The 116,592-nt window shown below is 43.9% G+C and overlaps 3 protein-coding genes, 1 long non-coding RNA gene and 1 pseudogene across 8 annotated transcripts; 3 read left to right on the top strand and 2 right to left on the bottom strand.

Moving 5' to 3' along the window:
- The first annotated feature begins 285 nt into the window (after nt 1-285).
- Nucleotides 286-47,844, top strand: FA2H (fatty acid 2-hydroxylase). Its single transcript, XM_032486743.1, has 7 exons — nt 286-696; nt 25,375-25,467; nt 35,538-35,680; nt 36,288-36,394; nt 43,431-43,603; nt 44,935-45,187; nt 46,396-47,844. Exons 1-7 carry the CDS (start codon nt 286-288, stop codon nt 46,473-46,475), a joined length of 1,260 nt encoding a protein of 419 aa, XP_032342634.1. The 3' UTR covers nt 46,476-47,844.
- A 4,325-nt stretch (nt 47,845-52,169) lies between these two features.
- LOC116666092 lies at nt 52,170-54,594 on the bottom strand (annotated as a pseudogene).
- Nucleotides 54,303-74,746, top strand: MLKL (mixed lineage kinase domain like pseudokinase). Of its 4 annotated transcripts, XM_032486738.1 has the most exons (12): nt 54,322-54,790; nt 59,020-59,071; nt 59,220-59,688; nt 62,738-62,809; nt 63,657-63,840; nt 64,641-64,738; nt 65,838-65,973; nt 67,800-67,884; nt 69,710-69,861; nt 70,068-70,117; nt 70,376-70,516; nt 72,399-74,746. In XM_032486738.1, the coding sequence occupies exons 2-12, from the start codon at nt 59,051-59,053 to the stop codon at nt 72,428-72,430; spliced, it is 1,440 nt and encodes a 479-aa protein (XP_032342629.1). In that variant the 5' UTR covers nt 54,322-54,790; nt 59,020-59,050; the 3' UTR covers nt 72,431-74,746. The 4 variants fall into 4 exon arrangements, with proteins under 4 accessions (XP_032342630.1, XP_032342629.1, XP_014410131.2 ...); XM_014554645.2 differs by lacking the exon at nt 59,020-59,071 and having other exon boundaries at nt 59,230-59,688; XM_014554644.2 differs by lacking the exon at nt 59,020-59,071 and having other exon boundaries at nt 54,324-54,790.
- Nucleotides 74,747-75,921: 1,175 nt separating this feature from the next.
- Nucleotides 75,922-93,791, bottom strand: LOC116665812. Its single transcript, XR_004322513.1, has 3 exons — nt 93,721-93,791; nt 76,602-76,607; nt 75,922-75,932 (listed from the first exon to the last, which is right to left on the bottom strand). It is a non-coding gene; the product is annotated as an uncharacterized LOC116665812 (long non-coding RNA).
- On the top strand, nt 79,553-113,431 carry RFWD3 (ring finger and WD repeat domain 3). Of its 2 annotated transcripts, none has more exons than XM_014554642.2 (13): nt 79,553-79,709; nt 84,107-84,680; nt 89,133-89,335; nt 92,748-92,818; nt 96,480-96,668; nt 96,768-96,859; nt 100,843-100,957; nt 101,466-101,694; nt 104,483-104,633; nt 105,946-106,122; nt 108,034-108,248; nt 109,494-109,705; nt 111,038-113,431. In XM_014554642.2, exons 2-13 carry the CDS (start codon nt 84,109-84,111, stop codon nt 111,179-111,181), a joined length of 2,370 nt encoding a protein of 789 aa, XP_014410128.2. In that variant the 5' UTR covers nt 79,553-79,709; nt 84,107-84,108; the 3' UTR covers nt 111,182-113,431. The 2 variants fall into 2 exon arrangements, with proteins under 2 accessions (XP_014410128.2, XP_006179272.2); XM_006179210.3 differs by having other exon boundaries at nt 79,554-79,709; nt 96,477-96,668.
- The last annotated feature ends 3,161 nt before the right edge of the window (nt 113,432-116,592 follow it).

Here is a 116,592-nt window from a genome sequence, read left to right as displayed (position 1 = left end):
GTTTCTCCCATAAGGCGACAGCCGAAGAGTTGTTCCAGTGGCGATCAGGCCACCAAGGACGTCCGTCCAGACTGCCACCGGCGACAGTAAGGCTTGCTACACCTGCATCTGCCCGCCCCCTTTGCTCTCCTGCTACACGTCAGTCAGGCGCGCTCTCTACCTACCCAGGGCCACCTGGCCGAGGGCCGGTATTGCCTGGCCCGCCCGCTTCGGGTCACCGGGATTCCTGCTGGCCAATGGGGAAGAGGGTCCCTCCGGGCACGGGCACGTCCAGCGGAGCGGCCAATGGGAGTGCAGCATGCAAATGAGCAGGTGCGGTGGCGGCTGGCCCATCCAGGCGGCCGCCGCCGAGGGAATGTTAGAGGCGCGCTGGGCGGCCGCCGAGCAGACGCCCGGGCTTCGAGCTGCGAGCTCTGGTCTCCCGCCATGGCCCCCGCTCCGCCGCCCGCCGCCTCCTTCTCAACCGCCGAGGTCCAGCGGCGCCTGGCGGCCGGCGCCTGCTGGGTACGCTGCGGGGCCCGCCTCTACGACCTCACCGGCTTCGTGCGGCACCACCCAGGGGGCGAGCAGCTGCTGAGGGCAAGGGCTGGCCAGGATGTTAGCGCCGACCTGGACGGGCCACCGCACCGGCACTCGGCCAACGCGCGCCTCTGGCTTGAGCAGTACTACGTGGGCGACCTGCAAGGAGACCCTCAGGTGCAGTGGGGAGTGGGGTCGCACCCTCCCACTTCCCTCCCCCACCTCCAACTCTCCACTCCCCGCTCCCCCTCCCCCAGCTCTCTACTCCCCTCAAGCCCAGTTCACCTGCCCTCCGGGAGGACCCAAGGTGACAGCCTCCACCCTCACCTTCGCTTTGCCTCTCTTTTCTTCAGGTTACAGGTCACTACCTGCCACTACCTCCCCCCAAGCTCCCCGCCCCCAAACAAGGAGTTTGACCTTCCTCTCCAGCATTTCCTCTGACCGTCTTCTGTCTGCTACTGCTCCCACCTTCCAAGATACTTCCTCCTTCCTACTTGTTTCTGTTACAGCCTGGGCCATCTGACAACTCGGATCACCTTTTCCCAGCCCCTCACACACCCAGTCTTTCCTTCCTGTTTCCCTTATCATTCTCTTCCTCTTCCCAACTACTCTTCCATTTCTGTTTGAATAATAGCTTCCAAGCTCACCTGTCCTCCCCTCACCATCTCACCTTACTCCTGCTTCCAAATGGCACAGATCAGTCACCCTTCTCAGCTAGCTTGCATTTCCTGGTCCCACCCTAGTCTTGTAGTAGTGCTTTCCCTGTGAGTGGAGGGGTTTGGGCAGTGTCTTGGGTGGCCCATGTCAGATACCCCTTTATTCCTTGTCTCGCATGCTGGCTTGGGTGTCCAGAAGAGCCACATGACAAGGGTAAGCCAGTTTTGTTGGGGAGAAGGGAGTTGTACTTTGAGCTGCGTGCTGCTGTGCACTGCAGGCTCATTATGATATTTAAGCCTCTGACTGATCGTGGGAAAGGTTTTGTAATGCTTATTTCAGGATATGGAAACCGAGGCTCAAGGAGGCTCTGTAATTTGTCTGAGGTTACACAGCTATTCTGAGGAAAAGTCAAGTGTATCTGACTCCAAAATCAATGCTGTCTCCATTTCAAGGATCTCTGAGCATGGGAGATGGCCCTATCTATAGGGCTCCAGGTAGCCTTGGGCCAGAGGCAATCAACTCTTTGGGCCTTCCCCAGGCCCAGCTGTAGGACTGGTGACAGCAGGCCATCAAGCTTGGACATAAACCAAGAGTTGTTCCCTGCTTCTAGCTCTTGCTTTCAAGATGGCCCTAGCAAGTGCTTTTAGGTCTTTGGATGAAAGGACTTGCCTGTCACTGTTTCAGGTGGCTCCTCACTGGGCCATCTTGCCTAATTCTTAAATCGTTTATCCACTCACTCACTTGGTCCCTTAATGATTGGCAGCACTGAGCTGGGCACTGAGGAGGTACCAATGGACAAAATCGATATGGTCTTCATGGACCTAACAGGCTGATGAGGGAACCTACTAACTGCACAGTAATTCTTCAGTTACCCGGTGCTATCAGAGGATGAATCTGGACAAGAGGGGTTCATAGAGAGCTTTCTGGAGAAAGTGACATTTACATTCAGAGCTAATCAACTGATAGGGCTTTAGCCAGGTGACATGTGGTGAGAAGATTCCAGATAGAGGGAACAGACTGTGTGAATGCTCTGAAAGGACTTGGCATAGTCAAGGGACAAAAATAAAAAACCAGTGTGACTAGAGGCTGGTGGGGAAGGAAATGAAAATGGAAGGAGGCTGGAGATCAGCCGGCGCCGCAGCATGCAGGGCCTGCCAGGCTACAGTCAGGATTTGGGACTTGATGCTAAGAACAACGGGAAGCCAGGGAACGGATTTGAGCAGGGGTGTGGCGTGGTCAGATTTGCATCTGTGGAAGAGCACCCTCCCTGTACTGCTGAGAAGGAGTGGAGGCGGCCCAAGGGGCATGATGAGACCAGGCAGGAGGCTAGCCCATAGCCCAGGTGAGAGGTAACGGTGGTGGTGACCAAGGGGACGGAAGGTTGAATGTGGGAGATTTCATAGGTAAAGTGCCAGGACTCAGCATTCTGCAATGGGACCCCAGTGTAATTTTGGAAGCTGATGTTTGGTGTCAGGTCATGCTGAAGGGGCAGACGGTTTAGCTGTAGATATCACTGAAGCTGAGTGCAGGAAATGAGAGGTGGGGGCTGGAATACTAGAGACTTCAGGCTTGTGATGGCTCATAGGACCTTCCTGCGTTGTAACTGTGTCCTATAAACAGGAGCCTTAGGTGTGGTTTCTCCTCCCAGCATCTGGCCAGCTGCCCTGGATGCTCCACCTCCCAGCTCTGTTGACCACCCAGCACTGTGGTTTGATTTGGCTCTGTTTTGCTTGGTCTTAGCTTACCCTCAGAGAACACTGAGTCTAAATTGCTTTCCTACCCCTGCACTCACCTGTTACAGCACGTGTCCTAGTGTGGCCAAGTTTCAGGCATCCTTATACCTGGGCCCCAACCTGAGGATGTCAGAAAAAAAACTAAAAACTAACCCCACAGTTAAAACCCAAGGCCCTAACTTGACTAATGGCCATAGTCACCCAGTACTCCAGTTGCTTGTCAGCTTCTGTCTGCAGATTTCTATTCTAGGAATGAGTGTAGGGTGGCCTTTATGTTGGGAGACAGATGTAGTCAGAGGAGAAATCTGGAGGGAAGTATCCTTTCAGAGAGAAGCCCTCTTCTTAAGACCTGAATGGAGATAAGACATTGCTGTTCTTCTCTCTAGTTAGGCCCTTAGTTAGCAGCTCCCATGCCGCCTTCTCCACCTCCTTCCTCTCCTCCTGCTGGACCAGAAGGCTGACACTGTTGAGGTTAGAACCGGACTCCGGTAATGTGAGGACCAGGAGGGGCGTTGATGAGGAAGGGGAGTGTCATTAACCAGTTTTGTTTGCGGCTCCTGTCCTAGCGCTGCCCCTCCTCAAGTCCCTCGTGGGGAGAGTGGGGAGCCTGTGGGAGCCCTGCCTTGAAACCCCAGGGATCTGGCCCAGCCCCTTTGGTTTTCCCTATTCCCCACTTTGCCATACCCCCTGTGTACACACTTACACACACATTCACACTCACACGAAAGCACACATACATGAAACAAGTCAAACTTGTTTGAACCAACATACTGTGAAGACGAGACAAGGTCTGTTGTAGCCTTGGACTTGAGGAAGTCACGATGCCTGCCTTGAGCAAGGGAATCAGTGATGGCTGAGCAGGAAAGCCAGGCCCTCTTCCCACCCAGCCCTCAGGGCTCCTCACTCCAAGCTCAGTTGTTAGTGGGGCATGAAGTCTTTTGATTGAGTGGCAACCAGCTTTTTTTTTTCTTTTTCTTTTTTCTTTTTTTTTAAGAAATAGGAAAGGAAAGAACTTTGGGTCCAAACCTCCTTCCAAGCCTGTAGATACTGTTTCTCAGACTTAGGTCATCCTTGAGTCACTGTCCCAGGTTTTTTCCAAACTGGCATACCATTTGAGCTATTTAATATATATGCTTAAGTGAACTCACTTTTTATTTTACCATTTACTCACCCTAGGCAATGATATGAGTGAAATCACAGGTTTTACATGCTCTTTAAAAATAAATACAGAGCTATTAAAAGAAATGCTCCTTCTCCTATCCCCTAAAATCACCTTGGGCACCATCAGTGGAGTAAATATCACACTTTGGAAGACATAAGAAGCAGAGCTTCTTAACCCTGGTATTCTGTGGATCATCTTCTGGGATTGATGAAAGATGAAAATTGTGCATTTTTTTCTGGTGAGAGAGCTATAACTTTCATTGCAGTCCAACTGAAATTCTTTCCTCACTCCAAACCTGCCACCAAGAGGAAAATAACTGTGAAAGGACAGCTCATACTTCCCCCATCTCACCCACTCAGACCTCAGGAGGTCCTCCTGTGGGCAGACATCTGACCACGCCCCTGGAGAAAAGCCCTCTGTTTGAGAAGACCCTGGTGGGAGGCAAGCCTTGGCTCCCCGGCCAGTGTTGCTAGGATAACCCTGGTGTCTGCATAACTCTGGGTGCCAAGTCCTGATCCCACAAGGTGTCTCTATCTCTGAGTGGCAGGCAAGTCCACAGATTCCGCAGCGTGTGGTTCTGCCAGGCTTTCGGGTCTGGCTACACAGAGCTTCAGGGCTTGAGTGATTAAAGAGGGATGGATCATAGGGAGGAGATGTAAGTGCAGGAAGAGTCAGGGTTCCCACCCCACCCCAGGCTCTGGAACAGCCTGAGCAAAGACCAGCTCGGAATGCCAGCCTGAACTGAGAATTCAGGTACAAGCTGATGTTTGGGGAACTTGCCAAACTGCCCCTGCCTGCAGAGCGGAGTGGCTCTGAGAAGTCTGCTAACTGAATGGGGTGGAGATCTGCTTAGCCTACAAGAGGGCCTCCTCACTGGGCCTGCCTGGTCAGTCAGCAGCCACTGTGGTTTGCCATCTGCCAAGGACTTCTGGGCTCTGCCTGCTGTGGTGCCAGACAAGTCTCACCTGGGGGATGGAGCTAGGGCCAGCTGGCAGAGGGCCAGGACACTGTGGTCCCGTGTGACACCGGATGAACACAGGCTCTAGGGTGCTCCCTGGGGTTACCCCAGCATTCAGTGAATAAAGGGGCTTGGAGACCCCAACTAGGGGGAAGGTCGGAAATTAGGACTCTCTGGGGGAGATATGAAGAAACAGATAGGAATCCCTGAGAGTAATCATTTCTGGAACCATTCCTGGGAAAGAACCCAAATTGATGCCTGAGCAACATCCTTCCTCCCTCCCTCCCTTCCTTTCTCCCTCCCTTCCTTCCTTTCTTCCTTCCTTTCTTTCTTCCTTCCTCCCTCCCTTCCTTCCTCCCTTCTTCCCTCCCTCCCTCTCTCTTTCTGAAACTGCCCTGAATGGTGTTGTCAGGACCTTCACCTCATTAAAGCCTGTAGTCAGTTCTCACATTAACTCACCCAGCTCAGCAGCAACTCCTGACACGATGATCACTGCCCCTGCTCCTTGATACACTGTCTTCACGGGGCTTCCGGACACCATACCCCTTTGGTTTTCCACCTGCATTCATTTTCTATTGCTGCTATAACAAATTACTGCAAACACTGGGGTGTAAAGCAACACAGATGTATTCGCTTACCGTTCTGGAGGTCAGAAGTCAGAAATGAATTGGCAGGGCAGCCTTCCTTCTGGAGGCTCTAGGGGAGAATCTGTTTCCTTGCCTTCTCCAGCTTTTAGCCAGTGCCTGCGTTCCTTGGCTCCTGGCCCCCAGCCAGCAGTCACATTGCTCTGACCTCTGCTTTCCTGCCACTTCTGGTTCTCTCTCTCTGATTCTCCTGCCTCCATCTTTCACTTATAAGGACACTTCTGATTACACTGAGCCCACCTGGATAATCCAGGACCATCTCCTCATCTCAGAGTTTTTAATTTAATCACATCTGCAGAATCCTTTTTGCCACGTCAGGTAACATAGTCACAGGTTCCAGGTACTGGAAGGTAGATTTGGGGAAGGGGGTGCCTTATCCCGCCTTCTTCACCCCTTGTTCCCCTGGTTGTTACTTCTGAGTCTCTACTGCTAGTTTCTCTTGCTCCTCATTTGCTAGAAAAGTGCACAAACTTAGATGGAATCACAGATGTGTGCTCTGCTGTACAGCTTTTCACTCAGTACTACGTCTGGGAGATAATCTGTGTTTTTCTCACTCTTAACAGCAGCTATGTCCATTGCTTGCTCTGACCTACGGAATCCAGAGGCCGTAGAGGGGAAACGGGGAATAACTGGAGAAGGCAGAACTGGTGGTTTGGACAGACCCCACGCCGATCCTCATGAGCCTCCTTAGTCTTCCTTCGGGAACATCTACCCACTACTACCCTAGTTTGGCCAGAGCCCCATTATCCTGGTTATTGCAACAGTCTCCTGGGCAGGTCTCTCCCTGCTAATGCCTCCTGTAGCCCATTGCCTGGGAGCCTTTCCTAAGAGCACTTGGTTATGTTACAACGGTTTTCCTAAATCTTCAGTGGCTCCCAATTGCGGCATCCTTTATATCCAGCTCAAGCACTATTCCTTCTACAGAGATTCTCCTCACCTCCCCATCCAGAATTGGTTTTTTCCTTCTTCCAGACTCTCAGAGCACTTGGCCTATACCTACATTACAGCATTCATAATTTTCTTCCTTATTCACTGTATTTTCACAAGTGTCTTATCTTCTCTACTCAACTGTAAACTCTGTGAAGACTGGAATTGTCTGATTCATCTGGGTTTCCCTAGGAGACACTAGCACACTGGTGCATGCCAACAGGAAGTCATAAATGTCTGAATAAATGAGTGAATGTGCTTGGAAAACTGAGATGTGTGCTGAGTTTAAAAGGAAACTGGTAATATTAGTGCACACAAGATACTTCAAGCAGTAAAATGTAAAAAAAAAAAAACAAAACAAAAAACTTCTCTCCAGTTTTTTCTTTGTTAGCTAAAAGGGTTGGGAGTTGATGGAAAGGATGGAGGACTATCAAATGAGTCACTCATTTCTGCCTTTGCCCTCAGTTATTCATAGTCAGAAAGAGTTGGCAAAACATCTTCCACGCCAGGCTACTGCCATTCACCTTTGCCCCTGAGTCTCTGAAAGAGTAGACATGAAAGTAACCATAGAAAATGTCAATTGAGAGCCCTCATTGCTCTCAGGGCTGTGACCCGTCCCCATGTGTCTGTAAATGTCTGGACGATGTGAATAGGCAGGACCTAGGTTCCCTGGATTTTTAGGGTTTTTTTTTTTTTTTTCCATGCAAAATTCTCTAGCTGGTAGTCTCTGAACAGTGATCCTCAATCTTCTCTAATTGCTGCTTATCTAAGATGGGCGATGACTCTGACATCTCTCTCTCCATTTGTTCTTGCCCTCCAGGGGAAAACAAGCTCAGTCATAATAACATTAGAGAGTGACGAACTTGATACTAGCAACACTCATAAAGTTTATCAACGAGAAATATTCAGAGTTGTTGTTGTGAAGCATTGCCCTAAAACATAGTTATTCAAATACTTTGTTTTCTTACCTTCATAGTATATTGCAAGGTGTTTATTTTTTCCTCTATATCTACTTCTTTTTTTTTATACAATTTTTAAAGATTGCTTTGCATTTACCAGTATTACAAAATATTGGATATATTCCCTGTGTTGTACAATAGCTTATTTTATATATAATAGTTTGTACTCTTAATCCCCTACCCCTGTACTGCCCTCCCCCCCACCCCTGGTAGCCACGAGTTTGTTCTCTGTACCTATGACTCTGCTTCTCTTTTGTTATATCCAGTAGTTTGTTTTATTGCAAGGTGTTTAAGTAGTGGTACCAGGTAAGCAAATCTGGGAGGATTTGTTTTAACATATTTGAACTGCGATGCATACAGAATGTTTTAAGGTCTTGTAATAGGAAAACTAGTAGCCAAAAATTCCACTGATGCAAGTACGTGTGGCTACACACTTAGAATGAACCGTACAATCTGTGACAAATTTGGCTGATGATTACCTAAGTGAATTAGTCATAATTTCTCCTTTAGAAAAAATAGAATTTAAAAGGAGTAGAATGCTAGTTCTGCACATTCCTCTGTGCTCAGTAGAAGCTTTTCAACATAGCTTAGCCCTGTGTGATGCTCTGGTTTCCCACTGGAAAATGGAATAGGAGTTTTTAGGCATCTCTAATAATGGCTAGTTTTGTTTTATAAATGCCAAATGTTAGTAGTCCATAATAACCCACTTAGTTGCTAGTAAATAGCCCCTAGTCTTATGTTATAATGAAAGTCTATGAAATGAGCATCATTTATCCACAAAGATCAAAGAAAGTTCTCAAATTTTTAAGTCATTTTAAGGCTCACACTTGGAGACTGGCTGCCATGAGGAATGAGAGGTTACATTTGGCTGAATATGGCTTCCACAATCCTGTATACCCCTCAAGCCAGGGAAAAGGCCAGACCAACCCAATTTTGCAGTTGCTTCCTCTTGTCCCAGGCAAGACCCTTTGCAGTGCCAAGGGTAATAGCTTATGCAGATTGGAGGCAGGGTGCTGTGAAAATTCAGTTGTTCCTTGAACCTGAGTAGGAAAGTCCCTGACTCCTAGGGTTAAAGATCACTTAAAGTGAATCTACTTTAAATGAAGACCAAAATTTCATAGAAAATGGGGCAAGGGGTTGGGAGAGAGAAATTGATTATCTTTAGAGATGAAACTAAAAAGTTTTTTTTTCAGTTTATTTTAATCTGACAGCAAAATTAAGGTAGCACTTGCTAAGCTGATTCTTAAGTTGAGCAAATAATAAATTAAGTAGTGGTGTTTTTGCACACATGCGGTTTTTCTGACAAAACGTATGAAAGCACAGTGTGACATTATAAACTTTGCATTGGCTATTCACAGCATGACCATAAAGAGGGTCATTTTAGCAAGATGGGTAATGGATCTCTCTTAAGCCTTTGTTAAACAAGTCATTTTCTTTTTATTTTTAACTTTTTAGGGAGAAGGTAACTAGATTTTTAAGTTTATTTTTAGTGGAGGTACTGAGGATTGAACCCAGGACCTCATGCATGCTAAGTATGCATTCCACCACTGAGCAATACCCTCCCCACAAATCATTCTCTTTTGAAGGGCCTCATCCTTTGTTGATTGCCTGTGTTTCAGTGTTAAACGTCCTACCTAACTTTGCCAGCTCCTTATTTGGCAATAGAGTTGTAACTAAAACAGTTTTCTATCACTTTCATTGACTTCATGAAATTTTCTAAGTTTTTGCATTGATTTTCAACCTCACTTTGCAATCAGCTTGTTTTATTACACTGTATATTCTCAGATGATAGTAACCCCAACCATCACTTTATCCCTCCTTTTCTGTCCTCATAATTACACACAAACATAGTTCATACAAAAATTTAAATAGTTGAAAGGAGTGTGCAAAAAAAAAATTGAGTGCCCCTCCCAGCCCAGTCCCTGTGTAAACACTATCAACAATTTCATATGCAGCCTCAAAAACACTTATATCACTCTATTTCCCACATGAAGGAGTCACATAAGACCCACTGCTTGGCAACTTGCTGCTTTTTTTCACCTAATAACATATTTTGTACTTCCTTCCATGTCAGCAGTAAAGGTTTGCTGCATTCTTTTAAATAGCTATCCCTACTGATTTTTTTTCCTATTCTATCAGTGCTGCAAGTAGCAACCTTACATAATCATTTTGTACACATGTGTAAATAAATTTGTCACTTTGAGTCGTGGATTTGAAGTTTCTGGATCAAAATGATAACCATTTTGTATTTTGAGTGGATACTGCCAGATTGCCCTCTAAAAAGTTTGTACCAATTTAAACTCCCTCCCAAAGTATGTAAGAATGCCTGTTTCTTCACACCCTCACCAATGCTATGTATTCCCAGTATTTTTAATCTTTGCCAATAGCTAAAAACAATTGCTCCCTGTCTAAGTTTTCATTCACATGAAGTATGAGAGAGTAAACATCTTTTCATACATTTCTAAATTATTTGCACCTTTTTGGTAAACTGCCTGTTCGGATTCTTTGTCCATCTTTTTGTTGGATAGTTGATCTTTTTCTTACTGATTTGCATCACTCCTTATCTATAAAGAATATTAGCCCATTTCCCATTGTGCATATTACTATTTGTCTTCTAGTTCTCATGTGTCTTTTGGCTTGTTTAATGGTTTTTTCTCCATTGAAATCCTTAAATTTACATGTAGTAAAATATATCGTTTTATCATTCTTAGAAAGACTATGTCTATATTATGACTTTATACATAAAAGCAAAAATATTTTAGTATTCTGCTCATTGTTCTTATGCTTAATGTTTCTGTTGTTGTTTGTTTTTGCTAAAATGATTTATCTACCTGAAATATCCCCCCTTTTTTTGTATAAAGAATAAACTAGAGATTATTTTAAATTTATATTTTTCCAAATGACCAACTGGTTATCCCAGTAGATTATGGAATAATATATCTTTTCCCACTGATTAAAATTTAAAAAACACCTTTATCACACATCAATCATTCACAGATATATTTTGGTCTATTCTTGGACTCTATTCTATACTAATGAGATCACTCATTTTTTAATTAAGTTTTAACCATTAGGTTTTTTTTTTTCTCCCTTTTCTCCTTCTGTTCTATTCTAGCCAGCATTCTGCTCCCACCAGCTCCAGCAGAGAAAGCAAAGGACACGGGCCATGCTGGCCTTGGGGAAACAAGTCAAGTCTGACTTTCAGGAGCTGTGGCTGTCCAGCCTGCCCTGACCCCGCGGTCATTTGGCTGGAGTAGGGAGGAAGCAGCTCAGAGAAGCCCATACAGGCTCTAGACCCCAGTCTGCAAGCCTGTGGGGAAGTGGTGTGGTGGTGGTGGTGCACCATGGGTGTACAAGTGGTTGCGGAGTGGTAGTGATTTCAGCAGGGAAGGCAGGGATTGGAAAGGGTGTGAAGGAAGAAGCCTTGCTGCTGGAACTAGCCTAGGGGGTTGGGTGGTCCTATGTACCTTTCCTGCACTGTGTTCACAGCCTGTGGTTGGAGGAGGGACCTACAGGTCCCTGTGTGTGGGAACAGCCAGAGGCCAGGACAGCTGGGAGGGAGCCATGTCTGTTGGCAGGGAACCTGGTGCCTCTCAAAGCCCTGTAAATCTAAAACTTCTTGTTCCTCTGGTCAAGAGAACTGGATACCTCTCCACCTTCCTTTCATCAAAATCAAATGAGGAGCTTATAAAAATAGATTCCTGGGACTTTCTGGGATGATGGAAATGTTCTACATCTTGATGTGAGCATTGGCTACAAGGAGAAATAGAACTGTCAAAACATATCAAACAATACACTTAAGACTGGTAATTTTTTACCATATGAAGTTTATACCCAAAATTTTAAAAGAGGTAAATAAATTTAACACATATTTAGCAATTGCTTCTAAGGATATGACCTCATGATTGCAACAGTGAGACATTGGTGTATAGCAGCCTTTAAAACTTGCTTTTAAAAAGAAATAGTGGACTATGAATGGTAGGATATAGGTAGTAGTGATAAAGGTATTCACAGTGAGATTCTTTCACCTTGGCTGTATGTTTAAATTTTTTTTGAAGAAAATGTTGGAAAAATACTGAGTAGTTACACTGGACATCACTCACAAATATGTTCTTAAAGCATGAGTGGGAAAATAAAAAAGTAATAGCATATGAATGGTTACATGCAGCAAGACATCATACTTCTAGGGCTACTATATTAGTTTCCTAGAGCAGTAACAAAGTACCACAAACTGGGTACTTAAAACAACAGAAACTTATGCTTACAGTTCTAGATGCTAGAAGTCTGAAATCAAGTTGTTGACAAGGTTGGTTCCTTCTGGAGGCACTAAGGGAGAGTCTGTTCCTTGCCTCTTTCCTAGCTTCTGGTGGGGCTGGCAACCCTTGCTTGTAGATACATCACTCCAGTCTCAGCCTTCATCTGCACAAGGGCATTCTTCCCTGTGTCTCTGCATCTGTGTCTCCGAATTTCCCCTCTTCTTGTGAAGACACCAGTTATATTGGGTTGAAAGCTCACCCTAACCCAGTTATGACTTGATCTTAATTTGATCTGTGCAAAGACACTATTTCCAAATAAAGTCACATTCACAGGGTTGGGCATGAATTTGGCAGGGGTGGGATGCAAATAGATATTGTTCCTCCCAATACAGAAACCATTAAACAATTTCCACCACTCAGATAACCAAGATGGAAGTTAGTGTGATAGACACTGGAGAACTGGGTTATATTTCAGAAAAATGGCTCCAGTAGCAACAGAGATTCTAATATTTAAAACTTGTGTGAAAAATTTAATGTTTCATTTGGGTGAAAAAAAATATGTGTAACTAAATTAAAGAATTAATTAGCATAAGGATATATATATAATTTTTTTTTCACATTCTTGAGCCATTCCCCAAATCTACAAAATCAGAATCTCTGGAGGCAAGACCTCAGAATCTGTACTTTTAACAAGCACTCTGTGTGCCTCAGAAGCACTGTAGTCTGTAACCCTAAGGGTAGAGGGAAAATGGAGACAGAGAAACTGGAGACACTGACAGTGGCTCAGTAGGTAGATCTCTTGGGATTAGTAAAGAGTCTGCATCCCCAGGCTCCCAGTGTGGAGCTCAGTGCAGAGGAGTTAGTTGTACGGTGGGTGTTGAACGGGCAGCCCACCCTGTCCCCCTTCAGGAAAGAGAAGGAGCTGGGGGGTCTGTAGCTCTGGGTCTGGCTCTGCGTTTCATCAGCTCTGTGGCCTCAGGTGAGTCAGTAAACTTCTCCTCACCTTAGTTTCCTTATCCCCTGCATCCCAACAAGATTTTGTGTGGCTACAGTGAGATCATGTGACACGTGTAGAATGGAACATATAGATTAAACTAAAATCAGATTATTATGAGCTTCTTCAGGCCCAGCTTCTGCTCAGAAAAGGTAGATTCCTGTTAGGTGGTAAGAGATGGATGTTTGTAGAAGCCAAGTTGCTTGCTATGTGTTCAGTCTCTCTTGGGCAAAGCCACTTACTCCCTGGAGGAGCTGGAGAGTGGTGACATTCAGTTTCTCAGAGTCACATCTTCCCCCAGCTAGGGCATGTGGGGTCTGCACCAACCTGCTGCCTTCATTCCGTCTTCACCTGGGCAGGTATAGCACTGGACCAGGGACACTTCCCCTGGTCAGGGATGGATGGTCTCCAAAGATGAGACAGGCGACGGCCCCAGTGGTCCCAGGGGCTGGCAGGGCTGTCTCCTTCTCCCCACCATTCTTTTCTCTATTCAACTGCAAAAATAGTAGATGTTTTCTCATGGCTCGACTGAGCTCAATGCTGGGGAGGAAAAGACAACTGGTCGCTGCCCTCATGAGGTGTACCTGCCACTGGAGGGAGGGAGAGAAATAGGACAATTACAGGTGGTGGCAAGAGCTCTAACAGAATATATTTTAGATAGATAGGTAGAAAAATATATTTTAGGACAGGGGGCTATGACAGAGTAATAGCTGAAGTGTCTGGTGGGGGTGTCAGGGAAGTGTCTTCTCTGGGAAATTGATATTTGATGAATGAAAAGGAACTATCATAAGAAGAACTGGGTAAAAAAAAAGCATTCTAGACAGAAGAATAGCAAGTGCAAAAGTCTTGGGGTATGACAGGACTTGGTGACATCAAGAAGCCAAAAGGAGGCTCTGGTGTTGCTGGAGCATGGTGGGTGAGGGGGAGCGTAGTGTGGGGTGAAGTGGGGCAGTAAGCAGTAGTCCTGCTTCCATGGGGCTCATGGGTCAGTGTAAGGGGTTTAGATTTTATTCTTAGAACAATGGACTGGAGGATTTTAAGCGAAAGACTGACAAAGTCAGTCTAGTTTGTTAGATCATTCTGATTGCCACGTGGAGGAGAGACTGAAGGGAGTCAAGAGTAGAAACGGGAAGAGAGCTAAGAGGCCATCATTGTTGTCCAGGTGGTAGAGAGTGGTGGCCTGGACTGGGTGGCCACTGGGTCAGAAAGAAGTGAAGAGAAATTGGAAATGTTTTGGAGGTAGAGCCACTAGCACTTGCTGATGGTTTAAATGCTGGGAGTCCAGGAAAGAGTGAAGGATAATGTCAAGGTTTTGACCTGAGCAATTGCGTGGTTTAACTTACGGAAATGATGAATACTGGGGTTGAGGTCCAGGTTTGGGATGGGGCAATCATAGTTCTTTGGGGCCCCATTAGGTTTAAGGAGCCCAGGAAACACCCAGACAGAGATTTCAAATAGTAGTGGAATATATGAGTCCAGAACTCTGCTCTCTAATATGGTAGCCATGAGGCACATGTGGCTATTTAATCTTAAATTAAATTAAATAAAAATTTAGTTCGTCAGTCACACTAGCTACATTTCAAGTGCTCAGCAGACATATGTGGCTAGTGGCTTCTATATGGGGTAGCACAGATATAGAACATTTCTGTCATTGCAGAAATTTCTATTGAGCAGTGTTGGTCTAGAGCTATGGCCCAGAGTCATGAGGCATTACTGTCTAGCATAGCGGCATCCTAATCTGGTGATTCTGGTCCAGGAAGCTGATGTCCCTGCATCATTCACAAATGGCTCCTTCTTACCCTCTGTGCTGGATCACAGGAGATCATGTATTCAATGATGTCCCTGACATGTGGCCTTCTCAGAGAGGCACTGACCATCCAGAAGGATAAGTTGCCCTGGGGCTGGGGCTATTCAAGAATGTCATCCCCTGGGGCTGAGCACCATTACAGTGATGAGTATAAACATGGTGTTTAATGAGTGTAAAACATGAAGTATAGGCTGTAACTCCTGAGGAGACACCAGTTCTAGAGCTCCCTGTGTAAACTTGGCCAGTTTAAGAAATGTGTAGTGGATTTGGAAGTTGTCAGGTCAAAGAGAGTAGAAAAGAAGACAGGTTTAGAGCTCAACAGCCTTGTGTTTTTGAACTAACCATGTCAATCTCTCTGGACATCAACATCCTCATATATAAATGGGAGAAGATTCCATGTCTGGGCAAGGAGAAGGGAAATTGCTGAATCAGTAAAAAGAAGTCATAGGTATAAGGCAGGCTGGTTTTTGTTGTTGTTACTGTTTAGCTTACAAAACAGTTGAGTGACTTATTGTTTTTGGCAGTACAATCATTCTCCACCTTGTAAACAAAGGAGGACAACAATATTTTTCTTTCTCAAATTATTAGATTACAAAAGGCAAATTTAGGAATCTTTGTTTCTGGAATAGTGAAATATGAGATTATTTGTAAATCGGTGGTCTTGTCTCACCTTTTTAATAAAACCCCAGCAAAATACAGTATTTTGAGGATAATCCTTATAGACTGGAATGTTACATCTGAAATTTGTATTATTATAGAAGCTGGGTCAGTGAGGAGATGGTGTATCTTCCTTGTGGATAGCACATTCTGTAAGCCTTCCTGAGGTGCCTTGAGGTCTAAGACTTGAGAGACAGTCTGGAAATGTCCCATCAAATCTACAAAAGGATAAATGTTGAGGAGCTCATTTCCTGCAGGCTGCTGATGCGCTCCTTAGAGTTGAAATTCTGGTCCTGCCCAGGCTACCACTGCAGGGAGAGGTGGGATCTGGTAAGGCAGGACTGAGGAGGTGAGCCTCAGAGAACTCCCCTGGTCCACCCTGACCAAGCCCAGGTCAAGCCCGAGGTGCCTGGCTGGAGATTTCCCCTTGGGCTGTTCCAAATCCCCGAGTTTGGCTTTCATCGGAAAATACCATGTGTCCCCTTGACTCTTGGTGACTTCTGGGAAATGGTGCCCTCATCTGAGCTTAGAGGCTGAAGAGGAAAAGATCTGCCTGGATGCAGGTGGTCCACGGCTGGATCTGGTCGAGAATCAAGTCAGTAGCCTGAAAACTTGCAGGGGCACTATGGCCAGTTCTGAGTGGGCCCCTTTTCTGATGTCTTGGAATGCCCACCTACACTGGCTTCTGTTTCTGGTAACAAGGTTGTTGCTGATGTCATCCAGGGGAGATCATTTCAGGAGCAGCAGCAATTCCAGATCCACAGCAAACCCATGTAATGGACCCTGGAGGCTGGGACTGTGTTGTCCACATTCCTACATCGCCTGAGCAGGAGGTGTTGGCCACACCTCAGGTCCGAGTTTCTTATTCCGACTCACTTTCTGTTTTCCTTCCTACCATGAATACAGGGAGAGTGGCTGGCAGAGCTCATTGCCTTGCAGGACTGTGCGTGGGCGAGAAGTGGGTGTGCTTTGGGGGTCCTGTGGCTTGTCACTTGCCAGATACGGTTTTTTGTTTTGGCTTGGTTTTTCTGCACATAAAGGGTTTATTTTAAATGTTTTACGGATAGGCCCCGTGGCCTGGCTGGGTCTGGCTTCTGATCTGGACCTTATCAGACAGCACTTTATTAGAGATGGAAGTGAGTGGGTCCTGCTGCCTTCATTTATCCCAAAGTTTCTGCTCCTGAAAACAGCCAGCTTCGGGGAGACTGCTCCTGGGATCCCAGGGGTGGGCTTAGTAACCCAGGTTTCTCCCCAAGGAAGATTCTTGGTGCAGATCTGGTCTTCTTCCTCCCTGGGCCTGCCCTTCCTACCTGCCTGGGGCCACGTGCCACCCGGCTTGCTGAGACACAACCTCCCTCTAGGCCTCCATGGGGTCGGGGCAGGTGGACGCAGGGCCTAGGGCACCATCTCATTTCAGAAAAAGGGTTTTCAGGCCAAACCCAGGCTGCGGGATAAAAGGCCATCTGTCCATCCCTCGGTGCCCAGCCCCGGCTTTCTCGAACAACATTCCTTTATGCTGGCTCCCTCGCCTCCTGCGGCCCCCGCCCCTCAGCACACTGCCTCCTTTCACCGCCTCTGTAGTCGGCTTGTTTGTTTGCCGTGCAGAGTGCAGGCTTTCTGTTGTTCTTGTCTTTTCTCTCCCCCTCATGCGCCCGCCAAGCAAACCCTCTCCGGAGACGACGGGGTCTGGGGCACTGGGGGGGCTGGGGGCTCACGGCAGGGGTTTGGAGCATCCAGGGGAGTCCTCCCAGGGGGGCGGAGGAGGGCGCGTGAAGAACCTCGGCGGGAGGGCCCTGGAAGGGGGTTCCTGGCTGGCTCTCCCAGCTACCGTTTGAGAGTCCTTGAATTAGTGACTCGGCCCCTCTGTGCCTCGGTTTCCCTCACGTGTGTGGACACGTCCTCGCGATAGTTGTGTTGATACCAGTGAGATGACGGGCGCATGCGCGGGTGGTAATGGCACTCGCCGTGGAGGTGGGGCTCAGCTGTCCCGGGAGCCACGTGGCTGGGTTGGGGGTGAGGATTGCCAACTAGGCCAACGTTTGCACTAAAGAGGGCTGTAGTCTCTCGGAACTCCAACCCCCCCACCCCAACCCAGAGTTCAGCCTGCCTCTCCCACATAGCACTTCCATGTGGGGAAAGCTGGGGAGTGACTTCTCAGGTCCTGAAGAGGGGAACAAGGCCACCCAAGGCTGCTAGACAGGGGGAGTGGGCTGAGGAGGAGGCACTCGGATGCCCTCCCAGGCCAGAGCTGTGTGGGCTGCCACTGGGGGCCTGGCAGGAAGGCTGTGTTGATTCCAAGACCCTGATTTCTGCTGCCTCCTCAGTGTAAGATGGGAGAAAGATCTTGCCTCTGCACCTCCTTGGGTGCCTCCACGGTTTGCTCTCTTTCCTGGCTGAATTCCTTCTCCTTCTGTGGCCCCGATGTGAACCTAGGGGAAACTGGTTCAGGCCTGGATTCGTTTGCTAGGGCTGCCTTAACAAAGTTCCATAAACAGGGAGGCTTAGGCAACAGAATCTTTTGGGTCACAGTCTGGAGGTCAGAAGTTTGAGATCAAGGTGTGGCCGGCTTGGATCCTGCTGAGGGCTGTGAGGCAGAAACTGTTCCAGGCCTCTCCCTGGCTTCCGGTGGCTGGTTGGCATTCTTTGGTGGTTTTTGGCTTATAGATGCTTCATCCTGATCACTGCCTTCATCTTAACATGGTGTTCTGCTGTGTGTGTCTGTCTTCAAATCTCACCATTTTATAGGGACACCAGTCATCTTGGATTAGGCCCCACCCTAGTCACTTCATCTTCACTAATTACATCTTCAATGATCTTATTTCCAAATAAGGTCACATTCTGGGGTACTAGGGGCTAGGACTTCAACATAGGAGTTTGGGGGCAGAGTGGGCATGATTCAACCCTCAGCCGGCCTCTACCCTGGGCATGGAGACCCCTGAGGGAACATCTTTGGAGCATGGCTAGGTCTCCACTGTGATTCCTTCACCCTCATGGATTTGTCTCCTTTCCAAACACTACAAGGAGGAAGAGAGCCAGTGAAAATCAGCATGCACCACCCAGTTCTGCCTCCTGACCCTCTGCTTCCTCTTAAAGCCAGTCCTCTTGGAACTGGAGGGAGGAAGAGGCTTGGGTTGCCCTTCACTGAGCCTTGCTGGGGCTCTGGTCTCCCTGGTGCCAGCCTTTCACCAACCCCCTCGGGGCCTTAGTACAGCTGACCCCGCAGTCCTCCCCATTGTGAATGCTCCCTTGGGGTTCCCTGTTGTAGGAATTAAAGGGGAAAACAAAGCCCTTGCTCTGGCCTGCCATGTCTGGCCTTCTCTGAGGCTGTCCTGGGGGCTAGAGGACTGGAGCTCACCCAGGGATTTCCAACTGGCAGACCAAGGGCTGTGTTTGTATTCAGACAGATTGGTTTGGCCCACATGGTTTTAAATGCAAGTCAAAATTTAAAATCTAGAGATTTCACAGAGACATCTAGTTTTCCAGTTTTTCTTAGAAATCAGAAGTTCTTACAACACTGGGCCCCATCCTCACATGACCTGGACTTAAGTCAAGGCTGCCTCCTTTTAACAGGGCCTAAGCCCTCCCATTGACTGCCATCTGCTCTATTCCCTAAGGCCACACCAGTATCAAGACCATGTGACATTGACCATCGATCACTGCATGTGTTGCTTTTTTTTTTTTTTCACTGTACCACCATCTCTAGCAAAAGGGTACCTCAAGGTTTTGTTTATTGATGCCTCATGTTTTAAGGAAGATGAGAGTCAGCATTTTTCCTTGTAGAAGTGAAGAATAGTCCTACGTGTTTTGTCTGCAAACACAATGGGTTTGTAATATGAATCATATCCTGCCTGCTTCAGTCCCTGATAGCACCTGCCCAGCCTCTGAAGACAGAGCAGGAACTCAGGGTGCCTCTGCCAGAGAAGAGTGACTTCTTGTTCCAAGAGGAAGATCCTCAGGTCACAAAGCAAGTTAATAAGGGAGCCTAGTCTAGAACTGTGTCTCTTCCTTTAGAGCTGACAGGTCTAGAATCAATGGCTAACCCTGGATTCTTCCCCCTGAGGGCTGCCCCCCTGAGAGACAGGTGTTTGGGGGGCCTGGCTGGAACCTCAGGGAGCTGGCAGGGGGCAACTCCCAAGTCCTCTGTGAGTTTGGGTCCGAGGGTGCTGAGCTCAGTGTGAGAGAGGCAGGTGGAGGAAGGGCCCAGGAGAAGGGGTGGTGCTATCAGGAGGGCCGTCTCCATGAGGGAAGAGCTGTGGATTGGGCTGACCTGAAAGCAAATCATGTCTCATGACCAGCCAGGAACTGGCACTGTGTTGGGAGAAAATAGGGTGGCACTGCCCTCTCACTGGCTTCTTTCCCTGCAGCCTAGGACTGGGGCTAAGAGGATCTATGGAGATCCAAATGCCCTCCTCACTCCCTCTGCCATATTACCCACCATGTCCAGTGGTTCCCAGCTCAGGGTGGACAGTGCCTGCCACCCGGTCCCCTCGGTAGAGCATCTTGTCCTCCCCACCCCAAGTGGACACGGGCGTCGAAAGGCACCGGGCCACTCTCTTCCTGCCTACCCTGCATTCACTTTGGGGGCCTCTCCAGGCCTAGGCTCCCAGAGCCTAAACAGGCCAGTGTCTCCTCATTAACACATCACTCAGCTCGCCGTGGAGCATTGAACCTGTGCCAGCTGTTGCGGACCAGCAGGGAGCAAGGCGGCAGGGTCTCTACCCTTAAGGAGCTTGCACTGCACACTAGCTTGGGAGCCTATCACTGGGAAATGCATGAAGAAAGCAAGATGCTTCAGCCTGAGCTACTTTGCTAGATTCAGCAGCTCCTCCCAAATAGCCTCGGGCTGAACTGTAAAAATGCTCCTGACCAGGCCTCCTGCCCACCTTCCCAGGGTGAAGAGGTCAGGAGGGGCAGGAGGAAGGGTGGGTTACCCCTGGACAGTCTTGTGTCCCTTGGGTAGACCTCCTAAGAAAGCTATCCTCTGACACAGGTGGGTTGAACACCCCTTATCAAGCCACATCCACCAACACTAGGGCTGATCATCCTTGTGAAAACCACTGTGAGTCTGAGTCCAGAATTACTCACTTCCCTTCCCCAGACACTGCAGCTTATGCAACCTGCAGGCAGGACCCAGAACAATTTTCAAATTCTGGGAAACAGCATGCGCATTCTTCACTTTCTGGTGCTTTTTGGTTCTGAAAACTCCCTTTGGCTTGCTTCCAGAATCAGGAGAGTCTTTTAAATAATGCATTGTGGAAGTTTCCAAGAAGCTTTTTTTTAAAAGTCTTTTAAAGTTTGAGTTGTACCCTAGTCCCTAGGAATGACCTTTACACACTTCTGATTCATGATTGCTGTTTGCCTGTGGAATTCAAGGGTGAGCCTGGCTCAACTATAAAATAAACACTAGGGCCTGGAAGTCTGGAAAACCTGGCCCAGATCGGTGTGTGTGGTACAGCGGCTCCCAGCAGGGCTCAGTTCCTGCAACACCTGGTTCAAATGGAAGCAGCCCCCAAGTGGGAATGGGAAACCTTCTACAGGAGGGGCTTTGTCTTGTCTGTGTGTGGAGAAGGTTTTTAGACCTTTGGAAAGCTCACAACTCGACTAGAGGAAAAAGAGTCAATGAAAGACGTACTTCCTTGTACCAGAGGGTATTTCTGCTGCTGGTGGCGCCCCTGTGTTGCTTGTTGTGGTTCTCCCTGAAATCTCTTATGTTGGAGGTGTGTACTATCGTGTGATGATTAATAAACCTGGGCTTCTGCCAGGGATGGGTGTGGTTCCGATGAGGCTACCCAGAAAGCGCCTTGCTTTTAGGGTTAGTCTAGGATTTATTTGCCAAAAGCATATCACATACGACATTACTGCCTGGTGGCTCCAGGACCCTCAGGTTGTGATTACCCAGGGTGACAGAAAGAGGCAGGAGGACAGGAGGAAACCATGCCTACTCCTGTCCCTCCCGCCTCTTTTTTCCTCCTCCTCCATGGCAGTGCGACCCATGCCAGCCCTCAGACAGGTGCCAGTGCAAGATTCAAGGAAGCATCTTGGGAGAATCCCTGCCTGCCCCGGGCTGGGGCTAAAGGCTGGTGGGCCGTGCGGTGGGCAGAAGCCTCTCCCCTTCCTCCAGGCTCCTAGGAGAGAGGCACAGAGCCATGGGGATCTTCCACGTCCCTCATTTCACTCAGAATATTTCCAGCTGAACAACAACTGAAAAAAAAAATCCTTAGAAGTTCTGTTTTCATTTTCAGCCAACATCTCTCTGTGAAACTGGACTTTTAGTAATTTGTTAAGAAACCCTTAGAAATGGAAGAGAGAGAACATTTGATCTACTTCCTATCACACGTAGATTCAAGCCCCACACCAACCACCATGAACCAAGGCAACAAGGGTGTACAATTGATGCACTCAAAGTAGCATTTTAGGTTGTAATTTTTCTGCTTTAATAAGTATTTTTAAATGGAATCTTTTTTTTTTTTTTAATGTCAATGTAAAGTAGCCAAATGCCCTTCCTTGGGAAGAACTGCCTTTTATTCTAAAAGTATGTGTTTCCTACCTCTTTGGTGTTGAAATTTTCTTTCATTTATGAAATGCTGCTGATGGTAATTTAAAAAATTTGGGGGCAAAATATGATGCTGGTAGTTTGTTATCAGTCTAATGTACTCTTAGTTCTGCTCATACCTATCCTGTGGACTCGGCCAAAGAGCATGGAGAATATATGGCCCAGATTGTTGGAATTTTGACCCTTGTATCTAGTTACTGTCCCACTCAGCCCAGGGTGGCATTCTAAGATGGTATGTTCAGTGTCCTGGGCCACCTCTCTCTTCTAAGCAGATGTGCTCACCCTATTTGGTTTTCATTTCCAAGGAGCATGAGCACACAGAGTTTCAGCTCCACCCTCCCTGCCCCCACGAGCAGAGAAGCCCACCTCATGGCAGGAGCCTCGGGGATCCTGGCTGCATTGCAAAGACCCAACAATGAAAGATGGTCCACTCAAGAAATATGAGTGGAGCAGCTAACCCAGAGTCCATCCTGGGTACCCCAAAGAGACGAAACAGTAGTTTCCTGCACTGTTGGGATCTGTAACACCATTGGACAAAATTATGGCCCAAACATGCAAAAACCCAACAAGAGGCAGGAAATTATAAATACCAACTGAGGCAGTGGGACACAGGGAAAATGTGATTTTTTTTTTTAAGTCGGAAAATGAAAAGACCATTCCTGGCTAGAATGGGTAGGGAAGAAGTGCATGGTGGTCTAGAGAATATTCCGGAGCCCAGCTGATGGCTCCACCCCTTGTTAGCTGTGGGGCTGCTTCATGCCTGGGTCTCCACATCTGGCAAGTGGGAAGAACAGTCATGCCTCCTTCATACAGTTGTTATGAAGAGGAAAAGGCTGGGCACATAGTAAGCATTTATTAACCACTGTCATCATCCTAGGATAGCATTTGAGAAGAAAAATGCAAGGCATATTTAAGAAATGGCAAGTTATCCCTACTGGCTGGAGAGAAGAGTTAGGGTTAATTCAAGGGCACACAGGAGAAGAGTTTGGAAATACAGGGGAAAGACATAACCACAGGAAGTTAAGGATAAGCCCATCTGCAGAGGGTGACAATACGTTCACTTTTAGGATTGTGGTGTCAGAAGGTCAGGTTTGATGTGGGCAGTGGAAACATTGTCCTGGTGCAAAGAGCTGGGCCAGTGTTAGAGTTGGAAAGTCTTCCAAGTTGATGTGTGTTTGGCACATTGCAGATGTTCAGATGTGTATGTCAGTGGATGAGTGGATGACAGCAGTGGGTGTGGATGAGATCCTTATAGGAGAGAAGAATTGAGGGAAGAGGAGGGAGACTGTAGTGATACTTCACTGAGACCACCCCTGAGAGGAGGCTGATATAAAGCCAGGGCTTCTTGTCCCTACAGACTCCCCTAATGATCCCACTTCTTAGGGTTTCTCCGTTTTCCACTGCCTTCCGGCCTTCCATTCACCAACACTCCGGGTGTCCCAGTCTTCATCACAGTGAACAAACGGGTCTTCAGGTCTAAATCACCTCCTGGGCAACACCAGCTTTCCACACCATGCTGGCAGCAGTACTCCATGAAAAGGCTTCAGGTAGTCAAAAGCTAAATGAATGCCACATAAGGTGGCAGCCAAAGCGCCAATGGAGCTTAGTGCCCGTGACCTGAAATATGATGTTCCATGGGGGGCAGGCAGGAGCCCTGCTGGATTCTGCCCTGGTCCCATCACACCCACCTTAGAAGGGGAGCAGGGACCAACCATTATGCTTAGAGAGCCTGAGCCTGTTGTGTCCTAAGAGGGTCTTGGGGAAAAGTAGATGCCGGGGGTTGGGGGGTACGGTCTGTCCTTATGTATGTATAAGCTGCCAGGAGAAAAAGAAAGAGCCCGCCTAGTCCTAGAGGAGAAGAGCCAGGAGTGGTCCCTGGACACTGAGCAGAAGAGAGACTTTCCCAAGGTCTCAAGCTCTCAGAAAACAGCCCAGCCTTGAGTGAGCAGAAGCACGAGCTGGGTAGTTGAGTGCTCTACGCCCAGTGCTGAGAAGCAATGACCCTTTCTTCTGCATCCAGTGGTTGTGTAGGTGGATGTGCCCAGAACAGATCTCTGTCTATTACTCGGCATGTCTGAAAAGTGTAACACAGACAGAAACATCACATGATAGTACGAGTGCTAACCCTTTCCCTGCTTGGGATGGGTGGACCCCAAGACAAGCCTTTCATTTTGTAGAGACAACAGATGGAGTTGCAGTGAGTGAGTGGGTGTGGGGGTGCAGAGAAAGATTAAATCACCCTGCTTCAGAAAGGACTTAGGGTGACCAGGAGAAAAGGACTGTCCAGGTGGGAGGGAAAATAAAAGTTGGGTAATTGGAGCCACTCTGGGGTATTTTGAAGGTAGAACGGAATTAGAAGGGGCAAGATTATTATATGACGTTTATGTTGGATACTTAGGGAGTTTCACTGTATGAACCTTATAAAATCCACTCTTATGTGTCCTCAAGAGATCATCAAGGGTGTCTTTTAAAAGAATTCAGGTATCAGCTTGCCGGCACAGACCAAATATACTGAGATACCCAGACCAAGACAAAACCATGAGAGTCCACTTTTACTTGGGTTACATACATATGGGTTTCCCCAGAAAGCACCAGTGTCACTGTCACCATCAGGTTCTCTTGGTTTGTCTGGAAGCAAAAATATAAGAATTGTGACAAGAGAAACCCTAACTGGCTGCTCAGTCTCCTCAGGTTCTTGCCAGTATCCTGCCCAGTGCTGAGGGCCCCTCCTCCAGGGCCACCAGCACCACGGCTTTCTTTAGTCACAGGGACTCAGAGGATAGACCCCCCCCATTGGTAAGTTCTCTCCCCACCCTTCCTGGAGGGAAGTATGCCTTTTGCCTACGTGCCCCTGCCCTCTCCGGCCTCACCCCGCGTGACGTCGGGACCAGCAGGGGCCGTGTGATTTCCCCAGTACATTTCATTTCCTTCTGCCTTTGCCTCTTTTCTACTCCTATTTGACCTTGAGCCCGTTTCTGCTCTCCTCTGCCGGTCCTGCCCCACGTGGGGCTGCTGACCCACACTGGGGAGTTCCTGGAGGGATGACCCCTCACGCTCTGCTGCCTTTCTTTTTTATGGGCACGTGCACCCAGCTTCCCCAGCCTGTGGCCCACGAGCTCTGTAGAACTACCAGGGAGGGTGGTGGCTGATGTAGTCATCGGGTGTGGTGGGGTAAGCCCGCCAGGTGCCCTGAGTGCCACCCCGTGATTCTCTTTGTCTGACACCTGCCAGGGCACAGAGGGCTCTCCTGGCCCACAGCATTCCCACTAACTGCTCTCATTTCCCTGCGGTCTCTCTACCAGCTTCTGTGTTCCCCCAGATCTTTCTGCCCCTTGTCTTTACAGATAATTATTTTTTTAGAGGAGAAGAAAAGTGCAGAGAGCAAGACTATCCACACCAGCATCTCCCTGTTTTCAGGTGCCCTGGATTTCCACCCATCCTGCCCCACCATAGGGCTCCCATCACTCCTGGCTGCCTCATTGTGTGGCGACTCGGGGCTCCCTTCCCTCACCCACTGTAGGTAACCCCCTCATGTTTTCTCTCTCCAGGGTTCCATGGAGAATGGGGCTTCGGACTCTGCAAACACTCAGAAGACAGACCCCGCGATGGGGCCGAAGCTCAAAGTGGTGGACTGGGACAAGGTAGCTAGCACAGGACTGAGTGGATGATGGTCAGGTGTTCTGGGGGCCGAGGAGTGGGTGTGTGGAGCCAAAGGGTGTGGTTATTTGTGATGTTTGCCCAGGGAAAATGAGGACCAGAAACAGGTGCCCACAGCTCACCAGCATGAGCTGAGGCAGCAAACCTGGGCCAGGCTTGTAGAGTCCAGGAAAATAACACACGAGACCTGTGCAGAGCCAGACTCCAAGCACCCCAGAGGAAGGTCTCCTGCAAGGACCCTTGATGCTGAGAAGGTTACAATGACAGGGTCAGGAGGTCCAGGCATGCCAGCTTGACCAGTGCACAAGGCAGAGCCACCCCAGGTACTAGGGACCACTTGCAGGAGTCACCGGGGTAGAGCCTGCTGAGGCTGGCGGGGACAGGGCTGGAGCCATCTGCAGAGCCCGATGACAAACCTGTCTGGCTCAGAGGCCATGTCTTGCTGTGACTAGGCAGATCCCACTAGGATTAGGGGAGTCCTGGAGGAACTGGGTGGTCATAGGTGGAAGTGGAGCTGACGGGGGTGGGGGTGAGGGGGTGGGGCAGCATTGCCTGGAGGCCCTGGAGCGAAGCAGACCTGGGTGTCATTTCCCTCCAGCCTGAGTCATGGACTGTCCTAATGTCCTGTTGCTATTTCCTCCTGGAAGAGACACAAGTGTGCACATACATAAATGTCCCCTACCTGTGCTGGACACTGGGAACAAGAGAACAACAGGACAGTCCCCTGCTCCCAGGGAGCTTACAACCTGGTGGGGAGGATAGACCTTCCCCTAAACAGTTATTGCAACATGGGGAGATGTGAGAAGCACGCCCAAGGACCACAAATAGCCAGAGGTGGCCCCCGGATTATTTGCTGAGCCCCTTCGGCCAGGACTCCTGAGGCCCTGACCCCAGGAACTCAGAGATGGCATCTGTCATGTGGAAATCGCCACTGCCTCTGGGAATGCCCATCAGCCCAGGGCAGAGACACCTTTGGGTGCTCTACTAGAGAGGCCAGGACAAGCTGTTCTGTGCCCCATCCCCTTCAGGGAGGCCTTTGACAGAAAGGGAAATTGAAGGCCATTGAGGGGAAAGGCTTGCCTGGGCCACACAGTATGTCCCCAGAGGCCCACCGGACCTGGTGCCTTGACCTTGATGCTGGACTTGTCCACAGTTGCTGATTGCCCAGACCAGGTAGAGGTTGAGGATCTTAGTGCGAATGACCACTTACTCTGGAAGCTTTGGGGACTTGGGCATGTTCTCACGTGGGCAGGATGGAGAGGGAGACACCTGCCTTGAATGGGACAAGGACCTTGGAAGCTGGTGGAGTCAGGACCTTGGCTTGAAAAAGGAGGAGCTGTGATGGGAGACGAGGTGGGTGAGGGGGTGAGGGCAGGACGAGAGAGTGAGCTGCAGTGACCTGCATCCACCAGGCTCTGCAGCCAGTGGATGGCACTGGATGGAACCATAAAGAGGAGTCCTTGGGGCCAATATCTATGGGCTTGGCTGAGGGGTTGAAGGTTGGAAAGAAAATACTCTGAAGAGAGCTGACTAGGGCTGGGGTGGGTGGCAAGAAAAAAATGTCCTGGAAGGGAGAGGCTGTCATCTAAGGGGCTGGGGACCTGCAGATCCAGGATCGCCAGCCCTGCTCTGGGTAAGGGTCCTCTCAGTCTCCCTGGGCTGCAGGTTCAAAGGTGACCCCAGCCCTGTTACTGCATGAGGCAGGGGGATCAAGTTCCCCTCCCAGGCCTGTTCTGCCCTCCCCTGTGCCCCAACCCAAGGGGAAGAGGGCCCACGTCACTCCCTCCCCACCAGCATAGCCAGCTCCCACCTGACTTTCATCCTCTTTCAAACGCATTTTCTCTCTCCTTAGTCTCCCTCTTCTTGTGTCCCTGGGCTGAGAGGGGGAGCAAGGGCTGGCCCAAGAAAGGGTGTGGCACCCCACTGGCGGCCATGGTTGGTGGGGGAAGGGTCAGCTTCATGCCTCCCCCAGGCCCTGGGAAAACTCAGCAGGAGGAGCTGGGCCTCCCAGGGAGAGGGAACAGTGCTTTCCTTGCTTTTTGCTTTTCTTTTTTCTTCATCTACCACGTGGTCAATCCCAGCCCCTTCAAGGGAAAGGAGAGGCTGAGAGAGCCTCCATCTGTTTCTGACCCAGGCCAGGGTCTGGACCTTGAGGAGTGTGGAGAGAGGCCAAGAGAACAGCAGCTTTGTCTTAGCCGGTGGTCCCCAGGCCTGGAGTGGTCCCCAGGCCTGGGGTAGACTTGCCAGAGTTAACCCTCTGTGTTCTGCACTCAAGGGGAGCCCCTCTAGGTGCTGCTAAGAAAAGGAGTCTTGGCTCCCAGGACCCAGGCTCCCTGGCCCTACTAGCTGGGGGACAGAGTCAGCTGTGCTGGAAAGAGTGAGGAACTGGGATGGGTGCTGGGGCTGAGGGTGGAAGGTTCTGAAAAGACAGCAGAAAAGGCCAGGAGGCAACCCTAGGGTGTCTCACCCTGATTAGAGGTGCAGTGTCGCCTGACTTTTAGATTCTGCATGGGATTTTACTGGAACCATCTCTAAATCATTCCTCTGATCACCCTTTGGACAGGAGCCAAGCTCCCTTGTGGGACAGAAAACCAGGTTGTAGCTCCTCACCCCACACTATGCCCTACACCATGTCTCTCCCTGTGTCCTGGAACTCAGCTAGCGGGGAGCTTGTCCCACTAGGGGTGGCCGGAGCTGCCCACTGTCCCATTTGTCCCACTGCCTCTTTCACTGCTTCACCATGTCCTTTTCAGAGCCCTCCCTTGGCAGGGCTTCCTACCTGGGGGGCCAGCCTCCTGGGAACCAAGTTGAACTGGTATTATTTTGGGGGTTTGCAGAATTCCCTGCCCAGATCCCCTTGGACAGCAGAGTTGGCACTGAATTAACTCTTCTTTCATTGAACTCTTGCCATGTACCAGACACTGCAGGCTAAGTACTTCAGTGATATTAGCTATGATCTGATTTTATCTTTCCAACAACACAAGGTGATAAGAATCTTAATGATCCTGATTTAACTAAGAAAGAAGAGCTTCAGTCTCCTGCCCAAGGCCCAGGCCACTCTGAAGGTTGGCTTAGGGGTCACTGCTGAGTCCCCCTCCCCTGCCCTGTCCCCTCCATGTGTCCTAGAACCCTTCCACCCTGACAGCTGAGGCCAAAGAGTAAGACCCTGAGGCCTGTGACAGAGACGGGGTTGTAGAAGGCAGAAGGGAGGAGGCTGAGCAGGTACTCAGGGAGGTGGCTTCAAAGCCACATCCTCTCCCCATCCTGCCTCAGGCTAAACCAGCCTCCAGGCTAAGCCAGACTCTGGCAGAACTACTTTCTTCAGTTCCTGGACGACACCTTTAAGAGACAGAGTCAGACAGCCAGATGTGTCACAAGCAAAATGCAGCTCTCCAACCTCCTTGGCCCTACACACACACACACACACACACACACACACACACACACACACACACACACATACATGCAGACACACATAGACACATGCACATACACATGCACACATATGCATAAACACACACATACATACACACATGTACATACACACACAACATGCACACACATACACACCCCCATTGTGTCATGGACTACTCTAAGGGTCCCCAGGGCCATGGGTACTGACTTTCTTCCCAGGACTCTGCCCCCCCATCCAGTCACATTGGACCCCTTAGGCCTCCTTTTCCCCTTGGCCTGCCCAGGATGAGGGGTCTGGAGGGTCTGGCTGACAGGAATCCACAGACGCCTCCCCAAGGCTGTCCTCACTGGCCTGGAGCCTTCTCAGTCTCCTTCCTGCTCATCCACTTGCCCAGAACTCCTGGCCTCTCTTCTGAAGATCTCAGCAGTGCTAAAAAAAAATACCCCGCTAAAAAAAAATACCCTCTGGGAGACACCAGGCAGGTGGCTGGGCCATGCCCTCTTCATCCCTGCAAGGGCAGTGGGCAGGGCAGGCTCGGGGACAGGAGATGCTGGCCAGCGGTTGACCACATGTGACCGTTCCAGTCCATTTCTCCATCAATGAGATGGGGAAAATTATTCTTGTCCCGTATTGTGTGGGGTTGTGGGGAGGATCTGGCAGGACTTATGGATCAGAAGAGATGCTGCCAGTGAAAGACTACCAGCCTTAGGCTGGGCCTGGGGTAGGACTGAAGTCAGCAGGCTTTCTGCACGGCGTGCCTGCTTCCTCTCTCCCTGGGCCTCAGCCCCTTCGCCCCTTCCTCCCTGTCCACTCTCATCTCCCTGGATCCTCCCAGCTGGGAGCCTGAGGCCACCTCCTCCAGGTGTGGGGAGGGTCATAGGGCACAGGCAGAGGAGGCAGATGGTCCAGAACTTCCCCTGTGGACTTGAGCTTATCCAGCTGGGAGCTCCCAGTTAGCTGCCCAGGATGGGCCTGCAGCTACCCTTGGAAAGCCACCTAGAGTCCCCGTGGGCCACTGCACCAGATACCCCTGCTGGGTCCCTCACAGCTTCTTGCTAGAGAATTCATTGTCTTGGGGGTCCCGAGCCAGCTGATAGCAAGCCTCCTGGCCTGGTGGTTGGGACCATGGGCTCCAGAGCTGAGCGCGAGGATGCAGCCTGTACAACTGAGCATCTAACCCCACCCAGTCTCCTCGTCCGTCAAATGAGCTCATCAAAGGCCCTGGCTCTCAAAATTCCGGCTTCCAAAAATAATGGACCTGGAAGACTGAGCCCAGGGACCTGGGACAAGGACGCAGAAGCAGTGGCTGGAATTCTTGTGCTCCCTCCCCTCCCCACTTGTCCCTGCCGGTTGGAAGCCCATCCCCCTGTCTCCCTGGCCCAGAAAGCTGCCCTGGAGCTGTTAGCTCTGGGGTTTGCATGCACATTTCTTTAAACAATTGCCTCAGCTCATAGCTGTGGTGGTGGGAGGAGCTGCTCATGTGGACCAGCTGTCCCACCTCCCCACGTTTGACCCTTGCCCCTTGTCTAGGGACAAGCAGATTCCCACTCCTGAGCTGGGGCTGCCACTCTTCAGAGTTCTCTGCCACCTGGCCCCTGTGCTGCCCAGAAGGAGGGGCCCCTGAGGGGTGGGTAGGGAAAGAGAGGAAGCCCTCCCGACCCTGGCAGCACCCTTCCGCCCACAATTTGGGCAGCAGGCTGCCCCCCCCCCCCCCCCCCCCCCCCCCCCGCTGGCCCTGCTGCAGCTGCATTCCTGGCATAGCCTGGAAGACTCCCTCCTCCTGCTCCCTCCCATTGGGGCAGGTCCCATCCCTGCCCAGCTGGCAGGGAGAGGGGAGGGGATACGAGGTGCTTTGGCTCAACTCATCCTCTCATCCTGACTTGCAGGTACTTCCTGGGGCCTGGTCTGTTGCTCTGGGTCTTTGAGTTCACCCAACCCCCTGCCCACCCGCACCCCACCCCCTGGCCCCCAACAATCCCACTCCAGAGCAGATTCTGGGCGCATCCTCTCCCTCATCCATGCAGTCTGGCTTTAGCTGTATGACCCTGAGTGAATCACTCACCCTCTCTGAGTATCAGGCTTTACAGCTGTAAAAGGATGATTTGCTATTGTGAGGGTAGCAACACCTGGAGATGTGATCAGTGGCTTGTTGTTTTTTCCCCTACGCCACCTCCTTCAGAGGCCAGCAGACCTTTGATGATGCCTCTTCTGCCTCTTCTGTGTCTTCTGAGCCTTGGAAGGACTGGGAAGGGGCTAGGACCAGGCACCAGCTCCGGAAGAAGAGAGCTCCTTACAGGGGAGGGTTAACGGGCCAAGGTGTCCCAGCCAGGTAGAATAGGACCTGAAATGTGTCCTGAGTCCCTGCCCACCTCACCGGACCCCCAGCTGTCCTCTCCTGCCATCCTCCCTTCTCATACCTGTCTCTAGCCAGCTGCCCTGTTGGAAAGGACTGGCAAGCAAGAGGTGTTAAATGTATTAGCACCCACCTGAGACTTTCTCTTCAGTGAGCAGGACTGAAAGAGAATTGAGAAAAGACACCCCTGTGGGTGCATGTACCATCTAAATCAAGATGGAGGCCATGGTGTATGTCCCAGCTCCTGGGAGATTGTGTGGATGGTGCTACAAGCTGGGGGAGGCAGGAAGGGAGGCTCCCACTACAGGACCTGCCAGCCCTATCTCAAGAGTCCCTTAACCCCTCTGGGCCTCAATGGGGAGGAAGTCAGCTAACCTGGATTTCTGTGCTTAATGTGGAAGGCTCATTTTACTACCCTGGAAATGGCAGGATTTCCGGTGGTAGGAGTGCAGGTGTCAGCTTTTGAGGAATGAGGAGGATGTTTGCAGAGAGGAGAGTGGGCCTTCTTGAATTCCTCCAGGGTGGCCCTTCAGCCCCCAGGGTGGAATGCCCGTCCTGGCACCAAGGAGGGCTACCTTGCAGAAATGCACCATGGACTAGACAGTATCAAGGTTCAAGGCCAGCACATAGGTCCGAGGACCCTTGAGAACAACTCTAGACAGCAAGCCTGCCATTTTACAGTGTCCAGTGCCCACTGGTCTACCCAGGGAGGAGCCAAAGTCATGCCCAAAGACACCCAGTGGGCGAGAGGACATCAAAGGAGAGACCCTTGTGTTTGGGAGGGGGGTTGACTCTGTTTCCATCACACTTGTAAAGAAGCACCTCTTCAGCAATCTGGCACCAGCTCTCCACACATCCTCTGTCCTTTGTTCTCTTCCCTTTGCGATAGGGTATAAGATTCAGGCTGGAATCCCTGCTTACTATTCACCTAAACATTTCTTCCTGGGTCTTAACTGAATTAAGCTTGTGAATACCATGCTGTTTTCTGTTCACTTTACAGAGTAAGGGCAAAATAGATGAACAGGAAAAATTTGACCAAATCACTGCTTGGCTGAGGGAGAGGCCCACCTGGTCGCATCCCTCTGCTCTAGCTGGAAACGTTCATTGTCTAAGGTAGCCAAGTCTGAATTAAGTGTCGTGTGTAACATGCAAAAGTGGAACATGTGAAAACCAGGGGTTTCCCTCGAAACAGATGGTGATGAGCTAAGGATGCATATTATCATCTTCAGAGCAACAACTGGGAGAAAAATACAAAAAGGCATAGCTAAAATGCCAATAAAAGAGATAATGTAGAATATTTTTACTACTTCATCAATGCAAACAAGACAAGAAAGGAAGAACAGAGGAGACGAACCGAAAGTAAACAGCAATACAGCATTAAATGTAAATGGACTGCATGCTCCAATTAAAAGGCTGAGAATGTCTGACTAGATCGAAAAGCAAGACCCAACTCTATGCTGTCTGTGAGAGACACACTTTAAATGTAAGGACACACCCAGGGTGAAACTAAAAGGGTGAGAAAGACAGACCATGCAAACACCAAACGTAAGGAAGCCTCTACTGACATCAGACAAAGTGGCCTTCAGGACAAGGAGTATTACCAGGGACTGTTTCCCAATGATAGAGGGGCCAATTCATCAGAAAGTCTTAACGAGGCAGTGTTGGGCAACTTACTCAGCCTCGATTTCCCCATCTGCAAATGACAACAATAAAAGTACCTGCCTAATTAGGGGTATGGTGAGGATTTAATTCCTGTAAAGGGTTTAGAACCATACTTAGCACATAGCAAATGCTCTGTGACCATTAGCTCTTAGTGTTGTCACTGTGAACCTGGCGGAGATTCTTCTGAGGTGGGACTCTGCAGGCTGTTGCAAGACAAGATGTAAACACAGGCCCCTAGCTGGTTCCTCCAGTTCTCTTACCTGGTAGAGTGTGTGTGTGTGTGTGTGTGTGTGTGTGTGTGTGTGTGTGTGTGTGTGTGGTAGAGACCTGAGGCAGAGGAATGGGAGGGATAACTCAGCATGCACCCAATAGTCCCTTTGCTGCTAGACCTAAGGGATGATGTCAAGGAGATCTGGGGCCTGGGCAGGAAGAATGCCAACAGCCAGGTAGGGTGTGGATGACTGCCTGGTGTAACTGGTGCAGGATGGGATGGCTCTGGGCCAACCTTGGTCATCATCCAGCCTGAGAAGCAGAAAGGCAGCCAGCACCTGGGACCTGCCAAGTTCACGTTCACATGGCAGGAACCACAGCCATATTTGGACCTTTCTCCCTGGTTGCAGGCACAGAGAGAATGCTCAGTGACCTTCTCTGCTTGCCCCGAGACCCCCAGCCCCCTGCTCCGAGGCTGTAATGACAGGGCTAGCTTCACCTCTAGCAGGGCTGGAGCCCTACTGGGGCCGAGCTTTGGCGCGGAGGCCTGTGCAAGGATGAGATTCCAGCCGGGGCTGCAGGAAGGTGGGTTTCTGAATCGCTATAGATTCTTTCTCCGGGACTTCAGTGCTCTTCCCCTACCCCACATACATCTCCTTACCTCCCCTGACACTGCCTCCCTTCTCACCTGTAGTGGCTACCTTACTCCCTGCATTGAAGGTTCACTGACACCCATTAGGCATCAGACACTGGTCACCTTGTGCCCTCTCTCCTATCCCAGGTGATGGGTCCAGGCACACCTGACTTTACAGACGAGAGAGCCAAGGGGCTGCGAGATGTAGAGATGCTCACCCAGGAACCCATGGCTGATAAATGGCAGAGCCAGGCTTTGAAAGTGGTCCCCTGACTCCAAGGTCATTGTTCTTTACTGATTTTAGTCTCCATTAATCTTCAATACACTGCCTCATCAGAAGTCTCTAAGGGCTTCCCATTGTCTAGAGCTGCAGCCTCCAAACTTTTTTGACCTTGAGTCCCTATAAGTAAAACATTTTGAGCACATTCTCCATTATATGTCCATTTTAATCATATACAAATTATTTGCTTGTGCTAATGTACTGTTCTATTATGTGCATTAGAAAACATTCATATACAGCTTATAGATGAGAGAAATATATCAAAATAGAGTCTGTAATATTTTCTCCCCACCTCTGAGGATCAGCCTGTGAGTACCCCTGGGGTACACTTACATCCCCACTTTGGACACAACTGGCCTGGAGGATGAAGAGACAACCCCTGGGCCTGATACTGGTTGTTCTGTTACCTAAAGCCTCAGCAGATTTCTTTATACTGCCCTATAGATCAATGTCAAGGTACCAAATGGGCCACAATAATTCTCGACTCCATACCTATGCCCATACTACCTCCCCACAGCCTTTCTCCTTTCTCCCTTACCAAGTCTTTCATATTGTATGAGCTCCAACCCAAACCCCAGGTTCCCTGCAAAACCCTCCTCTCCTACCCTGGACCCAGGCATTTGAACCAATTATTCTGCCTTCTGACCTCAGTCTGCCTGCATCATGTTAAATTATCTTAATGGGCATGTCTCACCTGGCAGAGTACTTGATGCTGCTACAAGTATTACTTCCATTTCATAGCTAGGGAAACTGAGGCTCAGGAAGGTCAAGTAATTTCCCCAATGTCACACAGTAAGTGATGAAGCCAGGATTTGTATCCAGGCCTGACTCCAGAGTCTGAACTCTGTTCAGCACTAAGCTATGCAAAACAAAGATGGTCTCTTACATTCTTGTTTATTCTTCCCAGCACATAGCTTAGAAATATAGATATATATCAAGCAAAGTGTTGAATGAATGAATGTTTGAATGGATGAATGAATGGATTGTGCAGGTGACCACTAAGAAGAAAGCCCTTGGTAGAGTAGAAAGGGCCTACTTGATTCCTAGTACAGAAAGTATTGGCTCCTGTACCTATCAAATCCTGGTTAAGACCCCAAGCTTCAGGCGTTGCTGAATCTGGGTGCTCAGGTGTCATCACCAAGATTTGATGTCTCCAGTTTCTGGCTTGGCTCTGTGTTCACTTAGTCCTCAGGTAGGCTCCACTAGCAACTCCAGGGTCATGCCCTACCAACTCAGCAATCCCAGCAAGAGGAGAGGGTGTCTGATGGCTCATTGCACCAGCTTGTTCATGGGCCTGTCCTGGATCCCATTTCTGTGGCCTGCAGGTTGGGATGCACAGCTTGGTTAGTTCCTGATTACTGAAGCAAGATGGTGGGTAGCTCTGTACAGATCACGTGAGCTGAAATGGGACTGGGGATTGGGATGCTGTAACCAAGAGATGGGAGAATGAGCGTGCACAGGTGGGAGTCTCAAAGGTCCATTTGACTTTGTCTCTTGCAGGACCTGGTAGACTGGCGGAAGCCCCTACTGTGGCAAGTCGGCCACTTGGGAGAGAAGTACAATGAGTGGGTCCACCAGCCAGTGACCAGGCCCATTCGCCTCTTCCACTCAGACCTCATTGAGGCCCTCAGCAAGACTGTCTGGTGAGTCCTGCTCTTGGCCTATAGTGGGCTGTCCGTCCTCCTGATGGTGCCAGCCAGATACACAGGGGAAGGGGTAATCAGATCCCTCCTTGGACCTCAGAGCTATATTGTTAGTTCTTGCAGATAGTGAAACATGCCATAGGCATAATCTATTCCTACTAATGGTTTTGTTCACTGAGGGACAACCCAATGTGTAGTCAAAAACCACTTTGAATGTCACTCCTGTTCTATTCCAGACTCCTATGAGAGGTTTCCAATCTCCCATGCCCACGAGGACAATTTTGCCTGCAATTAGCTCTTCTGCCACAAGAGGTCGGCATCTACCTAGCTGCACTGTCAGTAGCCACAGGGACATGTTTTGTTTTGTTTTCCCTGCCAGTAACTCATCACAGAGACTGAGGTAGATGGACTCACAGCCTCTCTCTTCTTTTCTCCTCCTCCCCTCCTCACCGTCAATGTCCCTTTGACCCCAAGTCTCCATATGCTTTCTACATATGCTTTGGTAGTATTTCATCCATCCTCTAGTTGAGAGGTGTGTCTCTAGGGAAGCTGGACCCTTTTGAGTTTCTGTGCATGCATCTCTCTCACCCTGATGGCCCTCCTGCAGGTACAGTGTCCCCATCATCTGGGTGCCCCTGATGCTATATCTCAGTTGGTTCTACTACCGAACCCTCGCCCAGGGCAATGTCCGACTCTTCACAACCTTCACCACAGGTAAGGTCAAGTCCTTCCTGAAATGCTCCCATGGCTCCAAGAGGCAGGATACTTCAGTACTTTCTCTGGTCCTGAGTTTTTGAGAATATAGAACCCTAAGGCACATCACAAACATTTTAAAATGAGGCCTAACTATAGAAATATTCTTCCCCAAAGAAATGTTAGACCTCCTCACCCTCCACAAAATGAATTAAAAAAAAAACAAAAAACAAAAAAACAGCCACACATTAACAGACACTAAATGAAATCATTTCATCAGGTAGTGGAGCAATAAAGGAGGGGGTTTCTCACTGAGTCTAAGACTAGAAAATGCATGACCTGGGATTATTTGTCAAGAGACTATATGAAGTCGTTTCACCAGGTAGCACAGCTGAGAGCTAGACTCAGAATGGTCCATGAACATAACACAGATTAGAATTTGGGAGAGAAAGATCCTAATATGTCCTACAGTGTCTCCTGGGCAAAGGCCCATCAGCAGAAGCCCTGACTTGGAGTAGCAACCCCACTAACCTCTACTGAGCACTTACCTGCCTTGTGCTTTCCAGGGATCAGCTCTTTTAACCTTCCCCACAGTCCCACAAGAAAGGTACTATCATTATAACCCTTTTAGAGGTGAGGAAATGGAGCCTGAGAGAAGTCAAGTAAGCAATTCAGGGTCATGTGGCTAGGATCGAATGTGAATGCCAGTGAGGCAGAAAACAGAGAGAGAGGCTGGCTTGGGGTGACTTCCAAAGAGCTTGTGAGACTAAGTCTCACAAGCCAAGTCTTGCTGGCCTGCCTCGCAAGTTTATCACCTACCTTGGGCCTCCAGGAGCATGCCACCTGCCCGGGTGGTCTGTCCATCCTGGCAAAGCCTGCCTTGGGGAAGTGCTGCCCATGGTGGTGGCTCAGACAGAGGCCAGGTGAGGGGACAGATGGGGAAAGGGTGCTGGGAATAGCTCAGGTGAGCTTTCCTCTCCTGATCACTTGTCATGTTCCTGATTGTGAGCCTCTGACCCCCTGTCTCTGCCAGATGCATGCTCCTTCTCCCCACTGTCCGATGCTCTCGCCTGCCTGCCTTCCCCAGAAGTGGAGAGCTGAATGGTTTAGGTGAGAGGAGCCATGGCCGCAGTGACAGGAGCCCTAGTTTTCCCACCTGGTCCAGGATGGGGCTGGGAGGAACCAGCTGCAGGATGTCTCCCAGAATCCTGAGCTGCTCCTAGTCCCCAAGGGTTAATGTGTATGCCCTGCGAGCCAAGGTTACCCTTTTCTGCCCACGCTGAATAGCTCAGGCACAGCACAGGGCTTGTTGCTCAGACAGCCTGCTCACTGAATTGCCCACTGTCTGCCGGGTGCTCCCTTAACAATCACCAACAGTGCCAGGGCCACCAGGGCTGGGGCAAGAGGGGGAAGGGGATGCTGGAGCTTTGGCCCAGGTCCCTCTGCAGGATTCCTCCAGAGATGCCACTCGGTACCAGCTCCAGCCTGATGGACCGACAGGGGTGATGCTGGGGTGAGGAGGCGGGCAGAGACTTGACCTATAGGAGGAGACTCTTCTGCGTGGCAAGGAGGGTGATTTGACAGCTCGGTCAGAACCACAGGGCTCTGCAGAGAGCTGAAACGTGCTGTCTAATAAAGATCTAGTGTAGGGGTCAGTGGGCCTGTGACTATGATGCCAGTGATGGTGACATGAGAGCGGCACATGCCTCCCTCACCCCGAGCTTGTCAGGCAAGGCACTGGCCACAGGCAGAGAAAATAGAGCTGCAAAGTGAGGCATGGAGTCTCAGCAGGGTCCCAGTGCAGCTGCCAGACAAGGGGCGCACTGGACAAAGTACAGAAGATTCGGTACCAGGGAGCAGTTGAAGTTGAATGGAGACACCAGTTCAAGGCTGAAATTCCTAGGCATGTGTGTGAACATGCATTGGAAAGCAGAGGGGTTCTGCACATTCAGGCTGGCCCCCAGTGCAGTTCCTGGGAGTACATTAGATTCAGAGCTGAGTTGAGCAGCATCCAAAGCGAGGATTCAGGCCTCCAATGAGATTATGTGATGAGAGCCCCAGCAAAGGTCAAGACCACAGTCTGTGGCCAGAGAAAACGCCTGTGTGTCCTGTCCTTTCCCTGCCAGCTAGAGAGCTATACAGCAGGGAAGGGCTCCTGCACTCTGGGCAGTGGGGGGCAGGGCAGGGGGGCTGAGAAACTTCTTCTCCCTTCACCTGGGACCCTCCAGAGCCCTGCAAGGGGAGCTGAGAGAAGGCAGCACAAGTAGGGCTGTGGGTGAAATTTAGATGTATTTTGACTCATTATATTTAAAAATTAGTTACTTATTGTATATGAGGAGGATTGTATTATAAGTATTATGTATTATCCTTATATATAAGATATATTTGTATCACATAATCAGATATTATATTCCCTCCATCCTAATAACAGCCTTCACAATTGGTAGGATATTTTACTGTTGACAAAACACACAGATGTTACAGAGTCAGGATTTGAATCTAGATCTGCAAATCCAAAGCCTGTACTCCCTACACGTCACCAGAGTGTCCTGAAGGACTCCAGGGGTGTCAAGCCTGACCAACCAGAGCAGTCCAGCCACGGCTGGATGGCCACTCACAGACTGCTATTAGGCCCCACCAATGAGAGATGTCAGACAAGCTTAACACCTGATTTGAGAGAGACCCTTTGAGGATTGAATCTTAGCTGTTAGTTTCTAGGTGAAGCATGAAAAATCTTCCCATGGGTTAGAGACTCATTTGGAACCCTTTGTCAGAATCTGGTCCAAAGGGCTGGAAGGTCACCTCCCTCTCCCCACTTTCCCGGGCTCTCCTTCCTCAGCATACCCCTGTGGTCATTCACACTGGGCCCAGCCCTTCAGAAGTGCTTCCTTAAACAGAACCAGAAGCTGCCTCCACTCTGCCCTTGGAACAGCACAGGTCAAACCATCCAGGTACAGCCCTCCAGAGAGGCTTGTGTTCACCCGTTAACCTCCCATGAGCATTGGAGAACTTGCTGTGTTAAGCATAGGAGAGATAAAATGAAGGGCCCCCTCTGCCCATAAAATGCTCATAACCTCGTGGGCAAAGTAAAACAGCAGCCACAGTTCACTGTGATAAAGGATGACGTGGAGGGCCGGCCCAGAGCCTCGAACCCAGCCCAGGTGGGGACAAAGGGCACCCAGCATATAGAGGCGTGGTTAGGGTTGGAAGCTGATACAGTCACTAGGTGAGGGGTGATAAGGTGTTGGGAGTTCAGAGCAGTGAACTGACCCAAGAGGTCATTTTTTTTTTAATTGAAGTGAGATACGTATAACATAAAACTAACCATTTTAAAGTAAACAAGTCAGTATTTAGTACATTCACAATGCTGGGCAACCACTGATTCTCCTAGTTCCAAAATGTTTACATCACCCCAAAAGGAAACCGCGTACCCACTGAGTTGATCTCCGTGCCCTGCTCCTCCTGCCCCCGGCAACTGCCCGCTTGCTTTGTCTCTATATATGCCTATATATGCCTATTTCAAACATTCCATACACATGGAATCCTATCATATGTGGTCTTTTGTGTCTGGCCTTCTTCACTTTGCCAAGGGATATTCAGGAGAGGGAGCTGATGGAACTTGGTGACGGGTTGGACACAGGAGAGAGGGATAAGTCGAGCCTTTGGTAATGTGTAGACATCAATTCCCCTCACTGAGGAGCAGCCTTGGGTGGGCAGGAAGGAAGAGGAAGATGATTGGCCTCATCTGGCAGCTGCTGACCTGGGTTGGGGACAGGGATCTGTGGACAGTGGCGTGGAGATGCCCAGTAGCAAGTGGCTGTCCAGGGCTGGGTTGGAGGCGGGAGTCTGGAGGTTGTCAGCATGTGGGTGTGGCTGAACCCTGGGTGGAGCAGAGAGCATGTGAGACTGAAGGGTCAAGGGTTTGACCCTGGAGACAGAGGCAGTTTCTACCACAAAGGGCATCTGGAGAAGAGGAGAAAAGCCAAGTGTCCCAGCATGCAGGGAGTGGAACTGTGTGTTCTAGCCTTATTGGTCCCAGATCCTTTAAGAAGTTGTCAACTTGCTCCCCAGAAAAATGCACACACGGCGCATTGTTTGGGACGTCATTTCAGCAAGTTCACCCCGAAATCCAACTGAGGACCCTCTAGATGTTCATAAGCCTCAGGTTAGGAACCTATGAAGTTGCAGGTTCAAAAAGAGAGTGGCACCAAAGTCACATGCTATAGCCAAGTTAGAGATGAATTCAAAAAACTACTTAGATCTGGCAAGAAATACGTCACGAATGGCCTTTGCAGAAGACAGACTTTAGGGGCTCAAGTGCATAGGAAGACTTGAAGTAGACTTGAGGCTGGCTGACATTTTCAGTAGGCATGGATCTGATAGGACTGCATTAGTGATGGGAAAGTCTTAAAGATGAGCAGGAAAGCCTGTGGAGGAGAAGCTGAAAATGCCCAGAGGGGCCGGTTGGGATGGAGCGGCTGTAGGGAAGGCAGACTGAGGGCTGTGCTCTGCTGAGCGGGGTGAGCTGGGCAAGCAACATAAGCTCTCTGTAATTCCATGTCCTCACTCACATGGGCAATGCCAGCGCTTCCCTTGTAAGGCTGGAGTGAGATGAAATATGAAGCAATCCATGTAAAGCACTTGAAAGGCACTTGGCATGCAGGGACTGATCAATACGCATCTTTTATTATTATTATTATTATTATCATTATCATTATCATTATCATTATCATCATCATCATCATCATTATCATTATCATTATCATTATTATTACCACCACCATCACCACCATCCAGTGCCCAGGTACCTGGTTGCACATACCTTCCCTGAGGAGCAAGAAGGAAGTTTCAGGGTTAGGGCACAACCAGGTGTAGGAAAAGGTGGATGGGAGGCTGTGAAGGGAGCTATTCTCCCCCTTCCCCTCTTCTACCCCAAGACATCTTTTCTCTGGGAAGTAGGAGGCTGAGCGGAAGGAAAGAGGGGTGTTTGAGGGCAGTGGGGAGGGAGCTGAACTTGGAGACGTAAAAGGATCACCAGGCAGTGTTTGAGGTCTAGCTAGGTGGAAGGCACTAGACCTGTGACTTCCCAAGTGTCTGTCCGTGCTCAGCAGCTTGGGTGTCGGGTGGAAAGACAGACAGGTTCTTGTGCTGATCTCAGGTTGGGGGTTCATGGGAGTAGCTGTGGTCCAAAGAGAATGGCTAACTTTGGAAAACAATTTGGTGGTTCTGCAAAAGGTCAAATACAGTTGCAATATGACCCAGCAATTCCACTTCAAGGCATCTACCCAAGACTGCTGAAAACATCTGTCTGCACAAAAACTTGCACATGAATATTCATAGCAGCATTATTCATAATAGCCAAAAAGTAGAAACAAATGAGATGTCTATCAACTGATGAATGGATAAACAAATGCAGTGCATCCATATTAATAGGGAATATTATTTAGCCTTAAAAAGGAATGGAATTCTGGTACATGCTTCAATGTGGATGAACCTTGAAAACATTATAAGAAAGAGAAGCCAGTCACAAAAGACCACAGGTTGTATGATTCCATTGATATCAAATATCCAGAATAGGCAGATGCAATAGACAGAAAGTATATTAGTGGTTTCCCTGCTCTGGGAAATGGCGGGTTGGAGGAAATGGGGAGCAACTGCTCATGGGTAGGGGATTTCTTTCTGGAGTGATAAAAATGTTCTAAAATCATGATGATGGTTGTACAACTCCGAGCATACTAAAAACCATTGAACTGTACACCATTTAAATGGGTGATTTGTAAGATAGGTGAATTATATTTCAATAAAGCTGCTACTTTTCAAAAGAGAGAGAAAGTGCAGCCAAAGCAATGGCTTTTAGAGAAAAGTAAAACTATGAGGGATATGAAAAAACAGTGATGAGAGCTGAAGTCCCTGTGGAGTCAAAGAATGGATGAAGTAGAGAAAGAAATGAGAGCCAGAAGGACTGCAGCCTGTCCTCAGAGGGTCAGGTGCAGGAGTCTCACACTTGATGGTAATTATACCTCTTCAGTCTAATCATCCAGTTTTTTCACATCTTCCTTGGATGCTCTGATTTTAAGTCTTATCTGTCGAGATATTTCTCCTTTGATTCTCCTGGCCCTCCTGTGCCCTCCTTCTGGTCCCTGGTTGATAGCATCTTCTGCCAACAACCCCCCAGCCCTGCTGGCTTCATCAGGGTGGCCCCTCCCTCTCCTCCATGCCAAGGAGGCAAGGTCACTCTTTTCCAGTGTCTTATCCGTTTGGGCTGGTAGAACAAAAATCACAAACTGGGTGGCTTATAAACAACAAATTTATTGCTCACAGTTCCAGAGGCTGGAAGTCCAAGATCAGGGTACCAGCATGGTCAAGTGAGGTCCCTCTTCTGGCCCATTGTATCCTCGCATCCCTCAGAAAGGGGAAGAGAATTCTCTCAAGCCTGTTTTATAAGAGCATTAGTCCTGTTGACGTCATGACCTCATCGTCTCCCATCACCTTGGGGTTAGGTTTCAACAAAGGAATTTGAGGGAACACATTCAGACCACAGCACCAGGCAAAGGTGAGGACCGGCCATAGCTGTTCCTCTTATAGCTCCTGTAAGGAAGATCTCAAATCTCTAGCCAAATCTTACACAATATTAAAGCCAGACAAAGATGTCACAAGAAAGAAAACTACAAACTCTTGTCATTGATGAATATAGATGCAACAATCCTCAAGAAAATACTAGAAAACTGAATCCTAGCACATGTTAAATGATTATACACCATGACCAAATGGGATTGATTCCAGGAATGCAAGAGCCGATCAACATGTGAGAGCAATGTAATATACCACGTTAATAGTGCTCTGAGAGGACCTCTCCTAAGGCCAACACAGATCCTCACAGCCTCCTTCCCATATTGAATCAAGGGCCCCAACAGGGGGTCTGGCCCCACAGCTGCTGAACAAAGGGCAGCAGCTCCTGAGAAGATGGGGCAGTGAGACCAGACATCCGGAGCCACCAGGCACTGCTGTTCCCTGCGGCCATCTGCCCTGACCTCACCTCTCTCCTGCCACCCTCCAGAGTACTCGGTAGCCATGCCCGAGTCTGTGTTCCCAGGCCTCTTCTTGCTGGGCCTGTTCCTCTGGACCCTGATAGAGTACCTCATCCACCGCTTCCTCTTCCACATGAAGCCCCCCAGCGACAGCTATTACCTCATCATGCTGCACTTCGTCATGCATGGCCAGCACCACAAGGTGAGCGGGGCAGGCTCTCTCCCGGGGCCTTGCAGCTGTAACCAACTCCGGGGAGCTGCTCTTCTTGTTGGAGGTCAGGGTGGAAGCAAGGGGAAATCAAGGGCGTGTGACTGGGTCCCCACCTGAATGGGCATGGGCAGAGGGAGCATGAGAGTCTGTGCGACATCATATTGATACCACCTCACTACACCTCATCCACTCATTCATTCATTCATTCATTCATTCAACAAATGTTCACTGAGCGCTCCCTCACTCTGTGCCGGGCACTGTTCTGGACACCACTGATCAAAACAGTCAAAAATCACTGCCCTGGTGGAGCTTCCTTCTGAAGATGGTGCTCCAGTTCTCCCCACTCCACAGAATGACAAACTGAGGCTTGGGGAAATAAAGGAACTAAGGAATTCCCCCAGGGCCACACCTGGATATTGTGCCCTGTGGACTCCAGAGTCTGTGCTCTCAGCCACCCACCACCCTGGGGCTCTTCGTGGGCGACACAATGGTCCCAGTTGCTGGGATTGGAAGCCAGGTCTGCCCAGAGGCAGCTGTCCCCCTGATGTTTCTGTCCCTGCACCGTGCTGTTCTCAGCCTGTCCCAGCGTATCCCTCCCTTCCTCCCTTCTTTTACTGGGAGCCCATAGGTCCTGTTACTCCTGGTCTGAGCAGAGGGAGGCCCATGTCAGCATGTTGCTCTTTCTCTATCACCTGCTTTCTCTCTCTTCTCTCCCAGTCCAAAGAGGGTCTGTCTCTTCTCAGAATACTTATACCATCTCTAAAACTTTACCTCCATGCCAGGCCCTTAGCTTGTGACACTCCAGAACCGAAGGCTGGCTCTCTTGTTGTCTGGTTCACTGGGACAACACCACTTTGGAACAAAGAAGGCCACTTGGGGGTGGGGAGGACCATCTGTTAGCACTTCCAAGGTCATCCACCACTTGTGCCTTCATCAACCTCAGGCCTCGGTCTAGGTACCCCTTATGGTTTTTGCGCGGGGTAGGGGTGGGGGGAGGCTCCTCCCTAGCACCTAGCAAATTCCAGGGCCAGAGTGGCCTCGAGCATAAAGCAGGACTCTGACCTGTGAGCATCCTGCCCACATCACATCCACCCCCGTGTTCTGAGGCAGTTTTCCAGGTCCATCCTGGCTTGGAAACTGGGGGCAGGACAGTCTCTCCAGTGCTTTCAGCCACCGAGGGTGCCAAGCCCACTCGCTCCCCAGGCTGTCTGGGATGTCCTCCGCGGGAGCATCTCTGGCCCCAGGCGTGCTGTGTTTTGTGACCACAGGCAGGCCCTGGGACCCCAGGCTTCTTCCTGACGTGGGAGTCTCTCCATCCACAGGCACCCTTCGACGAGTCCCGCCTGGTCTTCCCCCCTGTGCCAGCCTCTCTGGTGATCGCCTTCTTCTATGTGTTCTTGCGGCTCATCCTGCCCGAGGCAGTTGGGGGCACTGTGTTTGCGGGGGGCCTCCTGGGCTACGTCATCTACGACATGATCCACTACTACCTGCACTTCGGCTCCCCACACAGGGGCTCCTACCTTTACAGCCTGAAGGCCCACCACGTCAAGCATCACTTTGCGCATCAGCAGTCAGGTGAGGATCGGCCAGTGCCTCCCCGCTCCCTCATTTGTTAATTTCTTTGACAGTTACCTCTGAGCTTCTACCAAGGGCCAGGCTTGGTTCTGGGGACACAGTCAGCAAGGCAAGCCTGGGATTCCTGTCCTCCTCCCTGGTGTGGGGGAGCTGTGCAGAGACAGACAAACAAGGGAACCAATAAACAGCAAAGATCATTTCACAGTGATAAGCGCCACAAAGAAAATAACACAAGGTGATGTTAGAGAAGGTGGGGGAGGGGCCCCGCACTGTCTAAGAAAATAGAATGCAACTCGCAGATGGGGTTTTACATTTTCTAGTAGCCAAGTAAAAATAAACAGGGGAAGTTAATTTTAATGATACAGTTTATTAAGCCAAAACAACTGAAATATTGTCATTTCAAAGTGTGATGGATTCAAAAAATTGTGGAGATATTTTACATTCTCTCCTTCTATTAAGTCTTCAACATCCGGTGTGTATCTCTTGCTTATGGCACATCTTCATTCAAGCACCAAATCTCCACTGGAAATACTTGATCCATGTTTAGGGTTTATAAAATTTACAATAGAAAAAGTAGATTTATGTATATGAGTTGCTCCAAACATGCCTAAAAGTTTTCCTGTAACTGAATGGAGTAGAGGTTTTTAAGTTGAAACTTAATTAAAATTAAATGAAGTTAGGAATTTGGTCCCTCCATAGCTCCAGCCATGTTTCCAGTGCTCAGGAATCCTGTGGTCTAGTGGCTATGATGCTGGATAGCAGAATGCCAGCTAAAGTGGTCCAGGAAGGTGTCACTGCATTAGACCTGAGACCTAAATTAAGACAAGCCAGCATCTGATATCTGAAGGAAGAGCATCCCAGGAGCAACAAGTGTGAAGCCTTGAAGCAAGAGTGAACTTGGCATCTTCAAAGACCAGGGGGCAGCTGGAGTGTGAAGGAGGGGAAGGAAGAGGCAGGCAGCAGCCAGGCTTTCCCAGGAAGTCAGGCCAGATAAGGAACTTGGGGTTATTCCAGTGGCATCCTTGGGAGTCTAGAAATGCAGGGACCCTGCTGTTGACTCCTGCCAGGATAGCCCTGAGAGTTGGGAAGTCCAATGGGGACCAATGTTGAAATCTTCCCCACGTGCCAGCCCCACCTCTGCTGCCTTCCCAAGCAGATCCCACTGCTTCAACAGCACTCATCTTCCCCTCATTTGTCTCCCTCTCTAGGATTTGGCATCAGCACTAAAATTTGGGATCACTTTTTCCACACCCTTATACCGGAAGAATCCCACCCGAAGATGCAGTGACAACTCCCATCCCTGCCATCCTGCCCTCAGCCCCGTCATGGCCGCTGCCCCAGCCCACTCCCATCCAGACCCTGCAAAGAAGGCAGGACGGGCTTTGTCCGGCCCTTGGGCTTGGTGGAGGGTGTCAGGGAGAACTTGAAGACTGAGACTGCCCTCTTGACCCAGCACAAGAGGGTCATGTCTGCTTGGTGGCCAAATGGCCCTCGGGGACTAGCTCTTTCCTGGAGCATCCCCGCCTCTCCACCAGCATCCCTGCCCAGAGCCTTAGCCCACAGGACTGCTTCAGGACCTGGCCAAGGGGGAATTTCTGAGGGGAATGAAGGAAACTGACCCCTGGGACCAGGCCCACCTGTGTCTTAGCACCTTGAGATGCCCCTCATGGTGGAGCTGCCAGTGTTCACAGCAGAGAGCAGAGCCTGCGGGGCTGTGGCCCTCATCTTCCCCACCTTCCCTCCCTGGGGAGGAGGTGGTGGCTCTGGATGTTCTCCTGAGGACTGGAGAACACGGAGGTGGAGGAAGAGCTCTCACAGAAGAGACAGCATGAAGCCTCCCACAGGCCACCCCCAATCCCGGGCAGCGCCTTTGTCCCCACCAGTGACAAACACCAGCTGTACCACCAGATGCCTTGGCCTGTGACACATCCAGCACCCATGCGCCTGGCCCTCACCTGTTTTTGCAGGTGGGCTGAGGGAGCTGGCAGCAGCCTCAAAGCTGGAGGGAGCCCACACCCATTTCTCTAGGAACCACCAGCTGCTCTAGCCACCTCTCCCCAACCTCCAAAATCACAAAGCTTTTCCCTAAGGGAGGCTGAAGAGTCCTCTGCATGAGTGGGAGCCCTATCCTGTCCCCTGCCATTCTTGACTCCCACCTGCCGTAGGTGGGCCTCCGGCTGCCTCACTCTGGACCCTTCCAGTCAGTGCCTCCTTATTCAAGAAGCAGCCTCCATGCGGTGCCTTATCTCCCTGCCCCTCACCCCACGGATGAGGTTTCCCTTCTCTTCCTCGTAACCAAAACCCTCACTGCTCATAAGAGGGTCTTATTTATAAACTATATAAATACCTGAGTCGGGCTCCAGACCAAGTAGCTGCTCAGATCCCCCTTTCTAATCTTACGTGTCGAGCTTACGTAAAAAAATTTTGTCTTATGTTGGTTCCCTTCTTACCCACAAACCAATACTACTTGAAACTTTTTAAAAACTCAACATGTATAAAAAGGCTAAAGGGAAGCAGTCTGACTGATCCTGTGATTTGTACTGTTTACTGCGGAGTTATTTAAAGATTTTGGAATAAATATACAAACTACAGTTGTGAAATAAAAGTGTAAATAAATTGTATATTTTGAAAAATAAAAACACTGGGAAAGAAACCAACAAAGATGAGTTACTTCTTGATGGCGACGCACCAGACTTCACCGAGGCTGGGGAGGGGCAGAAGTGGGGGCGGGGTCGTTCCAGCAGGAAGGAGTATTTATTTGATCACTGACCAGGTTGTGTAGACTTGCTGGGGTATATAGTGATGATAAAAAGCAGACCAGCCCTTATCCTCTTACTCAGTCTTATTGCTGTTTTAAATTTTTCTGCAGTCAGCATCTCCCCTTCACTGCTTGCATCTGGATGTGGGAGTAGGGGGGTGTCACTTCCACCAACTGCCTTGGTACACCACAGAGGAAGTGCTTGTTCTGGAATTTATCAGACCCCAGCTGAGATTCTAGTTGAGTTTTCTAAGGCTCTAGTAACCAATGCCGGATGTAGGAACTAGAGCGTCATGCCAGCTCAGTCTGGGTGAAACCTATGTCTTCCCTGCTACCTCCTCAGAACCACCTGCGGAACCTGTCTACTACAGATCCAAGTCCTCCACACTCAAAATCTAATTCAGTAGGTCCAGCAGAAGGAGGTGGGCTCTGGATTCTCCTGCCCAAGGAGGCAGAGGCAATTAAATGAAAGCAGAGGCAAGTAGATATTGGCAAGGCTCTGGCCATACGGAGGGGCCCCCACCCCTGCTGCCTCTCCCTGCTCTAGCAGCTCCCAGCCTGAAGATAAGTGCTACCTATCTGAGCCATTCATCCCTCAAACTCCTGAAATCCATCACTGGAATCGAGTCCATCCAAACAGCAGAAATCCAACCTCCAATTCCCAAGATGATACTGGAACTCCAACCATGGAGCAACTAGCCCAAGGGAAAGGAAGAAACAAAAAGGAGGAACAAAGGAAGAGATCAGCTAGTGGTAAATAAGTGAGTCCACCGGAAACAAGTCTAAGATGAGCAACCTTAAGCAAAAAATTAATTGGAAAAAGAAAACTTTAAAATGATTGAAACAGAACTAGTATGAAAATGCCAAAATCTACAGGAGCCTGTGGCATGATAATGAGATTTAGGGCTAAAAAAACCCCAACTTATTAATGAAAAGGTCCACTCAAGTGAATATTGGACAGACACCCTCAGATCTTCTTGCCCTGCCGGCTATAACTTTCGAGGAGGCTGAGAATTTCTACAAAGGCTTTGGAAGAGAATGAGCCCCACCTTACAGAAGAGGGTAATATAGAAAGTGCCCTTAACCTCAAGCCAGTTGTCACTCACAGTGCAGCCCCTACTAAATGACCATCTGGTGGAGTCAGAGAATTTTATCTTCAAGTATAAGGAGGAGTCAAAGAGAAGATGCTAAAGCCAGCCTGGGATCTTATCAAAATGTCCACAGATCTAGCATGATGGGAAAGCCTGAAACATAGGGCACGTTATGTTTATTTCTATAGTGGGAGAAGACAGAAAAATCATCTAAAAAGTTTAATGTTTACTCAGGCAAAGGGCCTTTTAAATTCTGATCAGTGTAAAGTAAATATGCAGGTTGACTGACTCTCAGTGATCCCAGCAATGTAGCTGATTGTCTAGCAATGACCCAGCTGCCCTTGCAGAGGACAGGCCCATAACCCTTATCTTTATTTCTGGCGCGTGCATGTACCTCCAGACATGCTGTCTTTGGGCGTCTCCTGGCTGACCTGAAGAACTGCCCTCTTAACTCCGTTCCACTCCTCCATTGGCTCTGGACTCCTATCTCTGCCTTTGAACTTTGTATGATTTTTTTTAACGGGACCCAGCACAATGCCCAACTCGTAACAAGCCCCAATAAATGTTAGTCTTGTCTCTGTCAGAAATCTGGCAGGTTACATTGTCACTTCTCTACCTGTTCCCTGGCCTCTGCTGCCCCCTGGTGACAGCATGAGGCTTTGCCACTGCATGACTGGGAGTCAGATTTCTGTGATTGAAAATTTTCAGCACTTTTTCCACCTTCCTTGTTCTCCTAACTTACTGTTTTGTCTCATCTACTGTCTTTGAGAGGAAGCTGGAGCCATATACATGAATTTTCCAGCTCTAACTTTCTATAAAGATATAATGGCTGCAAAAAAATTGACAGTTTTGTTTGTTTGTTTGTTTGTTTTTACTGCTAGGTAGTAACAGTACAATGAGTTACTTTTATCTATTAAGGGTGAATGTGAAGTTTGGAAAATGCCAGGACTCTCATCTTCACTCCACTTCAAACACCTTCTCACCTTAACAGGAAAAGAAAAAGTGATAAGAAAAAGAACAAAGAATAGTGCTTTGGCAAAAAGATCAACTTGGGAGCCTGTCTTCATTTAGGTTCCCTAAAAAGCAAACCTTAAAACAAGAATATGGATGCAAGTCATTTATTTGGGAAGCAATTGCAGAAATAAGGAGTGAGAGATTGGGAAGGATTTGAAAGTGGAGGATCCTTATAAGAATGAGTATCTGAGGTTCTTGTACGGATTCTGCAGGGGCATCTTGAGAAGCAGACACCTGCCAGAATTGTCCACCTATAGGACAAGAGGCTGAAACATTTATCCACCAGCTTCCTCTCCTTTTGGTTGAGCACTGATGTCAACTCTCTCCTCTCTTTGGGCTGTCCCAGCATGCAAGCCAACCAGATTCCCTGGCTTTGAGAAAGGTCCTGAAACAAAAGCAGAAAGATGCATGTGTGCACTTGAAGTGAGATGCAGTCAGTGCAAGCTGAGAGTGAGCTTGCTAGGAACTATCCACCAGAACTGTGGCTGAAGTCACACAGAACCTTCTACCACAACTGAGGTTAAGACCAGAGGTGGGCTGAAGGGGTATGACAAGTGTCTGCTACAGACTCCAAAAGGCTACACCCTCAATGGAAGGGCAAACTAGAAATAAAACCACCTTCCCAGGGCACTGCAAGTAAAATTACCTGCACTGAGTAGAGAAAACTCTTTTGAGAATATAGAACTACAAGTGTAGCCCTCATGGGGGTGTTAAACCTGAATTCATGCACACTGGGTGGTTTAAAACACCTTAAGTCAAAGTATCCCCAGCTGGTGGCACCACAAGACTCTTAGAAGAAGCACTTAAAAATTTTGGTGGAAAAAAATGCAGCTTCAATCCAGGCCTCACAAAGTTCCCACAGATAAAATTCCACAGACTATAAGCTCACAATAAATAAATTAAAACACACAAGGAAAGAAGGCACCATGAGTAAACGCTGATTTAAAAAAAAACATGCAACAAATACATCCACAAAGACACCAGACTTAGGTGTTATGAGCTGTGCTAGCTATCTGCCATTTGCAATCCAGATTCTCTCTCCCCATCTTTCCCCATTCCACTCAGTACCCTGCGAGGCTCGTCTGTGTGAACTGCATCAGTGTGTTGTTTATTGGCTGTTGGTTGTTATGCAAATACAGGCACTAGCAAGAGACTGGTGGTCCAAGTGTTTATTCCTGTAGCTCTTTAATTTCTTTCAGCAAGGTTTTGTATTTTTCATTGTATAAGTCTTTTCATCGACTTGGTTATATTTCTTCCTAAATATTTTATTCTTTTGGCTGCTATGGTAAATAGAATTGTTTTCTTAATTTCCTTTTCTATTTTTGAAAGAGTTTGAGAAAGATTAGTGTTAATTCATTTTTAAATGTTTTGTAGAATTCACCAGTGAAACCATCTGGTCTGAACTTTTCCTTTGGGCAGAAGGTTTTGATTACTGAATCAATCTCTTTACTTGTTATAGGTCTGTTCCGATTTTCTGTTTCTTCTTCAATCAGGTTGTTTCTGTGTGTCTAGGAATTTTTGTATCTCATCTTGCTTATCTAATTGATTGGTGTACAATTGTTCATGTATTGTCTTATTTCTTTTTTATTATTGTGCAAAGAACACTTACCATGAGATCGAACCTGTTGACGATTTTTAAAGTGTACAGTATATTATCATTGACTGGAGGTAGTGTTGCACAGCAGATCTCTGTTAATGTGGTGTGTTATATAAATTGATTTTCATATATTGAACTATTCTTGCATCCTGGGAATAAATCCCACTTGGTCATGGTGTGTGATCCTTTCAAAGTATTGTTAGATTTGGTTTGCTAGTATTTTGTTAAGAATTTTTGGCATCTATATTCATCACAGATGTTGGTTTGTAGTTTTTTGGTGGTATCTTTGTCTGGCTTTAGTATCAGGGTAATGCTGAGTTTATAAAATATTCTCTCCTCTTCAATTTTTTTGCAAGAGTATAATAAGGATGGTGTTAATTCATTTTAAAATGTTTAGTAGAATTCACTAGTTAAGCCATCTGCCCTGGGCTTTTCTTGTTGGGAGGTTTTTGATAACTGATTCAATCTCCCTTACTAATTATAGATCTATTCAGAATTTCTATTTCTTCATGATTTATTCCTGGTAGGCTATATATTTCTAGGAATTTATCTGTTTCTTATAGGTTATCCAGTTTGTTGACATATAATAGCTCATCATAGTCTCTTCTGATCCTTTTTATTTCTTTTTTCCCCCCTCTCATCCAAATATAAAGGGTTTATTCGCTTCTGCTGTCAGGAGCACAAAATACAAAACAGAAAGCGCACAACCCCCCTACTCCTTCAACAGTTCCTCAGCGTGGACACTGGCAAGGTTGTCCAGGCAGGGCTGCCGTCCACTCCCGGCCCTCAGGCCTTGAACACAGCACAGCTGGCGCAGAACACTTTTTCGGAAGGTCACTGCGGTTCACCAGGGCGCACACGGTGCAAGCCACGCCCCGCCGCCGCAGCCGGAGCGCACGCAGCGCACGCACGAGCGCGCTCACACTGGCCGCACGTAGCCTTCCGGTCCACGGCTCGCACGCTCGACAAGCAGGCTCCCGACGCTCCCCGGCCAGGTCAGATTCGTTGGCCAGGGCTTGGCTCCCGGCCAGTTGGCTGTGGGGGTTTGGTCAGCATCTCCCCACGCGCGGCCCGAGGGCTTCTGTGGGGCCAGGCTTCGGGGACTCCAGCGTGTCAATGGTGGCAGACTTGCTCCCACGCGTGGACCATGTAGGCCTGCGCCTCGCGGAAGAGGAGCTGCGTGGCCTTCTTGAAGGTCTCCCACATGAGGCGCTCTGCGCACACCCAGCGGCTCAGCTTCCGCTGGCCCACGGGCACCTGCAGTTGAATCAGCTCGCCCGCTGATTCTTTTTATTTCTTGACATCGATAGTAATTGTCTTTAATTTATGGCTTTATTTATTTGAATTTTCCCCTTTTGTCTTAGGCTAAGGATTTATAGAGTTTGTCTATCTTTTCTTTAAAACAAAACTTTTCACTGATTTTTTTCTATTATTTTTCAATTTTCTATTTCATTTTGTTTTTCTACTTTAATATTTGTTACTTCCTTTCTTCTACTAACTTTGGGCTAATTTTTTTTTTCTAGTTCCTTTAAGTGTAAAGTTTGATTGTTTATTTGAGATCTTTCTTCTCTTTTATGTAGGTATTTATTGCTATGACCTTCCCTCTCAGCACTGATTTTGCTGCATCCCCTGCTGTTTGGTATGTTTTGGTATGTTGTATTTCATTTTCGTCTGTCTCAAGGTATTTTCTAATTTTCTTTCGATTTTTTCCATGACAGAATGGCTGTTCAAGAGTTGTTTAATTTCTACACATTTATGAATTTTCCAGTTTCCCTTCTGCTATTGATCTCTAGTGTCAGTCCACTGTGGTCAGAAAAGATACTTGGTAAGAGTTCAATCTTCTTAAATTTGTTAAGAGAGTTTGCGACCTAACTTGTGATCTGTCCTGAGCAGAATAGAAGCTGCCTCTTGCTCCAGAATTTCATGCTCCATACTTGCCCATGGAATCTGGCTGAGGCTAGTCTCCACTGAGACCACATCTTTGTTTAGCTTTTCGCCCCCCACCTCCCTACCCTGTCCTACCCTCTGTCCTGAGAGCCTTCCTTCAATAAATCACATGCACCAGATTCTCTTTCTCAGCCTCTGCTTCTAGGAAACCTGACCTAAGATAAGAAGAAAACTGATGATGCATTAAATGGAGAACAAGAGCAGGGGGAAATAAATGAAGACACAAACACCCTGGACATCTTCTACTCAGGTCTTCCCTATCTACAAAGTCTACTTTGTATTGGATTGTATATCCAATTCTGTCCTTTTAGAAGAAATAGTCTGATAAGTAAGTGAATGACGTTACTTAGACTTTCGAGCTGGGAACACAGTTAACTTTAATAAAACATGACTCACATCAAAACAGAAACTCTGGGATAACCTTAGAGAAAGTTGAGGTTTTTTCTCTACTGAAGTGTTTTATCCTTCACTCCCTTCCCAAACTCGCAGTGTTTTCAATTGCAGAGAGACAGAGAACTTTTTCTCCAGCTCTCAGTTTTCTTGCTCATCTAACCTTTCCCACACTGTGTCCTGGTTATAATAGGTTCCTGGGACCTTATTATTTTCTGAATCCCCAGCCCCAAGCAGAGGCCCTGGCACCGGGAGTACGCGATAAATAATTGCTGAGAGAATCTGGGAAGGCGGAGGCGAGTGTGGAAAGGGTGGGAGGAGAACACCAAGAGGAAAGAACGACCCTTTGCCCTGAACCACCTGGAAGGGGGTTCTACGGAACCAGGACACCCTGAGCCTGGGCGTTGGCTGCAAGAGCCCTGTGAGAGCCCCGAGGAGGCGTGTCAAGACTTCCCTGCCCACGTCCCTGCCGTTTAGAGGGCTCAGGACCAAACAGCTGCCCAACAAACTGATTGGAGGGAAGTGGGACCGTGTAGGGGCGGAGCTCAGATACAAGAGCAGAATCCGGCTTCACTTCAGAAGGATTCCACCGCCCTTTTGCGGCTGGCATCGGGTCTAGACCCGTGCGGCCAGCGGGAACGCAGGGCGTGGGGGCACAGAGGTCAGGAAGTGCAGGGACGTGGCACCTCCCCAGGGTCTCGCATTCGCAGACTTATCCCCTCGGAGGAAGGTAGTCGTTGGAGAAGTCGAAGTGTCTTCCTGGAACTGGGCACGGGACAGATTGGACGCCCTCGAGAGGAACGAGGGTGAGTCTGGGGGTCGTCACGGGGCGCGCGCGGTGCCCAGAGGCGGCAGGACAGAGGGGAGCTGCCGGATTCCTGAGCAGTGAGGGGTGAGCCGGGTAGCAGATGAAGGTGACCCACAGTCACATTTCCTGGAACTCAGCACCGAGTTGGTTTCCTTTCCAACGCTCTGAGGGTGGAGCCGCCCGCGCGGGTCTCTGCTTTCTACAAAAAAAGACGGGGAATAGAGGTGGGATCCGGGTGGGGGTCGTGGAAGGGCCTTGGGAACCCGGCTCAGAAGAATTGTCCAAGCAACCCTAGACAGACAACTCAAGGCAATCAGTGGGAAAATTGCCAAGAGAGATGATTCCAGATCTTGATGAATGCCCTCTTCCTTTTCCCGGGCCCATTTTAGTTACAAGGAGAGTAACCCGACGTAAAATGTCTGATCAGAAAAGATTACCTTGATGCCATCTTTTTGGAGAAGAGGAAATGGCATTAGAGTTCTTTATGGATTTAATATTGCTGCTACCATTTTAAGATTTTTCACTTATAAAATGAGTAACTTTTACTCCTCATAGTTTTCCTGCAAGTAAGGTGTGAACATATTATTATCAGGATTGTTAACAGTTTTGCGTAATAAATAGCACCTTAATAAACATGTTAGTATCCAACTAATTATATACATATGAGCTTTTCTTTTTTTTTTATATGAGCTTTTCTACAGCACCAGTTCCTAGAAATTCACATTGTCGAATCACAGTATATATTTATCTGTATTCCTTTTCATCCTTTTGATATCTTTATCATATAGTTAATAAGCCCTAAGAAGTTTTATTTATTAGAATTTTAATATCTTATAGGTAAGTCCCTTTTTTTGTTATAAAAATCCTGTTTATCCCTACTAATTCCCCTTTCAAATGAACTTTAGGATTATTTAGTTTCAATACCAAAATATACCTTTAAGAGTTTTATTGGAACTGCATTAAATTGGATTTATTTTTGTAAAGGATTGCTAGGTTTGTCATTTTTAATTTCCAGCCAGAGATACAACAATTCTCCCCATTTTTTCAAGCTTTATTTTGTGTGGTTTTCTTCATACCATGCCATCACTTTTCTTGTAAAATGTTCTAAATTGTCACTTTGATGAGTGGGATATTTTTCCCATTATCTTTTCTGATTAGTTGCTGAGATACGGCTTTTTTGATGAGGCTGGTAATAAGATAACTGAAGCTTAGAGCTATGAAGCTGAAATCCTCAAGGTTCCTTGAGCAACACTTTCACATCTGCTTCTGTCTCCAGTGGACCAGAGAAAAGTATAGAGTTCATTGCCCTCACAAGTCCCAAGAAATGGCCTTGAAGCTATCTGCTTAGCAACTGGGAAAAGCTAGGTAGCCTTAGACCCAATGAGTCTTTTTAGGCATGCCCTAACACCTGTTACTTCCCTTGCCAGCTCAGTTTAACTCTAAAGCAACAAAAACAAAAATGTAGCTATTAGTTGATTATTTGATTTCACTTATGCTAGTTTCTTCTTACTCATGCATTTAAGCCACATTTGGGTTCCAAGCTAATTATCTTCTTCAAATTGGTAATAGTAGTCTTACCTATTTCATTAAATTGTTGAGATTAATTTTGTTTAAAAGTACTTTGGAAACTGTTTCCATGACCTACTACTTATTTAAATGCAACCTTCTCCAACCTCAGTACAGTACCTCCATGTATAAAATGAAGATAACCACAGTGAGCTCATGGTTCCAAAGCACTTAGCCCATAGTAGGTGAAGAGAGAGATTTGTGACCATCGTTTTTATCATCATTCATTACTGAACCAAGTTGCCTTTGGTTGCAAGAGCAAACATCATCCAAGTGGCTTAAACAATAAGGAAGTGTTGGTTCATGAAACCTGTAGCTGAGAAAAGGGGTAGACTTCAGGGTCAGTTCAAACCAGTGGCTCAATGTTGTCATCAAAAATTAAGATTCTTGTCTTCTTTCCATTCTGCCATCTGTAGGTTAGCCTCATTCCATGGCTTTAGAATCAGCGCTCCATTCTTTCTCACTCATATTCAGAGAGAAAGAGAGATGGAGAGAGAGAGACTGAGAATTAGAAGCTGGCTTCCTGGGCTGTCTTAGGAGAGCCAGGAAGCTCCCCAGTAAACATTCCCCTCATATTAGCTCAGGTGGCCAGTTTTGAACCAAGCATTGTGATAGGCTATTTAAAATTGTCTGATGGCTTAGAGCAAGATTTCTCAACCCCTACACTGTTGACGTTTGGGCTGAATAGTTTTTCTGCAGGGAGCAGGGAGCACTGTCCTATGTAGCACCCTGACCTCACCTGCTAGATGTCAGTAACACCCAACCTCCAGTTGTGGCAACCAAAAATGTCTCCAGACATTGCCAAAAGTCCTCTGAGGGGCAAAATCACCTTCACTTGAGAATCACCAGCTTAGACACATCAAGTCTCATCCATGGAACCAAGGCTGGGGCCAGCTCCCCACAAACTCATTGCTGAATGGGGGAAGAGCAGATAGCCACAGAAAATCTGGCAGCAATAGGAAGTAGATAAATGGATGTTGTATAGGCAATGCAAATGTCCACCACAACTCCTCTGGGCCTGGAAAATCTGAGTCTTTAGTGCAAATGCCTCTGAGGTGGGGCAGCACTTAAAACATGATATCTTACTGATGCATTGGCCAATAAGGAGGCCAGAACAAATTAACACCTTGCAAAAACAAAACAGAGAGGGCCGGGGGTTGAGGACTAGGGAGGCAGGAGTACTCAAGCATTGGGAAAAGAAACAGAAAGGAAAATTCGAGATTAACAACTTCTCAATAGCTAACTTCTGTTACAATCTTGAATATCTTTAACTGACTGTAGCCAAGGTTGTAAACTGAGGCTTCATGGGCAATATCCAGTTGGCAAGCATGTTTTACTTGACTCACACAGTATTGGACTGCACAGTTTTTAAGACATTTTTTTGACTGGGTTGCAAGATTTTACATTGAGAGATTTACCATAAGAATCCAGATTTCTGACTGCTCTTTAAAACCTGAGTGATCATCCACCACTGAGCCCTTTATCCTTGAAGAACAGCAGTTGGTGACTTACTGGGTAATCTTTGTCTTTTTTAGACAGGGCCTGAGCTTTCCATCCCCCGATCCTATAGTCACCCCTATACTTTGGCAGGATATATTTGTTAGAATAAGCTGAACTGCTGTAACAAATAGCCTTCCAAATATAGTGGTTCAAATGCAATGGAAGTTTACTCTTTGTTTACTTAACAGTCCATGGAAGAAGTTCTCTTGGAGGAGAGCAGCTCTCCGCCAAGTGATGATTCAGGGATCTAGAATTCCTCCTTCTTGGGGCTCCACCACACCTAGGGCCACGTCATCCTATGCATCCAGCTGACTCTGTGTGGAGGAGGCAAACCTGCCTCAGCCAAAAGTAGCACATATCATATCCACTCACCTCATTGGTAAGAACTAGTCACATGGCCACATCAAGCCACAAGGAAGGCTGGGAGATGTAGTCCTAGCTGGGCTGACACTTCCCAGCTACAACTCTGTTACTGTGGAATATTTTGGTGGACAGCAAGCCATTTCTACCTTACATGGAAATGATGTAGAGCCCTCTTCAGCCATTTAAAATTTTTGTTGTAGTTGAAGTATAGTCAGTGTATAATGTTGTGTCAATTTTTGGTGTACAGCATAATGTTTCAGTCATACATGTACATACATATATTCTTTTTCATATTTTTCTTCATTATAGGTTACTATAAGATATTTAATATAGTTCCTTGTGCTATATAGTAGAAGAAATTTGTTGTTTATCTATTTTATATGTAGTAGTATGTGCAATCTCAGACTCCCAGTTTATCGCTTCCCACCTCCTTTTCCACTCTGATAACCATAAGTTTGTTTTCTATGTCTGTGAGTCTGTTTCTGTTTTATAAGTAAATTCATGTGTATCATTCTTTTAGATTCCACGTGTAAGCAATATCATATGGTATTTTTCTTTCTCTTTCTGGCTTACTTCACTTAGAATGACTGATGACTTCCAGGTCCATCCATGTTGCTGCAAATGGCATTATTTTATTCTTTTTATGGCTGAGTAGTATTCTATTGTGTGTGTGTGTATATATAATATACCACAACTTCTTTATCCAGTCATCTTTTGTTGGACATTTGGGTTGTTTTCATGTCTTGGCTATTGTAAATAGTGCTGCCATGAAAATTGGGGTGCATATATCTTTTCTAGTTAAGAGTTTCCTCTGGAAATATGCCCAGGAATGGGATTACTGGATCATATGGTAAGTTTATTTTTATTTTTTTAAGGAATCTCCATACTGTTTTCCATAAGGGCTCTCTTCAGCCATTTAAATCACAGATGCCCTTGATGGTCCCTTAACCCAGTAGTAAATATGCAGGAGATTCTGGGACTTAAACAGATTCCATCAGTTTCTTCCAGGTATGGATCAGTTGGGGCAGATCATCTCCTTAGGCCAGCTTATCTACAAACAGACTGAAGAGATGAAATACTGCCAGAAACAGTGCCAGCGTCTAGGGAACCGTGTCCACGGCCTCCTGCAGCCTCTGCAGATGCTCCAGGCCCAAGGAGAGAGGAACCTGTCCCCCCAGATAACCATTGCCCTGAGCCATTTTCAGGCTGCCCTAGAGGAAGCTAAGGAACGAATAGATAAATTCAGCAATAAATCCAATATCCACAAGTTTCTAACTGCAGGGCAGGACAGAATACTCTTTAGTGGAGTGAACAAGAGTCTGAGAGATGCCTGGGAGGAGCTCTCACTGCTGCTTCAGGTGCATCAATGGAGGCATACTTCAAGCATCAGCCCAGGAGCAGCCTGGCAACAGGAGGATCAGCAGGATGCAGAGGAAGACAGGCAAGTTATTGAAAGACTGAGAAGTGGTAAGGATTTTTTTTTTTTTTTTTTGGTGGAGGGAGTGCGGGTGGGGGCATTTTAATCTTATTTTGGTTTTGCAAAGGACCAGGAAGACTGAAGAGATTTTAGCAAGTATCTATTCATAAGACTCAGACTCCTGACATCCCTAGACCCAGATATGATGGAGGCTGGAGAAATCAGAGCAAGCCATCATAAGCGGGGATGCGGGCGGGGGTATACTTATGAGTCTTCTTTGCCTTTCCATTCTCTTTGACGTCAATCTGGAAGCTAATCCCTTCTAGCCCTGGTTTTACCAGGACGTTCAATGACTATGCCAGTTATCTAGGAAGAAGAATTCAGTAATCAACTAAGCAAACATGAGTAGAGTATCTACTGTGTGCCAGGCACTGTTCTGAGTGCTAGATATACAGAGCAAAATAGACATCTTTGCCTTCGTGGAACGTGAAGTCTGCAGATAGAGGGCTAACTAAATTATTTTATCTAAAGGCAGTGGTACATATGGTAGTGAGATGGAAAGTGAGAGTGGATGCAGAGAGAGTGGTCAGGGAAAGCCTCTCTAACTGGGTGACATGACATTTGAATGGACACTTTGAATAATGAGAAGGAACAAGTCATGTGAAGATGAGGGAGATGAGCATTCCAGGCAGAGAAAACAGTGAATGCAGAGGCTCTGAGGTGGGAATAAATATGGGATGTCCAGGATGGCTTTAGTGTGGTGGGCAAGGGAGAGTGGTATCATTAAAGTGGGGAAGTAGGCCAGAAGATACAGGAGCAAGGTCATGCAAAGCCTTGTAGGCATGATAAGAATTTTAGATTTTATTCTAAGAGTCATAAGAAGACAGTGATTGGAGGTTCTTATATGTGTGAGCCTGTCATGATTTGATTTGTATGAAAATAAAATCACCCAGGCTGCCATGTGGCAAATGAATATGTATTAGTCAGTTACTGCTACACTAATGCTGCATAACAAACCATGCCAAAACTCAGAGGCTTAAAAAACAGTATTCTTGCTCACAGATCTGTGGATCTGCTGGGGTTCTCCTGAACTCATGTGAGCTTGGCTGGGCTGGGCTCTAGGCACCAGGTCCATCTTGAGTCTGTTCCATGTGTCTCATTCTGGAGCCAAGACTGAAGCAGCAATGAGTACCTGGAGAATGTCCTTTTCGAAGCAGAATTGCAAGAAGGCAAGCTCAACTGTGCCAGCACGTTTCAAGCCTCTATTTGTATCACATCTATTAACATCCAAAGCAAGTCATACAGCCAAGCCCAACATGAAGGGACAGGGAGGGTGGTGTGCCCACTAAGAGGCTATGGCCTGGGTGATACTACTGTGTGGTAGGGAAGAATTGGGACCAATAACTCAACATACCCTGGTGGGCAAGAGTGGAAGTGTAAGCCCAGTTAGGAGACCACTTTACAGGCTATTTAAGAGCTGATGGTGGCTTGAACTAGAGTTGCCTGAGTTGGACATAGTGGAGGGCAGGGCTCTAAGGGGATGAGACATAGGCTAGGTTGGAGGGGGGATGACAGTGAAAGCAAGGACCACGAGGAGAGGGAAGAGGGGGAAGGGATGGAAACAAATGAGACCTCTTTACCCTACTGCAGATCCTGGTGATACGAATTCCAAATCCTTCCCTCTTGTTAGGGGTTGTGGGTGGAGAGAGAGAGGAATTGAGGAGAGGGTGAAGAGCATTTGGATGAACATTCCAGCCACTGGAACTCAGAAGAATAACTGTTCTGCCACCTGGATGTGGGGGGCGGTCCATCCCCAGTCAGGTTGGCAGGAGACACTTAAACAGGACCAGCCAGATCTGGAGGAGACCTGTGGACAAAATGGGTTCAAAGGGAAAGAGAATCAGGAGCAGGGTTGGAGTGAGGTTGAGGCAATGTAGAGACTGATGCAGCTGCAGGGCAGGATTGGCCCCCGGCCCTCCTAATCTTCAGTGTTCATTGGTCCACTTTCAGGTGGAGGGAGGCACGTTGGTGTCATCAACTTAGGAAAGGATTTACTTCCTTCTCTCACTTTTCAATTTTGTAAAAACATTTTTATTAGGTAATACATTCACATAGTACAAAATTCAGGAGGTATGAAAAGGGCCTAGCATGAGTATACCACACTGTCTTACCAGTTTCTTGAATAGCCTTCTGGAGATTTAAGTATATATATTTTACTGTTGTACAATCAGTAGCATACTAAACACACTGTTCTCCTTCTTGCTTTTTTTCATTAAATAATCTTGAATATTCTTCCATATAAATGTCTGTAGAGTTGTCTGGTATTCTCTGGTATACATGGACCAGATATATTTAAGCATCTCCCTATTGATGGGCATTTAAGTTGTGTCTGGTTTGTCACTATTGTAAAGAGTCCTGCAATGAGCATCTTTGTATATATTTCAGAACATCTTTAGGGAAAATTCCCAGAAGTGGAGTTACTGGGTCTAATTGTTGGGTCAAAGAATATGGACATTTTAAATTTTGATAGAGGTTAGCCGACTACCCTCCACAGAGGTTTTAGAAATATCACTCCTATCAACAATGTATGAGATTGTCTGTTGAGACTTTCCTGGTTTTAGCACTGAAGGTCCTATGTCCTCAGAACTCCTTCATCCTGAGGGAACCAGGATGGTTGGGCACCGTATATAGTGTAGTGTCAATTTTAAAACATATTTCTAAATATATAAATCAGGATATAGGTCAGATTATACTGTGGTTCAAAAAAAAAAATGTCTTAAAGAAATGACCATTTATTACTCATTCAGGGAAAGTCCAGGAGACTCCTCAAGTTAGATGTCCTCCTTCCAGGATGTTTCAATATTATGGCACTTTTATGTTGACACAAAGTTCCCTGAAATCTCTTTCCCTTCATTTTTTGGCCAAAGCAAGCCATACAGCCATACTTCAAGGCACTTCCTGTGTGCTTAGAAGCAGAAAGTTGAATATTCATGAGCAATAATAATTCCTACTGCAGTGACTATGATAGATGAAAAAGGATATCTCAGTGTGCTTTTAATTAGCATTTCTGTTTTTAAGTTGCTGCTCTTTTTCTTGCAGGAAATGAAATTATAGAAACTTTGAGGCAATTGGAAAACACCATGAAGGAAACCACTAAAACCGTGAGGAGCTGTGAGTTGTCACGTGCCCTGCTGCTTCTGGCTGCCCTGAACTAGAAGTCATTAGTTTGCTGGGAATTCCAGCCTCCCCCGTCCCTCTACCCTTTTCTATGCTGGATGGCTGGAAGCAGCCCCCAGGTTTGGGGATGTGCTCATCACCAGCCCAGGCTTCTGTCCACAAAGTGGCCTTTGAAGGGAACTTCTTGATCAGCAAGGTATCTTCTGGCATCTCTCAAAGTGCTGACAACTTCCTCTGATAGCATCCACGCTGAATTTCCAAGAAGAGATTCAGATCAAATTTAAAATGCTCATCCATTCTACAAATCTGTATCAGCTTTATGCCAGAACCTGTGTGTAGAGAAAACTAAGATGCAGAGAAAGAGCCTGCCTTCCTGGAGCTCCCAGCCATAGACTGAAGGAAGGGAGAGGAAAGAGAGACATGTGAACACATAACAGCAGTGGGATTACTGAGCTTGAACTATGTGTCCACCTATTAGGACTGAAATCACTAGTCAAGATGCTAAATGCTCAGGTGCCCAGCTGTATGGCAGTAGTTGTAGAAAGAACTCCAAAATGAGGAAGATGGGTCAAGATGAGGTTATAGGCTAGAGAGAGGCAGGATTTGAAGAGGACGGAAAGGAAGTGGATGTCACACTTCTGTTAACCATCCAGCTGTGTCCCTACTGGTCACTCAGAGGCACTGGGACCTCTCTTCCAGGATGAGTCAGTCAGAAGCTCAGGCAGGGCTAGCTGTGGTTCATGGTGTAGGGCTTCCCACCTACGTGGTACTAAGATGCTTCTTCCCTTATGACACACACCTTCCTCAGCATATTGACTCTTTACATTTCTTTCTCTCCTAGGGATGAGGTCAGACTCACAGAAACCCAAGAATATCCTGGAAGATCAAATCAAGGAGATCAAGAAGGAGGAGCTTCCAGAAGCTGACTGGATCCTGCGAAGGGAAAATGAATTGAGCACACTTTATGAAGGGGAATACCACAAATCCCCAGTGGCCATAAAAGTCTTCAAACCCCGAGACATTGGGTAAGTCATTTTGTATGGTTCTCTCTACAACTCCCAAGGAGAGAGGCATATTCTCTCCATTTTTAAATGGGGAACCCAGGCCCCAAAGGTTTAAATGATTTGCTCTCTGCTATTAAGGACTTATTAAGACTTAAAGGCATGTCTTCTAACATCAATTCTAGAAACTTCTCTTGTTTATTCATGTATTTAGAGGTTTTTAAAGACATATTCCCTTTTATTCTTATTTCTTAGTTTCCCATCCTCTCCACAGACAGTAAAGTTTTTTGCTTGTATGTGTTCTTCCAAAATATATGTTGTTATTACATGTATATGCATTTTAAATGTTCACAGTGGTAGAGTTATAGGTCTGCTGCCTACTTAGCTTACCTTTCTCACTTGGCATCATGTTACACATACTGTGCTTGTTAGTCCTTTCCTTGTGACTGCAGTCCATGGTGTAGACCCACATGTTACCTATTTTTCCAGTGATGGAGCACAACCTGCTTCTAACATTCCCCCAACAAAAATAATGCCGCCATAAGTATCCCCTTATGGACCTGTATAGGAATTTCTTTGGGCTGTCTTAGCAGAAGAGGAACTGATGGTCATAGGGTATGTGTATATTAAATTGACTAAGTACTACCAGGTTACTCTTCAGAACGGGTTGTATATGTCTACCCTCCCACCAGCTCTCACCTCCAGGAGGTCTAATGATCCCTCATGCCCCGTAGATACCCAGTTACCCGGGTGGTCCCAACACTAAATGTTCTCTGAAGTACCTCCCAGGCCTGAAATCCTAATTTCCCTTTTTATCCTCATAGAATAGTGAGGCATACTTTCAATAATGAAATCAGAACCATGAAGAAATTTGATTCCCCCAACATCCTGCGTATGTTTGGGATCTGCATCGATGAAACAGGTAAGGGGTGCTTCTAGGGTTGGGTGTGCCTCCAGTGGTCTGCATAGATCTTCTGTGTTTTAATGCATTGCATTTTTAAAGAACAGCTGAAAGGGTGAAATCTACATGGTGTTTTTAGTATCAACACTAATTTTTTTCACATCCCAAAATGCAGGTTCCCATCTTCTTTCAGGAGAAGCAGGCTTGACGTTGGCTTCAGCCTGAGGGCTGGTTTGCAGTAATGCAGCCACCTCTCCTTCTGCCAATTCACTGGGAACCAAGGAGATGCTTGTTCAGATGCTGATCTTGGTGATGGCTGTGTTTTGTTGCAATAAAACCTTATAACGCTGACTGACCTAAGCAAGAAATCTAATCTTGATCATTAGTGTAGGTCAAATCTAAAACTTAAATTAACCTGCCCCTTTACCAAGAACCTCATGCATCAGGTTCATTTTAATTTTAATCTTTTTAATTTGGCTGCATTTCCTCTCACAGCATGGCCCCCCACTTGCTGGTTATGTTTTGCTGCTTTGTCTACAGAGAAGACAGAGTACCTCCTGTCTTATCCCCTCTGAAAGTTTCTCTACAGCCTCAGGAGACCTGGTTTTGGAGCAGAAATTCTCCTTTAAAGGAAAACTTTCAGTGATGTTTATTCTCCTGGGTGACGGCTGAGGTGACTGACTTGGTGTGTGTTGGTTCTTGCATCTCAGGCCCGAGATTTGAGGCCTCAACTTCTTGCCTGAGCTGCTCCCACCAGCCTCTGCAGTCTGGGCCTCATTTCTTCCTGCCACATGTGTTCGCTAAGCTCTTTATGAGCACTGTATGAATAAAGCAGACCCTGCCCTCCTGGGATGTACAGTTGAGTCGGAGAGACCTTATTCAAATAAGTAAGAGAAAGGTAGAAATAGGACATGCTAGATGCCACACAGAGGAGATATGGCGACTCGGTGGGTAAATGACCCATCCAAGGAGTCACACTGTGTGAGGTGGGGATGGAGGGTGGTGGAGAAATACAGCAGAGTCTAGTCTGTGTCTGTAGAGAGAGGGGTGGGGTGGGCTGCAGAGAGTCAGACCTATGAGTGGGGCTGACTGGTCATAGCGTTTGGCTTCTTTCCATCAGTGACCCCATCTCAGTTATCCATCGTCATGGAGTACTGTGAGCGTGGGACCTTGAGGGAACTGCTGGATAAGGAAAAGGACCTCACCCTCGCCATGCGCATCATCCTGGTCCTGGGGGCAGCCAGAGGCTTGTACAGGTACCAGGTGGGGGAGGGGCACCAAGAAGAACAGAGTGAGTCCATCTGCCCTGCCGATAGTCCCAGAGATAAGGAGAGAACAGGCTGGAAGCCCCAGATAGCTTTCCATTCCATGAATTGTTTTGCTAGTTACTCTGATGATAACACCTTAGACAGAAGAGGGAAAAAAGAGGCTTAATCCAGCGAACACCAGCTCACAGAACTGAGGGTTAAATCTAACATCCAGGCTGCTCTTGAGGGGTTGGACAGGCCCTAGTCTCAAGGTTCTCAGATTTAGCAAAATAAAAATACAAGATGCCCAGTTAAATTTGAATTTCAGATAAGCAATGAACAATTTTTTAGTATAAGGGTGTCCAAATATTACATGAGACACACTTTTACTAAAATTTCAGATGTACAGAATTTCAGATAAACAGTAACACTTTTTTAGTAGAAGTATGTCCCATGTAATTTGGGGACATATTTATACTTTAAAAAAATTCATTGATTTTTCCAAAATTCAAAATCAATTGGGTGTCATGTATTTTATCTGGCTATTCTCACATGCAACCTATGTTTCCTTTAGCCCAACATCAGTCACTCACAGACCACTTTCATGGTTATTACCATATTCACAATAATGCCAATGTTATTTATCTAATATTTTCCTTTCAATTAGCTCACTTTTTAAAAACCAAGAGAAAGTAAGAGGAAAGGACACTTTCTATTACTACCATAAATTGGAAACCAGAATCATTTACTACAAATAGCTGACCACAGATGAAACCAAAACAGTGTTATTAAATTCTGGCAAGATGATGCTGCTGGCTGAGAGGTCTGTAATTCAGATCCACATTCTTTCTGCAGAAGAGATATTAGCAGATTTAGAGAGGTGTTAAAAACACTCAGCAGCAAACTGAGACTTTCCCCTTAGTGTAATCAGAAACTGGAGCAAATTAAAAGAAAAATATTTTTTTCACTATGTCATCTTGCATATACCACTTACCCCATGCTTTTGGAAATCCTGCCTTAGCAATTTCTTGGAAATCATGAGGTTCATTTCTTCTCCTTACTCTAGAGGGTTTTATGAGAACTAATTTTGGACTATGGGGGGACACCGTTCATGCCTGCCCAGATGGCCTCTGGTCCTTTATACTAGCACTGCACACTCATGCCCCACTCAGCATTCTTTGCTGCTAACAGCTCAGTGCTGCCCTACCCACTCTGCCCAGTCCAGAGCTATTGAACAAAGTCCAGTTGCTTTACTTCATACAGAACAAACCCTGAGGGGTAATTATCCTTCAGAGGTTCCCGTGGAATTAGGCTGAGCCTAGGACTCCACCCAAAGTCACATCCTTGCTTGATTTCTTCTTCTCAGTCCTGCTTCCTCACCAGTTTCTCCTGGAAGTACCTTCCTAATCAATCATTTGGACCCAAATCCGTGTCTTATGATCTGCACCTGGGAGAACCCAAGCTAAAGCAGACTCTGTGATAACAACGCAAACTGAGAGGCAGGGGTTCCATTAATTCAAAGAACTGACCACTTACTAAGTTGGTGAGGACCCCAGCTTCACATATGTCCCAACCGGAAGGGTCCTAGACATGCTCCAGCAATCCAGCCACACCTCTGAGCACATTGCTCTGCTCAGTGCTTCCCACGCAGAGCACCACAGTGGCATACAGCACCCACTTGTCAAATCTTGCCTCTGCCTCCCGGTTTTCCCAGCAATCCGTGGATGGCTACCCATGAGGAAGACTTGGTACTGACCAGCCTCGTTATCCCCTTTGAGCGCTTCAAGAAAGTCTGTGCCAAGGTCACTAATGCTCCCTGCCTTTGGTCACGTCAGGCTGCACCATTCAGAAACGCCTGCAGAACTCCACAGAAACATCAGCAGCACGAGCTTCCTGGTGACTAAAGATTACAAAGTTAAGGTGAGTGTGGCCCTCCAGGGAGCCCTTTGAGTTCGACCACTGTGACTGTTTGATGCCGGGAGAGGGACGCATGTTTCCCAGAAAGGTGGTACCTCCTTGTTTCTCTGCCTGAAACTTAGAACTGAACACAACGCTTCCCCTGCCTGGACAGCCTTCTGTGTGCCCAGCACAGGATGGACTCAATCCTGCCTGCTGTTCTGATGCCCGTCTTCCCTCACCGCCCACTCAGCAGGGATGGGCTAAGAGCTATTTCCCCTTAGATGCCAGGACACCACTTCTGTGTCGCTGCGATACCCATAAGGGGATCTCCTTAGGTCCAACTAGGCATGCATACTCACAGACCTGCCACAGCCCACACTTGGCCCTTGGAGGCAATTAGATGGGTGTCATGCAGGAAACACAGCTTGCTGCAGGGCAGCATCAAATCCCTCTTTCCATTGGGAATCCCCACACCTGTCCCTGCAGTCCTCCAAGAGATATTTTCCTTGCCCTCAGCCCAGGTGCTTGAGAAAGAGGCTCCCCTGAGGTGCTTGCAGAGCCATCGGGCTTAGAAGCCTCATGACACACAGGAGTCAGTGTTCTTTTGTAACAACACTATAGGCAGGCCTTCAAGTGTCCCCACAAGGGGCATGCCAGCTATAAGTCACCACAAAGCCCAGCATCCCTATAGCTCTTTATAGTCCTCCTACCCCCTGACCTCTCATCTGCAACTTACTGATCATCAGTCTTTTTTTTATTAGCAGCAAATTTCTTAGGAACATAGTAACAGTCTGCTTGTGTCACATTCCCAGGGGAACAGAGCTAAAAGATTCACTGAAAGTCACATTCTCCTATGGGAAAGGAAAGGGTTTTATTAACATGATGTCCCAAATGCTAAAAGAATATTTTCTTTGTCATCCATAGATGGCTTTCTCTCTTCTAACCTTATGAGTGTCAGGGACAGCTGTTGAATAATAGAAGACAGGTGTTTTCTGCCTTTCAAACATCTTTCCCCATCACTGGTGTGATATATGTGCTCCCAAAACACTGTATCTCCACCTAGTCCCAGTCCTTATCCTGCCTGACTGTAACATGTGCTTTTCAGCCTTTCACCCCTGGTAGCTAGCATGGTGCTGGATGTCAGTGCTCACTGAACATGTGAATGAAAGGAGGAGGAGCCACCTAAATGTCTAATTCTTTTCCTGATCTTGCCCCTAGATTTGGGTACCTGGCTGCATTAGGAGCTGGCAGCCCTCTGCATATAGATGGTGCGGATAACCAGTGTGTGTGGGGCGAGGAGAACATACACTCCCATGACTTGTGCTATGGCTTCCTTAAAAGCATGGCATTGGCCATGCAGAGTCAATGCAGTAACTCATGGTTGTCATGTAAAATCCAAAGGAACAGCCTGCCTGTAGGGTCAGATAGAACAGAAGAGATGCCCCCATGTCATTTTTTCATCTGCTTCTGAGAGAAAGTGAGCCATCAGTGGCTCCAGGCACCCCTGTCCACCCTCACTCAGTGGAGTTGAGTCCTGAGAAAGCCTTGTATCTAACGTAGTAATACTAGCACAACTACAACATACCGAGTTATACCGGTGCTTTATAACCATTATCTCAAATAATCCTCGTTGCCCCACTTTATAAAGAAGAAACCCTTTTGTGTTTCTCTTGGTCAATGCACCATAATAAATCAAATGCAGAATGCCAACCAGTAGTCACACAGGCAGAAGATACCAGTGGAAATAGATCCCAAAGAAAAAAGACCATCCCCAACAGCCATGTGTAGCACCAACCCCTGCCCTCTCTACTGTTTCTTTCTTTCTCTGAGTCACCTCTCTATCTAGCTTGCAGGATTTGAGTTGAGCAAAACACAGACTTCCATCAGCCGACAAACTAAAGGAAAGGAAGCAGAGAGAGTCAGTTCTGCTGTATACGTCTCACCTCAGAGACTAAAAAATGTGTATGATAAATACGACATAAAGGCTGAAATATACAGGTATGTTTATGTTCTCATGCAGATTCTAACTCAGATGAACAGGACAGGAAGGTCCACGTCCAACTCCACAAGGGAGGACCATCCTAACTCTGTTGAGTGAAATTGGGTGGTAATCAGAAAAATCACCATGTTTTCTGGAAATGGCTAGAGGGGCATTGGAAAAGGGAAACTTGTTACAGTTGTTCAGTTTCTTGGTTCTCTTTTAGCTTTGGAATCGTCCTCTGGGAAATCGCCACTGGGAAGATCCCATTTGAAGGTAACCAGTGTGAAAGCTGGCTCAGATGGTGCTGAGATTGCGTCCCCTTCCATAGACTGGAGGTTCCCATCAGTTCTGTCCTGGTTGCTTTGTTCTCCAATGTGGGCACTTCCTGGCCTCTACTTCCATTGGAGTCATTGGTAGCTCATATTTCTTCACTTCTCACAGTTCCCTAGTTGTGATGCTAGCCATGAGCATCTAGAGAGATAGGTGAGTGCCAGAGCAGTTCTTAAAACCATCCTATCGTTTTCATGCCAGGCTGTGATTCCAAGAAGATCTACCAGCTAGTGGCTGTGAAGCGGTACCAGGAGCCACTGGGTGAAGATTGTCCATTTCAGTTGCTGGAGATCATTGATGACTGCCGGGCATATGACCCCTCCAGGAGACCCTTTGTTAAAGGTAGGGTTCTTTTTGGTCTAAAGAGTGTGAGCCACTTGTGTTACTTCATATGTGTGAAAGATTTCCCTTGTGTTTCACAACGAGGGGTAGTTTTGTCCTTCAGGGGACATTTGGCAGTGTTTAAAGACATTTTTGACTGTCACAACTCAGGAGATGGGGTGGGATGGGACATGCTACTGGCATCTAGTGGGTAGAAACTACTCAACATCCTGTGATACACTGGACAGCCCCTTACAGCAGAGATTGTCCAGCCCGGATATCCATAAATGGTACAGGAGTTCAGAAAGTCTGCCCTCAGGGCATTGTTTAGCCTAAAGTGGATTGGGAAGGCAGAGTACTCCAGTTTATGTTCTTTTTTCTCCCATTTTTCCTTCCTTCCTTTCTTTTTTCAGCACTCTGGGGATAATTTCCTTTACTCAGACTTTTATTTCACCATGTTATCAGCTGCTCCTTCCATAGTTTCATTTTACCATCTCTCTCCCTGGGAATGTCTCCCTCTTCTGCTCTAGATCCAAATCTCTCAGACTTTTCACAGAGTTCCAGACATAAGAAGAGCATGTTTCACACACAGTATCCCTGAATTGGGAAAGTGTTTCCGCTGAAGTTGCTGCAGAGTTCAAAGATAAAAAATAATGTTTTTCTTCTCTTTCTTGTAATCTGTATCACAGTACAGCAATGTATAAAATATATTTTTGCATTTAAAAAAATCAAAGGAAAAGAACATCACATACCCACTCCTGGTTCAGGAGTAGAACATTGCCAACTAACTCAGAAACCACCTATGAATTCCTCACTTTCACATTCCTCTCCCTTCTTCCAGGAGTAACCACTGTCCTAAGTTTTTGTTAAAAAAATTTTTTTTGGTAAAAGTATAGTTTTACAAAGGTACACTATATTATTTGGTTTCTCATGTATGAAGACTTTTTGTAAATGGTATCATGCTATATTCTACCATAACTTGCTTAATTTGGTCAATTATTATGAGCAAATGATTTGAAATTCATCCATGCTTATGTGATAGTTTCAGCATATTCATTTTCACTGCTGTATAGTAGTAGGCCACTAGCTAACAGTGCACCACATACTTTCCCATTCCACTATTGATGGATATTTTAGTTGTTCTAGTACTTTGTCCTTAGGAACCTTAAACATTCTTGTGCACATATCCTGGGACACACATGTGAGAGTCTCTTGAGTTAGAGACCTGGGGATGGAGTGTATTGATAATTGAAGATGAAATACCTTGAGAGAGGAATGAGAGATAGTTCCCAAGGACAGCATCGCTATTTACGAAAGTCTCTGGCACAAGGATTGTCCTTCAAGGCCTTCTCATTGATGGTCCATCGGGAATCACTCTAACAGACTTCTGAGAGGGTGTCTCATCCCTCATCCCTCCGCTTCCTTCAACCCCATCTCCACCCTTTGGAGTGAAAAATCAAAACCATGGCCTAGCTTCCATCTGAAACTTTCTCTTTGCCACTACAAAGCCAAAGAGCCAGAATCAATGGTGCTTCCCAAAGAATTAGCCTTTAGAGTGTATCTATAGTGTCTTCCTCTCCTTCACATTCTCCTTGTATTCTTCCTCCCCTTCCCATGATCCCTTACAACCCAGGGTCCTCCTGGTGTTAGGAACTCTAATATCTGGGACTGATTCACGCTAAGATGTGAGCTTACTGCTCCCATAAGCTAGTTGTATTTTAAAGTTGACCAAGTAAGAGGAAATTTCAAATCACAAAGGCATGAGTGCAGATGGTGGTTTATGCTCCAGCCAGACAAAGGGGAATGCAGTTTCTACACTATTATGCAGTGCAGGATATCTTTATGTTTCTGGCTTGGCTGTCAGTTTCTGCCCTTGTCTAATATTTTGTTCATTCTTTCACAGAAATCTTAGAGAGACTGTCTACCTTTTGTTAAACTGTGTGCTGAAACTGAAACTGAGTCCCTGAACAAGGATCTGGAAGAGGCACAAGCCGGGCATCTTTCTCTCTCATATCCTTCAGCATGGAGTTATTCATGGGTGCAGGGAGGCAACACTTCTCTGTTACAGATAGAAAACAAATCCAGTAATACGGACCACACCCCACCCTGAGTGATATTGTCAAACACACACCTCTGATAGTAACTTTGATGTTTTGCAAAAATGTATCTCTCTGGATCTACACCTCTTGGCAATGTGACTTAGCAGCTCCTCCCATTAAGAAGTGCAGTCTAGGTCCCCACTACGTGAATCTGGGCTAGTATTGTAACTGGCTTTGGCCAATAGAACGTAGAAATGATGATGTGCCGGTTCCAAGCTTCGGCTTCAGGAGCCCTTACAAACTTCCACTCTTATCTCTTGGAACCCTACCCAGCCATGAACAAGCTGGGCAAGGGTGCAGGAAGATGAGAGACCACATGCAGCAGAGACAACCTGTCCCATCTGAGGTCATACTAGACCAGCCAACCTGGCAGCTGTCACATGAGTGAGTCCAGTCAAGACACAGAAGAACCACATAATTAAAACACAGAAGAATTAGCCAGAAACTACCCATTCACAAAATCATAAGCTAAGTAAATTATTGTTGTTTTCAGCCACTAAGTTCAGGGGTGATTGATCACACAATGTTAGTAGCTGAGGAAACACTCTTCAATCCTTCCTCTTGCTCATTGAACTAAGTACAGACCCCTCATTTAGATACCCAAGGCCTTGTACCTCTGACCCCAACCTGACCTGCAGTATCGGGTCCCTGACTTCTCCTGCCAGAGATTGCAAACTCTAATGCCTGTTGGGTCCAGGAGGGAACCTAAATGAGTGAGTTGAGCCTGGCAGAGACTTTGGGGAACAGATGAGCTTTGCGAAGAAGGGCAGCTTTCACTCAGCTCCAAGCCTATTTTTATCATGTAGAAATGGGACCCCAAAGTTTCCAGAGCTTTCCATGTTGTCAAAAGAAGCTGGACATTTATATTTTTCTGTAAATTGCCTGTCTTTTTCGAGATTAACATCTCATTAAAAATTATTTTAATGCCATATAGGACAAATAATATGTTAGCCTAGGCACTCCCAGGTTTTAAGAAACCTGTGTCTCCTGAATGTGGCCCATTTGTTCCAAATTTTTACACATTTGCTCTTGGTGTATGCTTTACCTAGGATACACAAACACTTCTATGTGTTACTGCTTCCCACCCCCCAGACTCATCCCAAATCATTCAGCAGTAAATGTGCTGGGCTTTGTTCCAATCACCAAGGAGGCAACAATAAACAAAATACATTTGGAGCTTATAGCCTAGTAATCATCACTGGGGAATAAAATTATGGCTGATTTCTATCCTTTTTATCTTTTATTTATTCTTGATTTCTTTTCTTTTTTTATACCTAGAACATTTTTAAGTACAAAAAAAGAGTGTAAAAGTATAAACATGGACAAATTGAACATTTAAAATGATTCCTTTCTAGAGTTTATCATCAGGAACTACTATTTTCATCTTTAAAATCTTTTGTTCTCTTTGCTGTAGGAGCTACAACAAAATGCTCCCTTGTAGTTTCCTTACACACATTCTGACAGACCCACAGGCAAAGGTGGATTCACTGTGAAACTAACAAAGCTTAATCGTCAGGGCCCCTCACTTGCACAAGATATCTTTCAAAGCCCTATACCTAATTTTCCCCCAACACTTATCAATATAAAAATTTCCAAATACACAGAAAAGTCAGTAGAATTATATTTTGAACACCTGTACACCCACCACCTAAATTCTACAATTAACAATTCACTGTCTCTGTTTTATCACATAGTTATCCATCCATCCATTCCTCTTCCTATCCATTGATCCATCCTTATTTTTTATGCATTTAAAAGAAAATTTCAAACATCAGTACACTTCATTCCTAAGCACTTCAACATTTATATCATTAACTGCAGTTCAATATTTGTTTATAGGATTTGAGGGGGAGGGGCAAGTAAACTTTCCATGTTGTGAAATTCACAAATCCTAAATATATCATTCAATGAGTTTGACAGATATATACACGAGTAATCCAAACCCCATCCAAATGATGAATATTACCATCACGCCAGAAAGTTCTATTATGCCCATATAATCAATCCCTCTGCTCTCTCTTGCCTACAATTCTGATTTTTAAACAGCATTTTGGAGGTATAATTGTCACATAATAAACTACACATACTTGAAGTGTGCGATTGGATGTTTTGACATTTGTATTCACCACCACAATAAAGATAATGAACATAACTCCCAAAGCTTCCTCATGCTCCTTAATATCACTCCCTTCCAATCCCCACTTCCCCTAGGAAACCACTAACCTGCTTTCTGTCACTATAGATTAGTTTGCATTTTAAAGTTTTATACAAATGAATTCATATGGTGTGTAATAAATTTGCCTTCTTTCACTCAGAATAATTAGAGATTCATCCATGTAATTACATGTACTGATAATTTGTTCCTTTTTTAAAGTTAAAAACTATCACAATATATGAGTGTAACAGTATTTATCCATTAATCTATTGATGAACATTTGAGTTGTTTACAATTTTTGGCTATTGCAAATAAGGCTGCTATGAACTTTCATGTACAAGTATTTGTTTGAACATGTACTTCTATTTCTCTTGGGTAAATATCTAGAAATGAACATAGGCTAGATCATGTGGTAGGTGTACATTTAACTTTTTAAGAAACTGTCAAACTGTTATCCAGAGTGGTTGTGCTATTTTCCATCCCATTAGCAGTGTATGGAGTGTTCCTCTATATCCTTGCCAACATTTGGTATGATCCGCCTTTTTAATTTTGGCAGTTTTAATGGGTATATAATGAGTGGTAGCTCTTTGAGCCTTTAGTTACATTTCCCTAAGACTAACGATGTTGATCATCCTTTCATTTAATTTGCCATCTATCTACCTTCTTTAGTGAAATGCCCATAGTTTAAGCTGGATTGTTTTGTTTTACTTAATTATTGAGTTTGGGGAGTTCTCTATATAGTCTGGATATAAGTCCTTTATCAGATAAATGATTTGCAAATATTTTCTGCCAGGATGCAGTTTGCCTTTAATTTTCTTAACAGCATCTTTTAAAGAGCGTAAGTTTTTAATTTTGAAGTCCAATTTATCCATTTTTGTTTTTAATAAATCCTGCTTTTGGGAGCATCTAATAAATCTTTGCCTAACCCAAGGCCATAAAGATTTTCTTCTGCTTTCTTCTAGAAATTTTAGAATTTATACTTAAGTCTGTGATCTGTTTTGAGTTAATTTTTGTATTCGGGGCAAGGTGTGGACTATTATATCTTCAAATATTTTTTCTTCCCTATTCTCTGTCTTTCCTCTCCTTTGATTCCAATTACATAAATGTTAGACCTTTCGACATTATCACACAGATCCATCAGGGTCTGTTCTTTCTTTTTATTTTTTCATCTCTGCTCTTCAGACTAAATAACTTTTCTTGCTGTATCTTCAGGTTGATTGACTCTTCTTTCCCTCCAGCTTTCCATTAAGCTCATCCAGTGAATTTTTCAATTGAGATAATGTATTTTTAAGTTCTAGGATTTCCATTTGGTCCTATTTTTATTGTTTCTGTCTCTCTGCTGAGATTTCTTTTGTTTCTTCATTACAAGCATGTTTTCTTTTACATTCTTGACAGTAGTTATAATAGTTGCTTTAAAATCCTTGTCTGCTAAACCCAACATTTAGGTCATTTTGGGGTTGGTCCCACTGATTGCCTTTTCTCTTGATTATGGGTTATGTTTCATGTTTCTTTGTATCTCCAGTCATTTGGAATTTTTCCTGGACATTGTTACTGATAGTTGTAGAGAGTATGGAATCTGTTATATTTCTTCAAAGAGTCTTCTTTTTTTTTTTTAACAGGCAATTAACTTGGCTGGACTTAAACTCCAAACTATGTCTCCCCTTTACTTGGTTATATCTGAAATCTCTGTTCAGTCTTTTGGTCTTAACTGGCTGCTTGAAGTCTGCTCCACATATGCATAATTCAGAGATCAGATAAAGATCTGGGTAGAGTTATATACAAAATTGGGACTTCTCCTCTCTGACTTTCTCTTTTTCCCTCTTACTCTCCAACTACTATGGTTGCTCCAAACTTTGTCCTCTGATTTTCAACCAAATTAGACTGAGAGTTTCTCTCCAGGTTTTAGCTACTGCAAATGGTGCTAATGGGCCCCTACCCTCAGGCTAAAAGCCATAAAACAAACAAACAAACAAACAAACAAACAAACAAACAAAAAACCCAGGAGACTCACTTAGTGCCATTTCTTTCTTCCAATTATAGACCCCTCCTCTAGTTTCTGCCTGCCTTTAGCTGCTTTCCAGTGCCTCCAGGGCTGTTTTTTTTAAAAATATTTCATCCAGGGCTTTTGGTTATTGTCCGCTAAAGAATTTGCCTAACAGGAGATAGTTGGCCTTTATTGGAAGTAATTTTGTATATTTACTTTCATAGTCTTTGAGAAGTTCCTCCACATTGTATAAACTTCAGGCCCCGTGAAACCTGCATTCACTCCTGCCTGCAAGGCTACTTCCTGGAGGCTCATGCTGTATTAGGAGAATGGTGGTAGCATTGAATAAATTCCTGGTACATATCAATGCCTAAAGCATTCCAAAGGGCTGATGCAGAGGGACTTCAGACCAATATTGTTCTGGTTGTTAATATTTGTCAGAGTAGATCTTTCTTTCCCCCCAATCTGCATTGAACTTCTGTAACATTTTGTGGTTTTCTAGATATGCTGCACATCAAACAGGGACAACTCTTCATTTTGGTCCAGCAACCTCATTTTGCCGTGCAAAAAATAAGGTCCAAAAATGGGCAACACCTTGTGTAAGACATTAGTGATGGTTGGGGGAGGAGAAAACCCAGGGGTCCTAAAGTCCTATTCTCTGGGGCACTACCATGCTTATCACAGCACTTATGTTTTATTATGGTCATTTATGTACTATACATCATTTCTCAGACTTTTCCTCTGAGGTCTTCAGGTCTCAGCTTTTATATCAGCACCCTCAGAGAGTCCTTTTTTGAACCCTTCAATTGAAGGCAGTTCTAAGAACTTTCCATTCATGTCCCTCTGTTTTATTGTTTTTGTGATACCATATGAAATCACCTTGTTTAATCTTGTTTATTGGTTTATGATCTACCCTCCTTAATAGAATGAAGTCCCATTAGGTCAAGAGTCTACTGTGTCTTACGTACTATTTCCATACTGTATAGACCAGAGCCAGAGTTTCAGTAGTTGTCGAATAAAATATTTGTTGACTGAATGAACTAGTAAGAGAGTGAATAATAGTACTCTAATGATAGAGGAAAATGAATGGCTTTCCCCAAAGCCTGGGGATGAGGCTTACCACAAGTGTAAATTTTATTTGGCATCTTTTGTTTAACCTTGAAAATTCTTTCAGATTTTTCATTTAAACTATACATTGAAGTCCATAAAAGTAGTTACTCTATCATACTGTACTATCATATAGTTTAGAGGAACACATTAGTTATGTCTTTTGGTGGAGAAAAAAAAAAGAAAGACATCCATCTAAACAACTCTTCTGTGAAGTAGTGCTTTTTTCCCCAGTCTTTTTACAGATGAGCCAATAGGGAAGTTGGTGTTTAAGTCATCACTCATAAAATTGGAAATTTGAATTTCACCCCTAAGATGGAACACAGCCAACACCTTTCCCCTCTAACTATATAAAACTTCTGGAAGTTGGAGACAAGACTACAAATTTCTGGCTTGTGTGTTTACTCTCTCTCCCCTAAATAGTAAATATGGCCGTTAGGTGGATCGTGAGTGAATATACCTTCAGAATCATTTAGAAACATTTGTTTTTCACTAAGCAGCCATTTGTGTTGTCCAATTTTTTTTTACCATGTCATCTATTACCTATTAATTTTTAATTTAAAAAATTTCAAAGAATCACTCAGTATTTGATGATGTACCTATGTATTCATTGACATAAATAATTCAAGATGTATTTTAAGGCTAAAACATCCCATCTGTATCTAAATGTACATATTTAGACAGATGAAAATTTTACTATTAAAGTTACTAATGACTTCTCTGGATAGAGACATTTTCTTTTTTGCTTCTTTATTGTCTAAGTTTTCTGCATGGAGCATGTAGTTATTTATATAAAGGTGAGAATCACTCAAAATATTTTTCATTCTTCTCCATAATATATGTGTTTGTTTACAAAAGAACAGTCCTTTCTCCTATTAACCTTGCTGTAGCTCTGTAGAAATCCCCTTAGAGGCAACAAAAGGGGGGAAAAAAGTACAAATGCTAATATTGGCTTTGGTTACAGGCTTGGAGAAGGAAAAAATTGAAAAGTCGATTATTTGGATTATCCATGAATTTAAATTATTTATGCTCTCCACTGCTACCAATTCCACTCAAAAGTAGCAGCTGAGCAAATCAAGTTTTGGCAACGTGTAGTCTGTCTGGGGTTTTGATTTTTAGGTCTTCCTTCGGAAAGTGAGATTTCCTCTTTCAGGCAGATGCTTGAAAAATGTTTGCTGTTCAGTGATATGACTGTTTAGTAGCAAACAATTTGTTGTAATGATTTGGGAATGAAGAGATCGTGTTTGGTAAGACCTTTTGTATGAGCTCTTCAACTCCACGGAGGATACATATGGACCGGGTTGTCCTACTCCTCTTTACAGGCTCCGGGATTCAGCGGGAAATATTTTGAAAATATTGGATTAGCTACCAGCCTTTGGATAAAGATATCTCCTTTACCAAGAGTTAGGGAGAAGCAGCGTGAGGCACAGTTTTAGTATTTTCGTCTTCTTTTCAAAATGGACCAAGAAATCTTTCTCTTACGACTTTTTCTCGCCAGAAAGTTCAAATAAAGTGCGGTAAAAGTTTTTCCGCTTTCTTGTTTGGGGGCTGGACAAGAGCTGACTGTCGTGGATTTCTACCAATTGTACGAGGCCTCCTCCCACGTGGTCCCGCCTGCTCCGTTTACGAAGGAACAGCCAATGAGAGCGCCGCTGTTTCAGCCAGCGGCGACCAAAGGAAGAAGAAGCGAGGGTATTGGCTGTCGGCTGGGACTGCTGCCCAATAGGAGCCGTCCGATCCCGCGCCTCAGGCGGGTAGCTCGAGCTCCTCGGATAGTTGCTGTTGGCCTCTGCCTCGCGCTCGTGTTTCTGAGGAAACGGCCGCTGCTGTGGCGTCTTTGCGAGTTCTACCGCGTCCTTTCGGCCTCAGGTGAGGGCGGCACTTGCCTCTGGCTCCGGGTTGACTTCCTCGGGCTGGGTCACTAGACGTGGGGTCTGGGGACGCCCCACGAGGTGGGGTGCGGGTGGGCATGGAACCCCGCGGCCTGAGGAGATTCGGCTGCTCCAGCGGCCTCAACGGTCGGGGCTGAGGCGCCCGAACCGCCGCTTTTTCGGGGTTGTTGGGGGTGGGGCTGAGAAAGCCAGAACTTCGCGGCTCCCGGAAGGAGCCAGGTTTGCCGCGGGGAGGGAGCGAGAAGTGCCTCTGGGCCTCTCTCCGGGGAGCCGAGCCTCAGACTCGTCATCTTACAAATAATTGCTGTCCCGTGGCGCGCCCCGTACTTGGATTGCATTCAAGTTGACCCAGGGACCTGGTTTTTCGTTCCATCCGACTTCACCTCACAGCACTGTGAGGGAAATACTTTTACAGACGAACAAATTGAACAGAGAAGCTAGGAAACTGTCCTGAGGGCCTCCAGGTAGTACGTGGCAGAGCAGGGATTTGAACCCCGGCGGCGCCTCTTAGCCTGGTAATTGGAAGCCACCGTCCCGCCGGATGTGGATATTGATTGAAATCGGAGTAACAAAGTTTGGTAAGATTACGAGAGGTCTAGGACAAGGCTACTCAAGGCTTGGAGGGACCAGCCGATGGCCTTTTGCTGTAGGCATCCCTGGTCAGCCTGACGTCTGGAAAGATCTATATTCCTCCACATGGATTGGGAAGCTTTGCTCCAGGACAGCGCTGTTCAGAGAACTTTCTATATCTGTGCTATCGCGCTCTCTCTGTATCAGGTGCCGATGTATTCTTAGTTGTTGGAGTTTTTTTGGTTGGTTTTGTGATTTGATTTTTTTGTTTGTTTTTTTTCGGGTGTGTGGTGGGTAATTCAACTGGTATTTGGCATCTGCTATATACTTGTTGCTGCATGGGATACACTGCTGAATCAGACTTAGGATTCGGCTCTCGGCCTTTCACGTCTAGTCAGAACTGGCATATACGGGAAGAAATTTTTGATATTTTAACTTTTTAATATTTAACCAGACTGGAAAGTACAGAGAATAATTTTTTAAAGACCTGTGCATTCACTACTCACATCTGATAAATCTTGACCTTTTGATAGAATTCCTTCCCTTTCAACTTATTTTTTTTAAAAAAAGAAAATTATGTAGTCAAAGTCTCATCTGTACCCTTGCACGCTCCCTCTTCTGAATTTGGTATTTTTTCCGCCCAGGCTTGTTTTATACTACTATCTTTTTTTTTTTTTAATATAAAAGCCCATATCATAGCTTGATCTTGTGTATTTTTAAGTATCCTAAAAATGGAATTAATAATGGATTCATCTGTAACCTGCTTTTTTCTATTTGATATAATTTTTTTAGGAAACTTACTGTTTTAGGTTGTTAGTTGGAAGAGCTTATGGTTCCATCCTGACCAGAAGTTTTGCTTCACTTTCTTCTCCATTTTGAGTTCTCTCATTCTTGTGCTTCAGTTAATCGAATATTTTGGCTTGACCTTTTAATCTTACTGTTTTGGGGGGTGTCTGTTATTTTACCTTCTGAAAGAGTTCCTCTTCTTTATCTTCCAATCCTTCTATTAAAGCATTTTTGTTTGTTTGTTTGGGGGGGTAATTAGGTTTATTTACTTATTAATTTTTTTTAATTTGATGGAGGTACTGGAGATTGAACCCACGACCTTGTGCATGCTAGGCATGCACTCTACCACTGACCTGTACGCTTCCCCCAAAGCATTTATTTTGGCTGTAAATTTTCTAAGAGCTCTTTCTTATTTTCTTTTTTTTTTTATTGAGTTATAGTCAGTTTACAATGTGCCAATTTCTGGTGTAGAGCACAATTTTTCAGTCATACATGAATATGCACATACTCATTTTCACCTTCTTTTTCACTCTGAGCTACCATAAGATCTTGTATATATTTCCCTGTGCTATACAGTATAAACTTCTTTATCTGGTCTGTATATACCTGTCAGTATCTACAAACTTCGAACTCCCAGTCTGTCCCTTCCCACTCCCCTCCCCCCTGGCAACTACAAGTTTTTATTCTATGTCTGTGAGTCTGTTTCTGTTTTATATTTAAGTTCATTTGTCTTTTTTTTTTTAGATTCCACATATGAGTGATATCATATGGTAGTTTTCTCTCTCTTTCTGGCTTCACTTAGAATGACATTCTCCAGGCACATCCATGTTGCTGCAAATGGCATTATGTTGTCATTTTTATGGCTGAATACTATTCCGTTGTATAAATAGGCAACTTCTTTATCCAGTAATCTGTTGATGGACATTTAGGCAGTTTCCATGTCTTGGCTATTGTAAATAGTGCTGCTATGAACATTGGGGTGCTGGTGTCGTTTTGAAGTAGGGTTCCTTCTGGTTATATGCCCAGGAGTGGGATTCCTGGGTCATATGGTAAGTCTATTCCTAGTCTTTTGAGGAATCTCCATACTGTTTTTCACAATGGCTGCACCAAACTGCATTCCCACCAGCAGTGTAGGAGGGTTCCCTTTTCTCAACAGCCTCTCCAGCATTTATCATTTGTGGACTTTTGCATGATGGCCATTCTGACTGGTGTGAGGTGATACCTCACTGTAGTTTTGATTTGCATTTCTCTGATAATTAGTGATACTGAGCATTTTTTCATGTGCCTGTTGATCATTCATTCGTATGTCTTCACTGGAGAATTGCTTGTTTAGGTCTTCTGCCCATTTTTGGATTGGGTTTTTTTCTGATTAAGTCATATGAGCTGCTTATATATTCTGGAGATCAAGCCTTTGTCAGTTTCATCTTTTGCAAAAATTTTCTCCCATTCCTTAGGTTGTCTTTTTGTTTTGCTTATGGTTTCCTTTGCTGTGCAAAAGCTTGTAAGTTTAATTAGGTCCCATTTGTTTATTCTTGCTTTTATTTCTATTTCTTGAGTAGACTGCCCTAGGAGAACATTACTGAGATGTATGTGAGATAATGTTTTGCCTATATTTTCTTCTAGGAGGTTTATTGTATCTTGTCTCTTTCTTATTTTCTGATTTGTTCTTTTTTTCCCTTGGCATTCTTTTAAGTTTGGATTTATTTATTTATGTACTTATTTACTTATTACTGTTTGTTGCATTGTCTTCCTTTCTTCTCTCCAAGTTTCTTCTCTTTGTCTGCTTTGGCCTCTATCTCACATTAGAGGCTTTCCTCAAATGTCAGTTGATCGTTGGCTGTTTGTTCATTTTTAAGGAGAGAACCCCAGAAAACTGATTGCTAGCTCTGTATGAGTAGCTGAACCTTACCAACCAGTGGGCTTTTACTGTTAGATACATAGACAGCCATTTTCTTGGGGGATTCACAAATGTCCGTATTCATAGGTCTTTCCTTTTAAGCTGATTTTCTCTGGAAAACAGGCTTTTAGAATCTCCTGCCTTGAGGCACAGAGAATGTATATAAACCAGAATAGTGTGTCCTGGATTTGTGTGGCAGGGAAACTGGGGAGAAGGGTTGGAAATGTCTCACATTGTTCAGTTTGCAGACTTTCACTTAACTCCATGTTTTCACTGCTGTGCTACCCGCCATGCTGATCTTAAGCATGTCTGGTTCAGTTCTCCAGTTTTCTGTAGCATAGGGAGAGGAGGTTTTTGATTGATTGTTTGCCTACGAGACATTAACTACTTTTCCAGGCTTTTAGCTAACCCTCCTTTCCTTACTTCCCACTCCCAAAACCAAATAGCACAAGGTATAATTTTCACATTGATTTGTTTATTCTCCTATTTGTTTGAAACTTTGTTATACAAGGTCTTATCCATTTGCCTGTGTTTACTTCTGTGGAGTGTCTGACTACATGACAGGTGCTTAATAAATATTTGTTGAATGGAATTAGAAATAGGAAACAAAAATTATGAAAAGGTTGGGGTAAATAAAGGTTGCACAAATAGGTAAATTTCTTTTTCTAGTTAGTAACTGAGTTCATTATGCAAGTATAGAAATGTCCTTTCTGTGTTTATTCTTTACAACTTGTTACTATGAATGATGAACGTTGCCTACTAAAATTGAATATAGTATTATATGCATTTGTTTTAGTAAATGTCCATATTCAGGCCACGATGGAGAACTGTAAGAGGTCTGGGAGATTACTTTCAATAGTTCAATCCTCTTATTTTATAGATCTATTTTAAAGGATAGTGCTATGATCACATGACTTCATGTTTTCAAAGGGCACACAGGAAAACTGGTCATAAGCGCTTGTTATGGGGGAAAAAAGTGAAAATAAAATCATTTTTAAAGTTTCTCAGTTTTGCCACAAATGATCTTAAACAGATATACTAAAAGACAGATATGATTATATTAGCTACATGGCATGTTTTATCTGCTTTACTAATACTTTTTACAAATACTGTTTCCCTAGTAATGGCTCATGAAGCAATGGAATGTGATCTTCAGGTGCAGTCAGATCATGCTGCAGAGCAGCCTGCTCCTGCTGAAGTGGTCAGCGGCCAAGGGGGACCACCCCTGCTCCAGCCCCCTCCTGATGAAGTAGTCAGCAGCCAAGAGGGACCACCCCTGCTCCAGCCCCCTCCTGATGAAGTAGTCAGCAGCCAAGGGGGACCACCCCTGCTCCAGCCCCCTCCTGAAGAGGTAGTCAGCAGCCAAGGGGGACCACCCCTGCTCCAGCCTGCTCCACAGGTGTCCATTGACCTGACAGGGGAAGTGGAACTCTCAGGAGAAGAGAATGTGCAGAATATCGGTCCAGGAGCTTCAGAGGAGCAGAGGCAAGGATCTGATGCTAACCACACCGTGCGAGTATCTTCATTGGATTCAATGAACAGCTTTATCAGTGGGCTGCAGAGACTTCATGGCATGCTAGAATTCCTGAGACCACCTTCAGACCGCAATGTGGGGCCAGTGAGAGTGAGGAGGAGGAGGAATTCAGCTTCACGCAGGGCAAGAGCTGGAGGGTCTCAGAGGACAAACAGTGCCAGGTAAATATATATATGTTTATATAAATTTTGAGATTCATGCCAGATTGGGAATTATGACTCTTACGTACTCATGATATGCCTCAGTGCTGCGAAGAATTGGCATTGTGACTTGGCAAGTCAGGTAATCTTTCTGAACTCCCTTTACCTCGTAAGTCAGATGAAAATAAAAGTGACTGCCTAATTTACTTCATAAAGTAATTGAGGGGATAAGTTACACCAATAAGCTTTGAAAACTAGGTGGTAGTTTGTTGGCAACGGTACCGTGGAGGCTGGCTTTTATTTAGATCATTTGTATCTTGCACATCAAGAAAGTACTTAACTTGCAAAGTTCCTCCACTTGCTCAGGATTCTTTATTCATTGGTACTCCCCTTAGTAGTGCAGTAGATTTTGGAAGACGGACAGGCTGGATTTAGAGAAGCCTTGCGAAAAGTAGAATGTGACTAAGTGGGAAACATTCCAGCCCTCCTCACCTGAGAATGTGTTGCAGAATTGAATAATTCTCTTTCATAAGTTTTGAATTGAACTTTCCTCTTGAAGGGCTTAGCTGTTAAGTTGTGATAGGGTTATTATGAAAAATAACAATTGTCTATGCCTTGCCTGTTTTTTAACTTCCTTTTACTTTATTCAAAATCCTTTTTTCACATTTGGCCTTCTAAATGTCTTCATGATGTTCAGAGAGATTGAATTTAACCTCTTCATTTTAAATGTGAAAGAAACTTGGACCCTGAAAGAGTGATTTGTTCAGGGTCTCAAGGAACAACACAGAGGAGGTTAGAGCTGGTACTGGGACCTGGATCTGACTGTTGTCTACACAAGCAGAGGAAGCTTCAATCAGATCCATTTGTTTTTTTAACACTATGAAAATAATGAGATGACACTAAAAAGTGGTGGTTAGACCTTCAATTACCTATGTCTGACAAGTGAGAAAGCTGATGAGGTGATTTGTGATTTGACTGAGGTGACTTTGGAACTGAGACTGTGACTTGTGATTCTGGATTCAGCATTCTTTTCCATGTGGATCCTGCTGATTACCATACCAGGGCCTGTGATTCCTGTGGTTCCAGTCTCTAGTGCCTGGTCACTTCTAGATGTGATCCATCTAGGATGACCAGTGTTGACAAGAGTTGCAAATGCATGCTACTTTGTTATTTTAAGATGTCATTCTCTCAGATTTTGAAAGCAAAGTAAGATTTCATACATTTATGTCACAGGTGAAAGTACATTGTAGTGGAGTTTGGGGACTCTGTTGAAATAAGGGGGCTGAGATTTAAGAGTAGGGTCCCTGGGAACTGGCTGACTGTGAAGAGGCCTCTATTGTAGTCCTCAGGCTTGGTTGTTCATACATTCATTGGCTAGGGTGGGGGGTAGGGGTGTTGCTCTTGGTTGGGCACACTTGTGTTAACCAATTCACAGGAGAGTGACACTTATAAACCAGATGCCAACTTACGGAGAAAAATAGAAACACCACAGATACCGAATTTTCTTGTTGGCATGGTCAGCATGATTCTCCCGGGGATATTTACACATAGAAGCCAAACCCTGATCAGAAAATTGCTTGATGTATGTAGAATCTGTGCTCAGGGATTGAGTTACAGAATTTAGATTTTAAAGGATGTCAGTCAAACTATTTAACTGACAGTTGTATGTCTGTTTCCACAAAGAGAGTAAAATAAAGTCAAGGAACTGTGCAGTTCAATGGAGAGAACTTGGATTCTGGAGCCAGATAAATGTGGCATTAAGTTTTTTTCTCTAAATATTGTGTTGTAAATAAATCCCACACAAATTCACGTAAAAGTCTGACCTTTCCCAGGTCTGATTGCTTATACCTTCTGAATTCCTTGAGATAAATTTCTCATTATGGTGTTTGGCATTTACTCACCTGACAGACTATGCCTAAGCCGGGTGTTGAGAGCCTGGGCCAAGGTAAGGAGCTTTTGCCTGAGTCTCCACCAAGAAGCCAAAATTGGGGAAACCTGCGTAGTGAGATATTTTTCCCAACAGGCTTCTCAGTCAAAGTCACAAACTCCTCTCGTGTTTCTTTGTTTGAGGCTGCTTGGTTCTGGCTGCCAGCGTCATCACTCATTCATCAAATATTTGTAACACTCCACTGTGCGAGAGACTGAACTTTTGCCTTGGAGATACATTGGTGAACAGGACAGATCAGGGTGCCAGTTCCCATGGAGCTTATGGAATCTTAGGACTACAGAGGGTAAGCAAGGGGCAAGAATTTACTATACTATTATTTACTTCAGAGGTAGTAAGTGCAGGGAAAGAGGAGGATTTCTTAGGTTTCAGGACTATACTCCCAGCACCGCCTCCCATTACTTTTCATAGTTTCCCTTTCCTGTGTCCCCACCTGATCTTGGAAATGCCTATTTTGCTACTAAAAGCAATATTGATGAGTGATTTTTTAAAAACTGGTTTCTATGCAGAATGCTATTGATATGTGTGTAGTAGCCTGCCTTTATTATGTATTTCATTTGGTTAAAATGTCCTTAGGAAATGCTGTTATGTGCATATTCTCATGAATAGCTATAGCTGCTGTTCATGCATATTCCCCAAAATAAGTTCATAAACTTGATTAGCTTTTTTCTGAAAAGGAAACCTGAGTGACATCAGTGAAAATGGCAGAGTAAGGATCTCAGAAAATTCTCTCCATAGAATCAGTGAAACAACTGGCAAAATTTATAAAAATCAACTTTTTCAGTGCCTTAGAAATTAACATATACTTGTAGCAATTCATGGAGTGATTATTAAAAACAGCTGTGTCTCAGTAAGACCAGTGAGTTTTGTGGCATCCCCTTCTTTGGCTCCATAGTAGTCTTGAAAACTAACTGCCTGCAATCAGTGAAAAGCCACAGCCTGGAAGTGACTAAAGAGAGTGGAATGGAATCAAAGCTCCTTCAAAGCCTCATTCCCAAAGAATTCTCTTTCTTTGACCTGTTTGGTGGTCCCTGGAAGATCTCACTTGAAAGGCTATCTCTGACTTGCCCAATGCAAAAAACCTAAAGCCTATTTCCCAGGGTCTGTCTGAGGCAGTGGATGACCACTGGAGCAACAGACTAACCAAAAATCTTAAAGGGAAAAGCTGAGGAATGAAATCTTCACATGGGGTTTTGAAAAGCCCCTGACATACTGCTTGGAATCTAGAAGGCCACATACATGCTTGGGGCTGTGTGCAGCTGTGCTCATGCTCAGCAAAGACCTAAGAAGGCACTAAGCTTACAACTCTGGCTGACCTCAAGGCTCTGGGTAAGCAAGAAATGAAGGCAAAGGCAGAGCTGTCACCTGCCTGACTGGTTATTGACAGCGTGCCCCAACACACATCAAGTCCCTCAGCAAAGACTAGGGGTCTTACTGGTTCCAAGTATTTAAGGAAATGTCTGTCTAGTCATGAACTCTGACCACTAAGCTAACCAAACAGAAACTTCAGTGGCCACATACAGCAAAGAATGCAAACTTTGCAGAATTACTTCAGCAAAGTCCCTAAACAAATAATAACAACTATTAGAAATAGCAACAACAACAAATCCTGGAAGGGGGGATATCTGATTTCCAGAGTTTCCACATTACACTATTGAAATGTCCAGTTTTCAAGAAAAAATTACAAGGTGTGTAATGAAAATATAACATACACAGGAAAATAAGAAAAAATAGAAACTGTACACCAAGAAGTCAAGATATTGGACCTACTGGACAAACTTTAAATCTGCTGTTTAAATATAATCAAAGAACTAAAGCAAAGTATTAATAACAGTGTGTCACTAAACGGATGATTGAAGTTATAAAAATGTACAAAGTAGAAATGCTATAGTTGACATATACACTAAATGGAAAAAAAAAATCACCAAGAGTATTGAACAGCAGGTTTGAGCAGGCAAAAGAAAGAATGTTTGTCCTTTGACATTATTTAGCTTGAAAAGAAGAATGGCTTAATATAAGGGGTGAAACAATGATGACTGAAGCCAGACTTCATACTGTACTCCAAAGACTTCATTCTGCGTAGCAACAGCAGCAGAATCACGTAAGGCCATATATGATCAACAGGGCCCTTTTTCTTCTTTCCCACTCTCTTTTCAACCTCTTAATAACAGCAGACCAATTGCTGAGTTGTGTCTGTCTTCCTTTCTTTCTTAGTTAATTAAGTAAAATATATTAATTAGTCATGTCTTTAAAAGATATTGACAAAAGAAAGGCCAATAGAGTAGAATTAGCTTTTAACTTAGGGATCAAGCTCCATTGTAGGCTAAATGAAATAATTGAGTGGAAAAGAGCATATCAGGCCAGTCAACATCTGCCTAAATTGCTATTCCTGCTTCAGTGTTCAAAGGCAGCAATTAATGGCCTGGCAATGAGTTGAAAAGACTAGGATTTGCCTCCAAATTACTATGGATTATTCTTGTGATGTTGGTGTATTTTACTAGAATTCTGTTGTCTTTCTGCTTACATAGGTTGAGGGCACCGTTGGATGCATACTTTCAAGTGAGCAGGACGCAGCCTCATTCTCCAACCACTTCTTATGATTCGGAGACTAGGAATCCAGTCTCTGTAGACTTGCAGGGATCAGGTAGTTCTGATTCTGACAGTGACAGCTCCACAGAGTATGAAGAGGGGGTTGTCCAGACAGAGGAACCTAGAGCTGTTGTTTTAGAAGGTGAGTATTTTATCCGGATGATTCACAAGGCTAACATCCAGAAAGGTTAGATTCCAGAAGGTTAGAAACTCTAGACTTGTGTTTTGGTACTTTCCTTTTTCCCCCAAATGTCATAGATTACCGCTTTATAGGTCAAAGCTTTCACTGGCCATAACTGTATAGAGAAGATTTGATCTGGCTTGCAATTTAGTGTGATTTGTGACCCATTGAATTGAGTTGGTTACTTTATAGTGGCACTTTATATTCCTTTTCATTTTCTTAGAAATCTGAGAATGAAATAGATTCTTTATTCAAAAGAAAAACTTTGTTAATTAAACACCCTGTCTAGTCTGCTACTTTTTAAGTCTTAGTGTAATGTTGTATACTGTGCAAGTGGAACTTTATTTAGCAGTAGATGGGCAGGGACCCCTAAAGCTTACATTAAAAACCCTCTGATAACCTACATTGTGGTCTTTTCACACCAAAGGGAGCCAGGGCTTCTTGGACAAATGGCTTCCCAGGTCTATGATAAGAAATACGCAAAAAGAAAAGAAAAAGAAATACACAAGATGAGCCTAGGGCATTTAATTGTGCTAGAAAGCAAGGAAGCCATCTAAGTCTTATCATGTCAGTTATGTCAGTAGGCTCAGGTGCAACTCTGAAGGAGACCCTAGTGGCCAAAGATGGGACAATTTGAGCATTAGAATACTGAATGTTATTTTGGATTATAGATTGAAATATATCAAATCTGTGAGAATCTATAAATTCATAATTGTGTACTTAAAAAAACCCAAACCATATCACCATAATAAGTTACTAGAGCTCTGACTCATTGCTCTGAAAACTGGTAAATCAAGGATTAAACATTTATCCCACCTTTCCTTTGTGAACTGTATCAGGAAAAACCAAATCGTTGATGAAGGTCTTTTGTGTGTTTGTTCATTTGTTTTTTTGTTTTTTTTAAGAGTAGCTTATGTTTCAAAACTGAGAGGAAGATAGAGATTTCCCATATACCCTTTGTCCCTGCCCCTGGCACATGCATTGACTCCCTATTATTGGCATCATTCACCAGAATGGTGCATTTATTAGACACTGTAATCACTCAAAGTCTGTGGTTTACCTTAGGGTTCATTCTTGGTGGTGTACATTATATAATTTTGGGCAAATGTATAATGACATACATCCATCATTATAATATCATATGCAGTATTCTTACTGCCCTAAAAATTCTCTGTTCTCTGCCTATTCATCCCTCCCACCCACCCCTAGGAAATTTTTTTTAAATAGAAAAATTCCAGCTAATAATTGTAGCAAGAATGATAGGTGGGGCTCTATGGCTCCTAGTGAGATGATGTATCTAGGCAAAGACCATCAGCGAATCCTACAACCATTCTTTTCACTGGAGGAACAAGACTGACAGTGCTAGAACTCATTGATTAATCTTAGCATTTTAAAGAGTGAAACCACCACTTTATGTGCATCTTGATGTGCTGCAATAAAAAATATCCATACCACCTAGGAAGTACTAGCTGCCAAAAAACATCCTGAATCAACTTGACTCTAGATACAATAACCATTTTGCGCAGTTTACAGGAAGGAAATAGAGGAAGAAGGTAAATGATACCTCAAAAATGGAGTCATTCAGCTCTAAAATAGAAGACATACTACAAATGGAACATTGGAAAAAGACCTACACGTATATGAGCATCTAATGTATTGTAAAGAGAATATCTCAAATCAGACTTTTAAATTAGTATTATTGTTAAAACTGGATAGCTAACTAGAAAACAAAGTTAGATTCATTCCTCATGCTATAAACCAGGATATAAGGGGTCAGTGATCTAGTGTGAAAAATGAAACCATTTAGTATTGGAAAAATACATAAGTGATAAAAACCAGGAGTAAGGAATACTTTGAAATCTATAAGCAATATAAGAAAATTACATAAAATTTTAGGAAAAAATTTATGACAGCATACTTTATGATTCCACTTATGTAAAATGTCCCATGAGTACATGTGTTGATGAAAGACATGTACAAGAATATAATAGCACTGTTTTTAATAGCAAAAACTGAAAACTATCCAAATATTCATCAGGAACAGAATGGATAAATAACTGTTACAAATTTACACAGTAAAACACTGTATAGCAGTGACAATGAATTACAACTCCACATATAAGTATGGAAGAATCTTGTAAACAGTGTAGAACAAATGTAGCAGACATAACAAGTGGATAGCTCAGAGATGCCATTTATATACAAAAATAGGCAAAATCAGTCAATGGTGTTAAAATTTAGTAAAGTAACCTAAACTTTGGTGGAGACAAGTTCACCTCCCTGGCTCCCCCCTCCCAAGATGTAAGGAGGACATCAAGGTATGAGGGACACTCTTGGAGTTGGTGATGTTCTGGTTTATAGTTCAGTTTGTGAAAAGTCACTAAAATGAATTCTTAAGATACACTTTTCTTTGTGTATATTACATTTCAGTAAAAGATTTTTTAAAGCAATGAGACAATTTGAGCCTCAAAAAGAAAAATGACTAAAGTTTTAAAATCACCATCTTGATCATTAGTGGAGGTTTTGAAATGTTGATGAGGTACTAGGTAGTCTAGGGGTCTGACTGACTTCACCTGAACCCAGTAAGAGTCTCTCCTGATGTGCTGCGATCAGAAGCACACATCATAGATATTCTAACTTCCCCTTCTCTTCCCAAAAAACAGAATTGAATCTACTGAGGCGTCTAGGTCTAACTGCGAGTTTATAGGAAAGGTAGTCAATGGAGCAATAAGTAAGCAACACCACAAGGAAGCAGTCGGCCAAATTGAGGATGTAAGACAAATGACCAAATCTGCCCCAACAAGTCAGTCACAAGGAGAGGATAGAAATAAGTGAAGGAGAATTGTTATAAATGAAAAAGACTTAAGAGACAGCAATTTGGAGACCTTGTCTGGATCCTGATTGGAATAAATCTATTGTAAAGAATAACTTTATAACAGTTCGGTAATTTTGAGTACAAACTGTGTGTCTGGAATGGTACTGAAGGATTATTGTTAATTTTGTTAGGTGTAATAGAGATAGTGTTTTTGTAAAGAATCCTTATCAGCAAGTGTTACAAAAGTGAAATCCCATTTTAGGGTTTTTCATAAGTATTCCAAAAGAAAATAATGGGAATGGGGGCTTAGGTGTAACAAGATTAGCAAAATATTGATTATTTTTGAAATTGGATGAGAGTACTTGTAGGTTAACTGTACTATTCTACATTTTAAAAATTCATTGATGCTGCCTGGGGAGCTGTCATCCCTTTTACAACAACACTCCCAGTTAGAAATGGAAAGCTGTGTTGAGTCCGGCTTTCCTACTAGCCTTATACCTGACTTACGTCTTCTTTTGTATATTACCTATCCCCTCCTTTCTGGAAACCACTTGGCAGAGCAATTAGGAGATACCTCAGCAGAGCAAGAAGTTACATGTGACAGTGGAGGAGAGACTCTCCCCAAACAGGTAATATGAACATCCTTTTAAATGAAAGATTTTTTTTTTAATTGAGTTACAGTCAGTTTACAATGTTGTGTCAATTTCTGGTGTACACAATTTTTCAGTCATACATGAATATACATTCATTTTCATATTCTTTTTCACCATGAGCTACTATAAGGTCTTGTATATATTTCCCTGTGCTATACAGTATAAACTTGTTTATCTTAAATGAAAGATTTAAGAGGAGGGGAGGTATAGCTCAAGTGGTAGAGCTCATGCTTAGCATACATGAGGTCCTGGCTTCAATCCCCAGTACCTCCTCTAAGAATAAATAAATAAGCCTAATTACCTCCCCCCAACAATAAATGAATGAATGAATGAATGAAAGGTTTATGTTTTCATTTGAAGAAGAGGCTACAGACTGAAATGGAAAGCTCACAGATTTTGTAGGCAGGAGGTCCAGGTATGGATCCCATACAAGTTACTCACTATTTGTAAGACTTCTTCCCCTTAGGTTTAAAACCCTGGGGTTGGAGGAGGTGTGAGGAGAACTTGTCCTGCCTACTTAACAAGGTTAAGTATCAGTTAAAATAGTAGATGTGAATACAGTTTGTAAACTATTTGGCAGAATGATTGCTATGTGATAAACAATTTTTATTTTTAAAAATAACTCCATTATCCTTAATATCAGCTGTGTACTGTGTGAGTTCCAAAACATTGACCTACTTTTTTGCGTGTTTCTATATGGCCTCTGTTTTTATTTTTTCTCTCAAGAAAAAATTTTTGTTCGTGTAAATTTATTTATGTGTATAAATGTTCTTCATTTATTGAAATACAGTTGATGTACAATATTATAGTTTCCAGTATACGACATAGTAATTTGACATTTGCATACATTATGAAGTGATCACCATAAGTCTAGTAACTGTCTCCAAAGTTACTAGAATACTATTGACCATGTTCCTCATGCTGTATAGTACGTCCCCATGTCTTATTTATTTTATAACTGGAGGTTTGTTCCTCTTAATCCCCTTTACCTATTTTGCCATATCCCTACTCCCCCTTTCCCTGGCAACCAACCATTTGCTCTCATTTTTGTTTTGTTTTTAGATTCTATCTATGTGAGGTCATATGGTATCTGTCATTCTCTGACTTAGTTCACTTAGCATAGTACCCTCTTGATCCATCCATGTTGTCACAGATGGCAAGATTTCAAAATTTTCATGGCTTAGTAATATTCCTGTGTGTGTGTGTGTGTGTGTGTGTGTGTGTGTGTGTGTGTGTGTACCACATCTTTGTCCCTTTATCTATTGAAGGACAATTGAGTTACTTCCATATCTTGGCTGTTGAAAAATAATGCTGCTGTGAATATCAATGGGTGTATCCTTTTTGAATTAGTATTTTTATTTTCTTCCTGTAAATATTCAGAAGTGAAATTACTGGATCATATGGCTGGATCATTTTTAATTTTTAGAGGAACTTCCATACTGGTTCCCAAAGTGGCTGCACCAATTACATTCCCACCAAACAGCTCAAGTGTTCCCTTCTCTCCACATCCTCACCAACACTTACTTGTAAGGTGATAGGTAGCATGTTGTGGTTTTAGTGTGCATTTCCCTGATGATTAGTGATGTTCAACATCTTTTCTTTTCATGTGTCTATCAACAGTCTTAGTGTTTCCTTTGTAAAAATGTCTATTCAGATCTTCTCCCATTTTTTGGTCAGGTTTTTTTTTTGACATTGAGTTGTATGAGTTCTTTAAATATTTTAGATATTAACCCCTTACCAGATACATTGTTTGCAAATATCTTCTTATATTCAGTGGGTTACCTTTTTGTTTTGTTGATTGTTTCCTTTGCTGTGCAAAAGACTTTCAGTTCGATGTCCTGTTTATTTTTGCTTGTTTCCCTTGCCTGAGGATATACTCAGAAAAATATTGCTAATATTGATGTCAAAGAACATACTGCCTATGTTTTCTTCTAGAAGTTTTATGGATTTTCAGGTCTTACATTTAAGTCTTCAGTGCATTTTGAGTTTATTTTTGTATATGATGTGAGAAAATAGTCCAGTTTGATTCTTTTGCATGCAGCTGTCCAGTTTACACAACACCATTTATTGAGGTTGTCTTTACCTCATTGTGTATTCTTGCTTCTTTTGTCATAAATTAATTGCCCATGAGTTTGGATTCATTTGATTCATTTCTGGGCTCTCTGTTCCATTGATCTGTGTGTCTATTTTTGTGACAGTCTCATGTTGTTTTAATTACTGTAGCTTTGTAGTATAGTTTGAAATCAGGGAGCATGTTATTTCTAGCTTTGTTCTTCTTTCTCAAGATTGCTTTGGCTATTTGGAGTCTTTTTGGTATTCATACAAATTTTAGAATTATTTGTTCTAGGAAAAATGCCATTCATATTTTGACAGGGATTGTATTGAATCTGTAGATTGCCTTGGGGGGTATGATTATTTTAACAATATTCTTCCAGTTAATGAGCAAGGTATATCTTTCCATTTGTGTAATCTTTAGTTTCTTTTATCAATGCCTTATAGTTTTCAGAGTATGGGTCTTTTACCTCTTTGGTAGATTTATTTCTAGATACTATGTTCTTTTTGATGCAGTTCATAAATGGGATTATTTTCCTCATTTCTCATTCTGATAGTTCATTATTACTGTGTAGATCACTGTAGATTAATTTTGTATCCTTTAACTTCTCTGAATTCATTTAAATGTTTTACTTTGAAAGGTACACAAAAGGAATTGTATTATATCTTTTTCTGATCCTATTTTCTTTTCCCCCTGACTTACTGCATCTTGGAGAGCTTTTTATTATCAGTACGTAAAATTGAATCTCGTTCTTAGTAGTAGTAATAGCTGCATAGTGTTTTATCATATGAATACATTTTTAGTTAACTCTTCCCTTGCCATGTACACTATGGTTATTCCTTTTTCTTTTTTTCTTTCTTTGTTGTTGTTTCCTGTTAAGGTCATGCTGCACTAAGCATCCTTGTACTATTGTCTTGGCAAGTATTTGTGGTTATGTTCATGGGATATATTTCTAGCAGAGAGATTGCTGTATCAAAGGAAGAATATGTATTTTAGTGTTGATAGATAATGCCAAATTGCCCTCTGGAAAGTTTGTGCCAGTTTCTACTTGCAGCAGCGGTACATAAGCATGCTAATTTCTCCCTTACCCTCAGTAGTGCTTGGTATCATCAGACATCAATTTATGCCATCTAATAGAGGGAAAAAGTGGTCTCCTACTTTAATTTTTATTTCTTTAATTATAAGCGAACACTTACCATTTGTATTTTTATATAAGCTGACTGTTTATATTCTTTTTTGTTTTCCTTGTATTTTTTTCTTTATTCACATGAGCCAGGTATTTTATAGCTACTTGAGTTGATTGTGAACCTAATTTTGAATGTATAACAAACCGAATATTCCATTTTGTTGATTATCTGTGGTTGGGTCACTTCTAGGTTTGTTTTGTGTTTGTATCTTCATAAAGATGGCTCCATTTCTTCATTTGAATGAAAAATAACAAGAATTTCATAAGCTCAAAGGGTAGTAATATTTTCATGTCTTTATGTAATACAGAAATGTAAATGTATTACATTTAACCAGTTTCCTTCAAGACTGATTTTGCATTTTCTCTAACTTGAATGTATTTTGGTTTTCATCCAGCAGTCTCCCAAGAAGTTTAACTCTCTTCTACCTTCTTCTACGGAGGAGGAAGAAGGGGACACTTGCACAATATGTTTGGAACAGTGGACCAATGCTGGAGATCACCGGCTCTCAGCATTGCGCTGTGGGCACCTCTTTGGGTATAAGTGCATTTCTAAATGGCTCAAAGGACAGGCACGAAAATGTCCCCAGGTAAAGACTATAGTTAAGAACTGTCCATGTGTACAGTCAACACGTTAAGTCAGGAGGATTCCTAGAACCACACTAATTGTGTCCTGTTGGGCTCCTTAGTGCAACAAGAAAGCCAAGCACAGTGACATCGTTGTCCTTTATGCCCGAACCCTGAGAGCTTTGGATACTAGTGAACAGGAGCTCATGAAAAGGTAGGTGGCAAGAGTCTGCCTAACTGGAATATTTCCTTTTGGTTCCTTGTAGGCATATCTGAAAAAGGAGGTATGAGTCACTTTTAGTGTGGTTCTGAGGCTTTCCTTGGGCTATGACTGAGGATCTCTGGGGATCATTGACAATCTGTCTCACAGTGTGATTTATGATACCTATCTGATCATCTGAAGGGTATCTTCATGGTTTGCTGAATATAGCATTAAAAATGATGGTCTGGACTAACAAATAATTGTGACTTCAGCTTGCTCAATGAATGTAGGCTCCAGGACTTTTGCTCTAACCCCTGAGAAAGAATAGAATAGAATCCCAGAGAAAGAAGTCAATGCGCAGTAAAACAGAACGGAGAAGTGGAGGATGAAGGTCTCCTTTCCTGAAAGAGAGGGAGATGGAAGAAGAGCAGCAGGTGGTAGACTGTGCCACTTGTTCCTCTGTGTGCTTGGCACTTCTCATAAGCCTCTGCTTTTAGGGCCTGTGTGTTGTGTGCTGATTGGAAGAGGTAGCTCTGCAGGAGCACTTAGGTGTGTGAACTTGAGGTCAGCTTTAAGACTAAAGGTAGTATGACCTAGGGAGGCCAGGACCATGGCGTGTTAAGCCCTCCTGAATTCAAAAGTCATAGAGAAACTTTATAGCCATACAGTAATACCTCACACCTCGGCTGGGGCAATAGACCCAACCAGAAGGATATCCTGGATTTTTTGTAGCCTGTCCAGATTCTTCCCTAGGGGTTTTACGTTTCCTGCCTGCCTCTGCTACTAAATATTGTGAACACTGAATCCCGTCTTACTCTTTGTAGCCAATTCATGGCCATCTAGAACATTCTCCAAATCTCAGTCTCCTTGTCACTAGAGTAAGCTTAAAGATACTTTTTTTTTAATGAGGATTTTTGTTTCTTGTGTTGCTAAGCCCTCCTGTAGAAGTTCTCTACACAGAAGATTCATAACTGAAGCTTTGCACATGGAATATAATGCAAGAAATTATCGGGATTTTGGAAGCCCATGAACAGTTGCTAATAACAATACTTGTAAAATATGCTTTAAGAACATTAAAGATTAATTGGGAGAGTGCAGGGATGTGGGTTCTCTTGTGCATTACTGGTAAAAAAATGTACAAGCACAAACATTTAGAGAAGCCTTTGGCAATATGCTTCAGAAGCCTTAAAAGTAATTCTGCTTCAGGCATTTATTCTAAAGAAGCGACCTAGATGTGTTCAAAGATTTACTTAATCAGACTTTTCATTTAGTTAATAATCCAAGCTGAGAGGATTAATTGGTTGACTAACTCTGGCATATTCGTGTGATGGAATACTGTACATTTACTAAAACTGATGTTAAAGGGCACATGATATGCTGTCATGTGAAAGCACATTGTTAGTATGATTATATTTTTGCAAACTAGACAAAGAAAATACTCCAGGTTAGTCACTGAGGAGTGGAATTACAGGTGGTTTTAGTTTTACTCCTTTTTTTTTTCATTCTCTCCAACAGATACTTATTTGTAGCTGTTAGAATGTCAGCTACATGGAGGGGGAAATTTTGTTGAAAAGGCATGGTTATTGCGTGATTGTATGTAAAAATGTGCTGACTTCTACAATCAATCAGTGTGCTCCCTAGCCTCTGGAGAGAAATTTCAAAATGCCAATAAATATAGACTGATAGAATGAAGACCCAGGCACTCAAACTTTATCAAATCTTCACATTTGCCATATTTGTTTCGAGCCTTTTAAAAAATGTATTCTTATAGACAGAATAGATGCTTCCTTGTGCACTAAGTTCTCAACTCCATCTATGAGGATCTATGTCTATAAATCACATACAGTGTGATTTAAAAAATTTTTACAGTTTAGGCAAATATTACTGGATTATAATTTTTCTTCTGTAGCTTGAGTTTTTGCTTAATACTCTTTTTAGGGCACATATCCTGGTTGGTACATGTAGCTCTAGTTGATTCATTTCAATTTCTATAGCGTATTCTAGTTTTCTAATTAGAATATACCTGTATGTATTTCATATTAGTGGACAGTTAGGTGGTTTCCAGTTTCTGTTAATATAAACCATGCTTCAGAGAGATAGGTGAGAGTTTCTTTAGGTCTAGAAATGGAATTGCTTTATCATAGAGTACATGTAATTTCAGCTTTACTAGATGTTGTCAAACTACTCTTCCAAGAGGCTATTCTAATTTATATTTTCATCAGCAGCAATGTAAGAGATTTCTCATTTTTTTATACCCTCACACACTTTATATTATCAGACTTAATTTTTGCTAGTTTTCATGGAGTGAAGTAGTATTTAATTTACATTTCCTCAATTGCTAATGAGGTTGAACGTACTCTTCTATAATTTGTGTTCACATCTTTTGCTCATTTATATTGAGCAAAATATTTTGTTGTTTCTTACTGAGTTATCATTCTTTGTTTTCCTTATACTGTTGGTTCTATACATTGCACATGTCATCTCCCAGTCTATGACTTGTCTTCTTAACTTGTTTGTGATATCTTTTGTTGAAAACAAGTTTTTAATTTTAATGTAGTCATTTCTCAATCTCTCATTTTGTGTTTTTTTGTCTCTACTACTTCATGATCATAGAGACGTAATATCTTCTTTTAAAAGCCTTTAAAATTTTTGGTTTTTATACAAGTTTTTAATCTACCTAAATTTTAGTTTTATGGATAATCAATTGTATTAATTACTAAAAGGTATATTTCTGTATAAATTTCTATTGCTACCTCTATCCTAAATTAAGTTTCTATATTGTAAATGGACTACTCTTTTGTTCCATGGTGTGTTTGTTACTTCTTGTTCCAGTACTTCAGTTTATAATTTATTATGGCTTTAAAATACATTCTTGTTTTTCAAAATTGACTTTGCTATTCTTGGCACTTTGCTCTTTCATATTAGTTTTAAAATTAGTTTGCTAAGTTCCATGAAAACCTCTGAGATCTTGACTGAAATTGCATTAAACTTTCAGAGTAACTTGAGAAGTGCCATCTTCGAGATTTTTAGCCTTTCCAGCCATGAACATTATATAATATCCTTTCACTTATTCACTGTTTTCTTGTGTCTTTTACAAGTGTACTTTGCTTCATAAAGGTCTTACATACCATTTAACTCTATTTTTAGATTGCTATTGTTAGAATTGCTGTTATGAATGAATTTTTTTCTGTTACATTTACTGATCAGTTAACTGGTGTATATGGAACGCCATTGATGTAACTTTTTTGATCTTGATTCCAGCACCCTTGTTGAACTCTGATATATTAGTTTGTGGGTTCCATTGAATTTTCCATGAATATTAATAAGAGCAGCTTTATCCCTTCCTTTCCAATTTTCGTCTTTTTTTCTGTTCTCTCTCATTGGAATAGAAATCTCTTTTTTTGTATTTCATATTTCAGAGCATACGGATTTATGATTTTTATTCCTGGTAAATGTGTCCTTTCATTATATATTGTTCTCTTTATGTGTATTCATCCTTTTTAATTCTAATTGGTCTTTTTTTAACATTTGCCTGGTTTATACTTTCTATCTTTTTAACTTTAGCTATTTAATTTGAAAAACTGATGAACAACCAATACCTTATTTTCCTTTAATCCAATAGGTAACTTAAGTCTTTTAACAAGTCATTTTACTCTTTTATAATTTGGCTCTACCTCAAGCAGTGAGCTTGGCTCTAATCTCTCATTTTGCATTTTTTGCATTTTTAGTCCCCATTCCCAAGTAAGAGACAAATTCCTGGCCATCACTGCCTACTTCAACACTGAGACCCACCCCAGTAGGCTCATGAGTTCAGGCCTGCCTGCTACTTTTCTGTAGTATTTATGGACTTGAGAGATTTTTCTCTTGTTATATTTCATTCACTGTCATGACATATTTGCAGCATAGTATCACAGCATGAATTTACTGTGCCATGTTGATGAGAAGTCTTCTCTTGCCTTTCTGATCTCCACCTGTTACTGGCTTTCCCCCTCTAGTTCCTTACAGAAGGAGCAGATGCTAAGGAAGCAAGCTGAGTTAGAATCAGCACAGTGTCGGCTCCGACTTCAAGTACTCACTGATGAATGCACTAAGCTTCATAGTCGTGTCCAGGTAAGTTTGCCTTTTCTAATCCAAAGAACTTTTGGAATAAGGATTGGGAAGACATCTAAATGTTACTTAGGTTCATCTCAGATATGAACAGGATTTACCAAGTTTTTCCGGAAGTAAACATAATCAACTCTTTCTGATTAGGGTTTACATATTTGCTTTATAATGAATTCTACTCCATTTCTGAATTTTTAAAAAATTGAACAGCTACCTGATAGTTCAGAACTTGTTTAAGTCCTTTTACTTCCTTGAATCAATAAAATGAGAGTTTTAGACAAAATAACCATTAAGGACTTTCAACCCTAATACTCTGTGATTCTGTGCTCTCCCTATTTCAATTGCTTGTTGAAATATTGTGAAAACTACAGCAGTTCTTTAGGAATCATGTTCATATATAAAGGATAAGAAATATCTTTGTATTAGAAATATCTTTGTATTAGATCAAGGAATTGTGTATGAAGGAAATGCCAAATGAAAAAGCTTCATATTTACAAGCTCTTTTTCATTTTAGGACTTGCAAAAACTTATTGTGCAGCATCGGGATCAGATTTCACAGCAACCCAGGGGTTCCCAAGCACGTTCTCTAAGCTGCCTGCCCTCCAGCCAGAGCCAGCACAAGTACCATTTCCAGAAGACCTTCACAGTGTCTCAAACAGGAAACTGCCGAATCATGACATTCTGTGATGCCCTGAGCTGCCTGGTAGTATCACAGCCTTCTCCTCAGGCCTCCTTCCTTCCAGGTGAACAGTCCAGAGCCTCAGCTTTCATGTTCATTATTGGACTTTATTTATTTCTCTCCTCCCTTTCTGGAGAATCCAGTACTCACTAGTAGATGAACACTGTCCAGAGCCTAGCACTGTCCACAAACAAAATCACCTTTTCCTAGTTGGTTTCCTGTTAATAAGATACTTTAGAGAGTTGCAAAGTTGTCTTTACTGTCTTCATTCTGTAAATTTGTTCACCAGAAGGACAGAAATACTGAACCATGATAAAGTGAGAGAAGATAAGGTACTTAGAAGTGTGGATTACTGGTATAGGCCAAGGTTAAGGACATCATTCCCTGTATGTCCTGCTCAAGCACAGATTCATTTTGGGCTAAAAATATTTGAAAAAACACTACCCCAAGTAGTATAAGTTAAAGCAAGATTTAATGCTTATTTTCAGTAGGGTTCAAATTGACAAATTCCAAATAAAAGAATTTGAGAACACATTAATTGTTTTATTAATACTATGCTAATCTACTCTTTTTTGTGTGCTTTTTAAGCTTAATTTTAGGTTTTCTTAATGCTGAAAACCAAATTTCCTCACGTTCCCAGTGTTGTAGATGTTTTTTCTTACTGTCTTCAGCGTATGATTTCTGCCAACTGTCAGGTCCCTTTGCTTTAGCCTGATTTCCTGTCTCCCCACTTAGCAGTTCCATTCAGATCCTTAAAAACTATGTCCCCCACACTTGGGTGTATACCAGATTGGTAGTGAAATCCCTAGATTATATCAATTTCTCTGTTCACTAATTTTAGCTATGAGTTGAGGCTATCCGGAGATTCCAATTGAGGGGAAAGTAAAAGAATTGTTTATAATGTTCCTATATCCCATTCAGATTTTTAATAAAAAGATTTATCATCAAATAAAACCTCCATAAAATAGGAAAATACTTATTTCTTCCAGTTATTTCCCATATTGGAGGTGATCTGTTCTTTTTCTCTTAATATATGTATTCTACTCTGCAAAGCTATAGGTCTTCCTGATAGACTGATGGTGCTAATTTCTACATGTTTCCTTTAATGATTTACTATGCAAATACTCATGTTCCCTTGTTGATTTAAAGCCTATAGTTTCTGTGTTTATTTCTCTGGCTCTTCTAATTCTGTTTCAGGAGAAAACACAATAAACTTTCTCCCATTTGGTTCCCCAGCAAAACAGAGGTGTGATTCAAAGCTGTCTTGAATCTAGGATTTGACAAATTCTGTTACTGTATAACTCAGATAAAATAGATACTTGGTAAAAATAAATGTATTATCATACTGTGATAAGAGTAACAAATAAATTTAAAAGGACAAGTTTTTGGTTTTCTTTTCCACTGTTGAAATGATATACATTGATTAGGATACTTGATGTCATCTATTTTCATTCTATTTTAGACAACTGTAGCATATTTTGACCACCTGATACAGAAATTACTTATCTCCATTCTTTATTGTTCATTATCTCTTATACATCGTGAGTGTCTGTGGTTCACATGGAATAGTCTCTCTCTCTCTCTCTCTTGCTTTCTTTTTTTGAAGTATAGTCAGTTTACAATGTGTCAATTTCTGGTGTACAGTATAATAATTTAGTCATACATATATATACATGTATTCCTTTTCATTTTCTTTTTCATTATAGGTTACTACAAGGTATTGAATATAGTTCCCTGTACTATACAGTATAAACTTGTTGTTTATCTATTTTATATTTATTTTTATATTTATATTATTATAATATAAATACTATATATATTTATATTATTTATCTATTTTAGTAGCTGCAAATCTCAAACTCCCAGTTTATCCCTTTCCACCCTCTCCCCACCCTGGTAACCATAAGTTTGTTTTCTGTGTCTATGAGTCTTTCTGTTTTATAAATAAGTTCATTTGTCTTTTTTTTTAGATTCCACATATAAGTAATATCATATATTTTTCTTTCTCTTTCTGGCTTATGTCACTTAGAATGATGATCCCCAGGTCCATCCATATTGCTGCAAATAGCATTTTATTCTTTTTTATGGCTGAGTAGTATTCCATTGTATAAGTATACCACAACTTCTTTATCCAATCATGGGTCAGTGGATGTTTAGGTTGTTTCCATGTCTTGGCTATTGTACATAGTGCTACTGTGAACATGGGGGTGTGTGTACCTTTTTGAATCCCTCTTGTAACAACTATTATTGAAGTATAATTGATGTACAATAAACTACACAGACTTAAGGTGGTGTACCACTTGATGAATTTTGATATATGCATACACTCCTGCAACCCATCACCAAAGTCAAGATAATGAACGTACCTATTAACCCTGAAGTTTTGCTCATGCCCTTTTGTAATGCATCATCCACCTGTTCTTCCCTCCTCTGCTCATCCCCAGGCAGCCACTGATCCAGTTTCTGTCACTGTAGATTAGTTCATATTTTTTAGAATTCTACATAAGTGGAATCATACAATGTGCTTCTTTTTATCTGGCTTTTTCCAACGTAAGTTTTTTAAGATTATCCATATTATTGTGTGTATCAGTAGTTCATTTTTTTTAACTGCTGGTTAGTATTCCCTTATGTTTATACACTGGTTTATCATTCATCTGTTGATGGACATTTGGGATGGGATATACTTTTTAAAATAAATTATAATCCCAGGGAATTTTTATTTTCTTAATTTGACTAGTTTCCTCCCAGAGACTTACATGGCAAGTAAGGTAAACAAAGGAGCTACTTGAATTGGTGGTTTGCTTTGGCCTAAATTGACTTTCAGTGATGTTTCACTCTTTTATCTTTGGCAGGCTTTGGTGTTAAGATGTTGAGTACCGCCAACATGAAAAGCAGTCAGTACATTCCCATGCATGGCAAACAGATACGTGGACTGGCTTTCAGCCGTCAATCCAAAGGCTTACTTCTCTCTGCTTCCCTAGACAACACTGTTAAATTGACCAGGTGAGTGCTTTGTGAGGAAGATAGGTTCTCAGTTGCCTAGTGTTGAATAGCGTGGAAATTAGTATTTGTGGTATGATGACCTTGGCTTTTGGGGAATGGGGTGGGAGGCGTCCAAGGCATTGTCTTCTGAGATCCAAGTTCATTGAATTTAAAACGTATTGCTTTTAAAAGTGGACACAGCTGGTTACAAAACAATGTGTGCTGTTCTATTTCTTTAAAATAAAGTTATGAAATGTAGATGAGACTAACCCCTAGAGTTGGTGAAATGACAGTATGAAAGGCACCCTGGTACCTGACACCATGGAATCACCATTTCGGCCTGGGACTGCTTTTCCTGCTCTGTTCCCTGGATCATTCTTCCTAACAAAAATGCTCACCAGGAACTCATTCCCCTGGGTGACATGATGACTTCTCTCATCAGTAACCCTCAGTTACTGCGTTTTATCTTTCATATGCTCTGCAAGTGCCATGAACCAGATCTGAGTATGCTCCATGCCTCTGTCTTTTAGAAAGTAGATCTGATCAGATGTCTTTTAGTTGGCTTCCTGTTTAATTTCTGCAGCTAAATTTGAGGGACATCATGATAACTCTATCAGGCCTGATGTACCCTTTGACTTTTCAAGAATGCTTTAGCTTAATGGTACATTGAGTTTTGGGGTAAAATTATGTTTTTGTTTTGTTTTGTTTTCCTTTTTTTTTTTTTGGTCGGGGGGAGGTATTTAGGTATATTCGTTGATTTATTCTTAGAGGAGATACTGGGGATTGAACCCAGGACCTCATGCATGCTAAGCATGCACTCTACCACTTGAGCTATATCCTCCCCCCAAAATTACGTTTTATATGTATCTATATGCTATGATTTATCCTAGCAGTGTTGAAAAATAAGGGGAGAAAAGAAAGGTTAAATACCAAAGTATTATTAATAACTACCTCTGGGTGGTGGGTTGTAATTTATTTTTTATTTTTCTTATACATGTTTTCTAATTTTTCAACATTAAATATTGATTCCCTGTGTAATCGGTAGCTATGGAGAAGGTAACAGGATTAGGGAAGGGAATGTACTGTTTATGTGTCCCTTTAGCTTACTCTTTTACTTCCTTATAGCTCAAGAGGAAAACCTGTATCCCTAAAACAAATATTTTGGAATTCAAAGGAGTTTTCTGGGCAGTCCTAGGGGAAATTGAGAATCCAGATACTTTGGCTGTGTGGGCATGTACTTGAAGGATCATCTTTGAAATGATAATCTTTGTATCTTTGCTCTTTATTTGATTTTCTCAATGCATAGTTGTAAAAGTCTTTTGTAACTCCACAGCCTGGAGACAAATACTGTGGTCCAGACTTACAATGCTGGGCGTCCTGTCTGGAGCTGCTGCTGGTGTCTTGACGAAAACAATTACATCTATGCTGGACTGGTCAACGGTTCAATAATGGTGTACGACCTTCGAAACACTAGCTGTCATATCCAGGAGTTAGTACCTCAGAAAGCTAGGTAGGGAGCCACTCACTCTTTTCCTGTAGGTAGGAACTTTCTACTGGACTGTTACTATTCATCCTCTCTTTTGAAAGTGTTTTACAGTCGGTCAGAATTCCTCACAGAGGGCAGTTCTTTGAATCCACTGATATATTCTCATTTCAGAATCAGTAAGATTCTTTGAGTTTGTGTTGATGATATGATAGAAAGTTCTGGTACCAAGTATAACCAGATTCATAGAGTCACTCATCACCCAACATGGCAAAATGAAGTCAGATCTGTGTTCAGAACCCAGCTCAACTATTTACAAGCTGTGTAACCTTGGTCATGTTTCTTGGCCTGTTGTGAGCTTCATCTGTAAAATGTGGTTAGTGTAGACTTGCTTTAATACCCACATGTCTAATACACAGGAGGAGATCAAGTAAAGAGTAGCCCAGTAAAAAGTGATTTGAAACTTCCCCAATCCATATCTTAGACCAACTTGGTCTAAGGACACCATATTACTGTGGTTTTTCACTTAAAATCCAGTTACAGAGTTGGGAGGTTTGTGAAGTTGGCCCAAGTTCTAAGGGTGGGTAGCCACCATCACCGCTTAGGCTTTTCACAATGTATTGGATGCCATTTGGGGATAATACTCTTTTGGAGACATAAAGTTTTCCTAAAGAGAGGAGTCTGTGACTTAGGCCAAAATGAGAAGTATTTTGAGTGAGAATTTCCATTTCCAATTTAAATATATATTAAAAGTGGAGCAGAGGAATCTAAACATAAAATATTACTACAGTAATAATTATTTACTGAAACCTAGGCTCAGCACTGTGGGTTTTTTTTTTCATATCGGGTGGAGTGGAATGATGCTTCAGTGGTATGGTCCATGGTCCTGAAGGTGAGTGATGTAAATTTATACAAATATGAACTCCAGGCAAACAAGCTAATTGCCACTGATGTAGATGGATCCACAGAAAGTAAACAATAAAATACAGCAAATAGCAAGGAAAGAATTTTTTATGTATTCATTTTTGTTTTAGTTTGCTTAGATTAGCTTCATTGTGACAGGGAAATGAAATAAAGCAAGCAAAGTGATCGCTTTGGCATTCTGAGCAGAAATGAACTCATAGGAACATAGTCTGTAGGCTAATATTTCTGAGAGAGTTCTTGGCATGCAGTCCAGGTCATATGCTTACAAAAAGATACTTAGAAAATCTCTAAAGAAACAATCCTGTTTCTGAATTAAAATGTAGTTGTTTTAGACTGTATTTTAATTGAAGAGGATCTGTCAACTAAAGCTTGGAAAATTTATTGTATTAGATGTGTAAGCTGTGTTTCCATACCGACTCATCTTGTGTATGTGGTTAACCCCATTTCCAGAAGCTTCACACCAGTCAGTCTTCCTTGTGATTGTGATCTTTTTTTTTTTTAACATTTTTTATTGATTTATAATCATTTTACAGTGTTGTGTCAAATTCCAGTGTTCAGCACAATTTTTCAGTTATTCATGGACATATACACACTCATTGTCACATTTTTTTCTCTGTGAGTTATCATAAGATTTTGTGTATATTTCCCTGTGCTATACAGTGTAGTCTATTCTACAATTTTGAAATCCCAGTCTATCCCTTCCCACCCTCCACCCAGTCTTCCTTGTGATTGTGATCTTGTACTGTTAAATCTCCTAGCCCATTTTTTTTTCCTCATTGCTTTTAGAGCATGTGGTGCCTCTGAAACTGGATGCAGAATCTTATATATATGTATGCCCTTCTGTTTCTACAGAGTGGGTTGGTAGTTTTTATCAGATGTCAGCAAATAGTGATGCACAGAAGGTTTTTAACCTCTTCTGTAGAGGTAGGAATGTGCTCTAGGGCTCTTGGTAGTGGGGTCTGGAGCAGTCCAAGTATTGGAGGGTGAGGCATGCTTTCCTTTCTTTCCTTTCAGATGCCCACTGGTGTCCCTGTCATACATACCCAGAGCTGCCTCAGCAACGTTTCCATGTGGTGGAGTGTTGGCTGGAACCTTGGAGAACGCTTCCTTCTGGGAGCTGAAAATGGGCTTTACTCATTGGCCTCATGTGCTGCCCATGGAGCCTGGAGGCTGCATAGACTTTCAGACAGAGAGCAGCACCCGGCACTGTCTTGTGACCTACAGGCCTGGTGAGTATTGGGATGTCCTCATGGGACAACGTCCTTTGGTTTATTTGGGAGCAGATTGGTAGAGGGGAGGAAAGGAGAGCTTGCCCTAGCCTTCAGGTGGTCCTGTTAGGCCCTTCACAGACTACAGCTCCTGCTCCTATAGTGAGGATGGTGGCCCCAAATTCTTCCATGGAGCCTACCTCTCTGCTCCTCTCTTGTGTGAACTGAGGCATACTTTGAAGTGAATTAGCCATCCTAGGAGCCCCTATGACTTAAGACAATAGTGGAATGAGGAGACCTGCTCTTCAGGCCATTGAGCTACTCTTAGATCAGTTTCATGTCTTTTCCTTGCCTCTCATTTCACTTAAAAGGAAGGCCCAGATAAAGGCAGCCATATATAGATTGGGCCCAGACTAGGGTGGTATCTACTGCTCCTTATTTGGGACCAACAAAAAGAGTAGATGGATATCCATGGTGGCCTAGCCAGCTGAACTTCTCACTGCCTCCAGAACTGGACTGCAACCTTTGATGACCAATTATGCTTAAATTTGCAGTTTTTTTCCTAGCTGACAGATATGACTCTAGATTCCTGATGAACTCTGCTGATGGTCAGGCAGATGTTCTGTCAGATAGTCATTAAAGTGCCCATACCTCTGCTAGTTGTGGGTAGAACTAATCATTTTAAGTTTTGTTTGAGCTAAGAAGCTGCCTCAGCAGACTCTTCTGACCCTTTTGGTTCTAAGTCACCTCCTAGGTCCTCTATCTCCAAAGATTTGCTGTGACTTGAAAGCTTGGGGGTCCCATTTTGTTCTCTAGTTTTTATTGTCTCCCAGCAGAACCACAGGTATATGTTTCCCCTTCTGTTTTAGTATGCTTTCATTTTATAAATGTACAGTTCCAGGGGTTAATGGGATCCTCACTGGGGGAAGGAGAAAATCTTGTAGTCAGAACTCTTAGGAAAGATAAAATGTCAAGCAGGTCTGGGAGGGTAAAGTGATTTTCCTATAAAGGCTAACTCATTCTCAGAATTGTTTCCCTCATAGAGAAAAACCTATTGTAGATAAGTTGCTTTATTTTAACCAGGGTTCTGAATTTCATTTGTGCTGTATTATTTTGTTCTTGTTAAGTTTACTTTGTAGCTGTTCATGATAGTGTGATAAATTGTGGCTTCTCCACTTGAATAAGTTGTAAGCATCTGACGTTCAGGTACTTGGCTAATTTCTTTGGATCATCCCCATGGATCAACACTGATTTCTCTTCTCATAGATAAAAATCACACCACCTTACGAAGTGTGCTGATGGAAATGTCCTATAAGCTGGATGACGCTGGAGAGCCAGTCTGCTCCTGCCATCCTGTACAAACATTTCTTGGGGGACCTACTTGCAAGCTACTGACTAAAAGTGCCATTTTCCAGAACCCAGAGAATGATGGCAGCATCTTGGTGTGTACTGGGGATGAAGCATCAAATTCTGCCCTGGTGAGTGAGTCTGTCATTTTTTACACAGAAGTATGTAAAGCAAAAGGTCAAATTTGTGCTCCATAATTGAACATATTTTCATATGTACATATGTGTGGTTGCTTGGTTTATTTTTTACATGAGTCATACTTTACATACTGCTCTGTAGCTGAGGAATTTTACAGTGGAAGGGTCATTCTGTCACCACCTGAACATATTGATCAACCTTAGGATTACTGTAAGTGGATTAACCAGATGTAATTTGCCTCCTGGTATAAGGCAAAATGAAGCACACAGTGCCTTCTATGTGGTGTCCTTGAACCCATATAAAGTCCAATAAAGCCACACAGTCCATGTGAGCACTTGAAATGTGGTTAGTGCAAGTGAAGAACTGAATTTTTAAGTTTTTATTTAATTTTAATTTAAATATAAGGAGCTTTATGTGGCTAGTGGCCACCATATTGGATAGCACTACTCTAGAATCCAGTACTTTGATTTACTGGAATTGCATTGGGTACAGGAACATGTTAAGTAATAGCACAGAAAGCAAACAGAAATCTAGGTTGTGGATGTTCTGTAGGGACAACTGACCCTGCTTCTGCGAGTCAGTAGAAGAAGGAAAAAAAGGGAGGTTGGATCTGCTCTAGAGTAAAAGAGGCTTATTAAAATTTATGACTACCATGTATAATGTAGACCTTACTTTGATTCTGTTTCAGACAAACCAAACATAAAAAGAGAATATTGGAAAATTTTTATGTATTAGGTGTTATATAATACTATGAAATTATTGTTCGTTTTGTTAGGCATGGCAACATTGAGGTATAAAAGTCTTTTTAGAGATGTTTAAGTATATAAGGGGGAAATGACATGATGTCAGCAAAGGAACAAATAAAATCAATAAAGCAGATATGGTAAAAGCTTAATAGTCTGGGTGATGGATGGCTCATTGTACTATTCTACTTTTTATTATTTAAATTTTTTTGCATTAAAAAATTTTTTTTAATGGAAGAGAAAGCAGCAATTAAACTTTCTGTGTTGTTGTTTTGTCTTGTTGGCCTTTCTGTCCCTAGAAGAGTGCTTGGCACATAGATTGAAGGGATAAATACTAAGCTTGATTTTCAGATCCACTTAAAGGTAGACTAATCGCTGATTACAGTAGGTGAGGCTATATCTGACCTATGTCAGGTGTGCTGGCTTTGTGCAACCTCATGAAGGTTAGGAACAACCTGTCCCATTTGCTCCCCAGGCAATACTGTCTTTGCAGGTCTTTCAAAGTTGTGTGATGATAAAGAATGCCAATCCCCCAGCTGAAATGAATGACTCCTGATCTTTATCTCTGCTTGTCTTTTTTAGCTGTGGGATGCTGGCAGTGGCTCATTGCTTCAGGATCTGCAGGCAGATCAGCCTGTCTTGGACATCTGCTCATTTGGGGTGAACCATAACAGCTACCTGGCTACTTTAACAGAGAAGATGGTCCACATCTATAGGTGGGAGTGACCGTGGTCATGAAACTTGTCAGGCATGCTGCTGGCTAATGTTAAATGTTGTTTGCTAGCACCTAGCAGCCCTGAGCAAGATCTGTGCTTATTGTCTGTGGCCTAGAATTTTTGGGATCATGATTCCTTTGGGTTAGTATGATTCTAGGACTTCAGGTCACCAAAACACTACAGATTGTGTATTTACAGTGTCCATCAAAAGAGTAAGTGACTAGTACTCCATCAAAACTATCCATTTCTTGAGTTTAAAAGCCTTTATGAATCTTTGTTGAGTCTGTATTTTTGATCAGACTTTCTGCTGGACCTCGGAGAGGATCCTCCCAGCGGTCATTTAGGATATGACCATGCACCAAGCATTTCCAGAGGAGGTGACACCCCACCAGAGTGCTCTTGTCACTTGAGCTGTATGACTTGGTAATGTTTATGACCCTGAGGGGACTAACCATCTTTTTTGCTGCTTGGATGCAGAAGTCTTCAACTGAACACAAGAGGGTACTGTAAAACCTTGCAAAGGATTTGGTCTATTTCTGACCTTGTGGGCTGATAACCTTTTAGTAACTTGGTCTCATCCCCACAGAAGTGTGTGGTAGAGCACATGTGGTCTCCTTTATGGTAGGAACAGTTGTATTCCAGGTGTGCAGTGCTGGGATATTGGCAAACCCAATAATGGAGGCAGGTGATCAGCTATAGACCCTTTCCTGATGCCAAGTGCTTTGAGTTTATCACATTGTGAGAGTCAAGAAAAGAGACCAGTTGTTTGAGCAGTGGGGAAGACTCATTTTTTTCTCTAGCCAGCTTAGGATCTCAGGATTTGTTTTATGTAAGCCAATGCTTTGAAGACTACTCTTTCCCTCTCACTAGGAAAAGATGAGCTATATGTCAAGCTCTTACTCAAGTCTATCCTAGCATCAAGAAATCAGGAGCAAGGGCTAACCAAGAGAGGCTTACAAAACTGCTTAGACTGCTGCTGAAAGCAAAAGAGCTTATCTCTTCCATTTTGAAAGAGTTTCTCTGAATAAAGCCTACCCCTTGGAGGGAGGGGCCATTCTTGAGCATGTTTAGAATTCCTGCATTAAAGCTTCCCCCATGTGAAACTGATGTTTGATTCCAAGGTCCTCTGATTTGCCTCCCTACCTAACTTTTTCTTAAAGTATTGTTAGTAAAATAGTTATTCTCAGGAAGACAGTGGTGGTTGGAAACCTGTGTGGATTGTAGGGAGACACCCACCAGCTTTCGTTCCAGCCCTGGATTGTCTAACATTGGGAGCTGTACTTTGCTCCAGTATAGGGTTCAGTTTATATCTGTTTACTTTGCCAAAGGCTGCTCTGCTATACTACTATTCACAACAGTGTATGCCTCAAGATGTGCTCCCTGTTCTTGGAAGCAGGATGGCTAACAGTGTGATTTTCTTAAATAATTATTGTAGAAATGTTATTTTTTTTTAAAACAGTCTGACCTGTCAACTCCTGAGCTCTTTCCAGCAATTCTCATCGGCAAGGGCTTATTGCAGTAGATTTCTCAGAGTTTCATGTTCTAGTTATGCTTTTTAAAGAATGGCCTCCTTCTATTTAAGGACATCTTTTAAAAAGCCATTTTCTAGGGCCTGGGAAAGAGCCTTCTTTTCTTAGAAGAGGTATTCCTTTTGATACATTGATGATTAAGAATGACTGCCCAGACCTAGAGCTTCAGTGGCAGAATGGGATTTGTATTAAAAAGCAGAACTTTCCTGGTTTTAGCTGATGATTACCGAGAGGATGCAGTGGTCAGGTCCTGATTGCCTTTGTCTTTTGCAGAGGCAGAACCCAGGGCAGGGCTAGGATTTGACACTCAGCTGATACTGATTAATTCCCCCAAGCATAGGAACCAAGGGACTAGTAGTACTACTAGGGAAGTTGGGTGAATCTCATGTCTTACCAATCCTTTCATTCCTCTAGTAAATTTAGATGTTTTAGAAACAAATTACTGTGACTGATTTCTCCAAAAGAAAAAAAGCTTCACCCATGCTCCACCTCCCCTCCACCTGGCAGGAGATTGTATCCGTAGACCCATGTTCCCTCACCCCTGTCTCTGAGGTTGTTTTCCCATTTGAAGGTTTGGAATTAAGCAGACTCAAAATACTTTCTTATTGTATGTATCCTGGAACCAGCTTTGAAAACCAGACAATGGGGTCTCTGTTAGTGCTGTTTGTTTTAATGTTTGTGTTTTACATTTTAATGTTAATATGAAAATAAAGAATTTACCATGTATACCAGTTTCTGGTATCTTTTGTCTGACTGCTAGAGGCAGAAACCTGTCTGCCTTTTGGGAGAGTATTGTAATCCCAGCCTGGTAGATTTCATTTCGTGTAGTAGTAGGTTTGAATTACGCAGGATGGTCCTTGGATCTGAGGTAAACATCTTACTTAAATTGATGAGGTAGTTAAGGCTGTAGCTGGCAATTCTATTTTACTGTTGCTAGTAGGAAGTTCTGTGTTTGCCTGTTAAGAACTCCCCTACACTGGTCATTTGTCTGTCTATTCTCAGATCCAAGGGTCTAAATCCTGCAAACTACATTTCCCAGACACTCTTTGCCCGTTGGCTTCCTATTAGTTTCTTTGAATCCAGAAGACTATAGTATGGGAGGAGGAGAGGACTTACCCTTCTCTTTCTTAGTCTTTGGCAGCACATTACAGTGGCAGCAGCACTGGGCAAGTGTGGGCTCTTGGGTTTCTGCTCAGCACAGTTCTGGCCACTTGCCTCAGTTTCTTTGTTCTGTTTAGTTCAGGAATTTCTGTTGCCATAAATCATGGTGTTCTGGGATTAGACTGGAAAGACTGAAAATATTTTCCAGCTGAACAGCAAATGGAGTATACTAGATAGCAGGAGGACTAAATCTATAGGTATAAATAAGTTTTATATTGTCATGGAGCCTGGTGTTCCAACAGAAAAGGGGTCAAGAGGTCCTGGGTAAAGAAGTAAACCCCAAGTTAGTTAGGGGTTTAGTTAGTTTAGTTAGACTAAGACACCTAACACCACTGTTTTCTCTTCCATAGTACTCTACCTTTTGTTTCCCATCTCGGTGATTGGCTCTAAGTGAAATTCTGAAAATAAACATTTGTGGGTCCTTGTCCTTTAATCAGTCAATTTGTGTTTGTTGGTAACAATCTCTTCTGTTTATTTACCCCTTTATAGTTTATAAAGCCTCATCCTAATATATTAATTTTTAAGTGGTGTTGTGGAATAAATATTGTTATTCCAATTTACAGGGGAAGAAACAAGTTAAAAATCCAGTTAAAGAGGAAAGACATTTAGGTGGCATTTAATTAAATTTTAATATATCCTGGTCTTTATATTCTATACTTTGTGTTTAAAATAAAGCTGACAGTTACGCATATTGTTGTGACAATTTACACTCTTCCAAATGCCCTCATTTGTCTTGGGTTTCTGAGTGCTAAGGCTGGGAACACCACTGTTCAGTGGAAGAGTCCATGATGTGGGCTAGAACCACCCAGTTGAGTGCTCATCACAGAGGTCAACTGAAGAGTGAAAGAAGGTGGTGGTGAAGCTGCTGGCTGTCTTGCTCTAAAAAGCAGGGTGCAAGGCTAGCAGAATATAAGGATCCTGCTGTTGACATGTGATATGAGAAGTGCTATGAACTCTCACTTACCCCAAGGAGTAACAATAGATTTATCCAGTATGGATATACCAAGCAGAAGAGCTCACCTAGAGACTGGAACATGGGCCCAAACTTAAAAATATCTGGATTTGATTAAATGAAACTATTTCAGCCAGCTAATAGAATACAGGTAATGACCTTCTAAAGACACAACTGAAGCAATAGTTGAGAAGCAACACTCAGAATAGAGTGCCATTCTTCAGGATGCAGTGTTAAATAGGAGATCTGTATATGGTACTGTCTCTCCGATAGGAAGAATACATGGGTCCAGGATCCAACATGGGAAAACAGGAGTGACTCCACTTACTGTCACTCCAAGGGACCTGGGTGATTCTGTACTTCCCATTCCAGCAACTCTGGGCTCCATATGGTTGAAGGTCCTGGGTTCCTACAGGGATGCACTTTGCCAGAGGACACAACATGGGTCCTACAGCTACAAATTATGGCCGCTACCAGAGCACTTGGGGACCTTGTGCCCAGGGACCAGTAAGTGAGAAGAGGAATCACCTTACTGGCAGTGGTAACTAACCCTGATCAACAGGAGGAAGTAGGGCTGCCTGTACATAATGGGGTTCTGCTTGTACATAGAGGTGTTTGTACATAGTCTGGGTTCACTCGTCACACTCCCCAAGGGTTCTTCCAGCCAATGACTGAGCATGGCAGGGATGCTAAATGTAGGCCCATTTCAGGGAGGCTTTTATCCTAATAAGTCTGTTCCACAGCTAGTCTTGTCTGGAGCTTGTCTAGAACCCAGAATAGCCCATTAGTAGGCAAATAGTAGATAATGAAACTCTGTCTAGGCTGGTTCTCCCAACCACAGTGCTATCCTCAAGGCAGAAAATACATTGGTGGTTATCAGGAATTGCTGAATAAATGAATATATCTAATAATCATGGGTGGGGGTATAGTTCAGTGGTACAGTGCCTGCTTAGCATGGACAAGATCCTGGGTTCAATCCCCAGTACCTTGATTAAAAATAAATAACTATTTTTGGGTTTTTGAGAAACCTCCATATTGTTTTCCATGGTGGTTGCACCAATTTACATTCCCACCAACAGTGTTCAGGGGTTCCCTTTTCTCCACATCCTTGCCAACATTTGTTATTTGTGTTCTTTTTGTTAATGGCCATTCTGACAGGTGTGAGATGATGTCTCTGTGATTTTGATTTGCATTTCCCTGACAGTGATGTTGAGCAGCTTTTCATGTTCCTGTTGGCATTTCCTCTTTTGGGAAAATACCTGTTCAGTTCTTCTGCTCATATTTTAAGGGGGTTGTTTGCTTGCTTGCTTGCTTTTAAATTGAAGTACAGTTGATTTAAAATGTATTAGTTTCTGGTGTACAGCATGGATGGACTTGGAGGGCATTATGCTAAGTGAAATAAGTCAGACAGAGAAAGACAAATACTGTAAGATATCACTTACCTGTGGAATCTAAAAAACACAACACACTAGTGGATATAACAGAAAAGAAACAAACTCACAGATGTAAAGAAGGAACTAGTGGTTACCAGTAGGGAGAGGGAAGGGGGAGAGGCAAGTTGGAAGTAGAGGATTAAGAGATACAAACTATCAGGTATAAGATAAGCTCCAAGGATGCATTGAACAACATGGGTAATATAGCCAGTATTTTATAATAACTGTAAGTGGAGTATAACCTTTAAAAATTGTGAATCACTATATTGTATACCTATAACATATCATACATCAACTATACTTCAATTTAAAAAATATGATAGTGGAAAATAAATACATAAATTTT

This window comes from Camelus ferus, chromosome 9, assembly GCF_009834535.1.
Source record: "Camelus ferus isolate YT-003-E chromosome 9, BCGSAC_Cfer_1.0, whole genome shotgun sequence".
In the NCBI taxonomy this organism is placed as follows: domain Eukaryota; kingdom Metazoa; phylum Chordata; class Mammalia; order Artiodactyla; family Camelidae; genus Camelus; species Camelus ferus.
The sequence above is the reverse complement of the archived record's forward strand: the minus strand, read 5'-3'. Positions and strand labels throughout refer to the sequence as shown.

Bases quoted from the DNA above. Each gene is read 5' to 3' on its own strand.
- FA2H (XM_032486743.1), top strand. From the start codon at position 286: ATGGGAGTGCAGCATGCAAATGAGCAGGTGCGGTGGCGGCTGGCCCAT. The intron at 697-25,374 runs GTGCAGTGGGGA...TTCTCTCTCCAG, and splicing joins ACCTGCAAGGAGACCCTCAG to GGTTCCATGGAGAATGGGGC. The intron at 45,188-46,395 runs GTGAGGATCGGC...CTCCCTCTCTAG, and splicing joins CTTTGCGCATCAGCAGTCAG to GATTTGGCATCAGCACTAAA.
- MLKL (XM_032486738.1), top strand. From the start codon at position 59,051: ATGGGATTACTGGATCATATG. The intron at 67,885-69,709 runs GTGAGTGTGGCC...CTCTCTATCTAG, and splicing joins CTAAAGATTACAAAGTTAAG to CTTGCAGGATTTGAGTTGAG. The intron at 70,517-72,398 runs GTAGGGTTCTTT...ATTCTTTCACAG, and splicing joins CAGGAGACCCTTTGTTAAAG to AAATCTTAGAGAGACTGTCT.
- RFWD3 (XM_006179210.3), top strand. From the start codon at position 84,109: ATGGCTCATGAAGCAATGGAATGTGATCTTCAGGTGCAGTCAGATCAT. The intron at 101,695-104,482 runs GTGAACAGTCCA...TATCTTTGGCAG, and splicing joins TCAGGCCTCCTTCCTTCCAG to GCTTTGGTGTTAAGATGTTG. The intron at 109,706-111,037 runs GTGAGTGAGTCT...TGTCTTTTTTAG, and splicing joins AAGCATCAAATTCTGCCCTG to CTGTGGGATGCTGGCAGTGG.